A 144,179-nucleotide genomic window follows, 5' to 3' on the forward strand; every position below is an offset into this window, starting at 1 on the left:
GTACAGGAACCCCGAGCTCGGAACGCGCTCGCCTTATATTCCCTCTGGCTGGGGAGGGATGATCTGTCCCCCAGGGATTGGTACAGTGTGACTCACCTGATTAGCATGGCGCCGCCTGGCACTAGGAACGTGTACGCACATGTGCAGCGTATATGTTTACCACAAAGCAAGCCGGATGTCGGCGCCATCTTGGCGGGTGCAGTCGGGCCGCTTCCTACATCTCCCCCTTATTTCTTTATTAATGAGCTGGTCTAGATCTGAGAGCAAAGCACAGTTATCATGGTTCCTGGCTTAGGTCATTTCATCAGCCCCTGGTCTTACCCATCGTAGGGATAGCCTATCACCACCGGATCCCATGTCTTAGGTCAATCCAGGTCTGTGAAAAGTTGCCTGTCTCTGGATACTCATGACCTAGGCGCTTGATTCTTTCTCATCCTTGATCTAGGGCGAACTCTTTTAATTCTTTAAAGAGGCCAGCCATATGCCGGGGGAGGCACCGGATTCAAGGGCAGCCATGGCTTGATAGACCACTGCTCTGTGTCTAGTATGTTCTTGTCTCATTTTGCAAAGGAGCCATAGACATACACCACATCCCAAAAGGACAATAATGCCTACCCCAGCTACTTCCGCCCATTCCTTAAAATTATTCTTAGCAGATGTGATCCAGGACGACAGTCCCTCAGACAGAGAGGTGTCTACGCGAGTGGAGTTCACTGTTACGATGGCCACACGGAGTTGGTCCATTATAGAATCAAATTCGCCGGTCCAGATTTCTAGAAGATACTTAGACAATTGTTTAGACAAGTTTGCAGCCTTTGAGAAATTATCATACTGAATACTGGTAATACATAAGCCAGAATACTTCCATTGGCATCCCAACTGGGCTAACTGCCACAGGGCATCAATTTGTTCTTACACCAGGTCAATTCTTTGGTTGACTACCATTAAGTCTCCTTTGAGTTGAGAATTGACAGTTGTCTGTACATCCAGAGCTTTAGTAACACTAGATGACAAATCATTTAAAGTATGAGCCGTTTGCACTGTCTGACTCATGGCAACAGCAGCAGTGGTCACTCCCACAGCAGCAAGAGATATAGCAGTGACAATGGCTGCAGTAATGCCAAAGTCTCTTTTTTGTCTGAATAAAGTCGTAACGTGGGGTGCATCTACAGGGACAGGCACCCATCTGGGCATGCGAGCAACCACAGCGATATTAAACTTTTCAGCATCCCAGCATTGGGCATAGCAGCAGGTATTATTAAAGCACATAAGTGTTTTTAAACCCCTTTGACTAATATTGCTAACGATGAATACAAAAGGAGGGTAAACACACACAGGGGTAGGCTTGAAGGTAATATTTTTCCCTGGTTTTATACCATCTCCAAAACATCCAGTATCTGTAATATATCTATTTGTAGGAGGGGTATCAGGAATGCCTTCTCCAAAGGTGCCCCAACGTTGGGAAGTGCTCCAAGAATATCCGGAGGTTCCATGGCTACCTCCACCAACCATAGCCATAGGTTCTAAATTCAGGCAACTGCCATTAATCCCGCACAAAAACCAATTGTCAAAAGGGTTAGAAGGATAAACTTGGTGTGGGTCTTGATCTGTATAATTAAATCCTGCATGCGTAGCATTAAAGCTGGTGCTTATCCCTGGGGAGAAAGTAAAGGTCGAATCAGGATTTACCCAGGTCACGGTGTGAGATTGGCACCCTGTCCAGGGCCAGAGTTGTCCCCAGTTGGGGGCGTAACAGTACGGTGCCTATTTAGGTTGTTGGGGGACAGCTCCTTTATTTCGTAGAGCTGGCCACCAGCCACTGATCCAGGAGGCATTGGCTGACTTACAGGGGCCATTAGCATCATCAGGCAGATCAAACCAAGCTGCAGTTTGATTATATAGTAATATACAGGGGCCATATGACTGGGAAAAATTTCTAACCAGGATAAAACACAAATTTCCAAGCAGGGATATATTTCTAGTTTCTCTCATAACAGCTACCTCACCATCTACCAACAAATAAGGTACATCAAAGGTTTTATTAGAGGTAAAAAGACGAGGGAACAACTTAGCATCATGTCGTATTGGCATGGGTCTTGGATTCTCCATCGTAGCTCCGCTTGAATCTGTGGCTGGATCATGCTGAGTAGCACCAGCCACAACAGCATCTTTCTGAGGAGCAGGTGGCACCTTCTGTGTCAGTCTTTCTGGCACCCAAATTGGATCTTCTTTGTCCTGTGGGAAAACACAAACAGCTCCCATAGATCTCGAGATTACCGGATCTGAGCCATACCATTATTAGTTAAGATACTTTTCCATTTCACTTTCAATTATTTACAGGGGCACCAGCCACGTGTCTGTCCGTGACACTGTGCCCATGTACGTCCAAAATCAAAAAAATTAAGGTAAAGAGGGCTACTGAGAGTTGTTCCTTTGGCATTCGGCCACAGGCAATTCCCTCCTTTTGTTTTTGTATCAATTCTTTTAAGGCGTGGATGTGCTCGTTCTACAATCCCCTGTCCTTGGGGATTGTAGGGTAGTCCGGTGTAATGCTGCACTCGCAGAGTTTGGCAGAAGGTCTGGAATGATTTTGCTGTGTAAGCAGGACCATTATCGGTCTTAAGACACTCCGGTTGTGTCATGACACTGCGAGCCTTTTCTCCAGTAGATAGAGTGGCATGAATACTGCCAGAGCAAGTATCAATTGAGACATGAACATATTTGAGATTGCCAAATTGCGGTACGTGTGCAACGTTTATTTGCCAGAGTTTTAGTGGAAGCAATCCACGAGGATTAATCCCCACATGAGGTGGATGGAGGAATTGGACACAATTAGGGCACTGTAACACCACCTCTCGGGCGGCAGCACGAGGTATATGAAATTTTAGCTGGAGTGTATGTGCAGGTACATGAAATTGTTGGTGAAAATTTTTTAGCAGATTCAATTGGAGAGACATGGAAAATAAATTCCATGCGGTTACTATTATCTACAATTGCATTGTTGGTTGCCATAGGGCCAGGTAGCGTGGTGTGAGCACAGATATGTTATATATAAATTTATTTTTTCTATTCCAGATTAGTTTTTGTAACTGTGACAAAATATTGCTCATAGTGCTTGAGTTTTTAATGGGGCCTGTAATTTCAAGGGAGCGTACTGCATTGACTACATATGCAGAATCTGAAATCAAGTTGAAAGCTTCTTGAAACCTTTTAAAGACCTCTAGCACAATTTTACATTCAGCAATTTGAGGGGTACTAGGAGTGGATTGAATTAAGACCAGTTGTTGGGAATCAACTAAGTAAGCACCTACACCAGTCTTGGAGCCATCAGTATAGATATCCAGTGCTCCAGACAAAGGCTCAGAGGCAGTGACTTTAGGGAAGATGACCGGATGTTCTGTAAAGAATTGTAACAGCGGATCTTTTGGATAGTGATTATCAAAGTCTCCATCAAAGCTGCATCTTAAAATGGCCCATTCATCTATTAGTGCACACAGCGTTTCAATCTGGTCTGCTGTATAAGGTATTATAATCTTATGGGGAAAACAGCCAAAATGTAAAATACAAGATTTAATCCCAGTTATAGCTAACTGGGCCATGGCTGATAGTATTCTAGGGTTTTACTGGGTGAGACATGAGGATGAATCCAGAGAAGTGGCCCTTCTTGCCACAGTACACCAGTAGGTTGACGGGCTGTCCTCAGAAGACATAAAAGGAGCTCCTTTTCTGCCACATACTATCTTAACATTGCCTTTTCTAGCGCCTTTTCTATTTTTGTTAGGGACATTTGGGCTCCCGCTGTTAACTCACAAGGAAAGGTAAGATAGAAGTCCCCTTTTAAAACATCATATAACGGCTGGAGCTCTATATTGGGAATTTGCAAATAAGGTCGAAGCCAATTTATGTCACCTAATAGCTTTTGGAAGTCATTTGGGGTTTTTAAGTGGTCTTTACGTAATTCTACTTTTTGAGGTAATATTCCTTGTGGGGTAATTTTTGTTCCTAAGTATTCCCCGACCATCCCTAGCTGCACCTTTTTAGGTGCTATATACAAGCGGTATGTCTTAAGCATTTCAATCATTTTTAGATATGCAGTTTGCAATAGGTCATGGTCTGTAGCAGAAAGTAAGACATCATCCATATAATGGATTATTTTACCTCAGGGAATTGATCGAGTGTTGGCTGCAACGCTTTCCCTACATATAATTGGCACATGGTAAGGCTGTTAGCCATCCTTTGGGGCAAAACCACTCATTGATAGCGTTTATCAGGTTCTTTATTGTTGACAGAGGGCACAGTAAATGCAAAGGGCACACTATCTTGTGTGGTGAGAGGAATGGAGAAAAAGCAATCTTTAATGTCTATGATAATCAAAAGCCATTCTTCTGGAATTCGGGAAAGCAGAGGTAGCCCCCTCTGTACGGGGCCCATGAGTTGCATCTGAGCATTGATAGGTCTAAGGTCATGCAGCAAGCGCCACTTGGCTGACTTTTTCTTGATAACAAAAATAGGTGTGTTCCAAGGAGATCTAGATGGTACAATATGACCCAGTTGTAATTGCTCTAAGACTAATTTTTGCGTTGCCAACATTTTTCTCAATATAACAGTGGCACAGTGGGGTGGGGTTGGGGGGAGAATCTGAAGCATTTAGTCCTTGGAAACTGAGTTTAGATAAGAAGTTATTGTCTAGAGAGTAATATCTATGAAAGGTCACATCTGAACTTCTGCATTCTTTATCATGAAGCCTGTGAGCCAGGCAAACCTGTCGGTCTTTTTTTCTCTTTTTACATCATATTTGTGATGAGGTTTAGTATGCAGCTTAGCTTAAAATTACTCTTTTTCTTAAATTTACGCATGTATGTATGTATATATTTATATTAGTACATATTTATATGTTGCTGTCTTCAGACACACCAGAAGAGGGCATCAGATCCCATTACAGATGGTGGTGAGCCACCATGTGGTTGCTGGGAATTTAACTCAGGACCTCTGGAAAAGCAGTCAGTGCTCTTAACCATTGAAGCATCTCTCCAGCCCCTGTGTCTGTTTTTAATTATTGTTCTAGAATGTATCAGCAAACAAAGAGGTTACATTATAACTTAATGACAGTATTGACCATAGCAAAAATGAGACTAAGGCTGGAGAGATGACTTAGTGGTTAGAGCACTGACTGATCTTCCAGGGGTCATGAGTTCAATTCCCAGCAACCACATGGTGGCTCACAACCAAATGTAATGAGATCTGATGCCCTCTTCTGGTGTGTCTGAAGACAGCTACAGTATATATATATATATATATATCTTAAACAATAATGAAAAAGGCTAAACTTATCTTTAAGCAGTGGTCTTTAACCTTTTTACTGTTGTAAATCTTTAAACTAATATTAAAATTATTATTTACCAAGCAGAATAGAAATCATATGAAAACCTTATGTTAATTGAGGAGTGTCTTTGGAGACCTTTTAAGTCAGGCTGTTCTAAAGACAGCCAAGAAGTGGGGACTGCCCATAATAAAGATGGAGGATAGTCATGAGACTGCCTTTAACCAAGATGTAGCTGAAGCTACAGGCAGCCATGTGACCACCCTTAGCTAAAATGATGCTGAAGCGACAGCGCCTCCTGTGGGGTAAAGTCATGTGTTTGTTATACCTTAGAATGGAATGGTATTGATCTATAGAAGTGCAGTTATGTATCAGCAGAGACAAATGAAGGGACAAATAGGCACGTTTTGTCTGGCGGACAGGACGCTATGTGCATGTGAGGCGATCTCTCCTTGTCAGTGCAGGTAGCCTCTGCCTTCCTGGTTTGAGCAGCACATAGCCTGTTGGAGCAAGCTGCTGGCAGCCGAGTAGGATACTGAGCAATGGAGGAGAGCAGGCAATAGTAGTACCAGTGAGAGAGCGCTCTGGGCAGGGTATGAGATGGCACCTGTGGCTGTGCTCTGCCCACCTCCTACCAACCACCTCTACTCCAGAGCTGCATGCCACGTGTACCATCCGGCCTCTGGGGCTCCAGCTGGCTGGCGGGCCAGGCAAGGAGCAAGAAAATGAGTGAAGTCCAAAACATTGAAAAGAAAAAAAAAAAAAAAAAAAAAAAAAAAAAAAACTTCTGGGCTGAGGAGATGGCTTAGTGGTAAGAGCACTGACTGCTCTTCCAGAGGTCCTGAGTTCAATTCCCAGCAGCCACATGGTGGCTCACAACCATCTGTAATGGGATCTGATGCCCTCTTCTGGTGTGTCTGAGGACAGCTACAGTGTGCTTATATATAATAAATACATCTTAAAACAAACAAACAAAAACATCTATCTTAGAATCATTCATGGTAGTTATAATAGTTTAGTGATAGTGATAGGTTTTTTTTTTCTTTAAAGCACCAATAAGAGGCCATTTTAAGTTATTATCTAGTGGGTATTGGGGCCAAATTTAGCATGTGAATTTGGAAGCCTTTAAGAGCAGGAGTCATCCCAGGAGAGAGTCTGGGAGTTGCTGTGAAGACATTTCCTTTGGGTGAGAGTTGAAGTAATTAATCTTATTTCGGCGACCCAAGATAAATTAATTTTTAAAAAAATATTTATTTATGGGGGGAGCCTACCAATTTGCTAGTGTTTGGATGGATAGCAATCTGATGGCTGGAAAGTCCATGTGGTGGAAATGTGAACCTATGAGTTTGTAAATCTGAGTAACAGATCCAAATTATGTGTTTTATAAAACCAAGAATGTTTTATAAGGTGTGTTATGGTGCAGTGGAAGGGGGTACCTCAGCGGGCCCATGCTGAGGCATCCCTTTCCCCGAGGTACCAGCCAGCCAAAGGGTCTAGTATAGAATAAAGTTTATTTGGGGCATGGGAAGTGGGGTTGAGAAGGGAGTAGAGGCAGAGAAAGAGAGGGGGCAGAGAAGGACTGAGAGAGAAAGAAGAGGCCTTGGAGAGAGAGGGGGGAGGGGAAGAGAAGGAGGTCATAGGGAGAGGGAGAGGGAGAGGGAGAGGGAGAGGCCAAACAGACCCTTTTATAGCAAGCCAGGCCTACCTGGCTGTTGCTAGGTAACTGTTGCTCAGAGCATAGAAGGAATGCTAACAAATATTATGGGAGGAGGGGAAGTTAGAGAGGAGTTGCCCACCTCACGCAGACAGAAGACGGAAATACAGGACCAGGGACCAGACAGAACCTTTAAAGGCATATGCTAGTGACCTGCTTCTCAAACCTTCCATCACCTCCCAATAACACTATCTAATCAAGAGCCCACCAATGTATTAGCTCACTGACCAAGTCAGACCCATCATGATCAATCACTTGGTGAGAGCCCCACCCCTGCACGCTGCTGCCTGGGAACAGCCTTCGGCACACCGGTCTTTCCGATGGTTCTTTAGAGCCAAACCACAAGTGTCATTCAAACTCTTATCGTTCAGACTTCTCCTTCAGGTAGGTTTGTAGATCTAAGCATAACCCATGCTGTGTGCCGTCTCCCTTCATAGGACAGCTCTGTGCTACTCGGTCCTTTGAATCTTCTTAATTTCTCTGAATCTCTCGACCAAATGGAGCATAATTGTTGATTTTTTTTTTTTCTGTCTGCCTGCTTCCTTTCTCTTTTAAGGGCATCCTGAGCTCATTGCAAAGGTCCCTCAGTTTGGAGTCCTAATGAGGATTAGTGGCCACTTTCTTTACCGAGACTAGAGAAATTTCCTGGGCTAGGCCAGGGGATGGACACATAAACCAGATTCCTCCTACTGAAATCTTCATTTAGAGTCTAAGCAACTCCTGGGGTCTGCTGGAGGGTCCTCATCCTGATAAGAACTTTTATTTGCTTCTCTACTGGGCATTAAATATGGTTCTAGCACATTCTCAGCTCTGGCTTTGAGGCCAAAATTGAAGAGCCAGGCTTTGTTTGGAGTAAATAGGAACCAGACCCACAGATGTCATATGGGGACAAAAGAGAGAATGTGGCCTTTCTGATGAGCATGCCTGTCAGTTCTAACACACCGTTGAAATGGTCTAGCAATAGAGTAATGGACCATTTGAAGTTATGGGCCTGTGTCAGGCTCAACGCTGTTGATGTCTGGAACCTGCTGTTGCTTCCTTGCCCGACTTTGCAAATCTTAGGTTGAAGAGTCATAGTCAGTGGTAGGGAGTAATTCTGAAGTATCCAGGTGAGGTGTAACCACGGAAGCAGGATTAGAAGATATTTTATTGAAAATCCAATATGGCATGTGTGCAGCCATTACAAACTGAGAAGGTTGGGCCATAGCTCCTCCCCAAAGCCCAGAAAGAGAGGCAGCCCTGCAGACAACTGGATTTTAGTGATGTTTCCAGCCTACAGGACTGCAAATAAATATGTATTTTTCGGGGGCTGAACATTCTTTTGTCCATCTTGGTGTTTACCTTAGTCCCAGGGCTTTAGTCAAAGCTCTACATAGTAAGTTCCAGGTCAGCTAGGACTACACAGTGAGACTCTCAAAAACAAACAAACAAATTAAAACAAAAAAGGTGCTTTGTATATACTTGGGCCAGGGAGTGGCACTATTAGGAGGTGTGGCCCTGTTGGAGTATGTGTGTCACTGTGGGCATGAGCTCTAATACCCTAGACCGAGCTCCCTGGAAGCCAATATTCTGCTAGCAGCCTTCAGATGAAGATGTAGAACTCTCAGCTCCTCCTGCACCATGCCTGCCTGGATGCTGCTATGTTCTCACCTTGATGATAACAGACTGAACCTCTGGACCTGTAAGCCAGCCCCAATTAAATATTGTCCTTAGAAGAGTTGCCTTGGTCATGGTGTCTGTTCACAGGAGTAAAACCCTAACTAAGACAATGTGTTAAGCCAGGAAAGAGAACGCTGAGAGAACACTCATCCCTTAACTTGGGAAAGATGTTGCTTTGACTGACAAGACCAGGGCTGTGAAGACAAAATGCCAATACATCTGGCAACCAGCTGCACTTGGATGCTGGGTCTCAGCAATTAATAAAGAAAGGTGAAGGGGAAGGGGGCATGAGAATAAAGTTCAGAGCAACTCTTACACAGACTGAAACCCACACAAACAATAGAAATATCTATATTTACAATCTAAGTTTTGTCAAAAACAAACAAACAAAAAACTGGGCTGAGGAGATGGCTCAGTGGGTAAGAGCACTGACTTCTCTTCCAAAGGTTCTGAGTTCAATTCCTAGCAACCACATGGTAGCTCACAACCATCTGTCATGGGATCAGATACTCTCTTTTGGTGTGTCTGAAGACAGTTACAGTGTACTCACATTAAATAAATATGTAAATAAATAAATAAATAATTTTTAAAACTACAAACAAACCAACAAAAACAAAACAAAACAAAACAAAAAACAAAACAAAACAAAACAACAACAACAACAAAAAGCGAGAACAAGAAATCCCAGCAAAACTAAAAAAGGTGTGTTTCTCAGTAAGGACAAAGGTAGGTCCACTAAATGTCTCAGCACCTAGTCACACACACCTGGGAACAGCAGGGTTAAGAATCATTGGATTTGCCTCATCAGAAAAACATCTAGAGTCCTGTTTGTGCAGTGGATGATATTTAATTCAGAGTACCAGAACTGGTCAAAGCACAGAGAATTAGTATGTGGGTAACGCTCAGCCTTAAATGGGACATCTATATCATACCCCGCCACACACAAGAGTGGGGAGATTCTAAGGGTCAAGGGTTGGGAGAGGGTTGAGGGTAAACAGTTTTCTGGAAAAGAGGGGGTCACTGCACTCTTTAACGCACAGCACCTGTGGATGTCTGCAAGTGATCAGCAAGGTCAGCCGAGAATGGTGTGTGTGTGTGTGTGTGTGTCCCATCAGTCCTCACCCCTTGGCTGAAAAGCTAAAGGCTGGTAGGAGAGGAAAAGTCAGTTTTCTTTCAAAGTCTTACTTGGAGAAACAATGTAGCAAGATCCTCGCAGGTGGATGGGTGACACCAACATAGTTCAGCACTGAAGGTCTCACCCTAGTGTGGACGATGACAATCCCATAGCTGCACAAGAATGGATTCCCCCTCTCGGCTGACACTCTCTAGTGGTGTTTTATGTCTGCCTCTTCCTCCAGCTCCTACAGCTTTCCCGCCCAGCCCTCCACACCATCCCTTGAACCTCGGGTGGGCTGATACAGATAACTGGTGATTTTTTTCCCCCATGACTGGACCATTGTGGTACAGCAACAGTCATGCCAGCATTTTCACCAAATATAAACATTCTGTGGTGATACAAAGGTCATTCGGCAGGTGCCTCTTATCTATCTCACCATAGCAGTAATTTTCCCACCTGGGCTGTGTGTGTGTGTGTGTGTGTGTGTGTGTGTGTGTGTGTGTAGCAATGATTCTCACTTCATAATAAGTATGTGGCGTTGAAGATTATTGATAGTCAAGCAGTCTATTTTGCAAATTTGCAGTTGGGAATCAGCCTTGAAGGGCAGGTCCACTGATGGAGTGTAGACTACCTTACAGACTAACAAGTGAGACGCCTTGCTTTGTGAATAATAGCAAAGATACACTCTTACCAGTTACCCTGGTTTCATAACCCTACGGGGTTCAGCTCTAAGCTTTCACCCCAGTTTGAACCTTTCAGAGGTATGACCCTACAGGCTTAGCAGGGATCTATTTTCTGTTCTTTTGTAGCTGGGCTTAGGCTGCCCCCAGGCATCTTTGAAAATGAAGCATCAGATGCCTTCTTGTAAACTCCCAGCCAATGGGAAATTTGCTGGAGGCATCCAGAACAGTCTGTGCACTATTGTATGACATCTTGCCTGGAATACTAACATTGCGGCACACAGAGTCCCCAGCCTAGTCTGAGGTGACAGTTCTCCTTCAGCAGCCTGCTTAGTGCCTTCTAGAACTACAGAAACCAGCTGGGGAACTTCCCCACTGGGTGCATTTGATTTCTCCCTGTACTGCAACCACACTGTGTGGTGTTCAATAACAGGCTCTTAAAGTTTGCTTCTGGCATGCAATCAACAGCAGTGACACTTATCTGTATTGTTTTGGTGACCAAGAACCCCTCAGAAGGTGATACACCCTGGGAACCTGATCTGGAATTAATAACCTCAAGTTTCAGAAACTTCCTCCACCCACACAGGTCTTGATGTTTTCTAATTATAAAACACTGGGTTGGAGTGCCCTTAACAACTTCCCTATGCTCTGAGAGTCCTGTCTAGAAAGGGTTGTCTTAGTCACTGTTCTTTTGCTATGAGGAGACACCATGACCTAGACAACTTATAAAAGAAAGGATTTAACTGGGGCTCACTTACTTTCAGAGTGAGTCCTTGACCATCATGGTGGGGAGTGTGTCAGTAGGCAGGCATTTGTTGGAGCTGTAGATCTTACATCTTATCCACAACCAGGAGGCAGAGGGATGGGAAGACTAGACCTGACAAGGGTGAAACCACAAAGCCCACCCAAAGTGACACACCTACCCTAACAAGGCCACGTCTTCTAATCCTTCCTAAGCAGTTCATCAACCAGGAAACAAACATTCAAATATATCAGGTAGGGGGTGGAGGGGGGGAGAGGCATTCTCAGTCAAAAAACAAAACAAAACAAAACAAAACAAAAAACCCCCCAAAACCACAAATTGTCTCTTAGAAAAACAAAACCCAGAACACTTTACATCTCAGCGTTGGGATATCAGGTGTGACTCCAGTCCCCATGTGTTTATTGCTGGTAATCAGAAAATGCTCAAAGCAGAACAGGCTTCCTGAGCCAGGGAGGGAAACTGGGAAGCTTTGAAAGAGAGATTCTTCAACTGTTGTCAGCCCTAGCCATGTATCAAGAAAGGGAGGCTTAAATTGTGTGATTGACACCAGAGTTCAGGGTCAGAATTTAGGACCGTGAGTGGCAATAACCAAGACGGGTAAATGCCACCAGAGTTAAGAATTCAGAGGCAAGAGGTCGGAGGGCTCCGTGAGTTCGAGGCCAGCCTGGTCCACACAGCGAGCTCCAGACCAGCCTAGGCTACATAGTAAGACCTGTCCTAAAAGACAAAATCCTGTGTTAAGGCTACCTCTTGGGTCACTGTTTGCAGTGTGGCGGCAGGGAGGACTGCGGGGCGGAGAAAGCAGGCGGAGAGGGCGGGGCGCCGAGGGGCTGGGGCCAGGGCTGCCGCTCCGCCGGAAGTGCCCGCTCGCCGGCCGGCTCCCCCGCTCGCCCGCTTGCCCCGGGCGTCCTCGGCGGAGACCTCGCGGCCGAGCGGACGGAGCAGCTCGCTGCCCCGCAGGTGAGCTCTCCCACGGGATGCAGCGCGGCCGCCGCCCGCGCCCCTGCTCCCGCTTCTCCCTTCCCGGCCGCCGCCTCCTCCCCTCGCCTCCCCCGCTTCTCCGTCCCTCCCTCCTCGCCTCCTCGTCCTCTCTCTTTCTCTCCGACTGTCTTCGCCCTCGAGCTCTCCTCCCTTTCTCCCCCACCCCCATCCCTCCTGCCCGAGCAGACCCTGCAAAGTGGCCCCCGAGTCCCCCGGGTCCAGCCACCGGCAGCTGCAGCCGGCTTTCTAGGATGCTCCTCGCCAGGGTGGAACAACTTTTGCTCTGTTCTCAGTTCCCTCGCAGTCGCTGGGATTTTGATACTCCTTCCTGCAGTGTGTTTAAAATTGTTAGAGATTACTTTTAAGAAGTGTAAAGCAAGATTGGGAAACAATCCCAGTTTTTGATGATTATTTTTCTAGCTATTTAAGAATAATGATGTCGGGAAAGTCACTATGGGCTAAACGTTTCCAGGTATCACCTCAAAGTGTGCTAAACTTTTTTTTCTTTTTCTTTCTGGCTTTCAAGACTTGAGGCTTTTTCTGGTTAGGGGTCTCAGAGCGTTAATTTTTTTTTTTTTTTTCACGTACTGAGGAACGTCCGTTCTTTAGGAGCGGGAGTAAAGTGCACACAAGTTTGAAGAGCTAAAGTCGCAATGCAATGGCTAAGCATGTATGAATGGCCGTTGGGTGACTTGGACAACTGTATTTCCGAAGGTGAGGGGCTGGAGACCTGGGAAGCCACAAGCGGTGCCACTGGGCATCCCAGCGTGTGCATCTTAGAGACGCGTAGGACCAAGTCTCAGCTACTAGAAAGAGCATCTTCCTTTGGAATAGAAAAACCGTAGCCAATAGGAAGACTCTTCAGGGCACACGCTCCTGAAAGTGTTAGTGGACAATAAAGGGAATTCTTAGGAAATGTGTGTGTACACACACACATTACATATATGTTGGGTTTTAGACCTAATTCTCTTAAGGAATGATGATTACATTCTGCACATTTTTGCACATTTGTTCAATTTTGCACATTTAAGTCAATGAGCTTTGTACAAAAAAAAAAATGAAAGAAATGTTTGCACAAGAGCCTGGGGCGGGGTGGGGTTGGGGAGGTGGAGTGTGTTACACTGTGACCTCTTTTGGCTGTTAAACCTTGACAAACCTTACCGTCCATCCGTCCGCTTGAGATGGCTGATGGGAAGGATTTGCATTTGTTTGCTTTTAGGGGCAGGGCACAAAGAGCTCACTGCTCTTTGTGTTTCCACAACCACCTCCAGCAGGGAGGGCCTGTCAGAATCCTGTGAAAGTACCCGAAAGAGGCCTCTGGAGGGCAGAGAAAGGGAGCTTGCAGGAAGCCTGGGCCTGCAGAGCTGCCCTGGAGGTCCTGGGGTGGTGAGGGAAAGGGCACAAGGCTGTGTTTTCCCTTTAATGTCTTTATATGCTTGCCCTTTTTTTTTTCTCTTAAAAAAAATTTAAAGATTCATGAAAAAAGCCATCCATAATTTTTTAAAAAACATTTTTAGTTTGGGAAAAGAAAGCAATAAAGGTAGGCAGAATGGCCTAACATCCTTTTCTTTACTGCTGGTGCGTGTGTAAAGTGGGAGTGTGGGAGTTCACACCCCTGCACTCTGAAGGAGCCAGGTGTGATGCTCTGACCTGTGACCCCAGCCAGGGATACAGGGTCCCCGGAGTGTCTGGCCAGCTAGCCAGCCGAATTAGTGATGTCTAGGGAAGATGCTGGTCCTGGGAGGGCCCCTCACGTGTGAGCACATCAACATGTAAAAGTATAGTACACACATATGCGTGCGCGCGCGCACGCGCACACACACACACACACACACACACACACACACACACACACACACGGTCTAGCTTTAACTAAAGGAGGTATTGAACACTTTAAAAATCCATTGACAGTTTCACACCTAAAAACATGCTCAGGGGACTCTAGGGGAGTTTTGCTTTCCAGGTTTTTAAGTTCTTGGTGGAATTAGTCAGGAGGGACCTTGGCTTGAAGTTTTAGGATGTTTTCCTGATTCCCTCCTGAGAGGGCTTCTCATGCTTTGGGAGGTGCTGGCCTCACATGAGCTTCTGAGAGCCTGACCCGTGCATCTGTAAAGGCTGTCACAGACAACAGTAGTGTGGCTGCAGTCTCCTGTGTGATCGTTCCTTTTCATCCCAAAGCCCGCGACCACCTCTGTGTTCCCATCACGTGGATAACATGCATGTGCTAGTTAACCTCATGGTACTTAGCTGGGGTTGCTGTTAATGTCAGAGACAGTAAGGACATGCCTCAGACCTTTCTGTTAATTTGGGGCGAGTTTCCTGTCAGGCCTGATCATACGTGCAGATTTTACTTGGTGCGGCTTGTGTTCAAAGCCTGTGACTTGCTCGTCCTAATTTTTTGTGCTGCTTACGAAAGTTTCCTTTAGGCTTTCGCCAACCGTCCCGAAGGCTTGCTGTTCCTCGTAAGGCCTCCTGTAGTTACAGTCCAGCCATGTACCACACATGGGGCCAGCACACCACTGACTTTCTGACGGAGGGTATGAAGGTGTTAGCTCTCACCTGTGTTAATGACACTGTCGGGGTTTTATGGCCTCATAATACACTTGGGAAGTAATAAAGTGTTGATGCTTCATGTGCACTCCGTGTGTGTATGCGTATGTATATACATGTATGTATGTAAACATAATGCCAGGCTTGTGAAGTGTGGCTGATGACAGTGTTTTCTCCCCCGCCTCTGGGCAGCATCTCCCATATCCCCTGGGATGCAGGTGCCCACAGGAGACAGCTGTTCCTCTGCTTAGAGCTGACCCGGTGGGAGCATTCTCTGTCAGGTCTGTGCTTAAACCTTCCCTTGAAGGTGAATGTTTCCCTTGATAATCTTTTCAGACAACAGATCCCAGAGGTGCTGGTTAGTTTTTGGTCAGCTGGATACAAGCTAGGGTCATCAGGGAAGAGGGGCCTTCAATTGAGAAAAACACGTTCATTTGATTGGGCTGTCTGATTTTCTTCTTAAAGATTGATGTGGGAAGACTCCACTCACTCTGGGTGGGGCCATCCCTGGGCAGGTGGTCCTGTGTGCTATGAGCAGGCTGAATAAACCATGGAGAGCAAACCAGAAAGCAGCATCCATTCCTTCATGGCCTGCATCAGTTCCTGCCCCAAGTTCTTACGCTGACTTCCCTCAGTGATGGAAGTCCTTTCCTGCCCAAGCTGCTTTTGTGTGTGGTGTTTATCACTGCAATAGAAAGCAAACCAGGACCCTAGGGTTGTTGTTCCTGACTGGCCTGGAAGTTTGAATTAGGAACGGACCCTCATGGTTACCGAGCTAAGATTTCTCTCTCTCTCTCTGTGGTGGAGACCTTTCTCAACTACCTTGTTCTTTGGGTGGTGGTGTCTAGCAGAGGCAGCCTTGGTGTGAAGGGGATGAGCTTTTGTACTTGATGTTGCACATGCAGTGTGATGGCTATATGAACATGGGAGCTCTTACATGCTATGGAATGCAGCTTTACGGCTGCTGGAGTTCCTCTCTCACAGGCTGTGTTGGTTTTCACCATTTAGCTTTCTAATGAAAAGCATATTCGTTGAGGGGAAGTGAAATTTGAATTAATGGGGAGGGGACTATACTATATCATATAACTTCATCATATAACATATCTGTGGCCTTGCTTTTATGCATTTCCCATTCTTTTTAAAGATGTGTTAATTTATTATATATGAGTACACTGTAGCTGTCTTCAGACACACCAGAAGAGGGCATCAGATTCTATTACAGATGGTTGTGAACCATCATGTGGTTGCTGGGATTTGAACTCAGGACCTCTAAAAGAGCAGTTAGGTGCTCCTAACCATTGAGCCATCTCTCCAGCCTGCATTTTCCCATTTATAATATAGGAAAATATACTCGTGCACTGGATGTTTTTATAGTTTTGTTTTGTTTTTTCCCCCCTGGCAAAACCATTCTCTATTGGCTGCTCTGTAACTTTTCACCCTATAGTTCACACACTGGTGAATTTTCCCCCCTAGGTTAACACTGATTTACTCCTGTTAGTGATTCTCTGAGTTGTAAGCTCACCTGGGCGACTCTTCTACACACGCTACTTACTGGTCAGGGCTGTAGTTCTTGGGGAATTTAATTTGGGGGACAGAGGCTTCAAGACGTCCCATTGACTGCTACCAGTTTTTAAAATTGTTGCCTTGCTGATTTCTTGCAGGGACAGGATTTTGTTACCAGTCAAAAATAATTGGTTTGTCTGGTTTTCCTGACAGCAGGACTGGGGTCTGGTGTTTACTGTCTCCTCCTGCTATTGAGATAGCAGACAGGTTACTAGGTTATTTCCTATTCCTCACCACCTTTCCTGCATCACTCTTGTTGGTCCTGCAGAGACAGGGCTGCTCTGGGTTCATTCTGATGAACCCATTAGCCTTGCCTGCAGAGTCTGATCAAGACAAACCTTAGACTACATGCTGTTTTAAACAGAGCCACATCACTTTGGTTTTTTTTTTTTTTTTTTTTTTTTTTTTTTTTTTTTTGGTGTGTGTGTGTCTCTTCCTTAAGAAGTGAACAGAAAGCCTGCACACATGAAGGACAGACAGTCTTAGGTTGTGAGGATGGACTGTTCCATATGAGAGGCGGTGGGGGTAACTGTGGAAAAAAGTCAGACAGCCACGAAAGAGTGACGAAAATGAACCAAACCTCAACTCCCAAATGGCAGGGGGATAGAAATGTTCCCCAAAGATGAATGGATCACTTTCTCTGATGGCTAACCAGATGACCCTGTCAGGAGGGAGCTAACAGATGTGGCCTCCAGCCTCATCTCTGGTCTCCATGTCTGGTCAGAGTCATGGGGTTGGCCTTGAGTCAGAAGATTTGCAACAGTTTTTTTTTTTTTTTTTTAAATAAATTACATCCACTCTTTGTGGATTAGATCTCCAGAGTTCAGTCACACACACACACACACACACACATATATATATACATATACATATATTTATTTATGAGTATATTGTCGATGTCTCCAGACACACCAGAAGATGGCATCAGATCCCATGACAGATGGTTGTGAGCCACCATATGGTTGCTGGGATTTGAACTCGGGACCTGTGGAAGAGCAGTCAATGCTCTTAACCACTGAGCCACCTCTCCAGCCCCATTTTCAACAGTTCTAATGCTGGCCCAGTGACCTCACTGAAGAACTGTTAACCTGAGTCGGAAGAGATGGCTCAGCGATTAGGAGTACTTGTTGCTTTTGCAGAAGGCCTGGGTTTGGGTCTCAGCACTGCATGTTGGCCCACAACCACCCTTAACTCCAAGTTCCAGGGGCTCTGATGCCCTCTCTGTCCTCTGAGGACACCAGACATGCACAAAGATCACAATTTTCTTTTTGTTTGTTTTGTTTCTTTAATGTCCTTTTCTAAGCAGCACAGGCTCCTTGGAGGACTCAGCATTAGTACCATGGGTATTGTGAGCAGCACGGGCTCCTTGGAGGACTCAGCATTAGCACCGTGGGTGTTGTGAGCAGCACAGAATATTTGCAGACACTAAGGCATTCATGATAGGAATGGAACCCTCATCCTACAAGCGGGTGTCCACCAGGGCTCCTGACGTGAAGGGACTAAAGATCAGTACTGTGTTAACTAAAACTTTCTCATGGATACAGGTTGAGGGCTGTTTTGTGATAGAGACTTCCTGGGTAGCTCAGGCTAGCCTAGGATTCACAACCCTGCCTCATCCTCCTGAGAGCTGGGGTGACAGGCATGCCCCACCATGTTCAGTTGCATAGTCTTTTTTTAGCATTTCTAGAAACTATCAACACCCAGAATTGAGGGAAGCATGGTGTTTACAGTTGGGGACGAGGAAGTGAGAGGAAGGTAGCGTCTCTGCTTCCTGGTGAGTTTGTAAAGGAAGTTAGCCAGACTTCATGGACTTTACCTTATGTCTCCGTTACAGGAAGCTTGTGACTAAGTTTAGAGATTGTTAATGTTTAAACCCCTCAATGGTCCTATTCAGGGATGTCTGAAGTGTTCGTTTCTATCTTACAGCTGGAAAGCAGTTATGGAAGATAGCCATGTCAGTAAAACTGTGTTTGCAGAAAGGGCCAGCTGCAGCCCGCAGTTTGCTGATCTCTGACTTAGGGACAGCTTGAGACTGGGCACAGTGTTTTTGAACTCAAAAGCAAGGTGGTGGCCATATGACCTGGGTCCTGTGCAGGGCTGCTCATCACCGTGGCTTTTGAACGAGCTCCTGACTCGAAGGCTGGGTGTAGGTGGAGCCCATCCTGTGGGCAGGACAGAGGTGCGGTTCCTGCTCCTGTGATAACAGCAAGGCCAAGAGCTACTTGATGAAGAAAGGTTTTATTTGACTTAAAGGTTACAGTTCATTGCTAAAGGAAGCCAGAGCAGGAACTGAGCAGGAACTGAACACTGCTTACTGGCTTGCTTTCCGTGACTTGCTCAGTTTGCTTTTTGATACAAGCCAGGGCCACTTACCTAAAAGTGGTACAGCCCAGTGAGCTGAGCTGAGGTTCCCTATCAGTCATTAATCAAGAAGGTATACCACAGCCCTGCACAGGCCAATCCGAAGGAGGCATTGTTCTTAGTTTCTCTTCCCAGATGCCGAGAGCTTGTGTCAAGCCAACAAAGGAAAAATCTGCCCAGCAAGCATGGCTACCCAGATTCCTCTCATCTGATTGCTCACATGTATTTAGCTATATGATTAAAAATTCTATGCAAAAGAAAAATATTGAGTTTTTTTGAGGCCGGGTTTCTCTGTGTAAACTTGGCTGTCCTGGAATTTTCTCTGCTCTGTCGACCAGGCTGGTCTTGAACTCCCAGAGATCCACCTGCCTCTGTCTCCCAAGGGCTGTGAATAAAGGTGTATACCTCCACTACCTGGCCTAAAAAAGAAAAATTTTTAGAAAGTGCCAGTGAACTTGATAGGTAGGTCATCTACTGTCATATTCTCTCCCTTTCCCTCTCCTTCTCCCTCTTCTTAGCTCACACCTGGCCAGGTGTGGTGTCATATACCTTTAATGCTAGTACTTGGGAGACAAGGGCAGGTGGAAATCTCTGAGTTTGAGGCCAGCCTGGTCTATGGATCAAGTTCCAGGACAGCCAGCATTACACAGAGAGACCCTGTCCAAGCAACAACAATAATAAACACACCAAACAAAAGCAACAAGAACAAAAGTTACCATGGAAAGGTCTGTATTTACCACCCACTGGGTGCTGAGTCCTTAACCCAGGGCCTCCCTTGGGTCAAACACCCATGACCATTGAGCTATACCTCCGGAGTCTTTCTGTTTTCTAAAACAAAGGAAAAAAATATTTCAGCATAGCCTCTTGGCTACTACTGATGCCCTTAATCCCAGCACTGGAGAGTCTACAGCAGGAGAATTCCTGAGAATTCAAAGCCAGCCAGAGCTACAGAGCACGACCCTGTCTTAAAAAACAAGCAAAATTATCTCTTAAGCAAGTATTGACTTTAACCAAGCTGGTTAATGTTTTAAAACACAGTAAAGCCAGTAGTTGAAAACCCACAGCGGTTTTTCATTGGCTTCTTTGTTTTGTGGAAACTTTTATCCAGTTGTGGGGACTGAGACTGGAGGCTTGAGAGCTTGAAGCCAGCCTGGTCTACATATACCTGTTCTCTCTAGGCTAGCCTGGTCTACATAGTAGACCTGTTCTACTCCCACCACCAAAGTCAGAGACTTAAGCATAAATGGCTCCTCTGCGTTTACTGCAGAAGAGCCTGGTGTGGGGAGGTTTGCAGGGTTTAGATGGCTTAGATTTTATAAAGTCTGCAGTGGGGGAAGAAAAGCAAGGGATACGAGTCTTGGCCACCTCTCTCCGTTTCTGTCCCTCAGTCATCCAGCTGTGTGGCCTTGCCAGCGGTGTTGGGCTCTCCCGACCTGAAGTCCTTGCTCCCATCAGCAGCCTGGTTGTCCCCAACTTTGCAGTTTGCAAACCCTCTCAGGCGGTCATGCTCTGCGCCACACTGAGGAGTTCCTTTTTCTGGGATCACACTGACAAGCCATGCACTAGTGAGGACTGTCAGCTCTGCCCCAGCAGATACTGGACTCAAAAGAGAACAGCCAGCAGGACACTGGGCAGTAGAGATGACTTGTAGTCGTTCACCAACCTGTCCCTTTGGACGAGTCACTTTCCTGTCCCTGTAACCAAAGCTCTCGATGGAATTGATTTAAGGAAAGGCTTATTTTGACTCCTGGTTTCATAGAATTTTTTTCAGGCTCATCCTGATGGGTCCCATCTTATCCTGATTGACATTTGCCTCCCATCCCTGTCCCTCTCTGCTTCCTGTTGGGGCGATGACACTGCCCGTGATGTACCTGGACCAGCTCACGTTCACTTCTAGCATGGCGTTCTTACTCTGCCCGGTGGCAGCTATTCTGTGAGGGCAAATGGCCAAAGCCTCCTTTTCCTAGGGCCAATTTAAGGCGCTCTCTGGAAACCTTGAAAAGTGTTGGATTACTCATGCGCTATGGAAATGAGGTTTGCTAATCCTGTTTGCAAGCATGAGTAATCTCAAATTATCTTGGAGATGGGAATGCTAAGCTCTGCCCATGACACAGAGACCAGTTGTTTTGGACAGATATGGTTTCATGCTGAGGACTCCAGCTTATTGTGTGGTGCCAGTCCACAAGCCTCACCCCCGAGTGTCGGTGGCTTTGGATGCTGGTATACCCTCTTCATGAATGGTTTTGTGTGTGTGTGTGTGTGAGAGAGAGAGAGAAAGAGAGAGAGCTCGAGATCAAGAGTGCGTGTGAGACCCTCTTCATGAATGGTTTTGTGTGTGTGTGAGAGAGCTCACACGGTTGCCTTCCTGTGGATAATGAAGATGTCTGTGGTTTGCTTTGGGAATGTTAGCCTAAGTGTGGAGGAGACTCGTGTTATTTTTTTATTCGGCAGGTTCTCAGCCTTGGTTCTAAGATGATGGGCTTGGGAAACGGGCGTCGCAGCATGAAGTCTCCGCCCCTTATCCTGGCTGCCCTGGTGGCCTGTGTCATTGTGCTCGGCTTCAACTACTGGATTGCGAGCTCCAGAAGCGTGGAACTCCAGGTATTTTCGTTTCTTCCGAGTATTTGCAGCCAATACTTTGGGTTCCAATACCATGTACTAATGTGCTCTCCGCAACAACTCCCCTCCCCAAGGGGGTCCCTCCCCCCAGCCTAGCTCTGTGACTACTGAGTTACCGTTTATACCCCAGTCCGCTTCCTCATTGAGCATTTAGGGTAGACTGGAATGTTGGCTGCCAGAGGTGAACTGGACACGGCCATTCCTGTCTGTCAGTCCTCTGGAGAAACCGAGGGCCACGTGGGTGGTAATTTTAAGTTTCCCTCATATTACGGCCATTTGTAAATGAGGCCACGCCATCCTGGTTGGGTTCATTGTTGCTACCTGTTTTGTTTTGAGTCATCTGTGAAAGTGGGGACTGCGGTTGAGAAAATGCTTCCGTAATACAGGGCCTGTGGGCATTTGTTAGTGACTAATGTGAGTAAGCCTATCCCAGCGCTGGTGGTGCAGATGCCGACTGGACAGGACACGCCACCCCTGGGCAGTTGTATAGAAAGCAGGCAGAGCAAGCCAGCAGGCGCAAATCAGTAAGCAGCACTCACCCGCGGTCTCTGCTTCAGTTTCTGTCTCCAGGTTCCTGCCAGTTTGAGTGCCTTGCCTCAGCTTCCCTCAAAGATGGGCTGTGACCAGGGTGGTTCAGTTAAACCAATCCCCCCCTCCCCGGGTTGCTTTTGGTGGTGGCGTTTATCATAGCAATGGGAACCCTACCTAAGACACGAAACATTGACAGTGGCTCATTGAAGTCGTGGGCTCCTCTGAGACCTCCTGATCCCCAGGTCATGATTGTTGTCTTTGATAGAACATGCACACCCCTTCCTCGATGGCATGTCACTGGCTGTCCCTGGCAAGTGTCCAGTGCAGGTATTTTAGCAATTTCCTCTCTCCCTGTGTCCTCTGGTAAATCTTCCATCCATTCTCTGGTTCTGTTCTTCACTGGGCCATACGCTTTGGTCCTCTGACACCTTTGTGGAGGGAACTGGCAGTGTCTCAGCTGGTGACTTGGATCTTTGTGGCTGTGGGTTTCTTCCAGACACGCATCCTAGAGCTGGAGGGCCGGGTCCGCAGGGCGGCGGCAGAGAGAGGTGCTGTCGAGCTGAAGAAGAATGAGTTCCAGGGCGAGCTGCAGAAGCAGCGAGAGCAACTCGACAGGATCCAGTCTAGCCACAGCTTCCAGATGGAGAATGTCAACAGGTTACACCAGGACGAGAAGGCAAGGCCTACCGTTTCCCCGATGCCCTGAGTGACACCTCCAACCTGTCTACCTGGGAGTAGCCTTATGTCACTGCCTAGAGGTGTGAGCATGCTAGTGCAGTGGTTAGTTGTCCATCTGTCTGTCTGTCCTCTGTAGCACACACGAAACTGTTGGATGCTTGAACAGTGGCTCAAGGGGCCAACGGATAGAATTTAATTATCACTAATTGAATTAAGTTGTCAAGTATGTTCAGTGACTGCAGGATTCACTGGCACAGGTTGGTGGGGAATCTGTCTTGGGCTGGAGTTTTGGGAGTCCTGTTCCTGGGGTGTTTGTTTTCCCTCCTTTCTCTGTGAGGGTCACACGTATGGCTGAGCACCCCACCTGATATCTGATAGCTGAGGTGTGCCACGTTCTGAAACATTTAAGCACCTGAGTCCCACAGTTGTGGATTTGGGGACACTTTGGATGCTGTATTTTTAGGTGAGGTATGAGTGAGTTAAATATGTAAATTCATGTAAATATGGTAAAATTTGAGAAACCTTGATGAAGTACTAGTAGCCCCAAGCGTTTCCCCAGCAGAGTGGGCAGTGAAAGGTGGAACACCCTTGGCAGGCGTCGGCTCCTGTTCAATTGCTGGGTTTATGGTCAGACTCTGTTGTCTATGCCCATGGTGGTGTCTGAACTTAGCCTGAGAGTTCATGGGAGAAAACTTAAAGCATGCATTGCCCCAGACTCTGTGGGCATCAGGGCTCAGAGACTAAGTTCTAAAAGATTGCCCACGCATTCCCGTGTCCCCACATTTTGTCTAGATTCTCAAATCACCATGATCAGCTGACCCAGAAACTGCAGCGTGAGATCAAGTGTGTGTGGTATCAGTGCTAAGGAGATAACCAGGCTCTGTCTTCTCAGTGTTTTGACTTTTCCTAGCTGCGTAGGGGGTTGCGAAAGGGGTTGCTCATTTGTTTGTTTTTCAAGGCAGGGTTTCTCTGTGTAGCCCTAGCTGTCCTGGAACTAGTTTAATAGACCAGGCTGTCTTCAAACCCACCACTTCTCTTCTGTGCTCTGAGTGAATGACTTAAAAGTAAAAGCCAGTCTGATTAGAGATAAGATTTCCTTTAAGTGAGTTGACAAAAATGTTGAACTAAACCGCTTTTCAAAGATTTTTTTTTATTTTAGTTTACGTGCTCCAGTCTGTGCCTGTTATCCACAGAGGCCAGAAAAGGGCACTAGCTATGACCCGGAACTGGAGTAGCAGATGGTTGTGAGCTGCCATGTCTGTGCTAGAAACTGAACTCAGGTCCCCAGTAGGAGCAGTCAGTGATCTTAATTGGTGAGACATCATTCAAGCCCCTGAACTAAACTATATTTATTCACATTTACTGGGATCGGTGGAAGCCATTTTTATTCTTCCACCATATGTTTTTCAGCCAGGCTGCTGCCCTGCCCAGAATTTGAATAAGAAGCTCAAGGGTTTGGTTAACCGTTGAGGGGAAGCCCATGACCCTGTGTTCTTGGTAACCTCCACTCAGTTTTGAAGGATCTCAAATATCTGGATGATCATAATTTTTAGATGCAGAAGTCTTTTTCCCAAGTGAGACATGGGGTTAATGTGGAAGTCAGCACACAGAGTGGTGGGAAGGACAAATTCTAGCTGGCTAGTTTGTTGGGAGAGAATTGTGTATAATGTCTAGTGTCACTGATGCCTTGGCTAATCAATCCTTCCTCTATGGATGATCTTTCCCACATTGCCATCACTCACATAGATAGGTGGCCATGTTCCGAGAGCAAATTTGGACCTTGGTCTGGACACTGACCAACCTGGGTTCTCTGTCTTGTGAACTTGAGCCATATCCCAGAGACTCTGTGATCTTTGAATAGTTTTGGTTGAGTAACCCTTCTCTGAAATGCTCAAGGCTAGAAGCATTTTCGGTCTTGGATGTTTAAATTACATATATATATATTTGCATAGACTTTCCTGGTGGAACACCCTAAACCGAACGCCTCCAAACTCAGAGTTTGTTGAAGGTGAGAGCTACGCAGTTGGCTTGATTGGCGCCATGCCTGCCTATTGTCCCAGCAACTGAGGATCTCTTGAGCCCAGGAGTTTGATGCCAGTGTGGGCAATCCTGTTTTAGAACACGTCTTTAAGGTTTTAGATTATCGCTCTTTGCACTAAAGCTGCCTGGCATGTGAGGTAAGAAAGTCTTCAGCCAGGGCTGGGATTGTGTCTTAGTGGCAGAGCAATCACTGAGCATGCTGGGTCCCAAGTTCAGTGGCAAGTCTTAAAGTAAATCCCACAGGGCATTTTTGTTGCGTAAGAATCATTCATTTTGAAGAACCCATATTAAAAGAACCCAGTACTGTGTGTGTAATATCACAGCGTTCTTGTGTTAATTCTTTTTCTCAGTATCCACAGGGCCTTCGTTCCCCACAGTGGGCAGCCTTTCCTCACAATGGGCAGTCACTTCTCACAGTGGGTCTCCGTTTCCCACGGTAGGCAGCCATCTTGTTCCATTTAAACCCTTCAAGCTGACTGGGTGTAGATGTTTCAAGTAGTATCTATGTGACCCAGGCCTTTTAGTGCATCTACAGATGTATGTCTTTGTAAAATAATGGAATTTCCTAAAGGCTCTCTTTTATTCTCAAACATAAAACTCTATTGTCTCGGTCTTCACAGGGACACACCTGGAATAACAATCTGTATTTACTCAGAATCATCAGCAGTCACAGTAATTTTAGCCACAGGTTGCCAGGCTAGCTCACCCTCCACATCTCAGAGCCAGGCACCAGCAAGGCCTCCAGCCCATGCTGTGGCCGCCCACCCAGGGGACTGTTCACCCCCAGGGGACTGTTCTGAATTCAAAGCTCTGTGTTTTGGTTTAGGTAAATGGACACAGGCTGCTTTCTGTCCCTGCATCTCAGGTTTCTTTAAAGCGGTGGTTAAATACCTGTAGAACACGCTTTGTGAGAGCAGTTTGTTTTCCCTATACCTCTGTGGCTTGGAGCTCCCAGAAGCTTTATTGACAGTCATCTGAGGACTTGGTCATGTGTCCATTAACCTCACCTGTCACCTGAGAGCTCACTTGGTTGCAAAGAAGAACTTGTTCATCTTTCATACACACCTGCCTGACTTCCTTTCACTGCCCTGGTGCCAAGAGGAAGACCTTAGGCCTATGTCTGCTACTTCGGCAGTAACGAACTAAGCAGCTTAAACTGGAAATGTTTATCATTTCCCATCACTCTAGGCTAGCAGCCTCATTTGTTAGTGGAGTTTTCTTTTTCTTAAAGGTGTATTTATGTGTGTGTATGTCTCTGAGTTTAGTGTACATGTGAGTGCAGAGCAGATGCCACAGGAGTGCTTGGGGTGACCTCCTTTGTCGTCCTCTGCTTATACCTTAAAGGCAGGGCCTCTCCTGTCCTGGGCTTGTGATTTGTCAGGCTGAAGATCAACCAACTGCCCCAATCCTCCTGTCTGTTACATGGCTGTCGGGACCTGGATTTGAACAGCAAGTCTCTCTAGCCACATGTTTTGGAGGTAGTCTGACCTGAAATTTACTATGTGGCCCAGGCTGGCCCTAAACTCACAGCAGTCCTCCTGCCTCAGATTCCTAAGTACTAACATAGAGGCATATGCCAATCATGCCCAACTCAGTATTTTCCTTTAACAGGTACATTTATGGGTACATATAAAACAAATTTGTCTTTGTTTTTATTCATTTATTTACTGACCTTCTTTAGACTTGGGGGTGTGGAGCATTAGGATTGTAGGCATGTACTCTGTTTAAGACACGTCTCTAAAGCTGTAAGAGGCAGCGGGAGCTTGGTGTTAATCACTGACAGAAGCCTGCAAATACACACTTGGGCAGCTCTGCGTTGTCTAAGGTTGGTTGAGTTTAATTCTATTATGTTTCTGTTAGAGGCTGATTTGGAGTCTGGTGATGTCCTGGGGTCTTGGGGTATTTATTGTCTGGCCTGTCTAGAAGCAGAGCCTGGGGTATCCTTGGCTACCAAGTAGCACTGTGGGACACATGCAGATCTTCCTGCCATTTTGCTCTTGTTTTCATGCCAAACCTTAGTCAGAAATAGCTTCTGTCTGTCTGTGGCATCCTCTGCCTGGCTGGTTCCCGGCAGCTGTGTGTCTGCTTTGACATTTATACTTTTTGTGTGAGTTAATTTGCCTGCAGGGCACAAAAAGAAAATCCTTAGAGTGCATTTCCTTTTGTGATGGAAATAAAGCCGGGAAAGAAAGGACTGAACGGAAGATGTGAGCCTGGTGGAGAAGAAGCTGCAGAGGCCTGTTCCTTGCTTTGTGTGCAAGAGGAGCTCGCAGATGAACAGCTGCTGGAGCCTGGGTTTGATTCCAGTGTAAAATCAGGAGCAGCGAGGAGGTGGGAAGACTGGGTTTCTGGCTGGGTAATCCTCACTTAACAGTGCCCTAGGGTGCACTGAGGTGCTGTCAGCTTCCTGGATTCTCTCCAAGTGACACTATTCTCGGAGATAGCTTGTCTACTTGCCCCAGATAGGGAATCAGCAACAAACCAAAATAGAAACCACCCAAGTCCACCGTGGTGAGTGAACCAGTCAGTACAAGGGGCAGAAATGCTATCTGTGCATGGTCTGAGGGCCGTTGCGTCATGAAGCGTTCTGTTTTTACCTCACTTGGAGGAGTCTGGGGGAGAAGTAGGTGAGACAGGAAGGTGGGTCACTCGTGGCTGTCCCGGGCAGAGGGGAGGGTTGCGGTGCAGGGAGGAGCCCATTCCCAAAGGGTGTGTTAAACCAGGAGCCTGTACTCTTTAGACCAGGGTGGCTGGATATATTCAGACTTGAGGGTTAAAAAGGCCAGTCAGGTGGGGAGCAGGGGAGAAAAGTGCCCTCTCCTGTCAGGCTGCTATTGAAGTGCCCAAGATAAAAGCCGTCTCATTGCAATTAGGTGGGAGTTCAGTGGATTCTACAAGAGAAGATTGGGGTAGGATTGTAGGAGAGATCAGCAGGTGGAGGGTGGTGTGACCAAGCCAGCTCAGTCAGTCCATAGGTTTTCCAGCCCAGGAGTGATGATTAAAAAGAAAAAAATACAAGTAGATAACATTGTAGCATGACCCCAGCCAATTCTGAGGTGGGTTTATTTTGTGTGCTTTTATTCTATTTTAATTACATGCAAGTAATAATGTCAGTTCTAGGTTAAGGGAACAAGCAAGACAATAAACACAGTCAAGGAACAGGCAAGGCAAATAAACAAAGTCCTGTTTCTAAGGCAATAAACAAAAACACTGTTTCTATGGGCTTATCGCTCTCTGAGCCTACTTCCCTGTCCTAGCCCAATGTCTTATTCTTGCCTGAAGTCTACTTTGTTCTAGCCTAAAATCAGATTCCTGCCTGAGCTTCCCTATCCTGGCCCAAGGTCAAATTCTTGCCAAGCATCCCGAAAAGCTCTCCACAGTGAGGGAGTGAAAGCCGGTTAGTATAATCCACAGGAAGTGTGTTTTTATGGGGGAAAGTCTATCAAGGGATTCAGATGACTTCCGGTCTTACTAGATTGGAAATTCTCAATCTGTAGATTTGATTTAGCATCACGAATAGGTTTGAATTTAACTTACATGATTGACACCCCACAAAGTAACTTGACATCTGTTAACATGTCCCTTGAGTGTCCCCTGCACTTGGGTCTCCTCTTCCTTTGAGGAAGTGTCTCTTCCATGGCCATACTGTCCTCAGGAGAGCACCCAGACACCTGCTCCATTGAAGATCTGAATACGATTTTGATTACGTCATGGATGGCTTCCACATGGAAGATGGTGTCTTGCAATGTGAAGTTAGCTATGCTGGTTAGTGGCTGAACCAACAAATGTATTGTTCTCTTACTCTATGTCAGACTGTGCCTAAGTCCTTTTTCTGTTGCTCTGAGAATATACCTACAGCTGGGTGTGCCTTTAATCCCAGCACTCTGGAGGTGGATCTTTGCAAGTCTGATACTAGCTTGATCTTTCTATCGAGTTCTAGGGTAGCCTCAGGGACATAATGAGAGCCACAGACAGACAAAACATGAATATGTTTGAGATAGACACTTTCTAAAGCATGAGAGAGAGTAGATTTCACACCCAGACCTGGAGGCTCACATTTGCTGTAAGCAGTAGGGCTCGGGTGCACATTGTCCAGTGCTTTAAAGGTTGGGTGGTGTTTGTCCTCTCTGCGCCCAAGATTGCTTTGGTGAGCTGTGATTGTCTCTTGCTGCCTGCTATCCTGTGTTCATTGTTAGGTTTATCAAACCTGTGAGCTTGAGTATGCTGATGACAGGGTTAGGGTTGTACTGCTAGAAGAGACACCATGAACACAGCAGCTCTTACGAAAGGAAAACATTCACCTGCAGCTGGCTTACAGATTTAGAGGTGTAGTCCATTTTCATCATGGCTGAGGTGCAGGCAGACACAGTGTGAAGACAGAGCCCAGAGTTCTACAACCAGATCAGTGGCATCAGGCAATAAACTAACTGGTTTGGGACTTCTGAGACCTCAAAGCCCACCCTCTAGTGAAATACTTCCTTCAGCCAAGGCCACACCTCCTAACAGTGCCACTCCCAATGGCCAAGCATTCAAACACATGAGTCTGTGGGGACCAACCTATTTAAAGGAGCATAGGGCCCCACATGATACCCCCACAGTTCTCTTTATACTTCCAAATACCACAAGGTAAGCATCTGATGGGAGGTTCGGAAAGAAAGAACCTCAGCAGCCCTCTTTGATGTTATTTTCCCTTTGCTTTTGGCACACTGATGTCCGCCACATTTACTCCAGGTTTAGAACCCGTGGTGGATCCATTGCCTTTCTCAGGCTGTGACAAAGAAGTGTTTATCTGATACACAGTTAAGGCTGTCTTGTGGCCAGGCCTTGATGTTTCAGTTTACCCCATCTAGAATCTTCCTCATAGACAGGCCCAGAGGTTTGTCTCTTTGGTGGTTTCAGATCCTCTGCACCTGACAGGAAGTACCAGCCATCACAAGTGGGATCATTAGGAGTGTTAGTCATGGCTCTGTTAACTAGCCATGAAACTCTGACCTCCAGGCTGGGCATGACCACTGCCATCTTGAAACCCACACTTTCTTAACTTTGTGCTGACTACTGTCATTGGCTGACAGAAGCAAAGGCTCACAGGCAGCTCATGGGGCAGGCCCTGAATGCATGAGGGCTCTCCCTGAGGCTATGTAAATGGTTAGTTAACAGCTACTGGAGGGCAGGGAGCCTCTTCTGTAGTGGTATGCCTGCCTTAAGTTGTCCTTGCAGCACATAGCCCCCATCCCTGAGTCCATAAGTAAGTCTGCTAAAGTCACTGGCTTACTGCTCTGGATGTGGCAGTGAATTAGTCTGCCGTTGGTATTCTATCTGGGATGAGCAGCTTTGTGCACATACCCTCCTGGGAACGTTCTCGAGCTTGTCTGTAACTAGCTCAGGTGCAAATCACTTGAGTAAAAGTGTTGTGTCCTGCACAGGGAAAAAGCAAACGAACAAGATTCCTGTCTGTGGACAACACAGTGTGGACACTCCAGGGGCTCTTTGCAGGAATTATTCTTCAGTCATACTTGCCTTAGTTGTGAACTCCCTTGAGGCTGAAAACCTATGGCCACAGGCCCATGTATCACTGGTCTCTTGGATGGCCAAAGCAAGCCAGGAAGAGTTAAGAATTGTTGGTGCCAGCCTGCCCTCCCTTCAGAGACAGAGCTGAGATTCTCTGTCCTAGAAGATTGGGCTGTGGCTGGAAATGACCCACCAGCTCTATCCTCAGCACCGAGCTAAGGCAGTGAGCAGTGCCCAGCAAGGTGAAGTGGAGAGGAGCTTAGGGCCATTATCAGAGGTGCCACAGGAGTGTGCATTGCGTCAGGGGCAAGGGCAGAGGAGGCTGTGGTTTGACTTCAGTTCACCTCCTAATGAGGAATTGATGAATGTTCTGGGGTCCTCCATGCCTGGCTTATTTGGGCCCCCCTGGAAATTCTCTTTGACCCAAGTCACCTGTAGATGCATGCAGTGGGCAGAGAGCCTGGGAGGTGTTTGTGGCAGCTGATACCCTGTTCTCTTTCTTCTGATGGGGCCTTGGAGGGCCACAGGTGGACCAGTAAAGCCAAGGCAGGGTCCCTGAGATGGTAGCTTCTTGTCTGCAGAGGATATTGCAAAGAGAAACATCTGGAAGGCACTATGTGTATATATAAACAGGACCTGTAAGAAAAAGGGGCCGCTCCAGGGGCCCCTATAAAATACCAAGTGTATGAAACTATTACCTTCCCTTTCTCTGAGGCTTAGTCTCTCTCAGCCATTCAATTCTTCTGCCAGGGAATGGACTTTGCAACCTCTAGAAAACAGTCCCATCATAACATCATCCACCCATCCATCATCCATTTATGCATCCATCATCCATCCATCATCCATCCATCATCCATCATTCATCCATCATCCATCATCCATCATTCATCCATCCATTATCACATCATCCATCATTCATCCATCTATCCACCCATCATCTACCCATCCATCCATCATCACATCATCCATTCATCCATCATCCATTTTTCCATCCATCATCCATCATCTATCCACCATCCATCCATCATCCATCCATCCATCCATCATCCATCCATCATCACATCTCCATCATTCATCCATCATCCATCATCACATCATCACATCATCCATCCATCCATCCATCCATCCATCCATCCATCCATCCATCCATTCATCATCCATTTTTCCATCCATCATCCATTTTTCCATCCATCATCCATCCATCCATCATCCATTTATCTATCCATCATCCATCCATCACCTATCCCTCCCTCCCTCCCTCCTCTCATCAGCACCTGCACAGTCTCTTTTCTGGGGATTCTTGGTTCCTAGCAGCCAGTTTTGGCTTATGGTTCACTTTCCCTTGGGGATGGGGACTCCTTGCAGCCCTCAGTCAGCAGAAGAGATCCTGGAGTGCCCTGGCCCTCCACTGAGTTGTAGGCTGGGCCTTCCTGTTCGGCCTAGCTAAGGTGGAAGGGTGTTGCTCTCCCCTTTAACAGGCCTTTGGCAGGTGCCCATATGCACCAGGTGTTTCCTACATAGATGGTTGAGTTTCCGATGCTTCCCTTTGTCCTTGACACGCCAGAGGCAGTACTCAGCCACTGAGTCATGGCATGAATGCCAAGTGCCTCTATTTGCTACCAGAAGCCAGAGTGGAGATTGCTCATCGCTAGGCCTCTTGGTGCTTGTTCACTTGGACATCTAACGCATACCTGTGCAGTGCTGCTGCGTGAGGGAGATCCTAGAGAGGGCCATTTGTCCGAGGCTCACCATGCTTGTCCAGTTGTCTGTCTCCCTACCTCTCAGCATAGCTAGAGTTCAGCTCCTCGGTGTTTAGAACTGTGTGGCGGTATAGGAGTGGTGTGGTCATGCAGGCCAGAGGTCTTTCCGTTTAAGGAGCATGTGGGGAGGATGGATTTGTAGGCAGAGCTGGTTCAGGCCAAAGCTCCCCATGAAGAACCTCGTTAGCTGCTGTGGAAGAGGGAGGGAGGGACTTTCCTGTTCCTTGGATGGTTTGACTGTGGTCTGTCTCCACAGGCTCTTGCCCTGTGGGATTGGCCCCAGCTGGCATGCTATTTTGGTTGTAGAACAGGTCACTGGGGGCATCTGTAGAGCTGTTTCCTTCCAGTGGAGCCACTCCCTCCTAGAGGGGAAAGGAATGCTCAACACCAAGAACTAAGCAAGGAGGCTCAGAATGATCACGAATCCTTCTGAGGCTATACCACAAGAAGGAATTGTGAGTCTTTACCCTTTTTTTAAAAGATATATTTATTTTATGTGTGTGAGTACACTGTAGATGTCTTCAGACACACCAGAAGAGAGCATCAGATCCCATTACACAGATAGTTGTGAGCCACCATGTGGTTGTTGGGAATTGAACTCAGGACCTCTGGAAGAGAGGGGCTGAGCTACCTCTCCAGCCCCTGAGAGTCTTTAATAGAGCTGCCATGCAGGTGAGCAGGGAACTCTGGGGACGCTGCTTTCCTGAATGCTGAGGTGGTTTCCACTGATGCAACCGTCTCTTAGTCCTGCCCTGTAGCAGCCTCTCACCCATGTCAATATCACCTGTTGTTAAAAAATGATGTCCCAGGTTTCAGCACCAATGTTAGGAAAAGGATGGGGTGGGGTATGGCCGAGGCCTGAAGGCAAGGGAGATTCCTCTGAGGGATCTATGTAAAAGTGAGAAGGTCGCCTAGCTAGTCTCGTGTTGTGAATGCTGGAAGTGAGCAGTTTGTTCATGTCTTTCTAAGAAAAGTCATGTGACAAGGCAGGTCCTTGGGACCACCTAGTCCCTGCCTCCTCCTTGTGTCTGTTCTGGTCACGTGCCCTGAACTGCTTCTCCATGCTCTTTACCATAATAAACTGGCAGCAACTTCTGAAACCTGAGCCAGGGTCACTGTGACAGCACAATACAATTCATCATGAAAGACAACTCTCTTTTTAGGAGAGACAGGCTGAGACAGAATCACACCGGGTCTCAGAGTTTTCCAAGAGGAAGCTGGAGAGTTCCAGGTGAACTGTCTTCTTCGTGTGGAGGCGTCATGTGATCAAATAGCTGGAGAGAGGAATCCCCATTTTGTTTGCTGAGTCCTGGGGATTGGAGAAGTGGGGGCTTTGCTCTCGAGGCCTTTGCTTCCAGGTTTCCTGGGAAACCTTGTGTGTTGTGACTCTCCATTGTAGCAGGTTACATCAGGAATTGACCTGTTTACTGTCTACTCTGTTGAATAGCTGCTAAGATGCTGGTGCCCAGTGAAATCAGTAGAGGCTGCTCAGCCAGTATCCCTTTCTTAAGTGACAGGTGGCAACAATGTTGCTATATATAGGCAAAGCTGCGATGGTCACACTGAAAAACCCAGCAACCTCTTCCTGTAAGCTATTCAGCATTGCTCTCCTTTCTGCAAATTTGCTTAATCACAGAATTTTGTGAGCACCGACCAGCTGTCTTGCTACTGTGTTCTTGTTTCTATGGGAACATGTATTCAGTGACAACCCACTTTGGTTTTGGGGGGTTGTGGTGGAGGTGGAGTACTTGGGGGTAAGTGTAGTCCCTGAGAGTCTGTCTGCTCTTTGCAGCTCAGCTTCTTGCTCTTCCTCCCTTAGGCTCTGTGCTGTCCTGGGCCAGGAGCGTCAGTTAAGGTCTTAAACTGTCTGGGTGAGGTGTGCCATTAGAGATCCTAGGTTTATCCTGAAGACAGTAAACCATTTCCTGAGCACCCTTTAGTGTAAATTACATCTTGAAATAATAACTTGGACACATTAAAGCAAACAACATTAAATAAAAGTCGTATCATTAGAGTAAAGCACACGCAAAACTCACCATCCTAACCATATAAAAAAATGTGTCATGAGGCCAGAAAGGCTGCGCAGCAGTTAGTGTAGTTGGAGCTCTGGCCACACAGGACCTTGGTTCTGTTTCTTTCACCCACACAGCTCACAGTTGTCTCCTTCCAGGGAATCTTCTGACCTCTGCGAGAACTGTGTGTACATGGTGCACATGTGTATGTGCAGGCAAAACACCTGTGAAACATATAAGATACATTTTACTTATCAGACAATGCTGTCATTATTTATAATGTGCAGCTGTCGTGCTCTGGGGGAACATCCGCTCCTGTCTGTCCCACCAGCCCCAGGGGTTACTGGTTGATGTGTGTGTCTGTGATCAGTACAGTGTCCTCTGGTATCTGCCTGCCTTCTCTGAAGCTCGAGCTTCAAAGCCCTCCCTCCCCCTTGTTTGTCACTGTTTGAAAGCTTACTGTCAAACAATGAGCTAGTTTTCCAACAATCCAATGCCGAAATAACTTGTCCTCAGACCGGAATGGCTGGGATAAATTAGTTTGATTTCCAGTTCATTCTGGTGACACTGTAAAGGGACATCCCAAAGTCACTCGAAATCAAAATATGAGGAAAAACTGTTAAGTGTAGCATCTATTGTTATGTGAAAATAATTGTGGGGTGAGTATAGCTAAGTACATTACGTGGTTGTATGAAAGTGTCACAATGAAGGCGACCAATCTACGTGTCCCAGACAAACCAAACAAGTTAGGAAGCGTTTTCCATCCTCCTTACCACAATTCAAACATTTTCTATAAGTTTAAAATTATATGCAGAAACCTTGGTGGCATTTTCTGGCCTCATCTCCATGTTCTTAGGGAAGGTGAGAAAACATCTTTGGCAGAATAAAAGCCATGTGGAAGCAGAAATGCCTTCAAAATCCCCGGGGCTGCTGCGGCTCCCCTTGCTGGGTAGTGGGCCTCTTTGTCTTGGAGATTTTACACTTACCGTTGGCCTATCCTCCCCCTCCCCCGCCTTCCCCAGACACTTGAGGTTTCTCTTGTGAGTGTAGTCCACTCAACACTTTCCTCTTGTGACTGGCTTGCTTCTTCAGCCCCCACCCCTCATGTCTTTGAGGTTCATCTGTGCTGTAGCACGGGTTGGAACCTCCCTTGTAAAAGGCTATGTAATACTCCATGTGTCTGCACTTTTGAGCTCTGGGACTCACCACAGTGAATGCGGGTGGGCAGGTAAGGCCTCAGGATTCCTATTGAATTCTCCTGCATGTATATTCAGAGAGAGATTGTGGGATCCTAGGACAGCCCCTTTCACACAGTCTAGCAAATGCTTGCTCCCCTGCCCCCTTTTCCTTTTGCCCAGAGCAGCAGGAATTTTGTGCTGGGAAAGTCCTATTATTAGAGTGGCCCCTCTTATCCCTCATTCTCCTCCCTTTCCACATCCGAGTGAAAGAAATACTTCTCTGGAAAAGCCCCTTCCTGCGAGAGGAATTTCAATGTCTTGGGGGCTTCTCTGCCCAAATTACTCCCACAGCAAGCACTGAGCCTGGCTGCGTTTCGTCTCTGCACGGCGTCTGCATTGCTCAGGAGGCTGGACATCCTGTGACCTTCCCTCTGCTCGGGCCCCGGGGACTGTAAAGGCTTTATCACAGGGGTTTCCAGAGGACATGGGAGGGGACGGAGGGAGGCACAGCTTCGTCAGTGCAGAATAGATGAAAATATCTGTGTTGAGCAGTGTGTTGTTATTATTATATATTAATATATTTATTATATTATTATAATATATTATTAGTAGAATATTCCTCTGTTGGACATGATATAGTAAGAGATTTGTGTCACTAAGCGTACTCGTCTGTGTGTGTTAGTAAGTAGCCCTTGCCTTTGTTGCTCTGAGCTTTAGTGTTTGTCTCCCTTCTCTCATGTGTTTGCTTCTCAAGCCTTGGGCCCTTCATGGAGGCTTGAACCATTAGTTGTGTGAGAGAAGCCTTGTCAGGGACATTGCCTCATGGGATTATGGAGGCTGTGTGTGTGTGGGGGGCAGATATCCTGTGAACTGGAGATCCTAGGATACAGGGATCCTAGATTCACTTCCATATCTGAAAGCCCCAGAACTGGGGAAGATAGCAATGTAATTCTCAGCTGTTCATGGTAGCCCTGGAATCCGAAGACCAGACACCCCTGCCCTGGGTGCTGCCCTTAATGTGGGTGGATCTTAGTCTCTCAGGATACAGATCCTGTCGGGATGCAGGATGAATACTCAGAAGCACATTAGTGTGTCTCTAGGGTCTCCTTAATCCTGTCTCACTAATGCCAAAAATTAAGCATCACAGGTGCGGCTCATAAAACTTGTCTTGCTCAGGTTCCTAGCCACTTGCAGGGCAGCTGCTGAGAGCCTACTCCCTGGTATGTGTCTGGCATGGTAGCATTTGTCTGTTTCTTCTTTAGCACTCTTGCTATTGAGAACCACGTCAGCAAGCTGTACCATAGGCCTAGGTGCCTGTGTCTTGCCATGGGATGGTGGCCTGTTCAGCTCCTAGTGCAAGTGAGTAGCTGCACATACGAAGTAGTCAGGATTGTCAGCGCCAGAGTCCTCATTGTGTGCTGTCTCTTCCCTGCCTCATGTCAGAGGGGAAGTGACAGGAGCTTGGAAGAGGGAGAAGCTACTCCTGGCAGGGAAGGATGTCTGGGAACTGGGATTGAGGCACTGGTTTCATTACTCCTCCCAGGTTGGCTGGAATGCACTTCCTTCGCTTGGATAGGGAGAGTACAACGGAGTGTGGCTCCCGTGCCTGGCTGGGCTGCTGCTGGTTGGGTACTGTTCCTCTCCTCCGACTCATGCCCTGAAGGCCAAGTTGTCTGATTCCAAGTTTGTCTTCTTTGCAGGCGGTTTTAGTGAATAATATCACCACCAGTGAGAAGCTCATCAGAGACCTGCAAGGTAAGCCCTCCTAACCCCCAACCGCCTCCAGCTCAGCAGCTGCCTCAAAGAAGAGCTAGCCTGGCCTGACTCCCATAAGGGTCTCAGGTGACTCTGTCACTGTAACTCATGTTAGAAGTTATTGAGCCATTGTGAATGTATTATTTACCCACCTGTCTTTATAAAATATTACTGTGTACATGGCAAGTTATGATGGACATAATTCAGCCTGTTCATTGGTTTATGGGTCTTTAAGAAATACTGGGATGGGATGTGCTGAGGGTGGAGCACTTGCGTAGTGTTTGCAAGACCTTAGGTTCAGTCCCCACCAGCAAATAAGTGATCACTTTGGACAAGTAGTACTCACTAATCCAAGACTCTGGGCACCAACATGGGGAAGGTCCCGTACTTGATCTCAGGCCAAGGTCAGAAGGCACAAACTTATTTAAAACTTGGTATAAAGTTATCTTCAAGCTGTGTGTGTAAAGCACACATTGGGTCTGGTGAGGTGGCACAGCGGCGAAAGGCACTTGCTGCTAAGCCTTACGACCTGAGGTTGATCCCAAAATCCACACAGTGCAAGGAGAAACTGACCTTTGACCTCTACACACACAGAGTTGCAAGCACTCACACACATAAGGAAACTAGGCGATTAAAATAAGTCCTACTGGACATTTTTAATAGGATCAAGGTACAGGCTCCTGTGGGAGCTGCCCATGTCGGTGGTGGGCTGGCAGGGTGTGGCTGCCCTCTTCCTCTCCTTCCTTCTGAGGCAGTTGTGCTGCCTTGTGGTTCTGTTGTGGTTTGGCTTTGTCTTGTTTTGTTGAAACAGGGTTTCTCGGTGTAGCCTTGGCTGTCCTGAAACTTGCTCTATAGACCGACCACCAGTGGCGTGTTTAAAGGCACGCACTGCCACTACTGGAGTAGGTTCTTGTGTGTCTTGTGTGTGTGAGTGGCAGGATAGCCACAGAGACCAGTGAGGTGACTTGTCCTTTTGGCTTAGACCAGTTGAAGGCGCTGCAGAGGAGTTACGGCAGACTTCAGCAGGACATCTTCCAGTTCCAGAAGAACCAGAGCAGCCTGGAGAAGAAGTTCTCCTATGACCTGTGAGTGTGGCCCAGTGGGGAGGTGGCTTATACCTTGTCATGTGTGGCATGTGAGAAGAGACATTAACTTCTGAGACTCAAGTCCTTTAGCAACCAGTGTCTATTTGAGTATAAGTCAGCAGGGCTTATTATGCAGAGTAAGTAGGAAAGGTACATTGTGCACACTCGCGCGCGTGCACACACACACACACATATGCTCACGTGCAAACATTAACGTGTGTGTGCACACACATACACACAAGCAGTGCTCAGCAGGACCTGACTTGTCACTATACATTAACATGTGTGTATCATAAACATATACATTAACATGCATGTATCATAAACATGTACGTTATATGTCATAAACTGAAGCACAGTTGTACCACTTTGGCAATCTGAACACTTTAAAAATGTCAGCCATGAACTGGAGGGGTGGCTCAGTGGTTAGGAGCACTGGCTGCTCTTCCAGAGGACCCAGGTTCAGTTCCCAGCACCCACATGGCAGCTAACAAACCTCTGTAACTCCATTTCCAAGAGACCTGATCCCCTCTTCAGACTCGTGGGCTCCTGCACACGCATGGTGCACATGCATACGCTCAGGTACACACACATACACGTAAAAATAAGTATTTTTTTCTTAATGCCTAGCGTGAGCTAAAAAAATGCTTAGTATATTGTGGCATGATTTGGATAGGTTGTTGCTGGATGTGAGTGTGGCAGGTACCTCGTTGCCTTGAGAATTTTCCACATTTGACAATGAAACTTTAGAAGGTAGGCCACGCCCACTGGGAAGACAGTAAAGGACAGATCATGGGTGGAGCCTAAGGCCGCTGTCTGTTTAGTTTCCTCCCCGTTAGGTTAGAGAACAGTGATCAGAGGAAGCAGACCCACAGCCGAGCCCTAGAGCTGCTACCTTCTCCCACACGGACTTCTAGTCCATGCCTGTCTGCAGGACTGCAGCCCCCGGCTTATTCAGGCTTTCTCTTACCTCATACACACCAAATTCATATAGCTACAAGGAGTTCCATCATTTAAAAGCTACTTGGGCTGTTATCCTTTGACAAGACAGCACGGGTTTAGCCTGTCACTAGATGTGCATTGCTAAGTTCCTCGATTCCTTTTGTTTCATTTTGAAATGGGCTTCCCTGTGTAGCCCAAACTGGCCTCGGGTTTGTATAGCATAGACTGGCTGGAACGCATGTTCTTCCTCCCACTCGAGTGCTCAGATCCCTGTACAGTAAGTGTCCAGGAGCACCGAGGTAGCCACATGGCTAAGTTAGTATCTTTCCGGGAAATGACAGGCATCCCACATGGCTGTTCTTCCGGCACACACAACTTTTGTGACACTGCACTCATAAACCCAGCCTTCCTTGCTTTTTTGATCTCTGAACACTCTGATTCGTCCTCCCACTGTGAGGGAGTAGCTGGCAAATGCTGGTGCTGGAATGTGGTAGCGACAGCCCCGGTCCTGTTGATGCCATCACAGTGATGAATTCCTGTACCGGGTGTAGAGATCCTTAATGACACTCTGGCCAAAATCTGCACTATCCGGAGTGCCATTAACGGCCTAGAGCTGTGCACCACTGGAGTTTAGCCAGTTAACCCGCAAGGATCTGCTTTGGGCACGTACCTGAAAGAGCCAGCCTGGGACCTCCCAGGAGTTAATGCTGACCTAGTCTGCATTGTGTCTCAGGATCTGGGCCTTACCTTGAACAGTCTGCTCCTTCCTCCTGATGCTTGCGAGTTGGAATATGGGGGAGTGGATTCCTGAGAGGAGGAAGGAGGCCCTTCCTGATTACCTCTGTAGAGTCGAGCAAGTGAAGCTGGAAATTCCTCTTTGTAGGCCTAAAGGTTCAGGAGTAGAAGATGGCCCGCTCTTCATTCCTCGGACAGCTAAGTTTCTTTACCCACTGTGTTCCAGCCCCTTTATGCTGGTCTGCCACCTGCGGCTTGACTGACCCTGGCAAGTTTTTCAGTGAAGTTTTTGCTTATTCCTTATCAGTTCCAGTCTCTGTGTGTAGAATGTTGTGATCCAGTGATGTTTTGAGCTGCCAAAAGATATGCTCCAAGTTACGGGCTGAGGCTCCAAAATGCTTCCAACTCAGGCAAGGCTGCCCAGTGTGGGCTCTGCAAGTCTTCTGGAAATGAGCTGTCTTATGGCCCTAACTAGAGCAGCACCTCTTACCTTCCCCATCATCTAAAGCAAGTAATTTTAGCTCTGCCTCTCTGCCCTTTGCTGAAATGCTCTTACATTTTAGGGGGAGGTGGTGCAAGGGTTCTGTGTATCTCAGCTGGGGGTCTCTGACAGCTAGGTAATTCACCATAGCCACTCACAGAGCAGGACAGCTCTCCTGACTACGGAAGTTTCCCTGCAAAAGATGTCACGGGTGAACAGCCACCAATGGTGGTTATAAGGCAAAGTCTGAGGAGGCAGAGCTTACTTTCCCCATGGAATCTGGGAATCCACGATTTTGTATTTTTACCAGCCAAGAAGCTGTCACAGCTCAAGGTCCACAGGTGGTAGCTGGGTTTGTTTATATAGGCATAATTGATGACATCACTGGCCATATGTTCGAGCCCCGTCTCCAGGCACCTTCACCTCCTCTAGGAGGTGGGGCTGAATGTTTCAACCTCTAGCCTGAAATGTGCAGCACCCTAGCAACCCACCCTGTGAGCCATCTTATCATAATTGCCACAGGTCTGGTCCAAGGAGCTCATGGATGAAGATGCTCTGAACACCAGGAAATCACAAAGCTTTTAGGAACTTGTATCGGTAGCCAGTGTTTTTTGATATAGAGGGGGTTGGGGTGGGGTTGTTTAACGAAACTTAGCAAGTCTGTGGTTATCAGCGGGTTTCTTCGGTCATCGAATATTTATAGACTGACGCTCGCCCTTGCAGTTCTCTTTCAGACATGTCCTGGGTAGGAAAGGGCTGTTCTGTCTCCTGCTGCAGTTGGACTGTGGGCGTGGGACAAGGGAGGGAATGTGTGGGACCTGCACACATCTTCCATTTGCCCTCACCAGGAGCCAGTGTATCAACCAGATGAAAGAGGTGAAGGAACAGTGTGAAGAGCAGCTAGAAGAGGTCATCAGAAAGCGAAATGAACCATTAGATTCCAGAGAAAGAGACAACCAGCGTCAGCAGGTAATTTGGGTCTGCTCTGGCCTGGGCGTCCAGGAGGTACTTGCTCCTCTCCTCACAGTTTTGTCCTACGGGGTTGGTTCCCTGTGGTATAACAGAGCAAAGCCTGGTGCCAGGATGCCCACACCCAATCTTGGGTACTGGCCCTCAAGCTCAGCTTTGCCCTTTAAAGTCTCATGTCCCTGTGGAAGAAGCTGATGCTGTCTGGTTTGAACATACTGAGGTCACAATGTTAAATACCGTGGCCAAGGTCAGTCTGGCCAATGGATATCCCATAGGGACATTCTCACTTTCTTCTGATAATTAGAGCATCATCTTTTCAAAGAATGAGCTTTTCTTTTCATTGATTTTTCTGTTTTTTTTCATTCATTTAAATTAAGTTATAAGCTAATTCATGTACCTTTTTTTCTAGTCACTTTGACCTTGGGTTTAATTGGCTAATTTGTCCCATAGCTTCTAAAGGCACAATCTTGATTCCTGGATACAGATCTTCCTTTCTCAAGTATGGATTTAGTGCTACAGATACTGTTTTACAAAGCATTGCTTTTACTGCAGTCTACACATGCAAATTGCCCTCATTTATATTTACCAAGACATTTTAATTTTATTTATATTTAACTTTTTTAAGGCAGAGTCTCACCATATAGTTCTGTCTCTCCTGGAACTCACTATGTAAACCAGACCGGCCTCAAACTCACAGAGATCCATCTGCCTCTGCCTCCCAACTGCTGGGATTAAAGGCATGATCAAATTATTTTTGAAATTTGAGACTTTTACTTTAAGCCATGTGTTATTAAAAGTCTGAATCTTACTCTCCACCCATTTGCAGATTTCCTAGTTACCTTTCTGCTCCCAGTTCCTTGTTTAATGTTACTGTGGTAGAAGACCAGACATGGCATGCTTCCTAATGTAAATGTGCTAAGATACAGTTTTAGCCTAGAATGTGGTCTGTGTTGGTGAGCATCCCTTCTGATAGTTTCCTTTTGGGTTTCTCAGAAATTTTAATTTTCCTGTAGTTTGAAATGATAGTTTTATCCTGCTTGATGTTCTCTGAACTCCCACAATATCTATAGTTTGGATTTGACACGAATTTGGAGGATATATATTTTTAAATTATTTTATGTACACTGCAGCTGTCTTCAGACACACCAGAGAGGGCCTCAGATCCCATTACAGATGGTTGTGAGCCACCATGTGGTTGCTGGGAATTGAACTCAGGACCTCTGGAAGAGCAGCCAGTGCTCTTAACCGCTGAGCTGTCTCTCCAACCCCCCGAAGGGATTCTGAAATCTTGATTAGCTAGAGATTTCTTGACTTGTCTTACCCAGGTGTGATCATTACATATGTGTGACACTCTGAAATTGTCAAGACGAGGGCTGCCATATACGGCCGCCTGCCTACAAAGAGCATGAGGGATCCAGGGAGGCCATATGGAGTCTTCTCTGTGGTCATCCCACATCCCTGGAATTTTGTTCTGTTGTTTTCATACTTTGTTCCCGTCTTTCACTCTTGTAGGTTTTAATTTTATCTCTAATTTGAGAAACTGTCCCTTCTCCAAGGCTAGTCTACACACAAACACACCAAGAGCTTTATGTATGTACAGAATCTTTTGCTCTGTATTTCTATCTCTGCCTCATTGTCTTTTTCATATCTACTTCACACACTGGGGCTTCCTGTTCTATATCTATGGCCTGGTAAGTTTGCTGTCACTGTGTGGCTGGTCTTGATTTTTTCTTTCGTCTCCAGATTGGTTTTTGACTCACAGGATGCCTTTTTCTTGGCCACGAGATAGGATATGCTGGTAAAAGGAACTGCTATCAGTAGGCTATCATTGGTTGGTAAGATATGACAGAGGGGAGTCATAATTCTTCTGGGCTAGATGTAGCTAGTAGCCTGTGTTTTGGATTATGTCCTGCTTGTCAAATGGGATAGATGGCAGAAATGGACTGAAGTTGGACAGTCCCCTTCCTTCACCTCAATTAGCGTCTGAGAGTAGCCCAAGGGAATGGACATCTCTGTTGTCATCCTGGAGTGTGTTAGTGTCCATACATTTGTGACTTTCATACCTTCTATTCCATGTAAAGGGAGAATGTATTCTGTGTGGGATAGAATACCCACAAGTTCCCAAGGGTGGGCTTATGTAGTGCCAGGCTGAGTGCTGTAGATATTTGGCCAGGTAAGTTGGCTTGTTGGGATGGTTACATTTTTCCCTTGCTTACTTTCTGTAGGACCTGGACTTACCCACAAGTCTACCGATCTATGCCATGTGACAGTGCATGATCCAGAAGATGATGGTGTTTGAGTTTAGGGGTTCTTACTTATTTTTTTTTAAACTCATTTGTTTAACTTTTTGAGATAATTATTTCTCCCTTCCCTTTCCACCCTCCAAACCTTTCCATAAACCCCTTCTTGATGAGTGTCCCATGAGCTACTGTTTTATTCCTGTGCTTGTTTTAACTCCCAATTCCAGGACCTCAAGCCTCAGCCCAAGCTTCAGGAAGTAGTCCCGCCAAAGGAACAGATGCCTCAAGAGATAGGGGATATGTCCAGAAACAAGTCCCAACTACCAGCCCCCAATTCAGAAGTGTGGGGTTTGAAGCCACACATGCAGAATGGTAAGTGATGTTGGTTTATGTTCTCCAGAGTCAAGCAGCGGTGTATGGTCTCAGCAGTACAATGATGGTAGAGTGTGGCTTGAGGCAGTAGAGAAGGGCTAGGTGGCTAGCTGGTGCACTTTCTCTTGGGGCCCTGGAATAGGGGCCACAGACCTACTCTGTCTAACAGCTTGTCCTTGTCAACTGTGTAAGTATATTTACAGAAGGTGCCTTAATGTAGGGGACCAGGGGCATTGTGGGCCTGAAGGGCAGACACTGTCCTGAGCAGCTGGTGTGCCTTGGGCTCCTGTGGCTTGAATGACCGAGAACCTAGCGCTCTGCCCTTGGGGGTGTCAGGATACCAAATCCATGTCATTTTCTGAGTTTTCTGTTTGTGGGGTTTTGTTTAGTTTTGAGACAAGGATCTCTCTATAATGTAGTTCTGGCTGTCTTGGAACTCTCTGTAGACCAGGCTGGCCCAAAACTCACTGAAATCTGTCTCTGCTGAGTGCTAGGATTAAAGGCATTCACCACCACACTGGGTACTTTTCCTGTTGTTTAATCTGAAGAAGACCTACAGGCCCAAAGCCTCTGGTCTGTAGTAGAGTTCAAAACACAAGTTCCCAGTGATCCTGCAGTGTGGAACTCAGCATATAGCCACTCTTTTTGGTGATGGTAGGAATCCAAGGGTGACACTTCTTTTTTGTTTTGTATTTTGGAGGTAAGTGTTTGTGTAGCCCAGATTGACCTCGAAATCACTGTATAGCTAAGGTCTTGGATTGACTTTGCTGCCTTGGATTGACTTGCCATTCCTAAGTCCTGGAATTATATGCATCCTATAGGCATTCTTTGCAGTTAATGTTACCATTTTTTTTTCCTTCTGTTTTGTCAGAAGTAGTCTCCCAGGCTGGCCTCAAACTGATTATATAGCCAAAGCTGGCTTCTGAACTGATCTTCCTGCCTCTTAAGTGATAGGATTTCAGGTGTGTATTCAACTGTCAGTCACATTTTTGTTTTAGTTAAAATGGTGCACTTTTAATCCCAGCACTTGCTGTGGAGGCACAAACAGGAGGATCTTTGAATTCAAGGCCAGCCCGGTGTACAAAGCAAGTTTCTGGGTAGCCATCAGTGATACAGAGACCCTGTCATGGAAAATAAAAAAACCCGAAACCAAACAGTAACCGCCCCCAGCCCCCACCCCAAGACCACACAAATGCTCTTGCTATCATAATGTTGTGTGTGCAGAGGAAACCAATGACACTCAGGTTGTCAGTGAGGAGCATGGCCTGCGACAGAAGGCGTCCATCCAAGGGCAGGTGGCAGTGGAAGGCACACTTGTGGGAGCCGAGAAACTTGATCAGAACACACAGGTGCCAGTGGCCCTGTTGGCCAGGCCTGAGGATTCTCAGTACCCTGAGCGGGACCAGCTTGTCATCCGTGGTGGACAGGAGCTGCAGCATGCTGCTAAGGAAGGTGGGTGGCTCTGGGTTTCCAGGCTCTGTCAGCATGTCCTCAATTTCACCAAGTGGCCTTGTTCACTCCTTCCTGTTATTTGTTGTTCATTATCAAGAGGAAGACAGGAGGGGTAACACAACAGTTTTTTTCAACTTGCAAAAGCAATGTTGATGTCAGTGGGGCTTCGAGGGTGTATGACCGCAGAGATGGGTGCTTGGCATGTGGCTAAGCAGATGGTCACTGTTTGCCATCTCCCTCCACTAGCCTGTTCCCTCAGTGGTGCTGCTCCTTAACCGTGTTGATTGCCCTTCTCAAAAAGGCATTTAGTTTCTTAATCATGGCTTATCTAAGTATGTGTGTATGTGCGTGGCCTCAGTGTTGAGGGGCATGCTTCTGGGCACCCTCCATGACATCTGTATCGGGCACTAGGGCCATTGGTCAGGTTACTTTCTGAGGTGCCTGCTGGGTGGCAGCCTGTACTGGTGCTGGCTTTCACTGACATCAAGATTAAAATGAAGCTGTCTGTCTGGCGTGCTGGTTTGTGTGTGTTTGTACAGGGGAAGGCCAGCAGAACCTAGGAGATGAATACAACCTGAATGAAAATGAAGCTGAATCCGAGAGGGAGAAGCAGGCAGCCCTTGCAGGGAACGACAGAAATGTAAATGGTAAGAATATATATAAATGAATGTATATATAGGTGGTGCGTGGGAGTGGTCATTTTTCTGTTTCTTTCTTTAATTAGTACCTTTGATGACACTGTAAGTTGTCAGTTCAGGGAAACTGTTCTTTAGAAGACCTGCAAAGTGGGCTAGTGGTGAGCAGGGTTAGAGCAAAGATGCCCCAGAAATCACAGGGCTTTTCCAACAAGATGCCCAGGGCACACTGGAGTCATTCCACACTAGGTGTTGGTAGAATCATTAGATTCTCCGCTGACTGCCTCTGAACAGTTTTCTGCTGCACGAGCCCTCTAGCGCTCAAGCTGAATGCCTTTGACAAGACTCCTTCCCGTTCTGACTCGAGCGCACATCGGTGGTGCTGTGCTACTGACCAAGAAGTGCCTCTGCCTTTCTGGGCTGCATACAGCAGTCAGCGTCTACCAATCTACACGTTTCTATGCATCTGCTCTCGAATCCACGAGCTTTCTGCAGCTAGCTTCTTGCTTCCTACGGTGCTGCAGCTTTGAGCACTAGTTTTCTTAACTGTCTTCCAGGTGAGGTATGTGCTACACCGTGCCTAACTTCTGGAATCGCTCTTCAGTCCCACTTGAGGTGGCTTTGGGGAGGAATGTGTTATTAGTGCTGTCCTTTTGAGGAGGCCACACAGCACAGGGGCTGTGCTATCCCACCGCTCAGCTGTCCTGGGGCCATTAGGGAACACAGTTCCATGCAGCAGTGCTGCCGTGGAAGGTGAAGTTCTCTTTGTGGCAGTTGCAGAGACTGACATGGAGCGAGACCTGCCCACACTATTTCCCCGACATGTCTAATTCCGAAATATTGCTTTTGCATTTTTAGTTCTTAATGATGAAGCTCAGAAGAAAGGCATACATTTACCTGAAGGGGGTGAAAAGCAGAGTCACATTCTAAATCAAGTAGAAGTTCGTATTCCTCAGCAAGCCTGAAGAGAGATCCTACAGAGATTCACCAGTGACCCAACTGTGAAATGTACCAAGTAAAACGGACACCGATCGATGATTATTGTGGGGGATTAATCAGTACATTTTAGCAAAGAGGAAAATGAGACCATCTTAGACAGTTAGGGGTCCTTTTAAGTGTCTACAAAAGATGTCAAAATTGGTGAAGCTTTCTTGATTAACAGGTGTTTCTTGAGCCAGGTCAACACCAGGAGAAATGAGGTTGTCCTGCATAGACAGCAAGCAGCACCTCACCTTCCTGCAGTGTAAGACACAGCAGTAGACCGAGGGCAGCTGCTGGTGACAACGGCTTCCTGTGCTCTTGCTTGCCAGTCTCTGTCCACTGTACTAGGCAGCTCATGACTCCTGCACACTTGATTCTACCCTCAGTGGCCTAGAGCTCTCACTGTCAGCATAAATGCCACCAGCCAGTTTTATACAAGCCTCAACACAAAGCTGTTCTGTGCAAAACATACATTCATTAAAAGGTAGCCACACCTGGCTTCCTTCAGGATTCAAAAAGTTGAGGCAGGAAGACTGATGCAAATTCTGAGCCAGCTTAGAGCTACATAGTGAATTCCAAGCTAGGATGAGCAAAGAAAGCCCCTGTCTCAAATGTCATTGAGAGTTGTTGTTTTTAGAAGACTGGTTAAAATAACCTCATTATCCTTTTGATGTACAGAACGCCATTACTTTACTCACAGTGTGAGCTCCCATATTCTGTTTTTTGTTTGACTGGACAAAGACATTCATCGCACCAGGAAAGGCATTAGGCTCTGGACGAAGGCTGCATGGTTAGTCAGTGCAGAGGCCCAGACATCTATGTCTACACAGGTGTCCAAGCAGGGTTAATGTTAGATTTGAAAGATTGGTGATGTAGTCGATATCACTGTAGTTAAGTCTTGATTCTGATCAGTAGGTTCTAACAATTGCAGATTGACTGCTCCCAGAAATGGTCTCTGAGGAGTGGGGTAGTGCAGTGCTGATCTGACTTGCTGGTTAGAGGCACTGCTCAGCGCCTAGTGCCTTCTGGGGTGGCCTTCTGCAGTGAGGTGGATGCCCGGGTGGTCCAGCTGTCCCATCCCCATTATGCCTCTTTAAAAGTACACACTTTAACACCTGTGGCAGGCGTGGGCTGGGTTGTCTCACTGCAAAGCCAACTAGACCTGCTGCTCACTCCACCCGAATCTGATGTGAATGCTATGTTTAGATGGGCGCTGTCCAGTGTCGCAAGCTGTGCTTCTTCACACTGACTAACTTGCCAGAGCCTTGGACGTACCGTTCCTTCACAACCATTTCTACTTCTAGCCCAAGCTCAAGGGGACTTTGTACTTACTAGTGCTTGTTTTCTACCTTAATTTCATTTTGGTTTAAAGTGTAGATATTGCTGGCAGCTGTGCTGATTTCCTTTCTAACAAGTAAAATAGGTCAGGACCACACTGCCTTCTGGGTTCTAAACTTCCAGGCTGCCTAAGAACCATGCTTGACAGTTGAGCCAGACCACCTTGGTACTGACCAGGAAGTAGCGCCATCCTGTCTTTATCTTGAGCAAGTACAGTCAGGCCTTCTTCAATGGAAGGAATGGAAGGTATCACAGGGTTGAGCTACGCATAGCTCTATGAGAGCTTCTGCCTAGTGTGTGTGAGGCCCTGGGTTGCATCCTCAGCACCACCAAACAGTGTCACCTTAAGAGTTAGGCCACTGAAATCCTAGGGTCATTTTTGCTGTGAGCCAAATGAATGACCACTAGTCCAAACCACAAAGCCAGACTGAATTTCAGGGTAGCTTACTCTGTAAAAGCACTGCCCCTTCAGAGTACAAAAGGGAAACCCCAAAGGCTCAAACAGTTGTCACAGCACATCAGTGAAGAGACAGCAGAGGAATGAGCAGCAAATCAAGGATGGGGCCTCTGGTGGTGGATCAAGAACCAAACCTGCACTTTAATACACTTGAGACTAACTGGAACAAAGGGATGCGTTCAAACAAGACCCGAAGCTCAGCAGCCTGCACACTCCTACCTGCTGACACCAGCAACAGACACTGCAGTGTGGTTTTTCTTCAGCTGCATGACTACAGACCCTTACAAATTGTCGTAACCCTCATGCACTGTAGAAACCCTCTTGCCTCAGAATCAATTTGTAATTTGACCAGAATCTAAATCCTTAATAAATCTCATGTTTTAAAACTTAGGTTTTTGGGGCTGTTTGGTGTTTAAGACACAATCTCATGCGCACAGCTGAGGTAACCGAGGCTCGATCCTGCTGCCCACCTGGATGGCGGTATTCTCTCTGGTTCTCAAAGGCGGCCCTAGAGCAGCTCCAGTGCATTTTCTTTTTTGTCAAGAAATTTATTAACCTTTACAAACACTATATCACTCAGTCATTAAAAAAAGTTTTACAATTAAGTCTGTAATAAAACCATGTAATGTTCACCAATGCATTCTAGCCCAGTTACACCCATGGAGTATAATAAACCACTTTAAAACAGCAGTTTTCATTCTCCACAGGTAAGAGTGTTATACTGAAAAGTCTTCCTTGTAACAAGTTGTCATTCAAGAAATCCACTTTTTGTCACCAAATGTGGCAGATTGATGTACCCCCTAGAGTGGACATGGTCATCTTTGCAGTCTCCTTCAAACCAGTTTCACGACAGGAAAGTATTTGTGAACAGAGAAATCAAATTCAGGAGGAACCTAAAAAAAAGCCAGAAAGTCAGTGAATACACTTGCATGGTTTGAATAGTGCACATAACTACTGTGGACTTCACATGTTTCAGAAGTAGGGCAGTGCACGAAGCTGTTCTGATAATAGCAGGGAAAGAAGTGAGGAAGAGTGTCTCTTTTAAGAGGCTGTCAGAAACCACCTGGCCATTGGTTTGTTCAGAGAAAGTTAAAGGAAAATGGACTCCAGACAAGGTGCTCAGGCAGATCAGCCTTAAGGTAACAAAGAGGCAAAGCCACACAACAGGCAAACGCCACAACGTTGCATCAGAGCAATGCCACATCTTATCTGTTTAAGTCTTGGGACTGGGGAAATGGCTGGGCTGGCTCAGGGTTTGCAGTGCAAACCTGAGAACCTGAGACCTGATTCCCAGCAGCCCATGCCTAGAACTCTCATGCTGGGGAGGTGGAGACAGCAGATCTTTGGGCTTGCTGGTCAGCTAGTTCAGCTGAATCGGTGAGCTCCAGGTCCAGTGAGCCCTATTTTAAAAACTAATAAAGACTGAGTGAAAATGTATCCCCTTTGAGGATATGCCTAGCACTGGCTCCCATAGATTCATGTGTTTGAATGCTTGGCCATAGAGAGTGGCACTATTAGGAAGGTAGCCTTGTTGGAAGTGTGTCAGTGTGCAAGTGGGCTCAGAAGTCTTTTAAACTCAAGTCTGGCCAGTGTGACAGTGTCTCCTTGCAGGCTGCAGACCAACATGTAGAACTCTCAGCTCCAGCACAGTATCTGCCTGCACCGTCATGTTTTCCGGCATAATAATGGGGTAAAACCTTTGCAGCTGTAAGCCAGCTCCAATGAAATGTTTTCCTTTATATATGATCACGGTGTCACGTCACAGCAATAAACCCTAAGATGCTACTGAAACGTACCTTCATAAAGCAGGTGTCATTTAAATACTTTGTAATTCTCCCAACAAATCTACTTTACACATTTTCATTTAAAATACTGGATCCCATTGACTTTGCATGGGTGAGTGCATGTAGTCATGGTAAAGTTGGGTATGTCCTGCTGGCAGTCACCCTGACCCAGTGACCATACTGCCAGCCCCTATTTCTGAGCTCTTGACTCTGCTCCATACTTTAACTGTCCTAAGGTAGTCAGTGATTTATATGGGAGTAGGAGAAAAAAAAAAGTCTGTCTGGAGAAAAAGTGATGGCTGAGACTCTTCTAGGATGACTTAACAATGGTGTCCTTTGTTGTGACAGTAACACAACTCTGAACTCACTTTCCCTACAACACACTCACCTTTGACTCTTTTTTGTGTCCTCCGGCTAAGAGCTTCATAACCACAAAGTTGGGCTTGGCAACCTTTAGGATTCTATTGACCTGAAACAAGAAGAGCACTGGGCATCACAGCAGGAGGCTAAGGGTCTGCCCAGGCAGGTGCTGCTGCTACAGCACACACTCCTCCCCCAACTAGGAACCTTCACGGCCACTGCCTGGCCTGCAGCCGAAGAACAGTGAGTTCAGGGAGCCATGCAGCAGCTTCCCCCCTGATAGGATAGATAGAGTTCCTCATATCCATCCTCTTAGAAACCAAGGTGACAACTTCGTTCACCCCCATAAAAACTGCTTTGAGGACTGAGTCAATGCACAGTCTTGTGCTGCACATACAACTGTGAATCCACAGACATGCAACAGCCTAGCTCTGCACTTCCTAATGCACACCCCTCTTAGGAGAGGCATGTCCGTATGTAAAGTTTAGAAACACTCCGGACAGATAGTGAGTTCCTAGAGTATTAACTGTCATTTTTGACAATTACTAGTCTAAACAGTGAACACATGAATCATGGTAAAGCCAATTGCTAGGTCTCTCTTAGGAAACCCTCAAGTTCACACTGCCTTGTTATTGACCACCGTGGAATACACAAGGGCAGGAAGGGCTCTTAAATCCCAGAACAGATATCCACGTGCCTTGAGCAGCAGCTCCACTTCTCCACTTAACCATCTAATGGAAAGGGAGATTCAGACCCTGGCCTGCAATAGATGAGGCCACCCTGAAAGTAGTTTCAGGCCAGTCTAAGCTACAGGATGAGATCTTGTCTCAAAATATAAAAATAATGATAATAAAAACCCTTTCCACATCCCACATCTAACCCTCAGCCAACAAATCCAAGGAGAAGCACAGGGCTGATCACCCACACCACCACTCACAGATCACTGCTCCAGTGTTGCAGAAAATATTTAATAAAATCTGGCTTATCTCTTTATCAGCCCCCACGGTCTCACTATTGGGCCTTAGAGGCATGTTTGTGCCGGGATGTGGGGTAAAGAAACATGAAGGGGAGAAGCACCAGGGTGGGTGGAGTCAATGGCTTGGGAAGGGAATTCCCTGGAGAGGGTGGCTTGGACCGTGTGGCAGAGTCTGTGCACAGGGCTGCATACTAAAAGTGGCACCCGAGGAGTGAGACCAAGGGGGGCCAATAAAGAGATAAGCAGATTTGTATTTTAATATTTACTGCAACACTCTGGCTTTCTCCCACCTTTGCTGCATGAGCACAATGTTCCTTTGTCACATCTGGAGCTGTCTGTCCTCTGCTCACACTCCAACAGCTCCTCCCTTACTACCTACTCCAGCCACACGAGTCCGGGGCTGCTGTTCCAACAGTCCAGCGACAGGTCTGTTCTTCATATGGGTCCCCCCTGTCCAGAAGGGTCCATTCCCTTAACATTTATGTGACCTACTTCACCTAGAACTTACTAAAATGGGTTATTTAAAATGGTTCATCATTTCTTCAGAGTTCTACACTCGGTAACAATACATAACATGACTTCTGCAGACCCTCCCCTGGCCCCATACCAGCTATTTTCTGCTGAGAACACAGGTACATGCTAAGTGTTGGAATAAACAAAGGAAATGTCTTCTGTTATTGAACCTCTTTTTTTGTAACTACCATTCATATTAGCTGGAAGATCTATGTATGTGGAGACAGCATCTTACTCTGTTGCCCTGGCTGGCTGTGAACTCAGACCCTTCTGCCTCTGCCATCACGCCCCACTAGAACACGATTTGTGCATCTCTTTCCTGCCCTCTTCTTCAAGGCATTCAACATCCCCTTAGAGCCTAAGGCACTATCATTAGTTCTCGTTTAATGGAGGTGACTTGTTCATATAATACCCAGTCTTTTCTGCCAACCTCCAACGAAATGGCAGCATACTACTCAGTTTTAACCACTACTACCCGGATCTCCTTGACCTTGCCGGTGACTGAATTATGATTGTGCTGTTTGCAATTACAACCTGCTGTGCTGAATACTCATCTACAGTCATCACTTTCTGTATGTGTTTATTTGCAGTGCTAGGGACAGACCGAGGTTTTGTGTGACAGGCAAGCACACTCTAAGCCCAGCACTGCTCGTTTCTGACAGAAGATGCTCGAGGACTCTGCCCTGAGTTACACCAAGAGCTCCCCCAGTGACTTAGACACACCAAGATTAACTTCTGCACTAACACAGCTGATGTACTTCAGTTACACTGGGGATAGTGCAAAATATCATAACCATACCAAATGCTTAAACCGTGTTTGCTTTCAAAGTTCTTGTAGATCAGTCTTTTAATGCAATAGCCTTTTAATTCAAAAGGAACAAGTATGGAATGTTCTATATAGTAACTGAATATATACTTTTTCATATTTAAAATGTATAATGGAAGTTGGGTATTCTAGATCATGACCTAACCCTAAGGAAGGCAGGCAAGAGGATTACCAGGAGCTAAGAGCCCAGCCTGGACAGAAGAGTGACCCTATGGGTAGAGGGAAGAGACTTGTAAAGCTGGCAGACCCACCTGAAATTCTTGCAATTTGACAGTGCTGTCTGGTTGACTAGCTGTAGTTAACACCCCAAGTGGGAGAATGTGTACATTCCCCAAGCGTGTCCCCTGGAAGTACAGTGAATGCTCTTACCTCACGGTCTGGATTGGGGATATTTTCAAGAATCATTTTTGCCTGCTGAAAGTGCTTGCTAGCTGCCACATACAGCTCTGGAGACTGAGGAGGGGGGCTGTATTTATTGAGGTCAGACATTTCCTAAAAAGAAGGAATTATTTATCACAATATGCTTAACATATACCTGAGTATCATCCATACAGATTCTGAAGCAAATGCAGAGAACATCTCAGACTGTACCCCTAGGACACAAAGGTCTTAACCAGCATACCCCATATCTCAATTATTCTAAGGACTTAAGATGAACGTCCCCTGCCCCCATCTTTAGCAGCTGTCTCACAGTCCACAGGATGGGCGGTACCACCATGACCTCAGGCAGCAAGCTCACCTTGAACTGCAGGTAGTGCACTGGTGGCGGTGTCATCACACTGTTGAACGGAGCAAACCTGTGCTCATACCGGACCTGCTCACTATCAAGCTCAAACTTGGGCTTGCGCACTTTGCCATCCATGTCGAAGGCGACCATTGTCTAAAAGGGACGTGAAAACAACAGAAAGAGTGAAAATGAGCTTCAGTTAAAAAAAAACTTTCAGCCCCCAATCAGTGATCTAATACCAAGGGGTTAGCCCTAAAATTATACACACACAAGTACATACAAGTAACATCATATGGACTGGCCAGGCTGTAGTTATATAGGAATACATACCCATATACATACTGTGTGTGTAACGGAGGTCATGAATTTGAAAGAGAGCAAGGGAGACACATGGGAGGAGTTGGAGGAAGAAAAGAGGACACTGATCCATTATAAAAATTTTAATGTATTATTAAAAACCAGGGGATTAATGGTTCCAGTGAGATCACACACCTTCTTCCACATCTCAAGCTTCTGTTGGTGCTTTGAGACTTTGAGTAAAAGATGTTGAAGGAACAAGTGCCACAGGTCTTTTCCAATGTCCCCTCTTGGATTATGTAACTTAGGTACAACTTAAAAAATTAATACCCAGAAGCTTGCAAAAACACCTAGTATTGCTCACGCCAGCCATGCTAGAGCCTGCTCCTACATATGACAATCTAAGGAATGCTAGAGCCATTTATTCATGAGGCAAGTGTCAATCACCTGAGGACTACAACAAGAATGAAAAAGGGTGACTGTTAGGCAGGGGTGGGGCAGATGGCAGAGGGGATTTAGACCCGATCAGTACGAGTGGCAGTCACACTGCAGGAGGATCTGGCTCTCACCACACACCTTAAACATCCCGGCACACATGTTCTGATAGGCCTGGCTCATTGTGATCTCTCGGCTCAATGGACGAACTGTAATTAGAGAAAATAGTCTATTATATTCTTTCCCCTCTCCCTACATTCCTTCTTGCCAAAATTCTTTAGTGCCAGCTCCTTGAAGAACATGGTTGCCTAACTTTTTAGCTCACTTCAGTTGTATTATCTGTAGATTTTGGCCATAAAGTTTATATTAGAGAAACAAGAAGAAAAACTAATTTTATAAATGCCCTGCTCTGCTTTTACTTTTTAAAGGGAATCAGGAGTTATCTGGGGGAAAGGGGAGGCTGGGAGGAGCAGAGGGAGGAGAAACTGCAGCATATATGAAAGAAGAGTATATATGTATATATATGATATATGAGAGAAGAATATGTTTATATATATATATAATATATGAAAGAAGTTAAAACATCTTGCTTACTTGCTGAGCATAAACTTCATTTTACTTCTCTAATATAAACTTTATGATCAAAATGTACAGATAATACAACTGAAGTGAGCTGAAAAGTTAGGCAACCATGTTCTTCAAGGAGCTGGCACTAAAGAATTTTGGCAAGAAGTAATGTCATGCCTTGCAAACATCTGGTTCCCATGGCTCTGTGATTCCCTGTCCACACCCAACATGACAGCACAACTCCAGATGGACTCCTGCCTGCTCTCCCACCTTTCTGCTTGTACAGCTGAGTATAACCTGCCTCCTGCTCGCAGACCCATCACTACTGCTGGCTGGGATCCAGTCTCTCGTCCAGTTAATGATGGAGAGACAAGCACAGCAGACACACGAAGCCACTTCAGCTCACAAGGAGTTCTTCACAGCTTGTCTGTCAAAGCTGATGTGTACTTCATTCGACTCTTTAAGTCTAAAAGCATTCCACCAAGCCAGAAGCGATGGTGCACTCCTGTAATCCCAACACTGGGCAGTCTGCCAACCCTAAAACACTGTCTGAACAAGGACTGAGGTGGTCTATGGCACCTTTCTTTTTCTTCTTTGTTTTTTTGCTGCTGCGGCCTTTCTGCTGTTCTTCCATTATCCTCTCCTCTGCCATCTGAGAGCCGTCAGCACGGCTCAGGGTGGACATCAGCCATGCATACAGGAATTCAGAGAGGTACCTTAATGGGAACAAAGTATCAGTTAATGACAGAGACATAAAGGAGACAGCTTTGCCAACACAAGCATTAGTAATAATGGACAGGTTTTATTATTTCATCCTGACAAGAGGAATGAAGCCCTGTTCTCAGAGACTAACACAAGCAAATCCTCTAGTATGTCCTCAACCCCACAAGGAGTTTGTAGTGCTTTAAAATTTGGGAAACACTTCTTTTTTTTTTTGGTAGTTTGATTAAGAGTAGATCTTATATTCTATTAAGTAAATATTTTCTTTGCAACAAAAATGAAACAAACTGATTTAGAAAATGTCAAAAATTATTAGTATTACATAGCAATCATCCTAAAGGTTAAAAGCATTTAGGCTTATTTATTTATTTAAATTTATTCAAAATGTGAAATAGTCTATTTTATTTCCACTTAAAAAAAATTTAACCTAACAATGCATTCTACACCAAAAAAGCAATTCAAATCTAGGAGATGGAATACACTGTTTTTGGTAGAACCAGAAATAAGAAAAATTAAGGACTACTCATACACAGAATAAAAACCAAAGATCCATAAGACATTACGATCTCTTACGATACCTATTTCAGGATGCCTACTTCCAAAATTGCCCTGAAAAAATGCCAGGTAGGCTACAATATCACAGCACATATAAGACATTACATTTACATGTATGTGTGAGGGTGACAGATGGGCGCCCAGGGAGCATCCATGGAAATACAGCATAGATCTATGTAGTCACTTCTCCCTTTCCGCCTTTCATGTGGGTTGAACTCAGGTCATCAGGCTTGTGTGGAAATGCTCTTACCCACTGAGCACCTCGCTGTCCCAAACAGAACATTTCAGCCGACAGAAGCTAGTTAAAAGGTGCCTTTGGTATTGTACTATGAAGCTACAGCACTACAGTTCCTGCAGGGGAGGCAAAGGTGATCCACTACTGCATGGAGGAGTGCAGAGCAGCAAGAGACAGCTGCTGGCTCTCAAGGAGAACAGGCGGCATCACTTTACAGAATACAGTACAGTCAGAAGGTCTACAACCTCCAGTGAGACAGGTAACAGGTGGTGCCTGACCACATTATCTGAGCACAGACTTCAGGGGAAGAAAAGGGTTGACAGGGTTCCGCCCTTCCAAACGACAGCTGCTCATTTTTATTAAGGACTTCAATAGTCTTTCCTCTCTTAGGGCAGTGATTAAGTTAAATCAATTTAACTGTAACTTTAAAAAGCAAACAATACCAAAGTGTAACATATCAAATTTTGACATTTGATGAATAGGGAACTGATAAAAATTGTCTTCATCCCTTGACAGATAAAGATAATTCAAGATTATCATCGTGCCAATCAACACTCGCTGCTTGTGTTTTTCTACAGGTTTTTCATGTCTAAGAGCCTCAAACAGGCCTTCATGTCTTTCCCCTACTGAAGGGGAATCTGCAGATGTCATCTCATGGAGTATCTCCCAGTTATCACTGCACTCATGAAGTCCCACAAGAAAGCACATTCCATCGAGTGCACCCACACCATGGACTAACACTGCATGAGTCAGTAAACTGCACTCTTTTCTCCACAGTTGCAAATAGAAGATGTTGAATTAACCCATTCGTTTTTATTAGTATTTTTCATAGAAATATTCAAACAACAGGAAGAAATTTGTGTAATGTTACAATACTAAAGATGTATTCTTTGGCCTAACTCTAATCCTCAAAATATTTTATCAACTGTGCCACAACTATAGTAAAAAATGCACTAAAGGAAAAATATCCCAGGGCCCAGTAAGATAGCTCTGCTAGTCAAAGAACCTGCCAGAGAGGCTGCCAACCTAACTCCAATCCCCAGAGCCCATCTTTAAAACAGTCAAATGCAGTCCCTTGCATATCTAACACCATTCCTACAGTGAGATGGGAGAGATGAAAATAACCTGGGGCTTGTAGGCCAGCTGGCATGGAGGTCCTGTCTAAACATGTGAGAGGAAAGCACCACTTTCGGAAGCTGTGTGTGTCATCAGAGTCTGCGGCACACAGAACAACCCAAACTGTACACTTTAGAGGCATGTGAGCTCTCGGTGCCATCACTGCAGCGGCAGCCTTCACCCCCATCACCATGGTGGCGGCCCTCTCTCCTCACCAGTAGATGTAATAGTATTCGTGCATGCTGTACAGCTCCAGCTCAAAGCCGCTGAGCAGATACTGGATCATAATTCGTAGGTTGTGGTAAAGAACCCAGGTTCCTAAACAGGCCAGATGTTGTCTCTGAGGCTCTTGTTTCAACAACATAGTGTGAAGCGCTGCATCAACCTTCTCTGCCTGTCAAAATAATTTGTTACATCATGGTCAATTATTTAGATGATGAGAGAATTTGAAAATATGAGCAGAAAATGTAAATCTCACACTCCTAAAAAGTTGTCCTTTCAAATGCACTTCTAGTGAGGTTTGCAAAGTTCTTATCCTGCGATACTTGACATTTACCCCAATTACTCCTCAAAATAAACATCCATTTTAATGTAAGTTATTTTATGCAGACAAGGAGGTGGAATATGCTTGTAAACTTGTAGCACCATCAGTCTATTCCAGAGACTGCAGCAGGAGGAGCCTGTAAGCCCAACGGCTAAAAATAAACCCAAGGACACAGGCCCTGTCTTTACACAAACAAGCCTCAACTTGTGACCTCAGGTCTGTGGTGTTGGCAATGGGAACCACTGCTGGCCATGGGTCACCTTTAAACTGTTTCTCGTCAGGTAAACTTGTTCTGAAACCACAGTTCTCTACATAAGCCACCATCTATCCTGATGACCAAAGACACGCTTTCAGGTGCTTACAAAGTGTATTCTTCCATTTCTTCAAGAACACTCTTCCTTTGGAGCAGAAAACTTACTAAATTTTAAGTCAAAATAGGTATATCAGAATAAAAAAAAAAAATCAATCCTCAAATCATTGTTTTGAAAAAATGCTTTTCAAACGTTAAAGTATAAATAAAGTATCCCATGTGACCCTGGATGGCCTCAACTTATGACCCCCTGTCGTCTCACACTCCTGAGCCCTGTGACTGTAGCTGTGGCCCTCAGAGCTTGCTACTCCTGTAATCTGTGACCTGATGAATTTTATACAAAGATATCTGGCTCTTACCTCATCTTGCAAGGTAGCAAACTCCTCAAGAATGTGACCAAGTTTGTCTCTCTGCCGAGCCCTGTTATGGCCATGGATCTGAACAAGACTACAAAATGGCTGTAATACACAGACAATTTAGTAACTGTCAATGTGAACTTTCTTTATCCTAAAGGAACAATATATCAAACTTTTAAATCTTGTTTAAATGCGTGTACACATGTAGAGACATGCACAATTACACTGTTGACACTTCTTACACAGGCATCCAGTTTTTAAAGACTTCAATACCACAATTTATAAATAGGTGGAAAAAGGTAGCTTTTTGTGAAATATGATTTCCTATGGCAAAGGACACCCCTTCTGCAATTTCCTTTCTACTTATTTTAAGTTAAAGTCAAGACTACAATGCCAATGCTCTGTGGTAGTTGAGTCACGGCCCCTACCTCCAGCTCTCCTATTCCTAAACCTAAAACACAGCATCTTGTAAAATCTGGAACACTACACTAATCCAACAACAGACACAATGGTGAGCAGCCCGCATTCAGGAAAGTTGACTAACTTCTCTGAAGCATAACAGGGCTTGTACTGGTGAGCTCTGACAGCCTGTCTTTGGATCAGAGGTACAGGGTGAGCATCTGTCATCTGAAAAGATAGATAGACAGACAGACAGGCAGTCAGATCGAGACAGTCTGATGCAGCCCAAGGTGGACTTGAACTCACTACGTAGCTGAGGGAGACTGATCCTGAAGTTGTGACCCTTGCCCACTTCCTGAGTGTTTAAAAAAAAAGCATGTATCACCAAGTCCAGTTTTCAAAATCTTTCTGAGACCACAACCCCACTAACACCCCCATATTTGGGGATATGCTGGATTTAAGGTTTCTGAAATAGGGATGCTCAACCCACAAATTCTATACAAATATCCTAAGATCTGGAACATTTTCAGTCCGGGTACCTCACATTTCACGTACACAATCTCAGCTAGTATCATCAGCCTTTACTCTTTAAGAGGTAATTTTCAAAAAGGAAAATGCACCTAATAATAATAAAATGTTACAGAAATAAAACCTAGTCACCTTAGTCTTCCACCATACAATACTGCCTTCATGATCACACTTGCATGCACACATGTATGTACACACACACATATGCAATATAATTATCCCCTAAAGAACTTCCTAATTATTCTGAGAGAAATGTTTATACAATGAAATGAGAGAAATGTTTATATAATTAAATGGCTGGTAAACTTAATTTACAATTCTGTACGTTTTCCCAAACTGGAAAAAAAAGCTTAACAGTCTTAATTTAAATAGAATGTTTTCCATTATGGCAGTACCCAGATAAGCATATAGGAATGTTACAAAAAATATTTTAAGATCAAAGTGAAGCTTGTCTGTCTATTTATAAAGCACACTAGGGAACAGTGCTTTCCCAGCCAGGAGTTATAACGTCGAATTTCTGGTCCCCACAGATGGTCGTAGTTATCTGAACCTGCAGAGTACAGGCCATAAAGCCACCTACTCAAGCAGTAAGAGGAGACAGAAAGGTTAATGTATTCACTAGATATGAATAAGAGAGGGGGTGGGGGTATAAATGAATAGGAAAGAACTGTGCAGCATAATCTGCCAAGTACCCATCAAAACAACCCAAGTTGTAGTTCTTACCCGAACACAGTGAGTAACAAAGGAGTCGATACAGTCCTTAGCCTGGTGATTATTATATAGGCAACACCTGCAAGATAATATTCACATCACTAACATCACACTATGCAGCTTAGACAAAAGCAGTGATTACCACAGAAGTTACTGAAGAACACAACCAAAGCCATGTCTAGGTTGAGAAACACTAGTACAATGTTAAGTGTTTCATAGTCCTGTGTTTTGCACACGTGTGTATTCACACATGTGTAGTGAGACTAGGATGTCCAAAGCCCATGTCTCCCTGGCTTTTATCATTTCTACAATAGTATCCTCTCAGAGTCTACAGAGAGCCCTAAATTTCAAGATGCAGCTTCATTTGCAACTAGATTGTAAAACATTGGACTTGTCTACTCTCTTTGTGAAGTGCTCTTTTTTCTCCTTACCTAACTGTCCCTTCCTCACAGTCTTTAAGGACCTGCCACCTAGTCCTAGAGTAGGTAGAAAGGCTGAAAGATACCAGGATTTTAAGGACAAACCATGTAGGGACCAGTGATGTGGGATCTAAGGCACTAACGGAAAAACAGAAGATATTTATCTCCTGGTGCCTTCACAGGACTGACAGAGACGAGCAATCTCACAAGGGTCAAAGAGAAGCAGAACCCCGACCACACAACAGAGAACACCAGGTACAAAACAAGTACTCGACGGAAGGGGGGGGGGGGGCAGAGCGGAAAGGGAGGGAGGAAGAAAAAGAAGCAAGTAGACTCTGTCTTTAATTGACAAATGATAAAAATTAGAAATGAAAAACCTCAGGCTCTTTAAATGACCTTCAAGATGAAATCTAAATAGCTGAAAGAAAGATGCTCACAAACAACACCTTTTCCTTTAGGAAAGACAGAAAGCACTGCCTGACAACATCAGAACCTGATGTGACATGGATGTCACAAAGAATTACTGCAGGTGATCCGAAGGCCTAGGGCATCAACTACGTGTGCTGCTATGCTAGTTTATGTCAACTTGACACAAGCTGGAGTCATTTTGAAAGATGAAAGTTTGCTTGGAGAAAGCCCCCTACCAAGTCAGCCTAAGCCTTTTCCAGCTCACTGTGGGTGGTGCCACCCTGGGCTGGTCTTCTGTGCTGTAGGAAAGCAGGCTCAGCAAGCCTGGAGGAGCAAGACAGTGAGCCCTCGCTGTATCAGCTCCTGCCTTGTTCTGCCCTGGTTCCCTTAAGTGATGGAGTGTGACCTCAGAGCTGCAAGCTGAAAAAGCCCCTCCCCTCCCCTCCCCTAGTTATTCTGGTCATAGTGTTTATCAAAGCAACAGAAACCCTAATAAAGATAATATAAAAGGAGAAAAGTGAGACAATAGCTAAACAAGCAATAATATGAAACATGATACGATTCATAAACTTAATGGTGAGTTCTACATAAGCCTGGCTAAAACCCACATGACTATTCTGGTAAAATTCCTGAAATATTGAAAAGAAACTCTAGTGAGCCAGAGGAAAATTTTGAATTACTTACAAATAGAAAAAGAGAGAGAAGTAAAACAACATGTGGTGGGATTGAACCTAGGGCCTTGTGTATGTGAGACAAGTCTCCCATGACCAGACAAATTTGAAAGGCAGAGGCAGGAGGAGCTCAGTAAGTTCAAGGACAGTCTGGTCTACATGCTGGGGAAAAAAAAAAGAAAGAAAAAAGAAAAAAAAGCCATCACAAACACACACAACAAATCAAAAACATTACTACTGAGCTCCCCCTGCAGCCTGGGATCAGTTTCCCCTTGGGAACTGCAGCAGAACTACAGCTATAGGTTGGCACACTATTCAGTTGGCCCTACACACACAGATTCTCACTACGAATGGTAACCATTTGATAAAGATAGCCCTTTCAGGTGGCTCAGAGGGTAAACCTAAATCCAATCCTCAGAACCCACAGAGCAGAAGGGGTTGTTCTTAACCTCCTCTTGCATGCTGTGGCACAGGGTTCACCCCTGAACTCCAAGAAACTTTAGCACCATGGGCAATGTTCCCAGAGGACACAGGGCCAGTTTCCTGCAGGTCTCTGGACATAATATCTGGTGTCTATTAGTAGTGTATAATCTTTTCCTGCTATTAATGTTGTGTGACACCCACAATCAGTTATAGGACTCTACAGGGAGTCTTTGGGAACTTGTACTAAAGTAGCATTCACTGTTCTGTGTATTCCTACTCTGCATATATCTACAAAGATGGTAAAAACAGTGTAAATACAGATCTGAAGGTTGCGAGCAAATCTGAGTAAACAGGCAAATACGCAAATGTAAACTATTGATGTGGCAAATAGTAGGAGCAGCAATGTACAGTTTAGATACGAGATGCTTATCACAAAGGAAAGATGTAAGCACTTTAGTGACAGGCATGCTAGGAACGGAATGGAGGATTCCGAACATGCTAGACACGCTATTGACAAACATCCTCTGCAAGGTCTGTTTGTGCCAGACTACCAAAAATCTCATATATCAAAGGCTAAACTATGAAATATTTGCACTATTTATAGTTTATTATTTATTTATTTTATTTTTCAAGAGAGGGTTTCTCTGTGTATTCCTAGCTATCCTGGAACTCTTTAGAACAGGCTGGCCTTTAACTTAGGGATCCCCTGCCTCTGCCTCTGAGTGCTGGAATTAAAGAGATCTCTCTCTTCTTGCACTACCAACACCTGGATATTTACACTGTTAAGTAGCATCAAATCACTCCAATCACTTTGGAGAGCAATCTGACAAAACCAAGTTGAAGATACATGTAACATTATGATCCAGAAGTATTATTATAACTCCACAGCTCACTCACACACAGATAGATTGAAAAGATACTCTCACACAGTACCAAATTTAAGAGCAAAAATTAAAGACAGACCCAGCACTGGAAAGTCAGGGCAGAAGTTTTGAGAATTCAAGCACAGCCTACAGGCAACTGTTGGAAAGACAAGAGAACAACGTTTTACAGGTTACCTTTGAACTAATACTAAAATTCAAATGAGAATAAGTGCAGGTGGCAAAGGCAGGGAGTTTTAAAGATGAGCGGCTGAGCTGCAGCTGAGCAAAGGATGAGGGCAGGAGGGACAACAGCAGGATCTCAGATTAGCTTCAGCTTCCCAAGGGGATGAAGGTGGGGCTTCACACATACTGGCAGGAACTGGGTAAGAATAAGAAGAACCAGCTAGGTGGTGACCACCTCTGGTCTCAGCAATCCAGAGGCAGAGGCAGAGGGAATCTCTGGCTTTCAGTGCAGACTGATTTCCATGATGAGTCCCAGGACAGACAAAGCTACATAGTGAGGTCCTGTCTCAAAAACCAAAATCCTAAGACTTTACACACACACACGCAAATTCTCTCTCTCTCTCTCTCTTTCTCTCTCTCTCTCTCTCTCTTACACACACACACTCACTCTCTCTTTCTCACATGCGCACACACACTCTTGCCAAGCACTTCTTGGCTGTGACAGCAAAGCAGATGGAAAGCAGAAGCAGACAACAGACATTTTCTAGTAAGAAAATTTTAGATTTGCCAAAATAAAGACAACTTTCTTAATATTCTAACACAGAAATATATATTTTCCATGTTATTCACTTTAACATGAAATGGATTTAGTATTACTTTAAAATGAATAAAAATATTTTAAAGTACTATTTTAACTTCAAAAATGGTACCAATGTGAGTGCAAGCTATTAGCTTCTTTACTTTTAGAACAAACAGTCAAAGAACTGCTGCTTCCATAAAAAAGAAAATCTGGAAAAAAACATTGCTGGAGAGATGGCTTAGTGGTTAAGAGCACCGACTGCTCTTCTAGAGGTCCTGATTCAATTCCCAGCAACCACAAGGTGACTCACAACCATCTGTAATGAGATCTGATGCTCTCTTCTGGTGTGTCTGACAGTGAACTCACATACATGAAAACAAACAAACAACAACAACACTCCTTGCTGCTTCCAATGTATTTATGCAGTGTGATTCACAAGGCCCAAGCCTAAGACCCTTTCAGCTGTTTGGTCCATTGGAAAGAACTACCTGTCCAGGTATCTTAACCACACAGGCACCTGCCAAACATCATTACCTCCAAAATGGAGGAGACGGCAGAGAGGGCTAACTCCCTGTGTCTTTCTTCACTGACAGCCTGATGACCACTACTTCTCAAAGTAATTCTCCTTAGCAGCAACACATTCAGGGTCATAGTGCCAGCCCATGATTCTTGAAGAGCCACAAGATACAAACATTTTGTCCCAAACAGCAGCATACTCATGTAGACAAAGAAGAATGTATTAGAACTTCCAAATAAGAAAAAAGGGAAATTAATAAGCACTACTAATTTAATAAGCACTATTAATCACCCAGAAAAACAAGAGTAGAATAAAGAAAATAAATGTAAGTAAAGAGGAATTAGTAAAATACCATGTTTTAATAAGCTAACAGCTGAGCAAAGTATAAAAGCGTATTTATAAAAGTGACAAGACAGGCTTGTTGAAGAACCAGCCTGACTCCATCTTAGCCATCTTAAAAGCCAACTTAGGGTTAAGACGAACTAACTATGTGCTTTCCTGTTCATGACTCCACCTCTGTGTCTCAAGGACATGCTCCGCCCACCACCTTAACTCCATGTGGTTCCCAGTTTGGGAACGGTGTCCCTGTGTCAGTTCCAGGTCGCCATGACTCATCTGTTACGTTTACGTTCTGCTGCTGCTGTAACTCCACCTATTTTGGCCACCAAATCCTGCATTTAGAAGCCCTCTACCCCCAAGACTCGTGAAACCATGTGACACACCTGTAATCCTAGCAGTCACAAGCAGAGAGGTAGGAGCATCTCTGTGAGTTCCAGGACAGCCTGGTCTACAAATTGAGTTCCAGGACAGCCAGATCTACACAGAGAAGCCAAAACAAAGCAAAACAAAACAGAAACATGTCTTCCTCAACGTCTGGGGCTGTTCTCCAATTCCTGATTAGGGTAAGACAGCCACATTGCCAGTACTGGGTGCACCTTTCTCAAAGCCTGTTTTGATGATTGTGGATTTGGACTTTCTACTCTCAGTTTTCAGGTTTAACATTTGTACATACAGAGATCTGAACAATGAAAAACAAGACAAATGTAAAATAAGAAAGCCGGGCTGGTAATATGCAGCATGAAATGGTGGTGCACTGACCACAGCGAGGGACAGACCGTGGTCCTAGTCTAACACTGCTCGTGAGGGCAGCTACACAGAGAGAACACACGTGGTTAACACACACTAGGATTTGATAGAAAACATATGGTAGACAAATCTCACTCAAAATTATCACACACACATATAGTTTAGAATCAGGCACAACTAGGAAGACAGAAATGAAATAACCCAATTCAACTGAACAGATGCACCAACTGAACTCTAAGAACAGGACTTTTTCTTGTATGTTATAGACACGAAAATCAGTTACACACTTAGCTGTACAATAATAAATAATATAAATAATAAATAAATAAATAATAAATAAAACTAAACAGTAGACTTTACAAGCAAGATCTGATCATAATTTGGCAAAATCATATATTTTTAGAAAGCAATACAGTATATTGAATATAAAGCAAAACTATATTCACCTACAGTATCTCATTTCTAAAGTAAATGTTTCAAAGAAATCCCTGTAAAAGGCAACAATGACAAAAGTCATTTTAAAACATTTCATTGTCATTCTAAAACATTTCATCCAGGAAGTCACCACTAAAGTGCTCCACTCTCTGAGCCCAAGGCAGAGATTAAATCACTAACACAATTCCTTGAAAACAGAAGGTGAAGTCATTGCTTAAGAGGGAAGAGAAAGTTTGATGAGGGCAGCAGCAGATGACAGGCGCCAAGGAGGGAAAGGGAAGAAAACAAGGGAATGTGGTCCTGCCACATTCAGAGAGGATTTAACAGCCTAGGGTGAGAAACGCAGCTCCTTCAGGAGCATGCAGAAGGAAGACTTAGATGAGAATGGTGTGTAGAAGGAAGGGAAGTGGACAGGAGAGAACTCATGGACTGGCAGACCTGTTCACCACCACAAAGAAAAGCAAAAAGACAAGTTGTCTCCTATCAAAGGTAGTTGTAATGTGTCAAAGCAAGCTAAGGAAAAAGAACCTGCATGTGCACTACAACATTAATTCCTATAATCTACAGTGTTAAATACGCAGGAAAGCCACTTTGATAGAGATTAGGGAGCAAAAGATATGAATGAGCAATCCAGAAGAAAAATATTTTGGCCAATAAACACCCTCTCGAGTTAATGTGAGATCACTTGTCAAAGGGGAGCTTAACAACTCCAATTGGCCATAATGTCCCAATGTGAGCTTGTATTTCTTCCTACATCAGTACTGGATGAAGTGGAAATTGTATAGATTTTTAGAATTCAATCTAGCTCTAAAACTATATAGGGGCTAAAGAGACAACTCAGTAGGGAGAGAGCTTGCTGGGCAAGCACGAGCCTGAGCTCTGTCTCCCAGCATCCACATAAAAAGTTGGGCATGGTAACCCATGTTCCCAGTGCTGGGAATAGAAATCCAGAGGAGTAAAGACAGGAGACTCTGAGGCTTGCTGACCACGAGTCTAGACAAAGAACAGAGCACACCAGCTTCAATAAGAGACAGTCTTACAGGGATAGAATGGAGAGTAACAAAGGAAGAATGTGCAACACAGACAGACACACACACACTGCCCCCCAGCCCCTGTACCCTATGCAATCACTACGTTACCAACTTTGAGTTGTCTCTGCCTGTCCTTCATGTGCTGAGTTCACCCATCCGTATACTCAAATCACACTTTTTCTCATCACTAGTTTCCCTCCTTTTAAACAAGATACTCAATATCCATTTTCCTCTTAAAAACCTGAGTAGCTCCCCACTCAGCACAACCTTATCCGAGCATCCAAGATGCATGAGTGTTACCTACACCTTCTACCCTGCCCTTCACTTCTTCACTCACCAACATTTACTGGGTGTTTACCACGCGACAGTCTCACTGTAGCCCCTACCATTGCATTTGTGAAGCTTGTGTTCTAATTAGAGAAAGCAGGAAATTGTGAGAGAAACTGAAGGTGCCCATGGTGGCACTCAAGGGGGAGACACTGCACAGTCAAGGCAGTGGCGGCAGAGCACCATGTCCCTTGTCCTTCACCCCTTGCAAAGAACAGCAGGTGAGAGAACCCGCACACTTCGAAAACAGCAAGAAAGCCAGGCTGACGGAGGCAGACAGGAAAGCAAGAGCAGTAAGATGAGGTTATTGGAGCAGGGACAGGACCAGGTCTAGAGAGCACACCAGGCCTTCTAGGTAGAGTCACGAAGACCATTGCTGTACAGTGAACATGAGGGAATGACAGCTGTTATCTACAGTCTCCTGGGGACAAACCCTCAGGTTCCTTTATCCCCAGGAGGAAATCCTGAGGTTGTAACCTACACTATCTGAAGAGCTTCCTACAGAACTGAACAAACATGCCGTGTACACCGCACGCCCTTGAGCTTCTTCCTTTTCATGTCCTGCTGGCCTACAACACTACTGGCTTTTCTTGGCAACATCTCCAAATACATTTACTTGAATTCTGATCTCAAGATTTCCAAGAAACCCAGACATAAAAAATTACCACACTTTTATGTGTCATGTGTTTGATTTATTCAACAAATTATGGTGAGAAAGTTAAAGTACTAGTTAATACTTCATGTATGAAAATATTTAAAAAACAAAGAAAATACATTTAATATTTTCATACTTTTACAAATGCTGGGCTCTCTGTATAAAATGAGGAGTCAGTGCTTTCCTCTCTGTTGGAAAAAAAAGCCCTAGTCATCTACCCCAAAATGACAAACAAACAACCCCCATTCCCGGTTCAAATGATGGCTGCACGCCCTCCCCCAGCCTCCATGACACCCATATGGATACTGGTCCGAAGAGGTCTTCATCTATGAGGTTCAGAGTAGCTGGACAACCACAAGATATACCCCCAACACATCGGGGGACACTTACTTGGGGGAGAGCACCGGAGGACTGACAAAGGACCGAAGGGCATCTTTCACCATGTCTTGCATGAGATGAGTCCCAAAGACCTTTTTGTTATCCACAAGGAAAGTGGTCTTAAAACAAGCATAAGACATATCCGTGCATCACGACTATTGCAATATGCAGCTATCACCACTGATACACACACTACCTGCAAATACTACAGAATATGAAGGACTTAAAATACAAAAACAGGGAGACACTTTATTTTGTAAAGCTCTACATCTTTTCATTTCTGTTAGGTGTCTGAATGTTTGTCTGTGTACCACATGCATGCTTGCATGTCTATGGAGGTCAGAACAGGGGTCAGATCTTTGGGATGGAGTTATACAGACGGCTGAGAGCTGACATGTGGGTGCTGGAGCCACTCAGGAATGCTGAAGAGCACCCAGGGCTCTTAACCACTGAGCCATCTCTCCAGCTTGACTAATCTTTATTCAAGGTGCATTTTGATACAAATTAAATAGCACATAAACGTGTAAGTACCCCAAGTTAAGAAGGAATAATATTGAGCTGAAATAGCGGGATTACAACAGACCTCTGATAACTACTGCCCATTTATTGTTCATATTTAATGACGTTTGCCTCTCGGTAAAAGTTTATATATTGGAAGCTTATATAGGCGCAGACTCATCAATCACTAGCCCATCCCACAGTGTGGATAGCACTCGTCCTCTCCTCATTTTTTGTCCCCGTCAAGATTGGTTTTGCTCCTTGAGTTCCTCATCCTTTCCACACACAATTTAGATTCACAGCTACACAATCTCACTGTCATTCTGAATGACATTACCATCAATTTACAGATCAATTTGGGGGAAACGTAACAACTTAAAAATATCAATCAATTCTTTCAGTTTATAAAAAAAGGTTTATGTCTCCAATTATTTGGAGTGTTTCTGATGTTTCCTACCGATATTTTGCATTTTCAGCAGACAGATCCTAAACAAAGGTTCTTATATATAAGCCTAGGTTTTTCACTTTTATTGCTCATAGTACTTTTAACTTATTTAAAAAAAAAAAAAGAATCTGTCTCCTAGAGACTTCTCCCAGCAGCATACAGAAACAGATGCAGAGAGACCCACAGCCAAACATCAGGCAGTACTCAAGGTACCTTGCGGGAGAGTGGGAGATAGAAGCAAGCTGGAGGGGTCAAAGACCCAAAGACCTAGAGTCAACTGACCTGGGCCTATGTAGGCTCACAGCAATTGAACCACCAACCAAAAGGCACGCAGGGCTGGACCTAGACCCTCTACACATTTGTAAGAGATGTGCAGCTTAGTCTTCATGTGGGCCTGCTATCAATTGGAGGCTGTCTTTGACTCGGTTGCCTGCCATTGGATCCTGTGCCCTGACTGGACTACCTGACTGGTAAGGTCTCAGTGGGAGAGGATGTGCTTAAGCCTAGTATACCTAGAGGTTCCAGGGTGGGATGGTGCCCAAGGGGGTCATTCCCTTCACTGAGAAGAGGAAGAAATGATGGGGAAAGGATTTTTAAGGATGGGAGTAGGAGGGTGTTCAGGGCAGGGCAGGACTGTACGACAATGAGTTGTAAATGTAAATAAATCAAAGAGAAACTATTTTAGCTGAGCTCAGGAGAGGAGACACACATGACCCAAGTACAGAAATCAGAGGACAGTGGCGTTGTTCTGGGCATGAGTGGGTGTCCAGGAATGCATGGCAAACACTTCCCCACTGAGCCATCTCACTGGCACAACAGAACTAGTTTAAAATGCTGATCGCTCACTGTTTACTGTGGTATATGCATATAACTTTTTATGCAGATCTTAGTAAGTCATCCACTCTTTCTAGCAAGTTCTTTGTAGACTCCTTGGCATTCTACATAGAAAGCCTGCTGTCTTTAAAGTTTGTGAACTTTCAAATGCTGAGCCACACTGGCATCCCCAGCACTAACCCCACTGGTCATGATGTAATTAGACTTCTATACACTAGTGGCTTCAATTTGCTATGGCTTACTTTCTGTTATGAGGGACACTGTCCAGAAATTCCCCATGTTTATGTTTGGCTTTGTTACTGACTTAATAGTGGCCTCAGATCGTACCTATTCTGCCCTTTCTAGCTTCTCAAAGGGACTGTGTTGAACTGGCTTAGAATCTTCATCTTTGGGTGGTTTTGACTATTAATATATTTAAAAGATTCAGGATTGTTCACATTATGCCTTAAGTTTCAGGAATCTGTCTTTAAAGCAGTATGTTCATTTTGTCTAAGGATTTTAGTTTTGCACAATGCCCTCACATTATCCTTATAATTATCCATATCTTCCTGTTGTCTCTAACCAGCCTTTAAGTGCACTGGCTTTCTCTATTGTTTGGTTCGTATCTTACTGATTTTTACTCTGACCTTTGCTATTTCCTTTTCTTACCTGCTCAATTTGCCCTTTACTTAAGTTGGAAGGTTAAATGACTAAGACTTTGTCTTGGTTTTAATGTGTTGCTACGTATGTGTGTGGGAGGTGTGTGCATACAGGTGGTCACCCTCTGTTGCTAGCTGACCAGCAACCTGGCCTTTCACGTGGCTCTAGGAATCCAGTTCTAGTCCTCATGTATGTGCAGCAAGCACTTTCCTAACTGAGCGATAGTCCCTGGCCCAGCATCTCTGTTCAAATTTAAATGGTGCTAAACACTGACAGTTAAGGCCTTTAGTTGTATAATACACATTTTCGTGTAATTTTATTTTCTCCTCCCTCCCCTTTTCTATTTTCTTGTTTGAGTACACATGGATGCAGGATTTGCATGTGCATGGCTACATGTGTACACACAGGTGCCCATGTGTGAGATCATACAAGTGGAGGCCCAAGGTTGATAGTAGGCACCACACTGGATCACTTGTTCTTCCACCTTTTCATTGAGGCAGGGTCTCTCAATCAAGCCCAGAGCTCATTCATGTGGCTGGCCTACTCCACAGTTTGTTCTGGAGATTCCCTGCTTCTACCTTCCAAGGCTGAAATTATAGGCAGGACACCACACCCACTCAGTAATCCTGTGAGCTCAAGGGAGACAAGCTCTGGTCTTTAGGCTTTTGCAGCAAGAGCTTTAACCAAAGAGCTGTGTCTCCAGTCAAGTTTATTTAATTCAGAATTGTTTCCAATTTCCCTGAAAACACCTGTGACCTGGGAACTTCTTAAATGTGTTATTTAATTTCCCAATATTTAAAGTCATCCTCCCCTTAGCTATCATCTTCTTGAATCCTACTAGATTCTAAACATGGTCAGAAAGTTATCTTGTACAGTCTTAATTGTAGAGCTGCCAAGATTTGTTCTGTGCCCATCAGAACACCTGTCAGTATTTCCATGAGTGGAGGGAACAGCTCAGTAGTGTAGCATTCACACGTCAAGTGTAGGCTAAGACAAAATGAAGTCCAATACAGTTATCACTGTGCAACACCTTTAAGGGCATCTATTTTGTGTTCATCAATAAAATAGTAGAACTTACTTGTAACAGAGATCTTGAAAGTACACATGGTGACTGTTCACTAAATTCACAGAAAAAATCCTAATGGGTAAATAGAGAAAAAGCAGTTATCATTAATAGATTAAACAAAGCCAGAGATGTTGGCACATAAAGTATATATTTTTAGAAATAATACTCTACTATTGTTAAAATAAGATAATTACAAAACAGTTATATAGAAAATGTCTTATTGGTTAACTTTAGAGTCTACAAAATTTTGTCAAGAACCAAACAAAACAGAATAATATGCACATTGCATTAAATTTGTACACCAATAAAATATCAGTAACAACCGAGGACAGAACTTGAGCTCTTAGTTAAAAGTAAGTAAGTATGTGTGTGCGATCCAGAAAGCCCAGAAGTTAAGAGGAGACCCTGATCTTGCTGAGGACTAACCATGGTTCCCAGAACCCACATTAGGCAGTTCACACCCTCAACTGCTTCTCACTCCAGTTCTAGAGAGACCTGACACTGCTAGCCTCCAAGGCACATACATTCATGTGCACACACCCACACAAACAAACACAAGCACATAATTTAAAATCATGGAAACACATCTTAAAAAGAAACAAAGGAAGGAAGACAGAGAAAAGGAAGAAAGGAAGGAAGGAAAAGAGAAAGAAAGAAAATGAAATTAGTAACTAGGTAACTGGATTCATATTAGATGAAGACCAAGAAATATGAGTTTATATAAGAGGGAAACGACAAAAAATTTACAAAAATCATTAACACTTAAAGATTGAGAGATACTGGCTAATTTATGAGCTTATTTTTCTGAACGTACCAATTTTTATACTTATGGATTTTAGTATCCGATGTTGTTACAGACAGTTCTATGGCACTGGAATGGCTACAGTACTGCAGGCTGGCAGTGAGGACAAAGAATAAGACATGTGTGTGCCCAGTGACATCACTGTGGAGAGCTTGTGTTCCTGGGCTAGAGACCACAATGAAGGAGAGAGGGGGACAGAGCAGCCATGGGATAGAGAAGCTGGAAGAGTTACCATGGCCTCTGGGCCAAGAGAACATGACCCAGAGGGCTGCCTGCTTGGAGCTAAGAGCAGCCTAGATAAAGCATACAAATTAATAACTTGGGTTATAGATGGGAAAGTGGATTCTAACAGCATGGAGGGTAGGGAGCTGCCCAGCTGTTGTGCTGCTTAAGGCATATTAAAATATACTCTTGTGTATGTGTATTCATATCTGTATAGGTGTGTGCAAGTGTGCACATGGTAGTGAATGCATGTGAAAGCCAGAGGAACACAGGGGTTCCTCTTTGATGGTTCTCCACTTTACTTTTTGAAATCAGTTCTCTCACTGAGCCTAGAGTATACTTTTCAATCTGGCTTATCTGCCTTATGTGCAAGCCACCTAGCACTTTACCCAAACCTCAACAGTGACAGGTTTCTTTCCCAGTAGACACAGACTGCTAGCCCTTTCCCTCCCTCTGTCCATATGGCCTCGGCCACACTTGCTTTATGGCCACCTTACTGCCAGGAGTCTTTAAGGCCTGTATTCACCGCTGTCCTTCCTAAACTCTCAACACAGTCTTGCAGTACAGGTCTGGCTCTCCAGCTCCCTCTACTGAGGCAAGCTGGAGCACCTGGGGCAGAGGACAGGAAAACTAAGGGGATTTGGAATGAGTGTTACCATGGATACAAGGACAAAGTTAAATTGATAATCACTATTTTAATGTGTATGAAAAAGAGCAATAAACAATTATATGAAAAACAAAAGAACTAGGAATACTGAGTGCATTAGTCCTAAGTATTAAGAAAAAAAAAATCTGATTATGCATACAATATTGCAGAAATGTAAGGGAACCACCTGCTGTATAATAATAGTTTCAAAACAAACCTTTCTTTCATTTAGAACTGTTTGCTATGCTTTGCCTTGAGATAGGGTCTCCTTACACAGCCCAGGCTAGCTCATACCCCAAGCTTCTTCTGCTTTGGTCTCCCTGGTGCTGGGAATACTGCTCCTCACCCCTATGTTCTGGCTCTGTTCTTCTTACATGTTACAAAGCATTGGGGCTTCCAATTATACCGATGTTTTCACTCAGTAAGGAAAGTACATGCTCTACAGGGTCACTTATAAAGGTTATAAAGGCAAAACACTGAAAATTACCTAAATAATTTAATCCAGATGAACTAAGAAATATTACGTAAGTTTACAGTTAGGATATGTCTTCAATAATGTAGAGATGTAAGTATTTACTGAGATAAAGGTACATAAGTTTTCTTTTAGAACAATGAACAAGTCACCAACAACATGACCCCGTATTCATAGGTAAGAACACTAAAAGCCAGCAGGCAGCACAAGCTCAAGTCTCAGCCATTTGGGAGGCTGGAGCAGGAGGGCACATGTTCAAGGCCTGGCTGAGCTACAGAGTCAATGAAAGCCTGAGCAACTTAATGACAGCCTTTTTCAAAAAAAAAAAAAAAAAAAAAAAAAGTAAAAGGGCTGGGAACATAGTGTGGTAGGAGAGGACTAGACAGACTTGTTCAAGGCCCTAGGGTCGATGCCCCCTATGATGTTTTTATGCACACACGCGCACACGCACACGCGCACATACACACACCACCCCAGTGCTACCCTGTGCTGCCACTCCACTCTGCCCCTTGAGCGACAGCTATGGCAGCGACCCTTTCACTCCACGAAGCTCCAGAGCATAGTTTATACTCACCAGGATACAATGTAAGTTTGGTAAATTCACGACTTCACAGACAGTTTTTATTCTGTCTATTAATCTTGAGAAGTAGTTGACCATTTCTTCTCTTTTAATTATTTTTGCATAGCGAGGGAAGGTGGGTGGAAGTAATCTCTGGTTAACAAGGGGCTCAAAACCCATCATAATTGGATGGTCTAAAGAACAGAAAGAGGAAAGTAACATTTCCAAATATTTTTGGATTTTAAAATAAAAACTATTAAATATATAAATAATATAAAACCCAATTTTTAAAGGCATTTTGAAATTCTAATCACAAAAATCTGGTAAATTTTATAACTTACTACTGATTTATGTATCTATGCATACATTCTGAAGAGATTCAGTAACTTCAATCCTAGCTACATGGTGGGGGCTGAGGTTAGAGCCAAAGACTTCAGCAACGGGACTCCAATAAAGGCCGAGGTTGCAGGTGAGTCAGAACTCCACCTTGAGAGGAGTGCTAACTTCTGAAGCTGTGTGGATGACCGCTGAGTCTAGCTAAGCAGTTCTAAGTGCAGAGACCCTCCTAATAGCGGGAGACTGGAGTACAACAGAGGACATGATCTGCATCACTGAGGTCTCCTGCAGGACTCAGGACAAACACAGCTGCTGACCACCTGCACTGAACAAGCCTAAGGGAAAGCTATCTGCTCTGAGAGCACAGGAAAGCCAAAAGCCCGAAGACAAACAGGAGCAATCATCTCCTGGGCCACTGTCCACCTTCAGTGTGCGCTCTGCTGTTTCGCAGTAAATCCCCTACTCCTTATTCTACACCATGTGACTCATCTGAAGTATTTTAATGGAGATGATCACAAGGGGAGACTAGAGCATCCCAGAGTAGAAGCAGGGTCACATTATCACTGTTCACACTAGTGCACACTCCGGCTCTTTCCCAACATGAAATCAGAAATGAGATACATAGCTCCAAAGAAGCAATTACACAATCTAGATTCAAATCTCTGCTCATCAACAAACAAGCTACACCCTTAGGATAGTTCCAGATGTCAGTGAGAGAAAATTAAAGGCTTCACAGCTGCATTGTGAGGAATTAGAAACAAGACTGACTGACTGGCTGCTGCTCTAAGATTTACTTCCGTCCTTGCACATGCTCCCAATGCCTGGGCTTTCTTCCCTCCCAGCAGTTCCTTGTATCAATTATTCTTGTGCGTGTCCAATACAGCTGCTGGTTCTTGGATGAAACCCCTTACCCACAAGCTTTCTCCTCACCCTGTACCTGTGCAGTGGACGTTTGTACGACCCTCTCTCAGGAAACCGTCCCTTAACCTCACCGCCCTGGAGACAGCTCTCACGTCTCACTCTAGTGCCGAAACTGCTTTTTGCTTTATCAGTTAACAACCTGTAGGGATTCTAATTTTACTGCTGGCTGATGAAGCTGCTCCCCTTCACTTGTGTGACTGTTCCTTCGTTAAATTAATCCTTTGTAGTGCCACCTCAGTTTTCTATGGAAAATACGGCCTGACTTTTTACATTTTATTTATGTGCATGAATGTATGTCTGTATGAATTTATGTAAACCGTATGTAGTCAGGAATCCAGAGGTCAGAAGGCATTGGATCCCCTGGAACTGGAGGTACAGGCAGTTGTGAGCCACCATGTAAGGTGCTGGGAATCAAACCCAGATCGTCTGCACGAGCAGTCAGCATTCTTACCTGGCCACCTCTCTCATCTCCATCTGTCCCAAGTTTTGTCTGCTCTCCTTTGTGTACAATATACTGTCCCCAGGGAGCACTGCAGGAGTTCAGGGTTTCCTCAGACTCAATAGGAAACTGATGGCTTTTTGACTCTTTGAGAGCAGTTTTATGTGTATCAGTGTTTTGTCTGCTTATGTGCCTATGTGCTATGTGTGTGCACTGCCCATTATCCACAAAAGAGGTGTCGGCTCCCCAAGATGAGAGTCACAGGGGAGTGTGAGCTGCCATCACAGTGCGGGAAGTGAGCCCAGACCTCTGAAAAGGTTGCCGGTGCTCTTAACTACTGAGCTATCCTCTCTCTAGTCCCTTGAGAGCTGCTGTACAAACCCATCACATGGAGGGGGATCAGAAACATGAACCCCACTCCTGTCAGGTGGAAAAAACAGGCTTGGTTCCTATTCATACTTCACTCAGGGTATCATCCCGTACACATCCGCACTGTTAATCCCAGGGTTCACAGAGGGAGACAGACAGACAGATGTTTGAGTTTGAGGCCAGTCTGGTCTGAAAAGTGAGTTCCAGGAAAGCTAGGACTGCACTGTCTCAAAAAGCACAAATCCAACAAAAACTACCATCACCACCACCCAGCAAAAAATAAAAATATAAACAAAACAAACAGAAAAAAGTTGTGGATAGTCTGCACCTCAATAATTCAAGACTACAAATACCATCTCATGAATTTTACGGATAATCAGCACTACTGTACACTCTAAAGTCTGTCAGCAGATGTATACTATTCCTGTTGAAGTTTATTTCACATGCAAGAGACATGTGAACCAACATGCCAAGCACTCTTTTCCTATGAGTATTCAGAATCCCTTGGACAGTTCCAGTGGAGTGTGAAGAAAGGCCTGTGAATGAGTGAGCCTCAGGAACACTAGCCTGCCTCATGGGGTGAGGAACTACATAGTGACTCTGATGGTCTCAGGAAGTAACAGAAGATAATGAACAACAAAGTTACTGCTGGCATCACACACAAACACATGACAGGGCGCATGCATGGAGTCCAACAGTCAGATACAAGCCATGATCTAACTCCTGTTTTCAGCAGACTAAATCTGCAAAGTGGAAAGCACTTTTAAGTATTAAGTGGAAACACCCCCAAGTCTAGGGGTAACTCAAGTCATCGCTCACTATTACATGTTTTGGACAGAAAGTAAGAAAATACAATAATAGCAAAGCTGGAGAATTACCTCCTTTGGTAGTGCCATTCTGAGCCTGGATGCCGTGGTGCAATGAGCTGTGAATGGCAGAAAGAAGGTCTGCCGCCTGGACCATCAGTTTCTGAGCCTCGGCAACAGCACTGGTCTAGCAAACAAATCACCAAAAACACTTACACACTTTAACTGAGACACATATACAAGAGGAGATCCTACAACAGTACTAAGACCCAATGCATGCACTGATCCTCATGAATTATTCACTTAATGCAGCATTGCAGGGTGCTCAACTTCTCAACAGGAGACAAAGGTCCCCCTCAAATCTGTATCTTACTTGATGTATTAAATAAAATAATAGCCATACGTGGTAATACACACGTTTAATCCCAGCACTCAGGAGGCAGAGGCAGGCACATCTGTGAATCTGAGGCCAGCCTGGTCTACAAAATGAGGTACAAGCCAGCCAGGGCTGTTAAACAGAGAAACCATGTCTCAAAAAAACCAAAAGGAAAAAAAAAATCAGACATAATCAAACATAGAAAGGGAAAAATTCCAATAATCTACAGTTATTCACAAATATGGGGTAGGACTCCAGGAAAAAATGACTTGAGACAGTTTGTATCTCTCCACAAGAGACCTCTGTACAGTGTGGTACAGAGTAGAGGGTAAAGCTATAACCACGTTTCACAGAAGCATCAGTGCGGCCGTGCTGTGAGTACACAGGGAACCGTGAGAACAGGACGGACACGCCATCGACAACAGGACAGTTACAGCAGTTCGCTCACCTCTTTCTTAGTAAAGGCTATGAGCACTGTCAGCAGCACTCGGGTGAACTTCACTCTGCTGAATGCTGCCAAGCACTGCTGGTGCTGGGAAGACAAGGGAGGGCGGTAAGAAGCAGAACCTGCAGAAGGACGGCCTGGCCTGCAAAGGAGCTCACTGCAGGAAGCAGGCCTCTACTCAGTTCTTAAAACGCCTACAAAACAAGCCACCAAAACCTTAGTAAACAAAGCCTATTCCTTTGAACCAGAAGAGAAGCTATTCTGTACTCTAGAACAACAGACTGCCTTTAATCCAAGGTCAGAACTTAGACTATTACCTTAAAAACAAGTAGTTAGCAGTTATAAGTTCAGTAACTTTTGATAATATAAAAAGGTTTGATGTTTACAAAGTTTTGAAACAAGATCTACAAGAGATCTTTTTTTTTCCTTGCAGGAACACTTAAGTTTTGAAATCAGATTTTCAAGATCTGTATCACCACTCTAAATATAAAAATACAAGTGCAGCTGAGTCCTCTGCAACATCTGGTTGCTAAATAACACTAAAAGGGGCTCCCATGAATCACAACGCAGCTCAGGAGCTACAACTCTCACATCTACTACAGAAAAGAAGGGCAATTACTTCTAGTTCAACTTCTGGATCTCTCTCTTCTCCTTGCCGACTTCGAGTACTCTAAAATTAAAAAATAAAGTAAATTAAGACCCAGAGAAGTAAAGAAAGAACCAAGTTACTTTATTGGTCATACACAAAAACCTATGTTCAGAAAAAAAATCTGACGTGTCTAGTATTTTTCTTTTTCTCATGAATGTTTTATGCATGTATTTGTATATAAAGTAGAAAGATCATGAAAGAAACAGGTATTAAAACAAGAGAAGCAAAACAATAAAATAACAGAACCAAAGTATGACTCATAATACTACTTCTGCATTTAAAACCAATTCACAATAAAAATCACTATCACCAGGGCTGGAGAGACGGCTTGGTGGTTGTGGCACTAACTGTTCTTCCAGAGAACCAGGATTCAAATCACAGTACTCACATGGCAGCTCACAACCGTCTGTAACTCTAAGATCTGACACTCACATAGATATGCAGACAAAACACCAATGCACATAAAATAAAGGTAAAAAAATTTCTTTTAATTCTAAAAGAAAAAAATCACTGTAACAATTAAAAACGATATAATTTTTTAAAAATGATGTCCTGGCTTAGCCTGCTGGTGCATGCCTTTAAACCCAGCTCCAAGGAGGCAAGGCAAGCAGGCGCAAGTGAGTTCAAGCACAGCCTGGTCTACATGGTGACTTCCAGGTTTGGCAGAGCTACATAAACCTGGTTTTAAAAAACAAAACAACACAAGCCTTAAATAAAAGGGAAACATACCTTTACTCTCCTTTGCATATCATCTTCTACATCTTTTAGCATTCCTAGAATAATAACAGTAAGTATTAAAACAAGTCAAAATGCAAAACTTACAAATTATTGTTGTAAATAGTTTATACCTGTAACTCGAAGATCTGTAACACTGTTGGCCATTTTAAATCCATATGTCATTGACTGGAAATCTTCCTATACAAAAAAGGAGTAATTATGATCTTTAATAGCAGCACCGTATTTCCCTAACAAACTCACCATATAGAGGAAATGGAATGCCATCCAGCATGTCTCAGCACAGCCTTTATACAGCTAAGCCCTCCTCCTTGCAAGCCTAACACAACACCCTGACACTGGTGCTGTTCTGTTCTCGCTTGTCGGTGGTCTAGAGGTAAGGTGTTCTCAAGTAGCATTACTCACAGAAACAGCAAAGTACATTTCACAGTCTACAGTCAAACAAACGACACGAATATCCAGACCCCCAAAAAATGTTTAATTACTTCATTGACGAGACAATTAGATCTGTCTCAGTCTGAAGAATGACTTTAACATGTGGGAGTTACCTCCCCTGCATTATGTCTACACATATACAGAGTCCTGGGATGTGCAGTGAAAACAGTGAGCACTGAAGTCACGTCAATTAGTCTACCTCAGAGAAAGAACACACTACAGCAGGAGAAACGCCCAAACCACTCCTGCCTTGTAAAGCTGGGCAGTGTATGACACATGTGCCAGGTCTTCTAAGAAGCCTCAAGCAGAGTTTCAGAGCCAGCCTATCCTCCAGGTTCAGTGCATACCCTCTCTACAGTTACATGGACCTCCACTACCCAAACTTTACAAATGTCCAGAAAGAACCAGATGCCCACTTTTCTAACATTTACCAGGAAGGCCTCCTACCTTCACCTCCCCATCATATGCATAAGAAAACCTTTATGTCTGACTTACAAGTTTAGCCTAGTCACTTCTTAACCCCCCCCTCGTCTCTCCCTAGTTTAAGTTACCACCACCTCTCACCCCTGTTGACCAGACAAATCCTCCACTTGCCACAACTGCCCCCCCCCCCAATAGATTGGTACAGGGACAACATACTATGTAGCCCTGGCTTAGAACTCAGTAATATGCTTGCCTCTGCTTCCCAAGTGCTGGGATAAAAGGTGTGTGCCACTGTTCACAGACTAGTCCTTGCTGTAATGTATTCAACTATCGAATGTCAGAGACTTCTGCAGAAGTCAGAACATGCTGCTTGTCCATTTAAAAGCCCTTACATGGTTTCTTTAGTGCACAGTAATGTTGTACATGCTGATACCATGTCCAAAGTCTGTAAGACTATCTTTAAGGATCATCCCTTACTGAATTCTAGTCCCTAGTGTCAGTTTATCATCTGACAGTCTTCTTCCTGCAGCCTCCACCCATACCCCCACAAAGACAGGGCTTCTCTGTATAGCCCTTGCTCTCCTGAAACTCACCCTACAGACCACACTGCACATGCCTCAAGCTCAGAGCTCTGCCTGCTTCTACCTCCCCAGTGCTGGGATTAAAGAAGTGCACCCCTACTGTCCGGCTCTTGCATGCTCTTAGCATATATAAATATGTTCAAGTATTATAACTTCATTTAGTGTATTTTTAAAACAGCAAGCCTATGACCAGGTTATCTTTTTTTCAAGGAAGACAGTTGATGGTAACATGAAAAATGAACTGAGGAAAGACCAAGTCATAGAGGAGATTTCAAAACTCATAGGAGCTAGCACTCATACCTCATAAGTGTAGAAGTACATACATCACACACAGTGCAGTACATACAGCACACACAGGGTAGCACATACAGTACACACAGTACAACAATACATTACACAGTGCAGTACATACATCACACACAGGATAGCACATAAATCACACACTGTGTAGCACATACATTACTAACAGTGCAGTACATACATCACACAGTGCAGTACATACATCATATAGTGTAGTACATATACACATCACACAGTGCAGTACATACATCACACAGTGTAGCACACACAGCACACAGTGTAGCACACACATCACACAGTGTAGCACATACATCACACAGTGTAGCACACACAGCACACAGTGTAGCACACACAGTGTAGCACATACATCACACAGTGTAGCACACACAGCACACAGTGTAGCACACACAGCACACAGTGTAGCACACACAGCACACAGTGTAGCACATACATCACACAGTGTAGCACACACAGCACACAGTGTAGCACACACAGTGCATCAGCAGAGAAGCGCTTACAAGAAAAACAAAGCAGGAACAATTACAGAAAAGAAAAACATTCAAACCCAAATAGTTTACACATTCCGACTGTGTGTGTGAGTACAGTGTCACAGGCTGCAGGAGCAACTGATGTGGTGTTGAGGAACCAATCTAGTTCTCTCTGAGAACAGTGCACTTTCTCACTGCTGGAGCCGTTCTCAATTTCTTACTAGAAAATCTTCCCCTCCACTTCCTTGGGATACCCAGAACAGAGGAGAAGCCCATGCTCCTACCATACACTGCACAATGCTGTTTCCTGACCCTCTGTAAACTTGGCCTTTTTATGCCATGTGGCCAGAAAGGAGTGACTGTTTGACTGAATGTGAACAGGATTTATAGGCACAAAGTGTCTGAGAATGGAAGCTTTGAGGGGAGCCGCACTTCCTTAAAGTGATGTGGTGATACATCATCAATATTCAATGACAGCTTTGAGATCCTCTTGCTTCTGCTTCCCAACAGGTGTGTGTCACCAGGGGCGACAATGTTCACCTCCAGTAGCAGGTCACTTACAGCCCAGGCTGGCCCTTTCTGTTTCTGTGTTCTTAGGTTGGACTGCAGACACGTGCCACACATGGCAAAAGCAATTTTTAAAAGAACTACTCCTTAGTTATCCATGTGGACCAAAACACACGTGACGAATAAGCACAGTGAGACAGTCAATGAGCTTCTAAATTTCTTTACCTCCTCAAAAACAGCAGCTTTATTTACTTTTTCCCTTGCAATGTCACAGATCTTCAAGATTCCCAGAGCAAATGCTTTCATGGCAGGATCTTCTATGAAGTCAGGATTATGAATGTAAAGGCATGTAAACACTGTCTGTGCCAAGGAATGGCCTTCGAGCCATGTGATCTGTTGAGAGAGAGTGGTATACAGGATTTGCAAAGTCTAAAAACTGAGCCAGCAAGTCCTAGATCCATTTATGTTCAATTAATCATAAGATCAAAAAGATCATTAAAAAGGAGGTCACAGAAGACAGAACTAAGAACTTGCTTTCACTAGATACAATTCTAGAAGCCTTAGATAGGGCGAGTCTCCACAATGCAGACAGGACATGCAACTAGTGCTCGCTGGGTTCCACTACAGTGCTCCATCTGCAGGTCAAGTGTCTCACCATCTATGAGGAGCCTTCGTAAACCTAACATTCCAGTCTACAGCATCTTAGTGTCTGATCAAAGTAGAGGAACTATGTAGCATTCAAAAGCAAACAATTGCACAATGAAATCTATTCCCAGCACCCCTTCCTAGCTTTTCCTATTCCTTTAGAAGTAGTATATTGCTAAAAGGTAATAAAGAAATATGTTCTAGATAGAAATTCTGGCTGTAGCTCTGTCAGAAATGCTCTGTCAGAAAATAATATAATATTTTATTATATTAGGCAATATAATAAAATGTGGAACCCTCAAATATGACCCATCCACATCAATAGTGTGCAAATGCTGCTGACATTCCATGACCAGTGTGTGCTCAATGACAAATCAACAAATCTTACCAAAAAGTGAGAATTTTTTTTTTTACAATTAAACCCTGCCTAGCAAAGATATATACCCAGCACAGATAAATCACTAGAATACTTTGTAGCTGAGGAGAGCTAGTACATGACAGTTTATCCTAGAGCAGCAACTACATCTCCAGTGCCAGTCCACACTTCCCTTTGCTTCCCCTGTGCTCACCTCATGGAACCTTAATTATCCTTTCTCTTGATAACTAGAAAACAAAACATTATTTTGAATAATGGCTGTCATCTTCTCCTCACTGAAACGAAGCACCACTAGCAGAACATGTGAGTACAGTGGTCCCAGGCAGATGAAGCGTGGTTTCCTGAGGCTCATTAGCCTATGAATCTGCTTTCGGAGGCTGGCACTGCTTCATATTCACTATGGTGCACACACTTTAAACGCCAAGTATCAGGCCACAGTTTAATTAACCAACAATCTTGTTTTATTTCTTACCAAACAGCAAAAACAGGTATCCATTATTCCTATCAGTTCAGGCAAGCTGAGGTCTTTAATTTTAATGGTGCCATCCTAAAAAGGAAAGTACAAATAACAGAACGCTAGAGAAAAAAAAAGCTATATATATAGTTGTGTTTTCAAGCTTAAAACTGGGCATTATTAGTAATAATAATAATCCAAAAAAAGCACTACCTTATCTGATAAAACCAAAACACCAACTGAACGTTTTGTTCTTAGGAACAAAATCCCGTTCCTAGTTCTGGCTGCAGCAGTCACGTGGAGCCCGCGGGACCTGGGACCCAATTCTACCGCTTCACCCTCACAGGAGCTGAGCTTAGCGGCTGCACTACCACACTGGGGAGACACGTTCTCAGTCAAGTTTATTCTAACATAAGTAAGGAAACCACAGGTCTCAAAGAAAGACATCTTCACTAATCTATGCCTGAAATTGTGAATAAATCTAATTTGAAACAATAAAGGTCTGTGTGATGAAAAGGCCAAGCTTCCTACGTATGGTGGTCTCAAGTCTGTTATAGCCCAGCACTGTGGAGTCAGGAGGAAGAGGATGTCAAGGTCCTAATGAATGACAAAGCATGTTCAAGTCCAATGTGTCTCAAAGGGAGGAGGAGGAGGTAGGTCAAATTAGTAAGCATTCTGAAAGCACAGTTGAAATAACAGCCCAAGGTGCTGTGACAGGCGTATGCTACCTACTAGCTCAAAATTAGTTTTATTTTATTTCACTTACTTTGTTTTTGTTTTCTTTTGTTTGAAACAGTCTCGCTCTGTAGCTTGGACCCTACAGCAATTCTCCTACCTCAGCATCTCAGTATAATGGTAGAAAATGTAATCTGAGTTAAGCATCCTGAATATAAACTCAAATACCTTCATCATGAATCCAAAGAATGCACAAATGAACAACTTAGAGCAAGTTTATCATGAGGACCTCACATCATTAATTTCTAGGTTTTAATTGAGACTGAAAACTAAATATTATAACAAAACAAAGCCAAGATGGTCTCATAAATCTCAGCATGATCTTAAAGGCACTGTATAATTGAGGCTACTCTCCTGATCCCCCTGCCTCACTCCTAAGTGCTGGGACAACAGGAATGTCCCATCATGCCTGCCTTAAATGCTAATTCTTTGTCTGAGAAGCTTGTAAAAATACAGTTGAACAGCCTTGGTAATTTTATTATTAAGCACATTTTAACATTAAATATAGGTATTTTCTTAAAAGCCAGAGACACACACAAAATACAGTAACTACCTTGATAGCTTGTTCAAAATTGAGAACTTTCCTATTCACTTGGTTTCCAATCATACCGGCATCCATCTTGGGGTCCATCATTTCAATAGCAGACATGGCTTCAAAGAGACCAAACCTACAAACACATGGGTCCAGTTACCTTTGAACCAAATTTCGTCAGCTGTACAAACATTAGCACGATGCTTCTAGCAACTACACTATTTCCTGTATTTGTATTGTGTGCATAATTTGCTAAAGCTTGTTTCAATTAATCAACAGCACAAAAATTCACTCACTATAAAAATTATCTTACATGCTCTTCAGAGGAAAAAAATTAAATTATTTTTATACTCCCTTCAACAGGGCACGGATCAGCCACTTTTGGAGGAAAGAGATCGGTTCCTGTCAAATGACCTTTGTTAAGTAATTTTCTTTAACTTTCAGAATGTTATGTGTAACTTTTTTTCATTTTCCATTTGTGTTTTTGTATGTATTAGTGCTTGTGTATCCATATGTGTCTATGCACATTCGTGTGTATGCACATTTATCCATGCATGCATACCTGCATGTGCATAAGTGATCCTGAGAGACATCTCTCCTTGGCCTGGAGCTCACCAATGAGGTTGGTCGGCAACCCCAGTGCCTTTGCCTCCCCATTTTGAAATTATAAATTCATACAGGGATTTTACAGGGTTCTGAAGATTAAACTCAGGTCCTCATGTTTACAAAGCAAACACTTAACCAACTGAACCATCTTCCCTCTTCCGGCTCCATTTTTTCATATCTTTATGATAAGATAATAGATTTATGTAGTTCAAAATCTTCGCAATTACATAATGCAAAACAATCCAGAACTTCTGTTGTTCACCATGGGCAAAGATAGCTAGCACACACTGAAAACTGATCAGAAAGAACACCTTAAGAGACGGCAGAGGAAAGGGCCTTCACTAACTAAAGCTTGGCTGATCAAACTGACAGGTAGTGCGTTGCTCTGACTCATTTCTTACAGTCAACACAGGGCTCACTATGGCAGCATAGATACTAAAGAGCAACAGAAAGATGGGGGGGCAAGCGAGTGCAATGAGCTTTCAGAACTGGGGATGTAACGAAGTGGTAAGGAGCTTGCGTTCAAGTCCAAGTTCTAAAAGAACAGAATAAACTTCATGAAGACAAACTTCCCGCCATGATGCTAATGTTCTATTCTGTTTAAGACATGGTGGCATACCTTTAACCTCAGCACTTGGAGGTGGAGGCAGGGGCAGGCGGGTCTCTGAGTTCTTCTACAGGGTGAGTTCTAGAACAGCCAGGGCTACACAGAAAAACAAAAACGAAAACAAAAAACAAACGGCACTCTGGTAACCTGCTCACAGTATGGCAAACACAACGCTTATGCTGACCAGAGCCTGAGAGCACTGACCACAACAGCACTGTTTGATGAGGACCTCAAGTCAAACAGGAAAGCACTCAAGAATGCAAGAGTTTTGTCAACAAAACCAATATAGAACAATGTGGCTTCCCGATTGCCAAATACTGCTATGAGAATGAATAAATACATTCTAGAATACAGTGGGGGAGCTCTAGGAATAGGTTCTACGGGAAATAAGCAAAAAAAGGTCACTTCACAATAATGGAAACAACCAGTCAATGCTTTTGAGAAAAGCCACTCATGGGAAAATCCAATCCTTAACATACTATGACTTTAAGAGCAAATTTCAGCTTCTCCTTGTTCCTCCAGCAAATACTGCCTAAATTTATTCACTAGCTAATTCAACGTTTTGTTGTCCTAACCAGGAAGCAGCCTGGCGACAGTGTGTGCAGGAACACATTGAGGTATAAATATAGGCCAGCATTTCCTTTGTTTCACGTGGAGATCTTCGATGTTATTCCACAGCAGCACTAAGTCATTGACAATCTACCACACAGACATACAACTGAGCACCTTCTTCAAAACCCCAGGTTCAGTGTGTCCACCTTCATGAAAGGAGACCAACAGTCTGACGCTCATGTCTTAACCAAGTCAGTGGCTCAAGACAGCTCACCTACACTGAAATAGAAATTGTACTTATAACTTATTTGAAACATTAATTTACTTGGACTTCAAAGAATATTCTACCAGAGGAAAAAGACTCAAGTTTTACATTATCACTACACAAATACTCACAGCTTATCGTGAAGCAGTTCTCCCAACTTCAGTTCTAAAAGAAGTAAAGAGAAGAGGTACTTTAATAACACAGTTAAGTTTAGGTTTCAAGACTAAGAGGAAACATGCTTGGATTACTTTAAGAATCATTTTCTAAGGACTGTCTAGCTTCTCAATGACCACAGAGAGAATTTCAAGAACATTATGAAGAGGGTCAAAAAAAACCAAAAACACAAAACCTACAAGGCTAAAAATTAACAAGCAAACAACCATCTTAATATTCCAGTAAAAATTTTTAAATTATTTTTAAAGTTACTAGCATATTTCAGTGCACTGTATGAAGTTTCCCTGCAAAAACAACTGTTTCCTCTTTTGTTTCTAAATCACATAGGGTCATCCTCTAACCTTTGCTGTTACAAGAACAGTGTCAAAATCACATTTAAGGATTCAGTTTTACTTAAATGTACAAAACACCTTGAGTAAACTGTTCATCCACAGTGTTCATGGGCTGGAATCAAAGTCAGTGGTAAAGCAATCCCAGCATGCACTAGGGTTCCATTCCAGTACAAAAGAAGAGAGGGAGAGATGGAATCAGAAAGGCCAATTGGGGTTTGGGGAGTTATGGGGTAGAGAGAGACAAAATCTTCAAACTTAGTTTTAAAATGAACCAGAGAGGGCTAAATCCAAGCGTCATATAGCACCCAAACTAGTGAGACTGCAGGGTAGGACTCTGGCAATGCTTCTAAGGCAGCCTGAGGGCTTTCAGTGTTCAGAGAAGAAGGCAGGAACCACTACTAAAGCATGTTAAATTACTAAAGCTTAAATGCTGCCTTTATTTTTTTATTCTGGACTATCCCAGGGGGGCAGTGAAGATGCTCGTGGGGTAGAGAGGGTGTAGATGACGTGCAAACTTGCAGGAACAAGCAAGAGAAACTGCAAAGGAAGCAAAGTTTATCATATCTACAGACCCAGCGACCAGAAGAAGCCATGGTGGGGGTAGGCTCTAAAGGAACTAGCAGGAACCACCCACAAGCCTCCTGTGCCACACTCCAGGAACACAGGGAACAAAGAGGCTAAAGAGAAAAGTTCCAACTCCTGCTCCTTCACTCTGCACCAGTGAGCCTGCTGGAGCCGGGGCAGGAGGGACCAAAAAGCCTGACCTTTGTCATCAGTTCCGCTGTGCCAGCAAACCAAACCCATTCCATAAGTGCCCTTTTTACTTCTTATTTAATGGGATTTCGCTCTTGCATGTGTATTGAGGACCAGGTGAGTTCAGGACTTTCCCTAAAGCCTTGATATATGAGAAGGAACTTGGTTCCTTGTCTAAAGCCAAGAACACGCTGGAGCCAGGACTTTGAGGGAGCTATGGTTTTAGATCCTAGGAGCTCAATTTTCCCACTCTTTGAGGGGTGTGGTTATTAGTCTCAAGGAGTCCTAGAGATGGGGCACACTTGACTGAGATATCCTGTGTTCCCTCTGGGTCACACTGCTTGATTACCTTCCTGCTGACTTTGTCCAATTGTTCCTCTGGAAGCTGTGTATCAGATGCTGTACTTCATAAGTCCAACTTCCCTATCTACTTGATTTTCTGATCCTGTTTTTTTTTTTTTTAAATCTTCCTATCTCAGAACCCTGTCACTGAAGGGGTCCAGATCACCTATGTCTCATGATGGCTTTCTTGTTTGTGCCTTACTCAACATTAGAGCTGCTCTTAGACCTCACCACCAGGGGAAGACTTCACTACACACATCACCCACACTTTCTTTCATCTTTATCCCTTCTTCTCCTTACTACTTAATTGTAACAGTCGTAGGTTTAACATTGCTCCTCCAAAAGGTCCAATCCCACAGTAATGGTGACCACTAAGAATGAGCTGGATGGGACCCTAGAGAACTCAAAGGATAATTTACGAATATTCAGAAACACAAACATGCAGGATGAAGAATGTGACAAGGAGTTCAGCAGAGAGCCACTAAGCTACTAAAGAAAAACTAATCTGAAATAGTGGGAATAAAAACTACAATACAGCAAATAAAAAGCTCTGAGCAGAGTCTCACCGACAGAGTGGATCAGAGAAGAGAATAGCTGGGCTGGAAAGCTCAGTAGAGGAACTGGACAGAAAGAAAAGGTATTTGCTGCCAAGCCCAATGACCTGAGTTCAATCCCCAGGACCCACATGGTAGGAGGAGGGAATCGATTCCTGCAATCTATACACACACACACCTCACACAAAAACGTATCTTTAGAACATAGTAAAATATGAGAAAGTACAAGTGATTATTCTGAGATAGGTAACATTAAGAAAGACCAAGTCTACAGTTTCTGAGCATAGAGGAATCTCATTAAAAATACATGTGCTTTAAAAAAAAAAAAAAAAAAAAAGGCCAATGAGCTGGCTCTGCTGGTGAAAGTGCTCAGTGCCAAGCCTGACAACCTGAGTTCCATCCCTAGGCCCCATGTGATGGAAGAAAATGAACTCCTCCCCCAACATACCCTCTGACATCCCTGTGCACACTATGGCATGCCTGGGAGTTCATGTGTGCTCCTGCAGAGGACCAAAATTTGATTCCTAGCTCACAGATGCCTTAAAATCAAACTCCAGGAAACCCAGTGTTCTTTTCTGGCTTCCTTGGGCATTTGTACGTGTGCATGCACACATGTAGGTACACAAACACACAAATAAAAATAAGAATTTTTTCTTTTTTTAAAAGAACCATAAGTAAAATTTCCCAGCTAAGAAAAGATACACCAATCCATATATCGAAAGCATTTAGAACACCAAAAAGACAAAACCAGAAAAGAAGCTGAAACTCTAAATACACAAAGGGGTTATACTGAAAGTGCTGAGAGCGAAGCACCACATCACACAGAAAGGCAGACAGACCCACCAGAGAGCAGGTAGTGCCAGGAGATCCTGGAAAGACGAATTTCAAGATCGGAACAATAGTCACTTGCCTAAATTACCACAGCCTGCAACACTGTCTGTCATAAAGGAAGGAGAAATAAGAACGTTTTACTATAATAAAAACAGACTAAAGGAATTTATAACAACCCAGACAACTTTACAGAAGATACCTGAAGGAATCCTTTAGGCTGAAGAGAGAAACAGCTATTTACAAAGCCGGAGAAGAATAACCATGCTAGAATAGTAATTAAGAAAGAGGAGAGGAATAAACACAACAAAACCAACAGAATAACATGACTAAATTCACCTTTCAATAAGAGATCTGAAAAGTAACAGAGACCAGTATTACTGAAATGTCATAGCTACTGTTATAATTCTGCGAAGAGAGACTGTCCTCAATAGGGTTACTACTGCTGTAAACAAACACCATGACTATAAGTAACCTGGGGAGGAAAAGGTTGATCTCACTCACAGCTCCTTATAATAGTCTAAAGAAGTGAGGGCAGGAACTCAAACATGGCAGGAACCTGGAGGCAAGAGCTAATGGAGGATTGATGCTTACTGGCTTACTCATGTCTTGCTTAGTCTGTTTTCTTATTGAGCCCAGGAGTGGTCACACCCAAAATGGCCTGGACTCTCCCCCATCCATCATTAATTAAGAAAATGTCCTATAGGTTTCCTAAAGCCTGATCTCATAAAGGCATTTTCTCAACTGAGGTTCCCTCCTCTCTGATGACTCTCTGTTTGCGTCCTGTTAATATTAAATTAGCCATCAGACACCATGACCAAGGTAACTTATTGTCTTTTGTTAAAGATTTATTTCTTTTATGTATGTGAGTACACTATAGCTATCTTCAGACACACCAGAAGGGGGCATCAGATCCCATTACAGATGGTTGTGAACCACCATGTAGTTGCTGGGGATTGAACACAGGACCTCGGTTAAGAGCAGTCAGTGCTCTTAACTACTGAGTCATCTCTCTAGCCCCAAGGTAACTTATAAAAGGGAGCATGTAACTGGGAGCTTGCTTTTAGTTTCAGGAGTGAGTCCATTTCCATAATGGCAGGATGGGAGCATGGTAGCAGTAGCTGAGAACTTACATTCTAGTCACAAGTTGGAGGCAGAGAAAGTAAGACTAGGCCTGGTCTGTACTTTTGAATCGCAAAGCCCACCCCAGTGATACAACTCCTCCTGAGGCTACACTTCCTAATCCTTCCTAAACCATCCACCAACTAGAAACAAGCATTTAAATGCATCATCCATTGGCATTCAACCATCACAAAAAGAACCGAGCCTGAAGAAATGCTTGATATAGGCAGTTCCACCCTGTGGAGGTGGTGGTTGCTGTTAAGAAAGCAGGCTGAGACCAGTGGCCACATGCCTTTAATCCAAGTAAAAGGCAGAGGCAGGTGAATCCGAGTTCAAGGCCAGCTGGTTTACATACACAGCTGTAGCTGTGGCTACCTAATTTTTGAACAAAGGTATCAAAACATACACAGGAAAAAGGAAGCTTATTCGGGAATGACATTGGCAGAACTAATTATTTAACTGCAGTAGAATGAAATTAGATGCTTATCTCTCATCTAGTACAAAACCAGTTCGAAGTAGACTGAAGAGCTTACTGCAAAACACACAACACCAAAACTGTTAAGGGCAGACAACCCAGATATTGGCACAGGCAAGAACTGTCTGACTAGCACACCAACTGCACAAAAGAGAGCCCCAGAACGGGTAAAGACACCATCGACAGAGGGAACACAGCCAATGAAAAAAGAGAAAACCCTTGCTCGTTATTCTTCACACAGGGGTTAATATCTAGAAATAAAGACCTCCAAGAATTAACTACCAAAAGAATAAGATGTCAAACAACGAATGGGCTAATGAACTGAACAGACCATTCTCAAGAGAAACTGGTACAAGAAATGTTCAGCAACTTAGTCACCACGGAAATGGAATTAAAGCTACTCTGCAAGTACACTTCACCCAGTCAGACTACCATCAAGAAGACGATGGTGACAAATGCTGCTATGCTTGGAAGGAACCAGGGACCCTGAGCTCACTGCTGGGGACTGAAAACCGCATAGAGTTATGGAAATCAGCCAGAGGTTTTCATAAATAAATACAAATAAATAAATAAATAAATAAAACAATCTAGAACCTCCACACTGCCCTTCTGCTTGAATGTGGGCATAAAACCAGAAGCTCTATCTCAGTAGATTAGAGAGGTACTCACACATCTCCTAGATGACCACCAACAGATAAACAAGTAACAAAAAGGTGATATATGCACTATGGAATTGTGCTTAGCCATAAGAAAAAACAAAATTTATAGGAAAACGGGTGAAAATAGAAAATAAATTATGTGAGATGACTGAGGCTCAGAAAGACCAACACTGTGAGTGCTGTCTCATGGGATCTAGATGGTCATTTAATACATGTATTTATGTGGGACTGGGTGGAGGTCAGGAATGAGTAAAGAGCCCACAGAAGGGCAGAGAGAGAGGCTCTGAAGAACAGAGGTGTGGAGGGTGGTAGGGCTCAAGCCACAGGACAGGACAGAGAAGACTATCGGTACAAAGAGAAGGAGGGAGGAAGGAAGAGTGAGAGTAAAAGAGAATCAACCAAAATTATGTGTGAAAACATGACAAGGAAACTTGTAACCTGTATGCTAATTTACATTATAAACATCAAGAAAATACATTCTCACTCTCAGGCTCAAAACCTTTCCCACTGCCCACAAAACAAGCTCAAACCAACAAGAAACTACAGCACTGAAGATTCTCACCTAAGAACTGTTCGGAAGCCAAGCAGAATTACTCAGGATCACCAAGACCCAGAATTCTCAAGGAGCTCTGGCTCAGACGGCTTGCCTCAACCTACAGCCACTTCCTCATCTTCACACAGAAACGAGGCTTTTCCTTTAAGACACAACTTTCCCTCTTCCCACTCAGGTCCATGACAACAGCCCTCCAATGTAGATTACTTAGAAGAAAAGCACACAATGACAGATGGGAACCATTTACTCACCCAACATGTGAGTGTAAAAACTACCAAATAGCACAGCTCTCCTCCTAGTAGACACAGAGCAGTGACTGACAGGGGAGACAGTCTCTCCACTATCTTCCACTATCTCTCTGAGACAAACTTTAAGTGGACAGAAGGCATGTGGTTACTAGCCTGGCTGGCTTCCTTCCTGGTGCAATGCCAGGTCTTCACTCCTCTCCTTCAGCAGTGTTCAAAAACACCTCGTTATTACCAAAGGCCTGGTTAGCAAGCAGATGAACCTGAATGTCCGAGCTGACCACTGTTCCCTGTGTCCTCACAGCTTACCCTGTCGCTCCACTCACTTTTCCTATCCAGCACCACATACCCTATGCCTTTACTCACTACAAGGTCTTGTATCTTCTCCTACTGCTTGTTCCTTCCCCTCGGCCTTCAGTCTCTCCTTTAAACTACAAACATGCTCATGTATATCACTTCTCTAAACATTTTTTGCCGGCAAGGGGGAGACTGCTTATTGCAGAGGGAAGTCTATTTCTCAGAACGATCTTGAGCTTCTCAGCTTTAAGTGATCCTCCTGAGTCAAACACCCAAGTAGCTAGGACTACTAATGGCACTACTAAGTTGTGCCACTAAACCTAGTTATTACTAAACACTGGACCTACTATGTGCCATACACAGGTCTACATTCTACAGTTATACAGTGATCTCTGTCACTGTCAAGTTTCTATCATGGTAAGTAAAGACAAACAACAAACTCCTCCACTCAGGTGATGAACACAGTGGCTCAATGTGGACAGCTTTAGCCCATCTGCTTACACCAGGAGAGATACATACCAAGTACAAAAGCAATACAGGGCGGTCTGATACAAAGTAGTTCAAGATGCAGGGAACCCAGTTCACACAGGCCCTGGCAGGGCACCCTGGTGATCAATGGGGAAAGAGTGACTGGAAAAGACAGGGCGGGAGGAAAAAAGTGAAGTCAGCAGTAATCGCAGACCAGAGCTTAGGAAACCATGGTGGAGGAGTCTGTGCATTACTCTACTTCCAATGGGAAGTCACCAAAGGATAAAAATCTCAAACCTGCAAAAATTCTTTTGTCCAATAAAGTGCTTGTACAGGTAGGCATTATTGTCATGTTAGCTTCTTTCCTTTCTTCTTTCTCCCTCTTTTTTTTTTTTTTTTTTTTTTTTTTTTGGTGAGACAGAGTCTCACTCTCACTAAACAGCCCTAGCTGTTCTGGAACTTATCTTAAAGACTAGGCTGGCCTCCAACTCAGAGATGGACCTGCCTCTGCTCTGGATCACTGGGGTGAAAAATGACGCCTGCTGTCATGGGTTATCTAACCTGTTGAAGTTAGAAGACTGTAGGAGAAAAACGTGTCATGGAGTTGTAAAGATGTAAAGAGAGCATTTGGTACACAATCATGAGGACCAGAGTTCAAATCCCAGCATAAGCCAAGATCCCTGAAAAGGCCTACAGCTACATCTACAAGGGATCTAATGCTTTATTCCGGCGTCCACGTGCACACCATTGTGTGTGCCCTCACACATATGTACAGATACACAAATAAAAATATCTCTCTTAAAAGACTCCAACATCTGTATTTAAAGTTTTACCCAATATACATTTGCTTTAGACCAAAAGTAAAAGCAGAGAGCAGAGAAACGCAGGGCTATCAACACTGAGCCAGACACCGTACTCTAGTCTGTAATCTCAGTACACAAGAGGAGCAGGAAATTCAAGGTCATCCTCCACAACTACTACAAATCTGATAAAATCACAAGGTTGTCTTTTTTTTTTTTTTTTTTTTTTGGCAAATCAAAGTTGAGAAAACACAGTTCTGGTCTTACTTGATCCCGCCCCAGGCTTTGAACCAAAAGTTCTCAAATTCAAACTCACTCACCTCGACAAGCATCTTCAAAATCCTGGGTTATGTCCACCCAGTTTGTGCTTTTTTCCATTTTTTCAGGGACACCGAGCTCCCATCCCGAAGAATCATCATCCACAGCGGCCTTCATAACCATTATGCCTGGAAAGTAAACACTGGTGTGAGGCAGAAGGGTATACCTTTGGCAGGGACAGGAGCTGCAAAACTGCCCCGAGTGTTGGGTGAAAGGCTTCCTAAACTCTGTAGGCAGACTCCTTTGAATCCTGCGAAAAAAAACAAAAACCAACCAAACAAAAACCAACCCTAGTTTTGTGCAATCAGACCTCGCATTTGGGGCTGCTGCTGCTCCTGTACTGAGATTCGCACCTTCCAAGGACTCAGTTTCCTGCAACTAGTTCAGAGACCTTCAAGCATCCCACCCCAAGACTCAACTCCAGAGACCCGGCTGTCAACACCGGCTTCCAGGAGCCAGAGCCACCCTCTCGGCTCAGCAGCAGCGGAGCATCCCCTTCACCTGGCGGGCTTCGCAAGACCGGGGCTTGGCCTCGCCCAGCAGACGCGTCCGCAGAGACCCTGGCCCGTGGAGCGAGCGCGGCCGAAGCGGGGAAGCGTCTACGCGGTGCGTCGCGGGGAACCGGCACCAGGCGGCTCTCGTCGCCCGGGCGACACGGGCACAGCCTGGCCTCGCGGCGCGCGCTCCCAACTCCGACCCGAGGCGCGGCGAGGAACCGACCACCGGTGCCTGCTCCCTGATATCCGCGCCCGCCCCGCACAGGTCACCCCAGGTATTTTCCCACGACCACCCGCGCCACCACGCACCGTCCGCACCGCGAGGATAACGACACCGACACCGCCGCCGCCGCCGCCGCCGCCCCCTCCCCTCTCAGCCCTGTCCCGCCGGCCGCGTGCACGCATGCGTACGCCCTGGGCGCGCGCCCCCACCCCCGACTCTCGGGAGTCCGCACACCGGCCACGCCCCCTCCTCACCTAGGCCGCCGCATCCGGGTAGATGAGCGTCCTCTCTTCTCGCGGGATTATAGCCCACCGCAAGACCGGAAGCCAGGCTCCATTTTTCTTCCCACCATCCCAGACGCGACCGTGGGCGGGACCCGAGAGAGGCGGAGCCTGGAGCCGTGCAGCCCGCCTCTTCCGGCAAGGCTTCTTGGGAAACTTTGAAAGGTGACTCAAGGGTGAAGGGAAAGGGTGGAGCTTCCGGGGAGCGGAACAGCCCGCCATATTGCTATTTTGTGAATGTGCAAACTGACTGTGTTTATGTCTTGCATTCAGCGCCCAAGGAGTTTGCAAAGGAAAGACTAATTAAACATTACATTGAGCTAGCAATTTTGTAACAAACTCATATGTTTTAGATTCTTCTTAATAAATCAGACATCAGGTAGATTTTGTGTGGGTATGGGTGGAGTTAGGAAAGGAACCCAGGTCCTGTATTAATGAAAAATAAAAAAAACTTAGAGGACTTGGCTGGTCCTAAGTATGGGGAAAGGAGGAGGTTTATTGTAGATATGAAGGAGAGCATAGCCAGAGTCGAAGACATCTGGGAGAGTCCAGAGGGAGCATGACCCTGAGCCGGTCCGCATGAGAGGAGAGCCGGGAGACCAAGGGGCCAGAAGGGAAAGGAGTAAAAGAAAAATCAAAATGGCTAGGAAGGGCAGCTGTGGGAAGTGCAGCCTAGGCCCTGTGCTGGAGAAATTTATGGAAGGGGGCCAGGCATGCCAGCCATAACTTCTACCAGATAGAAGACTGGAATTTTAGGAGAAATCTAGCATTCATGTCCTCTTATATATGTTAAATAGACACGTCAGTTAACATTTGTCCCAGGTTTGAGACCTAACACTGAGTAAGAGTACACAATAATCTATATCATCGGGCTATATCCTCAGGCTTCACGTTGATTGTTTAAATTTTTAAAAAAAGTATTTATTGCATGTAGTGTATTTCCCAGGGACAAGAACTTTGTTTTTATTAACACTATGTGTCCTAGCACATTAGCCATGTAGTTAGTTCTCAATATATGAAAGAGGAGAATGAGAAAAGAAATTGTAGGTGCTGGTTTAATGATCTTTTGGGACTCCAGAAGAAACATAAAAAAATGTGAATAGGGTTCATCTGACCTGTTCAATATTGTGTATAAGAGCATGACAAACACCAATTTTATAAAGATTCGTGGGGGTGGGTACTGGAGAGATAGATTATAGATTAAGAGTGCTTCTTGCTCTTCCGAGGAATTTACGTTTCATTCCCAGGACCCACTGGAGGCAGCACAACCACCTGTAAGTCTGGTCTAGAAGGGCACCAGCTACAGGTGCTGTGCACTCAAGTATACACATAAATAGACCTTTTAAAAATAAGAGGACATAAAACTCTGTGTTTGTGTGTGTGTGTGTGTGTGTGTGTGTGTGTGTGTGTGTGTGTGTTTCTCTGGGGATTTAACCTAGAACCAAATATTATTCTACAGTAAGATAATCCCTAACTCCCTCTCACCTCTAGATCACTTATTAACTATTACAACATACATGTCTTCTGAATGTTTGCTGTATTGTTTAGGGAAGGATCACTCCAATAATCTGTGCATGTTCATAATATTTTTCAGGATGTTTTTCAATTCTTAGCTGGATCCATGGCTGTGGAGTCCCTGTTTATGCTGGGCTGACTGAATTTCTGCCTTTTTCCTAATAAAGGTTTCTCTAGTCCTGACCACTGGCTTTCAAATGTGTTCCTAGCAGCGACATGTCCAATGCTGACATCACTGGATTTGTCTGGGCTTTTTGTATGAGCTGGTTTAGTTTCAGAGAGGAGGTATCTATAATCCAGGGCCTTCATGGATGGCTGTGCACACTGGGTCCTTCACAGCCTTAGTGTGGGCATCAAAAGCTCCCTAGAGCTTTACAACTCAACCCCGCTCTCAAAATCTGCCAGTTGCCAGGTGTTGAGTAGCAGGACACAAGGGAGGAAAATCTCAACTCCATTTTGACATGTTGCTGAACTCTCTTTTGCATGCAGTACTCTGTTTAGTTGGGACTACCCTTTTATCATCCATGCTGACAACTGCCCCTGGTCCCTCTGCCTTTCACAGTCTTCTCAGTGAATGGATCAGGGGCAAAGGGATGCCACACAACTGGGAAGAAGTCAGGTCTTAGGCTTTTTAAGCATTCATTCCTGTTTTAGCCTCACCCTGCCCTTCATCTCTAGAGATGCTTCTGTGAGTTCTTGAATGTGCCGTGGTGCAGATGTGTCCTGCAAATGACTTGATCCTTTTGGAGTAGCTGTTGTCAAGTCCCTCTGTCTGCCTAACTTTTCAACTGTATTGTCTACTTTTTTTCCTCCCGTTCCCTTTGCCCTTGTGCCTATTGCAGAGATTAACATTTTCACTCCTCCACATTGAATAGATACCTGGTCTTGTGATTGTGTCTGAACACACTACTGCTCAGTGTTCTTACTTATAAAACTGTAATTTTGTGTGTGGGGGGGTGCTGTGAATGAGACACCAGCCTCACCTGTGCCATGCTCATCTGTGAATGGGCACAGCCTCACCTGTGATTGGGCTCAGCCTCACCTGTGAATGGGAACCGCCTCACCTGTGCCATGCCCATCACTCAGCTACATCTCCAGTCGTCTTTTTACTTTTCCTTTCAGACAAGATTTGACTGTGTAGGCCAATCTAGCCTTGAACCTGTGATTCTCCTGCCTAGGCCTCTCCTGCAACCAAGTCCAGCAAGGGACAGACTATGTAACTCGCAGGCTTGTAAGAGTCAAGAATTTTATGAACTGCAAGGTCCCATAACGCATCACTCCTTTCAATGTTTTGAATCTTTATAATTACTTCTTGTCTAGTTTACTTGGCTCCACACAAGAGTGGGCTTTAGTACTTTGCTCTGTCACATTCAGGGAATAGTTAACAGTTGTGGAACCCACTTTAAACATATATGGAGAAAAAGACCTCCATGCAGCTGTGTCTTTAAAACCTTACTTTGTAAGCTTGGGTTTTTAAAAAGCTGTCATCATGTTTTAGCATCTGCATTTCACAGTTATTCAAGCAATAATGGGGAAAATGTTTTAGGTTGCCTTAAATGCAGTTCTTCAGGCACTTAAAGATTTGGGGCACCCTTCTAATGATTGTCAGCACGGATAAGATAAAAATTCTATATTTCAGAATAAATTGAACCAAACGAGAAGCTTGCATGAGACCCCAGTGTCCTGAGTCTATGGACCCTATGACTTGAGTCTTGGAACCCTGGCTAGGGGCCATGAGGGGCAGAGGAAGAATGGGTGCATGGACACACATGGGAAAGCTGGGATCAGTTAAGAGTTTTCCACCCTGCTGAGACTCAGAGCCTCCATGCACTTATTGGGTGCAGCACAGGGGGAGGGCTTAGCTGGTCACACAGGAGGCATAAACACCTAGGAGAACAAAGCTGAAGCTACGACTATTTGCACACACTACTGATCATACCTGGACTCAGGAGGAGAGCTTTGTCACCCCATCCAGGGACTTGGTTTTGCCAGTGTCCTATGAATCGGAGATCTTAGAGTTCTTTACATGGCTGTGTTTAAGTCTAGAGCACATAGTCACTGAGGGTTTTCTCTACTCCAAATTCCTCATTGTATAAAGTCATATTTGCCCTTTACTTGGGACTGTCTTAGTTAGGGTTTCTATTGCTGTGAAGTAACACCATAAACTCTTATAAAGAGTTTAAGTTAAACTTTTATAGATATTTAATTTACTACTAATAAATATTTAATTAATAAAATAATAAAATAAATAATCAACATTAATACATAACTTATAGCTTAGAGGTTTAGTCTATATCATGGTGGACAAGCATGTTGGCTGGCAGACATGGTGCTAGAGAATAGCTGAGAGTTCTACATCTTAGTGCACAGGCAGCAGGAAAGCCAAGAGCCCACTAAGCCTGGGCTTTAGCTTCTGAGACCTCAAAGCTCACCTACTAGTGACACACTTCCTCTAACAAAGCCACACCTCCTAACAGTGCCACTCCCTATGGACCAAGCACTCAAACACTTGAGTCTTTGAGGGCCGGTCCTATTCAAACCACCACAGGTACTTTAAAAAGCTATAAATGGGTCATTTTATCTTTTAAAAATTAAATATGAATGATCGCTCTAATCTGTCTGACTCATATATATCTGACTTAGTCTTTGGAGAACGCTGTTCAAATTTTAAAAGAGTAGCCAATAATGAAGGGCGTTTTACATTTATAGCATAGTACATTGCCATGTTTCTCTGCCAATTTGTTTTTAAATTTTTTTTAGATTTACTCATTTGCTTATTTTATGTATGTAAGTATCTTTCCTGCATGTATGCATGTGAGTGCCTGGTGCCTGCAGAGGTCAACAGAGGGCAATGGATCTCCTAGGACTGAGCTACAGATGGACGTGAGCTGCCACATGGGGACTGGGAGCTGAGCCTTGGTCCTCTAGAAGAACAGCTAGTGCTCTTAACTCTTCAGTGTAAAGGTGCTGCTTTCTGTGCCCACTTTTGCTCTGAATAATGGGCAGGGATACCTTTATATTTATCAAAAACTTCAGGCTCTATAGTAGGGCAGCTTCTATGCTATTCTAACCTGACTATGGTGGCCTGGCCCACTTCACTGCCATATGGTCCATTACCAATCATCTTGTATCCTCCTCCTTCATCCATGACCCCATGATAGCTCCCTCAGTTATCACCCAAGGCATACACACACACACACACACACACACACACACACACACACACACACTCTGCCCCCATGCCTCTTCAGCTCTTTACTGATCAATTAGCCAAAGTCAGAACTGCAACCAGACCTCTGGGTACAGAAATCAGCATTTGAACACACAGTGCACAAAAAAAAAAATCCCCCAATAGTTCAAGCTATGTACCATTATTTTTATAATATACTTGAATACAAACAAATTTAATCTATACTCATTTGTATTGTTAAACAAGAATACATCATATAACATGTTATATATATATATATATATATCTCACAAGTTGCTTCTCCTGATTAATCCAGAATATATGTAATATAACGAGAATAGACAATTGAGAAGTAGTGGTGTATGTCTATAATTCCAGCACTTGGGATGCTGAGGCAGGAGTATCATGAGATCAAGGTTAGCCTGGGCTACATACTGAGACACTGCTTGTTTTAAAGAGAAAATATGGCTCAGTGACAACTGGAAGGTGTACCTAGTGAAGCATCCCACAGGAAACCTATGTCAACACCTATTCTTACAAAAATGGATATGCAAAAAAAAAAAAAAAAAAAAAAAAAAAAAAAAAAAAAAAACCATCCATGTATATATTATGGATGTGAAGAGGTATGTTACAGACCATGATTGGCAACGTTAGCACTACTTTTTTATCTCCATAGAACATGCAAGAATTAAAGCTGTTGGAAACATAGCTATATATGAAATGGAGAGTTAGTGAAGGTTCTAAGAGCAATGTCAGCTATGGTAGACATGGCGCACCATCAAAGACTCACTGTAGTGTTTGTCAGAGCCCAGACTCTTCTGTTAACCTTTTTCTGTCCCAGCTGCTGTGAAGAGTAGACAGGGCACACCCACTCACAGCTCTTCAAGGAGCCAAGACCACCACCACGAACACTCCTTCTGGGAACAGGCTCTTCTAGATAAGAACTTCTAAACAGAGGCAGGCTATGGCTGACAGGACCTTTAGGGGACTAACTAGGCCTAGTATTCTTCCAGAATCTCTTATCTAGAAATGTCCATGGGACTTTCTAACACCTGCCACAGCAGAACTGGGTCTAGGCTGATAGATAGCAGCCAACCTTGGGCCAGTTGCCAAGTCCTGCAACAGGGTGGCCAAGTTGCTTCTCCCAATTAATCCAGAAAAGCTGAAGAGGAAAACCAGGAGACTCGAGGCAGCCCAGGACTTGAGTACAATGGGCATGACAAGGCACCTTTTAATTATTATGCATCCTTTCATAACAGAGTTATAAGTTTCCATGTCAGTGGGAGTCCTATGCCATAGACAGCATGTTCAAGGTTTTATAAAGCCCAGCAATAGAATTCTTCTTCATGATATCCTCACATAACCTTAATTCAAACCCCAACAGTACATCTCTTCCTCCCTACTCAATAAGGGAATAGACCCTCCCCCCTGGAACTGCCTTTAGAACTCCACAGGTGTGAATAGCACAACAGCAAAACCTTTGCTTGCACAATGACACCATCTCTATTTCTCTCTGAAACACATTCCTTTCAATGATGCAACTATTACAATAAAACGCTGATTTACAAAAAACTTAGTTTGGGATGGAGAGACTGCTCTGTGGCTAAGAGCACACACTGCTCTTGCAAAGATCTGGTTCCCAGCACCCTGTGGTACTCAGAGCCACCTGTACCTCCAGCTCCAGGTTCTCTGATGCCCTCTTCTGCACACACAAGCACATACTTCTCCCAATATACCCATACCTGTAATAAAAAGCAAAGTTTGTTAACCAATATATATCAGCTCTTTCCAGAGTGCTTGCACATCTTTAATCCCAGCACACAGGAGGCAGAGAAGGTAGGAGAAGCTGTGTAAATTGGAGGCCAGCTTAGTCTACATAGTGAGTTCTAGACCCACCAGGGCTACACAATTAAATCATGTCTCAATAAAAAGTAGAAAAAAAGTATGATTAACATGGTTTTAGTATTAAAAGTCCTTACATACAAAAGCAGCAGAGGCAGCCAGATCTCTGTGAGTTCTATGCCAGCCTGTTCTGTATCTTGAGTTCCAGGAGAGCTAGAACTAAAGAGACCTTGTCTTAAGAAACAAAGTAACAAAATCAGCTCACAACTCCTTAAATGATCAAATGGAAATGTGGAAAGTGTAGTCTTCTCTTTCTGCAAAATTCTTTAGTCTTTTATACCAGTTTAATTTGGGGGAGGGCCCAACAGTCTCTTGCAAATGCAGAAGCAGCCCTGTCTGTGTCTCAGAAAGGTAGCTAGCAAAGGTAGGGGAGCCAGACAGAAAATACACATCTAGAAAAGTGGAGTTGCTTCAATGGGAGGCAAATTTTATCTTTAAAGTCAATAGATGTTGCACAAATTGGAAACTAAGTTTTTAATGCTCTTTTGTCCTTGAAGGAGTGATTTACATTAGCCAGGCAAACCTGTAAGCCTAAGAACCTTGAAGTCATTTACCTAAAAATGAATATTTCACTGAGAGTAAATAGTAGTTTCTCCCTTTAGAGCACAGTATAAATATTAGCATCTAAGACAATCTGTATTGTTAAAAATAACTCTCTCTGCATGCCTAATCCCCACTCCTCATAACACCAACCAATTAACCAACCAATCAACCAACTAAAGACAAAACAAAACCAAAAACACAAAGTTCTTTTGTTTGTTTGAAAGAAAGGAGTTAAGAAAATAAACAAGACTGGGCACTGTGAGCAAACTCCTTTAATCCCAGCAGCACTGGGGGAGGCAGGGGTAGACAGATCTCAGAAAGCTTGGGGTTGTCCTGAGGACAACCAGGTCTACACAGTGAAACCCTGTTTCAAAGAAAAGAAAAGAAACAAAGAAAACATTATTATTGTCACAGTGCATATGTAACATATGTATCATATACTGCCTTGAGTGATGTTAATTTTAAAAATGCTAACCCTTAAATGACTCATTTGTTCAAACCTTTCTTCATCAAATTCGTTATTGAATAGCCAAAAAATACAGACTCATGAGGTTTATGCCTCACTATGTGCTCAAGTTAGGTTACATCTGTAGGCGTACTTTTTGGCTACTTTATTGGATTCCTATATCTACCTCCCTTCCAACCCTTATTTCACCCGATCCCTTTCAACACCACAACACTAGGTAGGAGAGAAAGAAGATTATAGGGGAAAAGGGGTATATACCTCTTCAGACTATTTCCTGCTGATTAGAGACGTTGATTTCCTTTGGGCAAGTACAGTCTTCATTGTCAGCAACCAGCAATTACAAAAGCAGCAACAGGAACAGCAGTGAGTGGTGCAGCCACGGGGGAGGGCAGCAGCCACCCTCTAGAGGCTCGAGCATTTATGCCCTGTAAGAGTCCTCAGAACGCCAAGCATAAACCATCGGCAGCTGGCAAAAATCACACCCTTCCTACGACACAAGACAGGTCATAGTAGCTGTGCACAATCTGAAGCAGCCCTATATCCCACACCTGGGATTAAAACAACAGCATTCATCCAATACTAATATGAATTTAAAGTAACAAAAAATATTAAAGTCTTACCATTAATTAAAAACAAAAACAAAAACATTCACACAGCAAAACTGTGTTTTCCAAGAAACAAAAGTTCTCACTACATAGATCTCTTCTTAATTAGAAAAGTACCTACCTGGGTGTCTAATTCTCCCACAAGCTCCCTTAAGGAAAAGGAAGACTTCTTCCTCACTCCTCCTATCTGTCGAGCAAGGGCCCTCCACCAAGTGTCTGATTGGAATTTCAGAACGGTGTGCCGATGGTCTTGGGAACATGAAGCCTGGGTTGAGACGTGCAGCAAGGGATAAAGTCACATGCCATTGGATTCGTTCTTAGATCCCTTCATCAATCTCTTAGAGTTAGTCCAGTTTGTATTAAAAGTCAGGAGAGGAACCACTTAGAACCAAAGGTCATGATTCAAAACTCCATAAAGAACACTTACTCACAAACACTTAGCAAACCCCAGAAAAGCAGTCCAAGTCGACATCAGTAATTCTCTTTATCTCCCAAGAAATGATGGGAACATCCCTCAGTCATGTTCCCTAACCCTGCAGTCTATTCACGCAATGAAAGAATGAATTCCACTGAATCAGGGTTGTTGCTCCATGTGGCATAAAGCATCCTGGTACCTACAAATCCATGGGCATGTCTACTGCCATGGTTTCAGGTCCTTCTGAAGAACATCAGAGTTCTGGTAGCCGCAGAACACCTTCACCTCAGTCTCTTAGACCAGCACCCTGGGAGCCTCAGATGAACTTCATAGTGATGCTGAATACGTGGGAGGCTCCTGGGCTAAATCTCTAAAAGCCTTTAGAAAAACATATATTTTTCATATTTAGAACCACAGTTGAATTTCTCCAAATCCAGCACCACGCCAATGCGATGTCTCTTACTATTAATTTATTAACTTTTTTTGAGACAGGCTCTCCCTCCACCTTCCTAGATGCTGAGAGTTTGGATATGCAGCACAAAAATGGATACCTATAGCCATCCTTTAACAATTACAACGGTAGTAGTGTATGTGTGATTACAGTAACACGCCACTTCCTGTACACGATTCTGAGGGGTTTTCTCCCATTGAAGATTAAGAGAATGGAGCTCCCAGGAAGTTCCAAGAAACCACATAAAGAAAGAGAAGCAAGGCCTAGAGGCTACTGTCCCTGGGGAATACCTCACAGGGGCCTCAACTGCCATTTGAGCTCTAGGGCTCAGCTTAGCCTTAGTGACTTGAAGTCACTAAACATGAGCCACTCCAACCACTAAGGCAAGAACAGAGCAACAGCAAAAGCTGTTTCAGACCCTTTCTTTCTGTTACATCTGAGCCATGACTGTTCTGAACTTTTCTACAGAGCATACAAAGTGTGTCCCCCAACCCATAAGGATAGTGGGATTACATGTGCTGCCAGCCCAGAATTCATATCTGTGCTTTATACTGTTGTGGGCGTCAGCCAGCATAAATACATACATATGTATGTCTGATGTATGTACACACACACACACACACACACACACACACACACACACACACACATATGTAACATTTTCCTATTTTTGCTTTTTATGTCAATTTGCAGAGACTGGAATCAGTCTTGACAATTCTGATTTAGCTCAAGGGTGCACTGGATTACACGTTCTTCAACACAGGAAATGAGAGAATAAGAGAGGATATTTTTGAGGAATTAAATTAGGAAAAAAAAAAGATTAGGGGCCAGATAGATGACTCGGCAAAAGCATATTCTTGCAGAGCTCCGAATTTGGTTCTCATGTCGAGCAGTTAACAACTGCTTGTAACTCCCATTCCAGGGCATCTGATGCCTTCTTATATCATACTCTGTGGTCTCCATGGGCACCTGCACACACATGTGCACACCCAAACACAGACCCACACACATACATGTAACTAGAAATAACAAAATCTTCTAAAAATAGAAATTACTTAACAAAATTGTATTGAGGAAGAGAATTGGTAGAATGAATCAGTCTGTCTGCCTATCTGTCTATCTGTCTATCTATCTATCTATCTATCTATCTATCAAAAAGGGACTTACTAGAGTAGCTTACAGGCTATGGCCCAGCTAGTCCAACAATGACTGTTTACAAGTGGAGAAGCCAAGAATTCTGTCGTTATTTAGTTCACAAGTGTCATGGTTTGTATATTCTTGGCTCAAGGAATGACACTATTAGGAGGTGTGGCCTTGTTGGAGTAGGTGTGTCACTGTGGGCATGGGCTTTAGACCCTCATCCTAGCTGCTTGGAAGCCAGTATTCTGCTAGTAGCCTTCAGATGAAGATGTAGAACTCTCAGCTCATCCTGCGCCATGCCTGCCTGAATGCTGCCACATTCCCACCTTAATGATAATGGACTGAACCTCTGAACCTGTAAGCAGCCCCAATGAAATGTTGTCCTTATAAGAGTTGCTTTGGTCATGGTGTCTGTTCACAGCAGTAAACTCTAAGGCAGTAAGACTGGATATCCTCAGATGACCTTCAGTAGACTCTGGAATCCTGAAGTAGGCTCTAATGCCAGTGAAGGAATGGACTTGCCAGTGAGAGCCAGAGCAAGCAGGTAGAAAGCAAATTTGCTCCTTCCATGTTCTTTAGATGGGCTGCCAGCAGAAGGTGTGGCCCAGAGGAGAGGTGGATCTTCTCACCCCAAAGTTCCTGATTAGAAGTGGGTCTTCCCACTTGAAATGATTTAATTAAGAATGAAATCCTTCAGGCTGGAGAGATGGCTCAGTGCTTAGGAGCACTGACTGCTCTTCCAGAGGTCCTGAGTTCAATTCCCAGCAACCACATGGTGGCCCACAACCATCTGTAATGATATCTGATGCCCTCTTCTGGTGTGTGTGTGTGTCTTTTAAAGGGAATCTTAATGTAAATATCTGATATACAGGTTACCTGATATGTAACCCCAAAGGAGTACCAACCCACAGGTTGAGAACCACACTTCTTTAGAGCATTCCATCTTGTTTTGAGATACTTTTTCACTTGGCCTGGAACCTTAGTAAGCTCAAATGTGTATGCAGTGACCCCTTGGGGTCTGTTTGTGTCTGCCACCCTGGCACTACACTCAGGTTACATGGTTCTGAATACCAAACACTTGTAACTCAGCTAGTATCTTCCAGGCATTGTAACCAGCAAGCTGTTGGGCTTTGATTGTGCATGTGTGTGTGATTATTCAGTTTGATATTCAGGAAAGCTATGGAGGTGTGGTGTCTGGATTCGTACATAACACCAAGTCTTGTTTGGTAGTGCTTTGTGGTGCAGCTTCGGAATTTTTAGAGGGTGAAGCCTTAGTGGAGGAAGTACATCACTGAGGGTGCACTTTAAAAATTTAAAGCCTGGCCTCACTTGCATTTCGCTCTCTCTGCTTTGTGTTGTGGCCAGCAATGTGATTTCTTGGCTTCCTATTCCAAAGGCCACACCCCCAGTCTGCTGCTATGTTGTCCCTGCCTTTACTGACTTCGTTTCTCTCTGAAACCAGAAGCCCAAATAAACATCTTCTATTATAAATTGTTATTGGTGTTTTATGAAAGCAATAAAAAGTACCTAATATAGGGGGTTACTTTAAAAATTAAAACTTTTATCTTGGACATGAGTGATGGGCAGGTAGAATTAGCTTCAGAGGTTTAAGTTGCCCTGTGATCTTTTTTTTCCTTTAAAATGGGAGAAATGTCTATTTGTTACTTTGTTACTCTCTGTCTTGACCCCTATTAAAATGTACATTTCTGTCTTGCTGTTGAGACAGTCTCCATCCTTAAGTAACCCAGGCTACCCACAAACCTGTACCAGTTCTGTTGCCTCGGCTACTCACATGCTGGGATTTAGCCTTTGCCACTAAGTCTGGCAGTCCCTAATTACTTTGAACAATTTAGTCAAATCATATAACTGCTCTAAATTTGAAAATTCAATATTGAAATATTTTACTCATCTCTCCACATAATTAGAATTTAACATCCCAAGTTGATAGGACTGACTACCTTGCCAGTAACTTATTTGTTAGTGTTAAAAAATGAAACAATGTGACTAACTTGTTGAAAAATAAAAAAGACTTAATTTGGAGTAATTTTTTTCTGTATGCAGTGACTGCAATGTTCTTGTCATTTCTTCCCAAAATAAAAAGTATACTTTGTAATTCATTGAAATAGCAACAGCAAGTTTATAGATATAGAGATAGAGGTAGATAGATAGATAGATAGATAGATAGACAGACAGACAGACAGACAGACAGACAGGCAGACAGGCAGATTTGTGGTGGTTTGAATATGTTTGGCTCATGGGAAGTGGCACTGTTAGGAGGGGGTGTGGCTTTATTGAAGGAGGTGTGGCCTTGTTAGAGGAAGTATGTCACTGTGTGGGTGGGCTTTGATGTCTTAATGCTCAAGATCAGCCCAATGTAGAAGAGAGTTTCCTTCTGGCTATCTTTGTATCAAGACATGGAACTCTAGCCTTCTCTAGCACCAAGTCAGCCTGCATGATGCCATGCTTCCCACCATGATAATGGACTGAACCTCTGAAACTGTAAACCATCCCCAACTAAATGTTGCCCTTATATAAGAGTTGCCTTGGTCATGTTACCTCTTCACAACAGTAATAATATAATAAATTATATCTTATAATATATAATATGTAATATACCATGTATTATATAGTTATCTATTATATAATTATATATTAATATATTTATAATATATAATATAGTTATATTATTTACACAGTATATAATATATAATATAATTATATTATTTGTATAATCTATTTATTAAATAGGCAAATTTATATGCTGGAATACAGAAAACAACATATTAAAACCATGTTTCATTAATCTGTGTACCAGATAATATGTATATAAACTAAATAATATCATAATCTGAAGTCCATTTAGGTTACTAGGTTTCTTTTCTTTTTGTCAATCAACCTGTTCACCCATCATCCACCCATCATTCATCCATCCATCCATCCATCTATCCATCTATCATCTACCCATCATCCATCATCTACCCACCCATCCATCATCCATCTACCACCCATCAACCACCCATTCATCTATCCATCCATCCATCATACACCCATTCATCTATCCATCCATCATCCATCCATTCATCTTCCACACACCCATCCATCATCCATCCATCCATTATCCATCCATCAACCACCCATTCACCTATCGATCCATCATCCATCCATCTATCATCCATCCATCAACCACCCACTCACCTATCCACCCATCCATCATCCATCCATTATCCATCCATTATCTATCTATCCATTTATCCATCCATCATCCATCTATTATCTATTTATCCATTTATCCATCCATCCATTCATCCATCCTCCATCTATATATCCCCTCCTTCCTTTTTTTACGTCATCAGAAAGCACTTGCATCCCTACCTCACCAGCCGCATGCCCTTTATTTTTCTTTAGAAATAGTTTATGCTATCACAATCTGTCCTGTATGTTAGTGAGTTATGCGTGTACAACTTGAAACCATGAACTGTCAACACTGCAAAGCAGCACTGTGACATAAACTTCTGGTTAATATTAAGAAGGAATGCCAAGGTCTACGTTTGTCTTCCACCTGTAATATATCGTTGGGTGTGTGTACCAGTAGATAATGGTTAGAAGCCTAGTATGGTGTCATGCTTGGCATCTCAGTGGAAGCAGGAGTTTAGAGTCATTCTGCCTACCAAGTAAGTTCAAGGCCAGCCTGGGTTACATTATAACCTGTCTCAAAAAGATAAACAAATGAAACTATTAATAGAATAAGCACTCTGCAAAAATAAAAAGATGTACAAGTGCTATTTTTATAAAATAGCATATAATGTGGTTGGAGGGAGCATCTAGATGGGCCCATGCTGAGAACAATTAGGCTCAGAACAGTCCTAGTATAAAAGGTGCTTTATTGGGGGAAGGGAGGGGACTCTAGAAAGGGGTAGAGACAGAGAGAAGAGAGGAAGAGGCTGATCAGGAACTTGAAGGGACAGAGAAAGTAAAGGAGTAGGGAGATAATATAAGAGATGGAGGGGGGGAGAGAGAATATGCTCTTCTTTTTTAAAATTATATTTTCTTTTTTCTTAATTAAACAATCTTATTTTAAAAACAGAGATAAATGTACAGATTTTAAAAGCATTTTTGCATAAAACTATATGAATATATTTTTGTCAGTACTTGATATTTTTTAAAGGTTTGATAGTATGCATTGAAATCTTACTAGTTACAATGAGCATAAAGTACATGTAAAACAAAACATAACATGGAAATAGTCAAAGTTTTCTTGGTGTGTAAAGATTAAACATAATGATTTTTAAATACCAAGAATTGCCACAAGGCTACATTTTTAGCTCTTGAGTTATTAATGATTTGAGGTCTAGGTTACCACACTCTGAGAGGGTGCTATACACTTATTTATTTATTTGAGCTTCATATGGTCTGTGAGTTGTTTCTTGGGTATTCAGAGCTTTCTGGGGCTAGTATCCAATTTTCTTAAGTGAGTATATATTATGTCTGTTCTTTTGTGAGTATGTTACCTCACTCAGGATGATATTCTCTAGATCTATCCATTTACCTAGGAATTTCATAAAGTCATTGTTTCTAATACCTGAGTAGCACTGCATTGTGTAAATGTACCACAGTTTCTGTATCCATTCATCTACTGAAGGACATCTGGGTTCTTTATGCTCTTCTTCTATACCTGGTTCCTGGCTTGTACCTGGCAAGTAGAGATGCAAGCTGTTGCTAGGTAGCTGTTGGGAGAGCCTAGAGGAATTGCTAACAATAACAATAGCAGCTTTAAGTCATCAGTGTTTGCTGTTTGCATAAATTTAAATAAGGGTAAATGTTTTTTTTTTTTTTTTCTTAAACAAAATCTCAGTCATTTGATATTACCAAAGAAGACTCAGGAGCCAGCTGCTGGAGTGAAAATCTGCTTACTGAGAGACAGAATGCCCCCAGCTGGCCTTTCTCCTCAGCTGAAGTCCCAGCAAATCCTCTTCTCTTGTGCTGTCTCAAAAAAACTCCTTCAAATGCGACGTCTCTCCCTTCTCCCTCATGGCATCTATCCATCCTCCTGGCTCCCCCTTACTTATGGGCTTAAATTTTTTTTCCATGTTCACTTCCTGTCAACTGGTTGCTTGCTCCACCTCTCGACCTCTCCTGATTTTATTTAATCTTGTTTACAATAGTTAAGCAGAAAGCTCTTGGATTAACAGTGCGTGCTGAGGCTGAGTCACACCACAACTAAAAAGAGGCCTTTTTTTGTTTGGTTTGTTTTTGCAGTAAATAACATAATCTCAGGGTTTGCAGTTTGATCAAATATCCTATAACAGGTAAAGGGTGTATTAAGGGAGCTACAGTTATTGGTTGGCCTTTTACCAAAAACAAATTTGCGTTTTCTATAACAATGATATCATATTTACATGTAATTTGTCTATTATGGTGAAAATCATTTAGCCATCTCTAAATCCCAATTCATAAGCTTACTTTTAAAGCGTTTTGTTGATATTAGGAGTAAATTAATCGTACTTACAACATAGACTCCTTCAAGATAATTTAATGTTCTAAATCTTAGAAAAAGGTCATAGTTCAAGAAAATCCTTAATCAGTTTTTACAGTACTTGCTCAACTGTTTGACCCTTAGAAAACTCATTTACATATCTTCAAAGGATCAGGAATAATTTAGTGGGAAGACTCAAATGTTCTGATTATCCAAAGTAAAATTTTTATTTGGGAGAGATAATTGTTGCCTTTAAGCATAGGTCTCAAGATACAGTCGAGTAATTGATTCTGTTGTAATACAAAAATGATCTTTCCTAAGCAGAAACACTAAACATGAGTTCTTAGTGTGTTTTAAAGTGTCTATGCAAGTTAACATGTCCATGAAACCCTCGGCTTTCCTTTCTTCATGTTGGAGAGTTTTTCTTCAACAGCTTTGTCGATAGAAAGTTCTGGCTTTAGTTCCTTCTGAAAGCTTTTTAGACTTCTTATTTTGGAGTGGTTTAAATCTGTGACAGTGCCTAGATGCCAACATAAGAGTAGAATTGAATCTGAGACTACAGTTGGTTCCCCTCAGCACCAGGGGTGTGGGCCTTCCTGCCTTGCTCACATTCCTTTACTGTGGTAGAAATCCACTCATAGAGAAAAGCATTTATTCACAGAGAAGAACCATCCTGTCAGAGAACCTACCTTCAAGGAGACTGTCCCTGTGATCAGGAACTTGTAAGTCTGAATATACATGAGCAGGATCTCCCAGGGGCACTGTCTCAGGATTTCTACTGCAGCAATGAAACACTATGACAGAAGTAACTTGAAGAGGAAAGAGTTTATTTGGCTTTACACTTTTATACCACAGTTTATCATGGAAGGTAGTCAGGGCAGGAGAAAACAGGGCAGAAACCTGGAGACTGTAGCTGATGCAGAGGCCATGGAGGAGTGCTGCTTACCACATTGTTCAGCCTGCTCCCTTACATCATCCAGGACCACCAACCTAGGAATGGCCTCACCCACAGTGGCCTGGGTTTAAGAAAAAACCCTACAGCCTTTCCTATGGACCTATCTTATAGAGACACTTTTAGTTGAGGTTCCTGACACTCATGTGACTCTAGCTTGTGTTAAGTTGACATAAAACATAAAATCAGCATAGGTGATCTTAGGGCTATTTCACTGAGCATAAACCAGAGAGAGGTTAGACCAGTTCATGCCAATTGCATCAGATTGCAGTCTGACTTGGAAAATTAATTGTAAATGTAACTTTTGATAGGCAGAGGATCCAAGGAGAAGGAAGGCTGTAAATGTAACTTTGACTCACCTGTTGGTAATTGTCCTCTCCAAGGTTTACTGTCTCCATCTGCTAACCTAGGCCTAGTCCTGAAAGCTTCTAGCCTCTATACAATCTTGTTGTGGTAAATATTAAAAAATAATAATCTGCTGCTACTGGTCCCGTGTGTTCTCACTCCAATGTGGAGCCGTGTGACTAGTCTCTTTCTCTACCATGTGGTCCTTGAGCCGCCCCTTCCCAGCTGTATCCCTGCCAGCCGGGAACTTAGCTCACATTCCCCACAGCCTGGTAAAATTATGACTCAACAACCAACAATTTATCAATCAGATTTATATGTTAAATTCTCAATCTACAATTCATCCACACAATAAGCTGACAACCAGTTGACAAAGATATAAACTGCCCACTTAGATAAGATAAATTGACCTATAGAAATACATCCCTTAGAAAGTATACATAACTACCTATGGCTACTTGGAGCTGCACAGATGCAGATGGGCCATCTTCTGTGGGGAGCCGAATGCGGACGCCATTACAAGATGGCGCTGGCTCCCTCACGGTTTGAGGTAAACAACTCCATATATAGTAATGTTCTTGTCAGCTAAAGCGCTGCACCCTGCGCATGCGCAGTACATAACCTATCTCCGGCCAATCCCAAGGCCTCTGGTGTCAGCAGACTGGTGACAACCAATCATGGCAAGCCCCGTATGCACTTCTCCCTATATAAGTGGACGGCTAGGGTAGTTCGGGGCCTCTCGCTTCCTGCTCTCCCCTTCAACCAAGAGGATCCCACAATAAAGCATGATCTAAGAAGAATCCTCTGGTGGTGGTTGTCTTTCCTCTCTGGTCGAGGAGTGCACCGCAATCTTTGTCTTCCATGGTTTTTTTTTTTTTTTTTAAAGATTTTTTTCATTTATTTTATTTATATAAGTACACTGTAGCTGTCCTCGGACACATTAGAAGAGAGCATCAGATCCCATTACAGATGGTTGTGAGCCACCATGTGGTTGCTGGAAATTAAACTCTGGAGGAGCTGTCAGTGCTCCTAACCCTTGAACCATCTCTCCAGCCCTTTGTCTTCCATATTGATTCTCCTTCCTCCTCTCTCCCACCTTACAAAAACTTTGTCCCCACCCCACTCTCTACTGTCCAATCATGTATCGCCTTGACATCATCTTATCTAGGTCTAGATGTGTTCAGCCTCTGAGACTTACTGCTGAATAAGCTCACTCTTTCTTTTTCTGTAGTCTGGCTGGCCCAAACTCCTCTCCAAGCTGACTGATTCACTCTGGATTCTCTCTTTGCCTCAAGTTAACTCTGGCCATCTGTTCTAATCCTCTTCTTTCTCATTCTTTGTCTTTATTTTGTTTTTGCCTGTGTCTAGCTTGTTCTCTCTTCAACCCACCTGTGTAAGCTTTTCCCTGTCAAACTGCCTCCTTTCTTTTTCCTCTCTCTGTGCCGCTCTCTCTTAAGTGGCCTCTTTTCCTCTCTTTTTTTATGAGAGTTGGGCAGATCTTTTTCTGTCTGATCTTTCCCTGATTTGTCACTTGGTCTGCCCCTCAGAGATCACTTTCAAACTTGGTGTTTCCTTCTATGAACTAAGTTTACCTTTATTTTCGATTAAAGGTGTGTACCAAGGGCATGTCAGTATTCCGGCCAGAGGAATTAAAGGTGTGTGCTAAGGATGAGCCATACATCTAGAACCAGTTTTTCCCCCCAGCAAACAACACGATCTCAGAGTTCATAGTGTGGACAAATATCCTATACCAGTCAATAAACAGTTTTAATAGTAAAGAAGGAATTTCTCTCTTAGCTGGCGCACTGTTGATGCTGACAGGGCAGTTGGTCCACAGAGGAGATAAGGGACGAAGTGAGTTGGGCACAGATGGTCCAGGGAATCTTACCACTCTTATTGCAAGACTACCAATCAGATTGTTTCTTTACTCATACAATTTTCCCAGAACATGGGCTGGAGAGATGGCTCAGTGGTTAATAGCACCCACTGCTTGACTCCTGAGTTCAAATCCCAGTAACCACATGGTGGCTCACGACCATCTGTAATGGGTTCTGATGCCCTCTTCTGGTGTGTCTGAAGACAGATACAGTGTACTTATACAATAAATAAATAAATAAAGACAAATCTTTAAAAATAAACAAATTTCTCAGAACAAAGATTATTCAAGAAGTACAGATTATGCATTCAATGTTTCATTAAATGTTCAGGGTTACAAGTTCAGTCACAATTAGAAAATACAAACAGAATAGAATTTATTTTTATTATCGTCCCTACTATCAGCCTATAAGAATGTCTCTTCCAAAGCAAACACATTTATTATTTGTCAGCCTGATTTTAGGCTGGGAGTTTTAAAGCACCCCAGACAAACAGATCAGCAGACATTAGGAAGAAAGTGCCACACTGGGCCTCGCTTGAGCATCTGAGATCTCAAAGTTCTCCCCCAGTGACATACTTCCTTCAACAAGGCCACACCTTCTAATAGTGTCATTTCCTGTAAGCCTATAGGAACCATCTTCAAAGTACCACAGACATGGACTTACCCTCTAAAACTGTAAGCAAGCAACCTCCCTATTAAATAATTTTTTTAAAATAAATTGTCTCGGTCATAATGTCTCTTCATAGCAACAGAGCAGTAACTAAGATGGAAGTGAACATATACCATGTGGCCACTCTCCATTTCTGCCAACTGGTTGCGACAGTGGGACTTTACCTGGAGGTAGAGTGGGAGACCCTGGTTCTAGAGTTACCAGGTGGCCAACACCTGCACCATATTGACCTGGGCAGCTGCAGAGTGTGACATGCCATTCCACACTACAGGTGTCCTTGCTACCACAGTGGTAGCCTATGAGACATAATGGATGTTTCTGAGTGTTCACTTGTGTAGACAGACAGTGTCAACAGTCATTTGCTGGGTGTAAGATTTAAGGATAAATTAAGACATCACTTTATATTTCTAACATGCAGATGTTTTGTTCTAAGACAGTCTTACTATGTGCTGCGTGGCTGGCCAAGTATCCAGGTTCATGTGACCCTTCTGCCCCTCCCCCAAGTAATTGCATTAAGGGGAATACCACTATGTCTAGTCAGAATGTTTTTAGAAAGATTATAAATGTATCTTTTTTAAATCTCTTATACTCTGAGTTTTTATTTTATAAAGATGGTTTCCATATACTGACAAAGAGTATTCTAGGTTTGTATGGTCTTGGTTTTTGCTGCTGTTACCCTAGTGCTGGCATTTGATTCAGGGTGCATCTGTGCTGGTTACACTTTCCACCAATGAGTTCTTCTTCCCAGCCTCATAAAGAATGATTTTTATACAAAAGAGAAGCCAGGCCTGGTGGCACATGCCTTCAATCCTAGCACTCCCGATGCAGAGGCAGATAGATCTGAGCTGAGGCCAGCCTGGCCTACAGAGTGTGTTCCAGGTTGGCAGAGCTACGCAGAGAAACCCTGTCTGAAATATCAAAAGGAGAAAAAAAAGATAGAAAGAAAAGAATGTCGACTTATCTATTGTGAGACACAGCATAGGATCTTACCTCCCAGTTTGATTATATTCTTCTTATATGAAAATTATAGTAACATATATTGTATTTTCGTATGCACCTCTCTTGTCTTCTTCCCATTCCAGATGATTTTCTCTGTACCTCTACTCTGTGTGTGTCTGTGTGTGTGCATGTGTGTGCATGTGTGTGCATGTATGTTCCAATTAACTTCATTAGGTTGCCTACAGGAGCCTGAGTAAGGCATCGTTTACAGGAGTGTGGGCGCCTTACCAATGGCTGCTGCCCTATGCCCTATAGCTCTTTCCCCTCCATGACAGGATGCTGGCAGTGCCATCCTTGTGTGTAAGTCATGTGTGGGTATCATAGCCGGTGTACATTCAAGGATACAATGGCCATGTCCTGTCTGGAAGACCAGTTTCCACAACACTATGCCATGACCTCCAGCTAATGTTCTTTCCTTCCTCTTTTATGAGGTTCCCTGAACCTTGCGGGGAGGGGGGTGCAGATGCCACATTTAGGGATGAGCACTGAGTAGTCAGTTATTCTCATCACGTTGACATGTTGTGAGTCTCTGTAGTTATTGGCACCCAGACGCTTCTCTGACCAAAGCTCATGACACTGTAGATAACCGGAATTATTTACAAGTCAATGTGAGAGACACATTATGTGCACTTAGCAGAATAGCATGGCAGTTCCCCTACTTGGGTCTATGATGTCCCAGCCACAGGCTCTAAACCAGACTTACAGTACCAGACGTGACTGTCTAGTAAGGACTGAGTCTAAGATTCAGCCAGAAGTCATTGGTTATTCCCATCACAGAGGTGACACTATTGCACCTGTGTGCATATCATGCCCTTTTGGTCGGTAGCATGGTATGCAGGATCATAGCTGAATGACATTTTTGATGACAATTCTTCCCTAGCAACCTCTCTTCACACGGGCTTGCGCTTTGAGGGTAGACATCTGTTGGGTTAATGGTGGGGGTTCCTGTGTCTGCTGCGCCACAGAGCTCAGCTGCTCGGGGAGGCAGGACATGAGAAGTTTGACCTCCATTACCGGACACTCCTGGGGTGGGGAATGGACAGGCAGAGCTCACTTGGGGGTCCCCAGGCCTATGATAAGGCTGGGGTTGTCTGGTTCTCAGGCTCGTTGACACCCAGGAGCTGCTGGATGCTGTGCAAGAGCTGAGAACAAAGTGGGGGCCCATGGAGTCTTGTTGGAGGTTGGCCATAGGCTTGATTTTGGTGGCAGCTGAGGCTGGGAGTGCAGAGAGGCCTTCTATGGGAGATTAGCTGGTGGCTCTGTAGGTGAAAAGCTTCTCTACAGCTCCCCACAGTGGATTCAGATGGAAAGAGACAGTCCATGGGTTTAAGGCATTTATTGTCTTGGAGGAAAGTGGATGAGTAAAACCGTACTCAGAGTGGGCCTGAGATTAAATACCTTTTGCAGGGAGGAGTGTCTTGGGGGAAAAAAGCTAATAGGCTAAGCCTCTAGGCCTTTAGGTACCTCATTACAATGAAGATATGTCTTGAGCCTATGTGACCTGTAGTCATGTCCTCACCTGTGGAGGGGTTTGGGGCATTGTCCTTACATGCCTGATGGCCACAAATCTATGGAGGGCTGTTGCTAGTGACAGGGGCCTGGTTTCAGGAGTAAAGCGAGACTCTTACCATCCCTTTCAGTGTGACCGGGGTCTCAAGCTTCATCTCAACTGGGAACCAGAGTGCCTTTTATGGTCCCACAGGCATCAGGGCCAGTTTTCTTCTGTTCTAACATTGAAGAAATAAGATGTATACTTGCTTTTGTTTTTGTGATGAAATACAACCATATAATGCTTTTTTAAAAAGGTTCATTTATAATCATGTATTTGAGTATACTAGTCCATCTCTTCAGACACACCAGCAGAGGGCATCTGGTCCCATTACAGATGGTTGTGAGCCACCAGGGAATCAAACTCAGGACCTCTGGAAGAGGTCAGTGCTCTTAACTGCTGAGCCATCTCTCCAGACCCAACCATATAATTCTAACTGGTCATTTGGTCTTATGGGGTCTTACTCAACACAGATGTAAGTTTTCCCCTGGAACTTTAGCTTGAAAAGAAAGAAAGAAAGAAAGAAAGAAAGAAAGAAAGAAAGAAAGAAAGAAAGAAAAGCAGGAAGGAAGGAAGGAAGAAAGGAAGAAAGAAAAACAAACAGACGCTAAAGTGATGGTTCAGTAGTTCAGAGCATTTTCTGCTCCTGCAGAGGAATTGGGGTTCGCTCTCAACACCTACATGGTGGCTAAAAACACCTGTAATTCTATTTTAGGAGATCTGGTACTCTCTTCTGCAGGTACCAAGTTCCCACGTGGTGCACATACACACATACAAAACATGTATGTACATCATACACATACTAGTAAGTATTTCTTTAAAAGGGTGAGTAGTAGAGACACTGCAGGAGCCGGGGAATGGTGAGTGCAGAGCAGCAATGAAGCTGAGTAAGTGATTTGATGTAGGTCAGAATGTCCCACTGAGTGCTACTGAGCATGCCCAGGACAGGCTCCTGTGCGCAAGTGAGTGATGACTCTCAAAATAACCAGGCGAACCCTAAGGACCTTTTTCCTCCAAACCTTTCCTAATTGAATTAGACACTTCCTGGCAGTAAAGAACCTTAGGATGGGCTGACTGGAAGGATCAATTTTGCACATTTATAATTTGGCTCTTTGGCTATTTTGGGGATGCTTGACTGAGCTCAGATTTCTCTTCCCCTCAACTGGGATCTGTTCTTCTCCCTCACCCAGTCCAGGGAAGTGAATGGACATTCCCAGAGGAAAGCCAGGCCTTCCACTAAACCTGCAAGGTTGGTTCAGTGACTATGGCGATGTTAAAATGTCACAGGGTCAGAGCCACGTTACAGTTTATCTTGGACTGTCTTTAGTCTCCTTGCTCCTCTTCCACCTCTGTGTCTATCTGATCTTACATCCCAGTGACTCTCAGGTAAAAATCCCTTCTCTGTCTTTTTTTTCTTTTAATCGCCTTGGCAGTATCAGCCTATCCTATCACAGGCTGCTCAGGACTCCTCAAGATCACTGCTGATTCACAGAGGAAAGGCCTCAGGACCAGGCTGACTCACTTCCATGCTGTTCTCAGAGACTTCAGTTCTTACTTCAAACCCAGCAGAACCCAAGGCGCATTCATGAGAACAGAGACCACTTTCATTTCAGGAATCATGCGTGTGCTGGAGTGTAGGAGGGAGACTAAGGGTAAAGACTGCATAGAAAGCCCTACAACAAATTACCATATGGAAAACAGTAAAAAGAAAGGCTAAAACCCCCCTGCCACAGCTGACTAAAGCCAGCCAGTGCTGCAGATGCAGAGGGTCCTCAGCGTCTGAAAGGGATCTTTAGGTCATTTTACTATTAAACCTCCAGGTGAAGACTCACCAAGCGAATGACACATAATACACATGAAAATTGTATCTGGAATTACACGTGACAGTTGAAATTGTGAGGAAAATCTTGTGCTAAGAACATGAGCCCCAAAGCCCGTGCCTTTGACATAAAAGGCCCCATTCTCTGCACAGCAGGGGGAATGACTTTATGTCTATTGGTTCTGGTCCACACCCTCTGCCTTGAAAGCGTATCAACCTTCTGTTTCTGCTGAAACTATGTCTCTGCTCTCTTCTTTGAGGACACAGTACCTGGGGCCTTTTCAGAGGTGTCCTCCAAATCCTGCTGTCAGATGGCTCAGATTCAAAGCACAAAAGAAACGGCACAGATTTAAAAATCTGTCTTTTGCTGTCTCCCCTCTATTTGTGTGGCCTCTGATTTGCTCAAGTCCAGAGTGTTCCTGTGGCATTTATCCAAGCTCCAAGCTATTCCACCAGAGTCAACTCTTTTGTGATCTATTTCCTTTTCATTAACATTATTACAAAATTGCTTCTAGCCAAGGTGTTATCTCCTATGGGTTAAAGACCCAACACCTATAAATTCATGTGACCAGTTGTAATTTAGCTCAAATGAGAGGCTTCCGGGCTGAGAATTTTAGGTGTCTGGCTGTGTCTGTTGCAGTCCAGATATCTTTTAAAAAATATATTTTAAGAAATTATTTATTTTATGTGTACTGATGTTTTATCTGTCCGTAAGTATACTACATGTGTGCGGTACCCATGGAGGCCAGCAGGGGGCACAAGATTTCCACTAGAAATGCAGTACCAAATGACTGGGAATTGGTATGTGGGTGCTGGGAACAGAACCCAGGTACTCTGTATGAACAGCGAGTGGTCTTAACTACTGAGTCATCTCTCCAGACCCCCAACTGATGGATTTTCAAAAAGAGTACTTCAATATATGCTTTTTCTTGTCTTGATACTATAATAACATGATGATAGTATATTGCAACATGATATTTGGGGTAGCCTGAGTCTGTGTTGCTAGGAGGTGAAGGGTGTGTGTGTGTGTGTGTGTGTGTGTATACCATTCACTATTCTTACACATACCAAGTATGGAGGACGTTCTTGAATCTTCTGTCTCCAGGAATATACCTGTCTGCACAGACTGGCAAGTCTTTCTCTATACATGTGTTATGTGCATAATTTCTCCAGTAAAATGCAAGTGCTTTCTTTGTCTGAGGAGGGATAGCCTTGAAAGTGCTCTCCATCGCTTGTCTTGCTCAACCCACGGGCTTACAAATGCTCTCTTCCCTTTTCTCATCTCCTCGTTGTACTTACTGGCTTTGCGTTCAGCAGACGGAGGCCCATTGCCTCAAGTTTTAACCCCGAAGCCGACGGTAACACTACATAGGGGACAGATGGGCGTGTTCTATGGTACCTATTCCTCTGTGTAAGATGGGAATTGGTCCGGTCTGACCTATGGAGGAACCGGGTTGGGGACTTTATCATAGGAACTGGTCATCTGAGTCTGATTTCTCCACAGCCGCTTGAGTACAGCACCATTTACAAACTGTCCGTGTGGCTTCCAAGAACGCTGACTCACCATGGAGGAGAGGCTGGTAAGTGACAAGCTCATCACCGCTCACAGGAATGTCTGCACAGCTAGCTTATCTGTTTCCGAGGACTAGTCCGGAGGTGGTGGAGATTCACGATTACTGTGGTTTCAGGAAAACTCGACAAGGATGATCTAGGTGTGTCATCAAGAGAGGTACAGAGTCCTCCTATTTTCTTCAAGATGTTTGTAGTGACCTACTGACCTACTTCCTGCAGAGAAAGTTCCCCCCAGTCCTTCATAATGTCACTAACTGGTGACAAGGACTGCAACTTCTGAGCCTCTGGAAGACATTCCAGATCTAATCAGCAATGCTCGTTGTTACTCGTGTATGAGAAGCCAGGAGTGGCGCCGTGGAAGAGATGGCATTGGGCAAACATGCAGCTTCTCTGCTTTCTTGGGCTACAGCATCTCATACTTCCCAATGTCCAGCAAGCCAGCAGCCTTTAGAACCCTATCCTTTTGTGGTTTCGTGCTCTTGGATTGGCCCTTCATTGTTCCCTTACATTGACCACTATTGGCCAATTCCACCTTCAATCCCACTCAGCTCTAAGTGTGTGTGTGTGTGTGTGTGTGTGTGTGTGTGTGTGTGTAATTGTTCCAACCCTTTTGTCTCGTTGGTCCTGCAACAATCAGGCTACCTTTAGAGGGTATCCAGGAGCCCTAGCCAGGTACCATTTCATTAGCATACAAAAAGACACAGCATCTAAGAGACTGAAAAAGTTTTAGAATTTCTGTAGCAAAAACCAAGGGGAACAGCAATTTTATTGTGACATACGATATGTTTTTGAATGCATTTCTTGTAAAGAGTCAGTGTGTAAATGAGTTATTCTGAATTCCAAACAACGTCCCAAGTATTTTACTGGTGTTCCAGAAGTTAAGGCTAGTGGAGCTTGCTATCAGCCCAGAGTCTCAGCAACCATATGTCTAGAGTTATTTGAGGAGGAGAAAATTCTTACAGAAGGAAGCTGGAGACATCTTCGACAATACCTAGGTCTTTTAGAGACTTGTGTGTTTAAAGACACTGAGAAAAAGAAACAGCCTTCAAAGCTCGTGTGTACAAGCTGCTGCTGTTCACCAGTAGATGGCAGCACTGGGCGTGGGCAGGGTTCTATGGCCCCTGGAGGAAACCTTCCCAGCAGTGAATGGTGTGTTTGTCTAGTGTCAGAGGTGACTGGAAGGATGACTCAATGCCACATCACTCATGGCTGCAAATTGTTTGGCCTGAGGGCTCAGAGGCACGAAGGCAGTAAGACTGTCTGTGACAAGGACGTTAGGAAAGGTGGTGTATGTGCGGATCGGTCTCTCGAGTGGACACTGATGGTTGCATTGTAGAGAAATCATGGAAGGGCACCCTCTGCAGGGCAGGCGGGTACTAGCCAGGTTGATTACCATAGAGATCATCAGTCTCTTTGTCCAGCCAGCACCATGTGAGTCTCACTGTTCCTGTCCACACAACATGTGGCTACCGTGGCCAAGACGGAAGGCACGCATGAACTTAACACCTCCGATCCACTGTTACTAAGGTCACTTTGGTCAATGCCGAAACCCTAACGCATGGGCAGCTTCAGCAACACTTGTCTATACCATACATGGTAGCCCTGGCTAGCTCCCCTTTAGGCGGTTTTAAAGTGAAGTGGCTCCAGTGAAATGTCCTCTGTCCCCACTATCACTAGCTTTCCCCAGCACCCCACCAGGCAGACTTTCAGCAAGCTCTGAAGATGAGTTTCCATTAGGTTTCACCAGCACACTGCTATGGCAAGGTATTTGCCATCCAGAAAGTTACAGCCCAGGGTCTGGCTTTCAGCTGCTAACTGATTTAGCCATGGACTAAATATGTTCTCTCAGTGATGTGAGTAACCATTGTCCTGAAACATCTATCCCTCAGTGACGAGGGAAATCAACAAAGGGCTGGACTCTGAGAGCACGGTCCCTAAAAGGAGATCTTGTCTGCTTGTGTAGACAGTGTGGAAAAGTGTTTCTCTAGCATGTGGGGAAATCTGGGTTTGTTGACCAGTGCCACGTGAGCATGGCTTTACACCAACACTTCCAGCAATCAGAGGGGGTGGTGTGTGTGTGTATGTGTGTGTATGTGTGTGTGCATGCGTGCATGTATTGGAAATCCAAGGTCAATCTTGGCTACATAGTCTACATCCTCTCTGAGGCCACAGAGGACCCTGTTTCAAAACCAAACCAAAGCAAACCTATGATAATTGGCTTTGTTAAAATTCTGAAGCTGAACATGCCAATTTAAAATGCCTGTTCTTCAGAATTTGAAAAAAAATCTAATTCTCTGCACAAGTTGTGGTGTAAAATTGTGCTAGAAGAGGAGGCCACCGAGTAGGTGGAATTTTCCAGTGTTTGTCTTAGGGCAGGTTGGCCTTTAATTACCTTGATTATGTGTCGGCCTTAAAGCCACAAGCAAGATTCACATTTACAAATGCTTCATGATTTATCATTTTGCTAATCCACTCAACTGCTGTCAACCTTATCAGTGGGTACATTAAACAATGGACTTTTCTTGTTTAAATAATGTATGCATTTTTCAGAAAAAACATTGAGAAATAAAAATGTTTTAAATGACCTATAATGATATTAAGTGATATCTATTGTTCAAACTTCTAATGTACATTCCTCCAAGCTTTTAACAGATAAAAACAGATTTTTACAAATCCAGCATCATGTCAGCTTCATTTATATAACAAACATCATGAACACATACTTATACCATTTGTAAATTGGATGTGCAAGTACAGAGGTCACAGGTCACACATGCCATTTGTGTGTTCCTTTGGGGTGGGTGCTGGTTTAGAGCTCTCTTTGAAGACCAGACTGACCTTGAACTCAATGAGATCGTCCAGCATCTGTCCCTTGAGTACCAAGATTAAAGCAGTGAGTCATTGCACCCAGTTTATGGTCTTAATTCTTCTGAAATAACACCGCCTCATAGACCTTCCAGCTGCTCCGTTGTCTCAGAAACTATGTTGCTTTCCATCTGGGGACTTCCCTCTGTGGTAGACTTTTCTTTAAAAAAGGCTTATTTATTCTTGAATATGTGAGTCCATTGTAGCTGTCTTTAGACACAACATTACAGATGGTTGTGAGCCACCATGTGGTTGCTGGGATTTGAACTCAGGACCTCTGGAAGAGCATCCAGTGCTCTTAACTGTTGAGCCATCTCTCCAGCCCTGCTGTGGTAGACTTGGTAAGAACACTTGCACTGGCCTTTGGGCATCTCCCAAAGGCAGCAGACAATTAAGTCCACTGCTTACCTCTGTGTCCTTAAATGAAGCCAGGCTAGACCACACAGTGGAGAATTTGCCTTCCCCCTACCTACCTGTAAGAACCAGAAACTCTTATTCTCGCAACTAAGGGGTCTGTTTTGCCGTTCAGACCCCCTGTCATGCAGTGCATGGTGGCAATGTCTCCTGCCACAGAGTCTCTTCAGATCTCTCCCTTTCCACATTTCATCCCATTGCCCCAGGGATAAAAATGCCTGGAGGCTGAGCATGGTTATGGGTATCCGTGGCTGTGACCCTCTCTCCTTGGATAGGGGGAGCTCATTCTGGGGGGTGATTCTGTGTCAGCTCCTTTCTGTGAATGACAAGAACCACATTACAAACGGAGAGAGGGATGGCCATGGTGCCATAACCATTAATTCCAGGGTGCAGGTAAACCTCTGTACACTAGTCTGAGGCCAGCCTGGTCTAAAAAAGTGAGTTCTAGGTCAGAATGGGCTACATACTGACACCCTATCTCAAAACAACAAAAATAATGGAAAGACACGGGTCACAGGTCACATGTCTCAGTGAATGTAAAGACAAGAGTCTAGAACTTGTGGACCTTGTCACATGTCTCTGTGGGGATAAGGAAAACCTAGAACTTGTGAACCTCGATGATCATATAATTTGGAGGAAAATCCTCTTTAAGTTTTTGTTTTCAACTTAATTTACCTTTTTTTTTTTTTTTGTTACCTTGCATGGTAACTTTAGACACAGTAAAGAAATACAGAATATAAAAAAAGTGATAGCATTTACCCATTCTGGCCATGGCAAATTATAGAAAATACATTGGTATATTTTTTTTGAAAATATACTTCACAAAATTCTGTTCAAATGCATGTATATTTCAATGGTATTGAGTTCTTTAAATACTTTATATAGGATTCTACATCCATATAGCTCAGCACCTTTCCCACAGGGCTCATGAAATCAGAGGACAGCTTGAAGCTGGTTCTTTCCTTCTATCATATGGGTTGGAAAGATTAAATTTTGATCCTCAGGCTTAGTTTTCAGTGTCCTTACTACTGAGTAGGCTGGCCCCCAAAAAGAAAAAAGAAAAGAATTCTTATAATGATCTCTGTTCCAGTTATATCCTTGGACCAAAAGTATGCTAGTGTAAGATTTTAGTTCTTGCCAGGTGATGGTGTTCTAAGCTTTTAATCCCAGCAATCAGGAGAGAGAGGCAGGTGTATCTCTGCCAGTTTAAGACCAGCCTGGTGTACATAACTAGTTCTAGAACAGCCAGGGAGATTCATACATGTACATACACATGTAAAACATATATATGTACACACACATATTTATGTGAAGGACCCTAAGGGCTTTTACAGTCCCACACCCTCCTTACAGCTTCCCCCTCCCACTGGAGGTCTTACATCTCTCCTCTTCCATTAAGGGCTTTTTTGGTCCTACACCCTCCAGGAAGGAGAGCTTCAACCTTATCTGGGCAGCCCCTGGAATGTAGGGGAAGAGCCTTAATATATGACCCAGTCAGGCGCCAAGCAGTACTTCTTCCCAGGGAGAAGTGTCTTATCTGGGCAGCCCTGGAATGGAGGGTATAGGTCCTGAGATGTAACCCACATTGGCAGCAGCCAACCAATTTAAAAGTCAACTAAACCCACCAATGCTTGCCTCTCTAGTCACCATTGCTGTAGCCCACCTGTTACTAAGTGTATAAAAACTATACTGACAGAGGGCTCAGGGTTGCCTCTCCTCTGGATGTAGGCCACCCCAGTGCATTGGACTAATAAACCTCTTGCTTTTGCATTGATTCCCGATCTTTCGTCTCATTCATGGGAGCCTCAAATAGATAAGACTACATTTGGGTCTTACATAACATGTTTTCTGGTCCCAAATACCATGCCACCCATTTGCAGCTACCAGATGGAAACCACAGTCTGACCTTTTGCAACTAAATCTATTCCATTGTGGACCATACAAGGGTTATTTCTTTTTCACTTTCCCCAGCTTGGCCACATTTACTTAGGTTTAGCTCAAGTTATTCATTCTGAATTTCTGCTCCGTGGCCTCTATTGTACTAAACTTTTCAGACAGACACAGGGCAGTTGTTAGCTATTTTGTCCAGTGTAATTATTTGTTTTTATTTCCCTAAGGATCTGCAGATGCTTGCCTCTGACCTATATGGGTGTTCAGTAAACTGTTGATTGTTCAGTGTGATGAACTGTAACAATCTTGCAACTCTGGAGGCCCTACCATGTTTCAGAAATGCCAGGACCAAATTGTTCTCTCTCTCTCTCTCTCTCTCTCTCTCTCTCTCTCTCTCTCTCTCTCTCTCAACATTTATGCTTCACGTAGAAATTACACTTTTTGGCGAGGTCCATGGTTGTTCTAGATCTGTCAGCTACCATTTCATTATTAAATGAAATCAAGAGAGACCGAGCCACTCTCTCCCCCCACGGAAGCTGAAGGAGGTGAAGTTGTATGGGCTATCTATGAATTCCCAGGCTGTTCTGAGATGTGTCAGTTAAGTGATTATTGTCATATATTTAGCCTGACCTACATTTGATGATTCTTTTCTTTACAAGTTATTTATTTTTTTGAGGTGGTTGGTATTGAACTGGGGTCTCAGCCATGCAAAGCATGTACCATACCACTGAGCCATGCCTCCCTCTGGTTATTTATATTTAATTTACATATCACCTTAGAGTTTATAGCCACACAAGAGGATTTTCCCCTCTTTATTTGCTTGAGAGAATTAGAGCACCATTCCCTGATAATAGTTAGCCAAGGTTAACTATTGAATGAGGTTTCAGAATCATTTGAATGCCACTATTTTTGGTTAGGATGGAAGCAGACTTCTGGGGAAATGGAAAGTGGAGGAGTAAAAGATTGAGATGAACCTTCAAAAGAGCCACTCTGGGAGAGAAGGTGCCTCTTGGCCATGGAGGGAGGCCCTGGAGGGTCCTTGCTCCTGCACAGTGTGCTGGCTGAGGGTCATGAAAAACAGCTGGAGCAGTGTAGTGCTCAGAGAAGCAGCCAGTTAATTCCTGAGCACTCAAACTTTCCGACAAACCCTTGTGCTTCCCTGAGTTTAAGTTGTAATTGTTGAGGTTGGGAACTCCCTCAGCAATAAAGGGCGGGGTCCCATAGTTCTTCAGGTGAGAATGTGTTTCAGGTTCTTACGAGAGCCAAACGAACCATTCATTTACAAATTCTGTGTTTGCAATAACTTCAAAGTCAATGACTCTGCTGTTTACCCGGCTGTGTGGGCTAATCTTCTGAGACTTTGTTCTGACCATTAACTTTGCTAAAGAGGCATTCAAATTGTATCTCTTTCTAGATTGGAAGTTGATTTAGAAACAAGTTCTTTGAATAATGTCTCATACATTTTGAAATATTAAATATTCTTATTCTTAGTCATGTTTTCAGATTGAGAAGTTTGTGGTGTTGTGTGGTTTAAAGATACTTTAAATACTAGAATCTATTATTATGTGCACGTATGTTATCGGTATGGGGAAAACCAATAACATTTATAAAATGGCAATCTCTTGTACCTCCTCTTAGTAAAGACATCTGCCAAGAGCAAGTAGCATGAAGCACTGTTTCACACCTTGAATACGTTATGAATTACCTTCACAAAGCTGCTAACTTTTGCTTGAACAAAAACGTAAGGACAAAATGAAAACCTCACAGGGCTCAGTTTAGTCCCCTATCCTGCTGTGATAATTTTACATCCCTTACCAACTACCATGAACAGGAAGCATGGTCGATGTTCCTTAAAAAGGCAAATGCTGTCTTTAGTAACAATGTATCTTGGAGTGTTTAAACACAGTCAAAACTCAAGCCGGTTCCCTTGATTTTCTCCATCACTCTTTGCCTTTAGCGCGCAACTTTGCTGCAAGATTTTCCATGTGTCACGTCGAAACACTGTTTCGAAATGAATGGGCTTGACACTTTGTTAGCTGAACCATCAGGTATCTCATATACCTAGATAAATGAGCCACACAACCTTCCCAGCCGGTTCTGGGTCAAGTTGGGGTCAGGAAGGACTAGCCTTACCATGTCCCCAAGGTTTGATGGGATCCGGGGAACTAAGAAAACCCTGCCCCAGCCATAGCGCCTCTGGCTGGGAAATAAAAGGGGATTCGAGGAACGGATCGATCCGCTAACAGGGCCAGCAAGTGGACCTAGGCATAGGAGCGCACCTTTCCTTAGTCCTTTCCCTGCTCTGCCCCGCCCCGCCCCACCCCGCCTCTTGGCGATCCACTCGCCCTTGCGCACGCGCAGCTCGTCTTCCCTCCACGCGTGCGATCCCCGCCGGCGGGCACGCGCCCGGCGCCCTCCCTCCCGTCCCGCCCTTCCCTGGAAGCGCCCTTCCCCCCACGCGCACGCGCCCTGCGGGCACATGCGAGCCGGCGGTCCAAGCCGTGAGTTGGGCGGGGCGCCGCGCTGACGTTGCCCGGGATGCGGGCAGGTTCCGCAGCCGCCTTCGCCGCCTCCGCCTCTCCTGCCACCCGGGTTTGTATGAAAACGGCGGGCCGCGGGTGGCGGACGGCGGGAGGCGGGCGGCGGGCGGCGAGGCACCGCTGGACGCTTCGGGAGCCGCGGGCGCGGAGGCAGAGCGCAGCGCCCCAGCCGAGCCGGTGAGCGTCCCCTCCGCCCGCGCGTCCCGCTCGCCGGCTCCTGGCGGCGCCTCAGCTCACCTGGCGGGGGCGAGGCGCGCTCCTAGGCGGCGAGGCGGGCTGTCGAGCGAGCCAGGGCGGTCGTCGCCCCGTGCGCTCCCCGCCGCGCTCCGCTGTCCGCCACTCCCCGGCCTCCGCCCTGCCGCGCCCCGGGACCCTTTGATTGGCTGCTCGCTGACAGTTTAGCGCCCCGGACGGCAGTTTCAACACCTCCCCGGGTGGTCGGGGTGGACGTTGATGGTGTTTGCTGGTCCGCGGAGGATGCAGGGCTCGCACGGTGTGTGAGGTAACGACGGCGATCCCGCTGGCATGGCAGGTTGTCTGTGGCGAGCTCTCTCCAGGAGGTGCTCGGATTGGTAACAGTGCCCATCAGGTGCCCAGCAGTTTGTAGTCCGCAGAGCCCAGTGGCCCTCCCGAGCGCTCGCTCTCCCTTGGCCAGCTCCCGAATTATTCTCACAGTTCTCCCTCGCTTCCCTGAGATAGGAAGTTATTTTTGTAATTGTGTTTTGGAAAGATTTCTGGTTTCGTTGGTCGAACAAGAAATGATTTATTTAAGGCACTTTGAACGGTACGGATTTTTAAAACATAGGCCAAATGTCAAAACCAAAGTCCTGGAGCTTGTAATCAGATCCCTCTAACGGGCCACACACTTGGCGATGCCTTAGTCCACCCGGGTTTCTTCCCCGCTTGCTCGGTTTCCCGTTTTCCTGAGTCACATTCTACAGTGAAGTTAAACCTTCAGTTTTGAATGATCATGGAGTTTTGCCCTGAATTGATGGGTCAGTGTTTAAAATTGTAATCTCTGTTGAACTTTGAAACAGACGCCTTATGTGCTTGACCAACATGACAAAATGTCAAATGCATTAATGTCATTTAACCTTTTGTGGTATTTTTTAATTTCTTAAGTTTTATTTTATACGTGTATGAGTGTATTTTATATGTGTACAAATTTTGTGTGTATATATATATATACATATATGTATATATATGTATATATATGTATATATATATACATATTTGCACCACGTGTGTACCTGAGGCCGGGGTGGGGGGGTCAGAAGAATGTGTCAGATTCACTGGAATTGGAGTTACATACGGTTGTGAGCCACCGTGTGTATCCTTGGAATTGGACCCACCCAGGTTCTCCGGAAGAACGGTTCTTAACCATTGAGCCATCTCTCTGACCCCGTGGTAGCATTTTTTTTTTTTTTAAATAAAGCTTTCCCAATTGATTGGGATCAAGGTAGCATGTCTTTCTTCTACGTGTGTGTGTGTGTGTGTGTGTGTCGGTCAGAGCACTTGTGAGTTTTGGTTCTCTTTTTCAACCTTGTGGGTGCAGGACATGGAAGGATAGTGGTCATGGTCATGAGCCCCTGCTTGCAGAACCGTCTTGCAATTCCCCCTTGAAGCATTCTCCTTAGAAAAGTCTGGCTGCCTTGCTGTGTAACGATTTAACCCTGCATTAGTAGAGGTAAAAGCTGCAGGGTGTGACATGTTGTAATTTGTGTGGTATCCTACAGTTTGGATTTTTGCCTTAGCTTGCCATCTTCCGAGTCTGCTCTTGCTGGATGCCTTGAGCACTGAGTTCAAACAGTGGGAGACGGTAATTGGCGACCCTCTACTCTGCTAATTCCTAAGGAGCGGGCGTCGGCTGTAAATGCTGGAGCTGGTTGAGGGTGGGTGCTGCGTGGGTTAAACTTCGTGTCATCTCGGGCCATGGCGCTTGGCTGCTGTGGTGCAGTGGCCAAGGAGTTGGGGCTCAGCCAGAGTGACTGACTGCATTTGTGTCCTGGCTTGCCGTAGGCGAGTTGTTTATTCTCTGGATTCAGTTCTGTCCTCACCAAAAATGGAGATGATGGTGTTTGTGCACTTAGGGTGATCTCATTAAGTTAACACAAGTGTGATGCTTTTCTTCGGAGCATGGCTCGCACGCTCCGGAGGCATTACTCTTGTGGCTACTGTTTTCCCTTGGTGTTATGCGCCAAGGGAGACCCGAGGCCGATGAAGCAGCATCGGCACAGATTAATTCCCTATAATCCATTTTCTTCTTTGAAGCTGAGGGAGTGTAGCCTCGCTGTCTTGTTGTGGAAACTTGTATGTTGAACACAGAACAGGCGCACCCTGAGCCATGTGCCCTGGGATGCTGCTGGAGGGCTGACTATCCTTTCTGGCCTGCCCTCTGACAGAGCCTTGGTTCATCTTCCTCATGTTGGTGGCAGCTGCAACTTTAATCACCTATTTCCCAGGTTCTTACTGTTTCTCTGTCATGTGTTGCTATGGGAGTTAGTATCAAAATGCCAGGAATTACAAAGTAATTTTTATCGATACATTATTTTGCTTTTAGTTTTTTGTTTTTAAAAGATTTATTTTTATCTCATATGCATTGGTGTTTTGACAGCTTGTCTGTCTGTGTGAGGGTGTCAGATTCCTTGTAACTAGAGACAGTCTTGGGTGCTGGGAATTGAACTCAGGTCTCTGAAGAGCAGCCAGTGCTCTTAACTGCTGAGCCACCTCTCTCGCCCCTGTTTTGTCTTTACTGATGTTACATAAAATGATGTTTTAATTTGACATAGTGCTCATTTTCAGCTTTTATGTAACTCTCCTAAGAAAATAGGTCCCCCCAGCCCCCAATTTTCATAGTCTTGTTCTTTGCTTGCAGGGACTTGATACAACTCACACGTCTCTTACCTGATACTCTTGGACCCAGAGGTGTTTTAGATCTTGAACTATTTTCATGTGTCTAATGAGATACGCTGAAGACTGTATCCAAATCTGAACAAAAACTGACATTTATATCTCATGTATACAGAGGTAGAGTGTGAAAGTTTTTGGTGGGTCTACATTTGGGCTGCAGATTTCGGAGCGAGGCCAGCTGTAACTTTGCATGTGGGGCGTCCTCTTAGTGTTTAGGAAGTTTGGGATATTGGGGTTCTATATTAGATTTGCACAGCCGATATTAAAAGTCTGTTTTTAAATCAGATATTTAAAAACTTGATCTCAGGCCTCTTTACATCCTTAGAAATCATTGTACTTTATTTGGTGGGTTATATCCATGTTTAATTTGTTACAATTAAATTTTCTTTGTTAATTCACTTATAAACACATCACCTGTCAATATAAACAATATATTTTTAAGCGAAAACCAAAACAAACCACCAGTGGACCTAGTGAGAGGAGTGTTTCTCACTTTTCTAAGTTCCCCATGCCTCTTTTGAAAACTCTCCTCTCTTCTTCCCCCACCCCCCTGCCTTGTAAATCTTTAATGTCAGAGGATACAATCAGTGAGCTATTTCCACTTCCGAATATAGTCTATTGCAATATGTTGCTTAGGTGGAAGTGTATGCATGGAGGAGATGCAGTCGGATGCAGCTCATGGCTATGAAGGGGAGGCTGTCATCAGAGTCAACATGTGCCATTTCTGTCTTGTTTGTTTTGAGACCGAGTTTCTCTGGGTGGCCTTGGCCGTCCTGGAACTCATTCTGTAGACCAGGCTGTCCTGGAACTCATAAAGATCCCCTTGCCCCTGCCTCCTGGGATTACAGGTGCTTGCCAGCACTGCTCCACATGGCGTGGCACCTTCTTAAAGGTCAGTTGCCACAAGGAATCTACAATCTTATCAGGTGATTTTCTTCCATCCTCAGTTCCACTTAAACACATTGAGTGAACTCAGATTTTTTTTTGAATTGGTGAAGCAGACCTTTTTTTTTTTTTTTTTTTTTTTTTTTTTTTTTAAAAAGATTTATTTTATTTATATGAGTACACTATAGTTGTCTTCAGACACACCAGAAGAGGGCATCGGATCCCATTACAGATGGTTGTGAGCCACCATATGGTTGCTGGGAATTGAATTCAGGACCTCTGGAAGAGCAATCAGCGCTCTTAACCACTGAACCATCTCTCCAGCCCCAGAATGGATCTTATGACTGAATTTCAGCAGTATTTATTGGTAAGGTATTAAATATTGGTTCAATGAGTTGGGCACATTTTTCAGATGGTGGCGTATTTCTTTGTACCGCATCAAAGAACGTCATGGTTTTAGGTCCTGGCACTAGGGTTAAAGCCAGGGCTAGCTGGAGCTCTCTTACATTTTTAATCTGGGACTGTTTTATTAAGTTGCTTGCTAGGGTTATAGGCCTATTCTGCCAATCCACCAAAAACACTTGTTAATGTGGTGATTGTGTGAGAAAGCAGTGGAAGTCGTGTAGCTAGAGATCTGATAGTGGACATGGGCTTTACATAGTTCTCATAAAATTATTGTACATGTGTGTGCTATGGTATATTGTGTAGAATGGAGGTCAGAGACGGACAGTTCTTGTCTTCTCCCCCATGTGGCTCCTGGCACCTGAACTAGGGGTGTCAAGCTTGGCTGCAAGTGCTTTCACCTGCTGAGCCATGGCCAGTTCCAAACCTTATTCTTATGACAGGTGGGTAGAGTCCATGAATCACTGAGGCCACATGCTGAGAGCTGACAGCTGTCTATAGCAAAGTAGTTCCAGAAGAGAGCTGAGAGTTTGGGTTAGCCTCTTCTTCGTGGAGCATCACTTGAATGGCAGTGTGTGCATTTAAACGTGGGTGTCTCAGCAAAGGTTTTCACAGAAAAGAACAGAGTAAGTCCACCCTCACTTGAAGTAAACAAATGATATTCTATCTGTGACTCTGCTAACACTTGAGCTTTTAAGCAAAGATCAGAACTCTGGAAAGATGGCTCAGCAGGCAAAGGCATTTGCTGCACCAGCCTAGAGACCCAAGTTCAATTCCCAGGACCCCATAGAAGTGGAAGGAGAGAAAATGAGTGGACCAATTGAGCCACATTTTCACTGTTTTCTATGCCAGTGGCCTATTGGATTCCTGCTGGCAAGATGGAAGGGTCCAGCCCTCCACTTTGTCACCTGTCATTGTCACGACCTCCCCTGCTCTGTCACAGCCATTTGAGTGCTTGCAAAGTGTAGACTGAATTTTACTACAGAGTTGGCACAGCAGAAATGACAGCATTCTAAAATGCAGTTAGTTTTATAGTTAAAGGGTTTACTAGGCTGACCTAAGACCATGGCCAAAAGTAGCAGATCTTACTCTTGGCAACACATGTTAGTGTTACTCCAGATTTTCCAGTAGCTCTGTCTGACTCTGAGGGCACTCTGTTACACACTGTCCCCGACAGACACAGGTTTAGGAAAAGAAAACGGGAAAGGTCAGTGGTAGGCAGGGTTTACGATGGCTGTTAACTAGTTGAAGGACTTGTTGGGATGTACAGAAGTGGGTTGGAAAGCAAGAAGTAGAGATTCATTCTGAAGAATACATGAACACAGCACAGAATTTTCATCCATGCCCATGTTTCCCAGCATGCTTCTCCACGCCCAGGGGAGAGCAGTGTGTGTTGAAAAGCACAGCCAGGACTGGTGGCTAGAGTGTGCCTAGAGTGTCACCTGCACAGTGACAGATGCTACTGATGGTGGGTGACAGTAGAGGTTCTCTGTTTGTGCTCTTGGGGAGCTGTGTGTGTCACAGGAGCCTTGATGGTGCAGTGAACTGGAGATGCCTGTTGACACCAAGTGAGCATCCTGGGATGATTGGTTAAGCCTTTCTCCTGCAGTGTCTTTCTGGTGGCCGTTACCAGCAAAACTGAGAACCGTGCCAGCTGCTTAAGGAAGAATATGCACAGGGCCCATTTCCACAGAGCTGACCAAGAGGATGAATCTGGAAATAAAGGGCAGTAGTCAAACATCTGGTGAGATATTTAATATAGGTATTAAAAGGCTTGCAGTATTGCACGGACATCTGAAGAGATTTTTAGGTGGAAACCCATCCTTTAAAAATTACATTTCCTTAGAGACATATTGAAATTAAAAAAAAATACATCTCCTTATAGTGAATGTAGGTGTGTTCCTGTGTGCATGGGCATGTTATGTGCATGCCACAGCATGCATGGAGATCAGAGGACACATTTTTGAAAGTTGGTTCTCCCCTCCTCGTAGGACCTGGGGTTTGAGCTCAGGTTGTCAGGCTTGACAAAAGGTGACTTTATGCATCCAGCTGGCCTACTGAGCTTTACTTCAGGGAGCAGCTTCCAAACACTTGCCAGGGAGGGAGGGAGGGAGGGAAGTGCTGCCATCTGACTGAGAAGCCTCCAGCCTCAGGTGGTGGTGGGGGTTGCATCTCAAGTATTTCTAGAGCCACATTGTTGTTTCAAAATGAGGAGGCTGCTGGTGTGTACTTACTGTGTGGCTCTTACTAGCCTGCTGTGGTCTGTTGCAGCTCTGCCTGTCATCAGGGATGGCACCAGTCCTTTACAGTCTGGACCCAGTCTGTCTGTCTCCACAGTCTGCATATATACGTGTATATGTAAAATAGATGCCTTAACACTCGAGTGGATGGCTTTGTTCTGTAGTTCTCTCTCACACATCATCACTTTGTTCTTCTTCCTTCTCCACCTCTGTCTCAGCCAGGGTCTCCATTCCTACACAGACATCACGACCAAGAAGCAACTTGGGGAGGAAAAGGTTTATTCAGCTTATACTTACCTAAATAACCTTAGGAGTCACACAGTGTTTATAAAATATTACATATTAAAATTTCACTCCCTTTAAAATATCCAATCTCCTTTAAAATTCAAAGTCTCTTAACTGTGGGCTCCACTAAAATACTCTTTTCCTTCAAGAGGGAAAAATATCAGGGCACAGTTATAATCAAATGCAAAATCAAACTCTTAACTGTCCAATGTCTGGGATCCACTCATGATCTTCTGGGCTCCTCCAAGGGCTTGCTTGGGTCACTTCTCCAGCTCTGCCCTTTGTAGTACACACCCAGCTGCCTGTTCTCCACTGCTGCTGCTATTCCTGGCGGTCATGTCATAGTATTGGCATCTCCAAAACTTTGCTGTCTTCCACTGCAACTAGGCTTCACCAATAGCCTCTCATGGGATCTCTTCATGGTGCCAAGCCTCAACTTTTTTGCATGACCCTTTCCATCTTGGGGCATTAATTGCAACTGAGGTCGCACCTTCTCCAATGGCCTTCCATGGCCTCTCACACTGCGGAGCCCCAGCTGCTCTTCATGACCCCTTCATTCCTTCAAAACCAGTACCACCTGGGTGACTCTTACACATTACCAAGTCCAGCCACAGCACGAGGTACAACCTTGGCTATCTCTGGAACACAGCCTCTTTGTGCTCTCAGAAAACACTTTCCAGAAGATTTCACCTCAATGATGCTAGTCCTTCTTAATCACCACTAATTTCTTAGCTCCAGCTGACCAGCATCAATAGTCCCAGTAATGCAAAGGCTTTGCTTTAGTAGTTCTGGTATCTTGTTAATCACAGCTGATTCTTCAGCCCCAGCTAATCAAATCCACAGAGTCTTCACTATCAAAACAGCAACAGCCCTAATCAGTCTTTACTCTTTCCTCTGCAACTTCACAAGCCAGGCCTCCATCTTCTGCACTGTTGTCAACATTATCTTCCAGACCCTACAACACATGCCACAGAGCTCTTAACATCCCAGTGGCTTTTCTAGCTCAAAGTTCCCAAGTCCTTCCACAGTCCTCCCCAAAATATGGTCAGCTTGTCATAGGAATACCCCACAATGCTGGTACCAATTTGTCTTAGTCTGGGTTTCTATTCTTGCACAAACATCATGACCAAGAAGCAAGCTGGGGAGGAGAGGATTTATTCAGCTTACACTTCCACACTGCTGTTTATCACCAAAGGAAGTCAGGACTGGAACCCAAGCAGGTCAGGAAGCAGGAGCTGATGCAGAGGCCATGGAGGGATGTCACTCACTGGCTTGCTTCCCCTGACTTGCTCAGCTTGCTTTCTTATAGAACCCAGGACTACCAGCCCAGAGATGGCACCACCCACAATGGGCTGCCCCTACCCCCTTGATCACTAGTTGAGAAAATGCCTTACAGCTGGATCTCATGGAGGCATTTCCTCAAGGGAGGCTCCTTTCTCTGTGATAACTCCAGCTTGTGTCAAGTTGACACAGAACCAGCCAGGACAACCTTCTTTCCCCACACTGCCCCTCTGTTGGTCCCCTTTTTTCTCCCACATAGTCTTTCTTTTGCCTCGTGCCACATGATGGTAATGCTTTCATTACTCAGGCCTATTTAGCCTCATTTACTCTTTTGTGACCCTCACTATGTGGTGGTTTTAGTAATAGTTTCTAATTCTAACACAGGTGTGAAGTGATAATGTAGTTTGTAATATCAGAATGTGTGATGTGAATACTTCTAATAAATCAATCAATAAATCAAATTTTGTTTGTAGACATTTTAACTTAGTTTATTAGTTAACCTTTAAACTAGGTTATTTAATTTTGGCTACTAAGTAGTGTCTACACACTATGCACACACACATATATTGGCTTAAAGTGTCTGTTGAATCATTTTGAATATATGTTAAGAAGGGGAATTGTAGGTATAAATATGACTTAATTTAAAAATCAGTAAAAGACCTGAACGGACATTTCTCCAAAGATTCCTCAGTATTCAATAAGCTCATGAAAAGACTCTCAGTAGAGTTAGTCACTATGGGAATTACAGATTACTCCACAACCAGGATGGCTGTCATTATGCACTGGAGAGTAGCAGGTGTGGGGAGGCTGCATAGAAATTGGAAACTATGGGCATCACAGAGGTAAGGCAGGGCCATCACTGGGTAAACTATGGAACTGGCTTGGGTTGTAGAGGTGGACTTGCTCAGTGTGTGCTGTTACACTACTGCAGTGATTTCCAAGACTCGGTTCTTCATTTTTCAAGCCCCAGAGTGGCATACTGTATCCCCAGAACTGCCACATTAGTTAGCATATTTATAGATTCCAGATGTTAGAATTCAGTACTAAGGCCATTACAAACAAGTAAACAGGAGGCAGGAAGCTCCACAGTTCCTTTTACTTAGCACAGTGGTGCAGCGCTCGCCCTTTATTTGTAATGCTCTGCGCCCGTGCAGTTTCAGATTTTGGAAGTTTTGTTTTTATTTTTTTGGAAGGGAATATTTGAATCGACTTCACAAACCAAAACCAGGAGTGTCTCCAAATCTAAAATTCTGATGCCATAAAATTGTTTAAATTTTAGGTTATAGATGTTCGCCTTGTAGCTGAGCATGTCAGGGTACAATGATTTTAAAGTAGAAACAGTTTTTCATTATAATTAGAATTTTCTCCCAAGTTTCTGTTAGACTTGTAGCTTACTTGTCCCTACAGAGTGGCTGAGTTGCATTCCGGGAGGTGGGAGGGTACCTGGGGTGGTAGGAGAGAGGAGGGCAGGGGTTGCTGGGGTCTTCAGCCTTTATCTCCCTCCTAGGTAATACGGCCCACATGTGACAGGTCACACGTGTAGCAGATGAGTGTGGTTCTGTGTATTATGCCCTACAACTGACTCATGCTGGAATGTTGCTGCTTTTATTTACTGCAATTACCACTGTTATTTGGTGCACAAAACATTTTTAGAAGCTTTTTAATTAAAAAAAAAATCTCTGATCTTTCAGAGTAACCTCTTTAGATTCTAGATTGAGAAATCTTTGGGGGAAGATCTTGAGATCTTTGGTTATTGTGTTGTGCCCAAAATGTGTTTACAGTCTGTTTATGGAGTCAGTTAGCTTTTGCCTGACTTTCCATTTGAGTCGTTCACAAGTTAGGTGTATCAGTAGTTAGTTAGCGGCTTTGGCTCCCACCAGATCTTGAGATGGGTGCTGTATCCACCCAGGAGCTCTGGATTCATCAAAGAAATGTGTGCATGCATGTGTGAGCTTGCACTCGTGTGTGTGTGTGTGTGTGTGTGTGTGCGCGCGCGCACACACACACACACACACACACAGAGCATAATTTTGATAAGCCTTGACTGGCTCAAAGGCTGGGCAGTTCTAATCCTCTCTGTGGCTAACACATTTTTCCCTCTGGTGTTCCTGGCTCGAATCTCTGTTTTATCTTTGCTACCCTGTCACCTCTGGGCAGCCCTTCCCAGATGGCCACTTCCTCTTTCTACCTACATTTTGGATGAATTTTCTTCAGCAGCTCTAAATCTGATCCTCCTCCTTCAGAGTTTGGTGATTCTCCTTCCTTTCTACCTACACCCCCTCAGGCCTTCCTCTGAGAATGTAGAATTACTGCCCCCCACCCCCGTCTAGCCATTGGTTGTTGGCTCTTTATTGATGAATCAAAAACCAATTGGGGACAGGCACCTTCGTTTTTTGGACATGCAGATTCCTGAGTTTGGAGGCTGAATTAATTCAAAGCATTAGAACCAACTAACCTTTAAGCATGTACATAGAGTATGCCTACACATGAGAACATGCATATTTACATGCATGCACACCACATACACACATATGTAAAAAAGAACCCAGTGTTTACTTTGAGACTTCATCTCAATCCAGACAGAATAGCTATCATCAAGAAAAGACACCAAGTTGGGAAGTTGGTTCAGTGGGTACAGAAGCTTTCTGCCAAGCCTGTGTGATCCCTGGAACTCATGGTGGAAGGAGAGAGCTCATGTCTCAAATGTCATCTTCTGCTGTCCATGTGCTTGCTATGGCATACTCCTCCCACAGTAAAGAAGTAAACTTAGGTTTTCAAAAGGTGGCTTCCAAAGCCAGAGAGGGTACCAGAATCCTAGGAACTGGAGTTACAGTTGGTTGTTAGGCTTCATCCTGGTTCTCTAGAAGAGCAACCAGTACTGTTAACTGCTTAGCCAGTTCTCTAGCTCCAGAGGAATAATTAAAAAAAAAAAAAAAAAAAAAAAAAAAAAAAAAAAAAAAAAAAAACAAGAAATTTGAGGATGTGTGGAAAGAGGGATTTTTATTCACTGCCTGTGGGAGTGTAAACTAGCCCCCTCATTATGTTATTGCCCCCTTGGCAATAACAAGACATTTTCTCATTATTAAAAATGGACTGTTGTATGACCAAGGTGTACCTCTCCTGGGAATGTGCACGTCCTTGTTCACTGATCTGTTATTCACATAGTAGCATGGATCTAGAAAATATTTAAACATTTCTTAATATGTAAGTGTCCAAAATTCACTAAGGGAGACCCCAGAATCAGATAGCATGCCAAAACAAAGAGTGTTATTCTGCAGGGTTACCATTGTTTGTTCAGAACGGCAGCATCTGAAGAGACATTCGAGCTTGTTTTAGAACAGAACTACTTAAATACTTCTGAGATAACAGACTTCTAAATCTTAGGACAAGACACATTCCAAGGGGTTACAGAAACCATTAACAGAATCGATGGTCATAAAGAAGATCTACACCACAGGACCCAGGTGAGAAACCAGGAGATAAGATACTGACTGGGTTATTTATACAAAACTAGAAGGAGGGCTTCCTTCTGCTTTAAACTTTCCATGACCCTGTGAGCTAGTAGTCATGCATGTAGAAGGCATGTAGGCATTCTCTGTTAGAACTTCGGATTCAATGTATGACTGAATTTATGTGCAAACTTGCAGTGAACTTCTGGCCATGTGAACACACAGTCTGGGAGTTGTACAAACACTGAGAACAAGGCAGAGATAAGGCTGCTTTCCCTAGCCTTCTGCTGTGTCACTTTGAGGTGTTAACTGGAGGCTGCTGCTTCCAGCCTAAAATCTACTCAGACAGGTGGCTCAGCTGCAAAAGCGGAATACCTTAGCAGGTGGCTTCTGGCCTAATTCCTGGGTGAAGATAGAATGGGGTATGAAAAATGAACTCAAATATTTACGTGTGTGAGTTTCTGCCTGCAAATACAAATGTGCACCCTGTGTGTGCCTGGCACTTGTGGAAGTCAGAAGAGGGTATTGGATAACTGTGTGCTGAGAACTGAACTCAGGTCTTCTGCAAGAGCAAGTTGTCTTAAATATATGTTTAGTCCCATATCTGCAATGTACCATGATAACCCAAGACTCAGAAGAGCAGATATACCATTATTTTTTTATTTTGAAAATGCTAGCTTATTATGCGTGTGCACGTGTGTATAAGCTTGTGTGTGTACGTGTGGGCATAGGCCATGAAGCTGGAAAGGAGATGACATTGAGTTGGGTGCTGAGGAGGTGAGGGAGACAGGCACCAAGACACATGAAGGTGGGAATCAGGCCTTGGAGGGTATAGGGTGTGCTCAGGGGTGTGCTCAGGGGTGTGCTCATGTGCTGGGGAGGAAGGACAGGGAGGAGAGTCAACAAAAGCAAAGTTTGTTTGAAAATGCCAGAATGAAACCTAATGCTGTGCATACTAATTGAAAAGCTTTAGAATAAAAATAAATTGTCATTCCATTTGGGCTTCTGTAACAAACTCCCATAAACTGGGTAGCTTTTAACCAGCATACATTTTTGCTCATAGTTTGGAGGTTGGGAAATTCAAAAGGCATTGGCAGTGTTTGTAGTTGTTAAATGGACAAACTAGCCAGTTCATATTTTTTAAATTATATATACTGTGTATCTTAAGATATGTAATTAAATATATAAGTAAGCATATTAATTATATATTTAAAATATATATTAAGGATCCTAACTACCGTACTCACGGGGCTTTGTCTTCTTGACCTCATTTTGTTGCAGAAGGCAGTTGCCCCATTGCTATCACATTGTGGTTAAGAAGTTACTTTGAGTTCTGGAGCTTACACCACCATTCAAACCACAGCAACATGCAGTTTGTTTGCTGTGTGTGTTGGGTAAGGTGGGTAGGCTGGACCTCACTATGTAACCCAGATTGGTCTTGAACTCAGAGTACTCCTACTTCAGCCTCCCCAGTGCAGAGTTTACAAGTGTAAGCCATCAGGCTTGGCTCAGTCCTTGTTTACTCCTGAGAATCAATCTGCTTTAGAGGGCAGAAAGTGTTCTAAGTCCTCAGGTCTAGGTGGCTCCTGGTATTAAATAGGACCATTGAGGTGGTTCCACTGAAAAACAAGTAGATCTGAGCAAACACAGCTGTGAGTTGTGTGTCAGGAGCAGGTTGAGCAAGGGTGCCCGGGTAAGACTGAACTTGGTTGGTGTGTTGGGGGAAAGCCAGGCAGCCCTCAGCCAACACCCCTGCCGTGAGTGTAGTTGAGCATAGGGAAAGAAGCAGGGAAGGAAATGACTGGGAATATTCCCTAAGGCACTCTGGTGTCATTGAAGTGAAAAATTGTGTAGGGTTTTGAGGTGAGTGAGGGCAGGCTTCTGTGGTTGCCTGCTCCTCTCCAGGGTTTTGGAAGTGTCCCTTCAGGGTGTGTATGGAGAATCAACTGTAGCTGGGGTGTAGAAAGGACACTGGTGATGGTAGGGTGTGAGGTTGGAGTTTGGATGTGCATATGTTCTTATTGTTTTTCTAATGTGTTGCTGACTCTATACAGGTAAGAGGACAGCTGAAGTGAGGGCTCTCCTTACCACTGGACGGTAGACTCAGGCTGTCAGTCTTGGTTGCAGAGCCTTGATGTATTGAGCCATCTAAGGTGCCCTCTGTAGAATTACCTTAACCTTCCTATAAATTGGGTATGGAGAGGAAAAGGGTGACGCCAAAGTTCAGGGCAGAGCAATTAGGTGGTTTAGGGCAGAGCAATTAGGTGGGAAGAAGTGGTGGATTTGTTGTTGAATTTTAATGTCAAGTGGGATGCTTAGCTCTGAAGCTAGGTTTCGTCACCAAGTCTAGAGCTGGAAGAAACAGCCGAGTCCCTGCTTCCAGCACTGGCCAGGCAGAGAGCAGAGTGTTGTAGAAAGTCTGTGAGGGACAGTCAGCTGAGTGAGCTGAGTGGTAATGACAAGACCTGTGTTGGTAGGTGTGGCAAAGGAGCGGGATTGCCGAGCAGCATATAATGGTTCTCCCCAAGACAGGAGTGCAAGACACTGTGGCAGGGAGAAGAGGCTCACCATGGCCGTGAGCATCCTCCTCCAGCTGAAGCCCGTGAGAGCCATTGTGGAGTCACTGGTCCCCAGGGCCCCGGACTCTTCTGGGCAGTTACCCGTTCTCTTTCCCTCTTAGTTCTCTTTTCTGCCATCCTGGGAGTGAAGGTGACCTTTTCTCATTCTCTAATAAAGAGTGTAGGGACACACCTGCAGCTGAGTATTTTATTGTAAACATCAATTTGAATATTTTAGACAATATTTCTATTTCTTGAGAATTTCATACTATGTTTTGACCATATTCACACCCCCTCCCCAGTGCTTCCTGTGACCATTCTCTCGGCTCTCCATCACTTCCTGTCTGTCTCTCACAGTCTTTCTGATACCTCTTTGTGAAGACACCCCACCCCCCAAGCCCAGGTTCACAGTAAGGGTGAGATGTGGAATGCATACTTGAATTCCAGCTCTTGGGTGAGCCTGGGTTGGGGGTCCAGGTCAGCTGGACTGCTTTGTGGGAACTGCATCTCAGGAAATAGAAACCAAAATGTGACTGACTGGCTTTTCACAGGATGCACTGTGAACAGTTTTAGGGAACACTTTGCTTACTTGCTTGAGAGGCAGGATCTTTTGATCTGTGTGTGCTGAGTGCTGGGATTGCAGTTCTCCTGGTTATCCAGGGAGGTGCAAACTGTTCCTGGAGTTAACTGAGCCATACCCTCCAGCTCTGGGCGGTTTCTGTTGGTTTGAGACAAGGTCTGCTTGAGCAGGCTGACTCTAACCTCTATGTGACAGGGTCTTCAACACCATCCTATGTCGGTCTCCTGAGTGCTGGGGTTGTCGGCCATGTCTCCACATTAAGCTTTAAGTTGGCCAGGGCAGCCTCTGCTTAGGGCAGCTT

General features: G+C 44.2%; 3 protein-coding genes across 8 annotated transcripts in view; 2 read left to right on the top strand and 1 right to left on the bottom strand.

Annotated features, from left to right (window-relative positions):
- The first annotated feature begins 12,135 nt into the window (after window positions 1-12,135).
- On the top strand, window positions 12,136-48,854 carry GOLM1 (golgi membrane protein 1). 2 transcript variants are annotated; one of them, XM_080915293.1, is made up of 10 exons: window positions 12,136-12,213; window positions 21,160-21,309; window positions 22,355-22,534; window positions 36,735-36,789; window positions 37,772-37,874; window positions 40,881-41,001; window positions 43,469-43,613; window positions 44,838-45,065; window positions 45,605-45,712; window positions 46,559-48,854. In XM_080915293.1, exons 2-10 carry the CDS (start codon window positions 21,181-21,183, stop codon window positions 46,663-46,665), a joined length of 1,176 nt encoding a protein of 391 aa, XP_080771419.1. In that variant the 5' UTR covers window positions 12,136-12,213; window positions 21,160-21,180; the 3' UTR covers window positions 46,666-48,854. The 2 variants fall into 2 exon arrangements, with proteins under 2 accessions (XP_080771419.1, XP_080771420.1); XM_080915294.1 differs by lacking the exon at window positions 44,838-45,065.
- Window positions 48,855-49,023: 169 nt separating this feature from the next.
- Window positions 49,024-96,174, bottom strand: NAA35 (N-alpha-acetyltransferase 35, NatC auxiliary subunit). Of its 2 annotated transcripts, none has more exons than XM_080911766.1 (23): window positions 96,071-96,174; window positions 95,099-95,224; window positions 87,308-87,341; window positions 85,168-85,282; window positions 83,898-83,972; window positions 82,630-82,797; window positions 79,784-79,850; window positions 79,665-79,708; window positions 78,906-78,956; window positions 78,290-78,373; window positions 77,538-77,652; window positions 74,610-74,788; window positions 71,906-71,965; window positions 68,424-68,530; window positions 60,448-60,514; window positions 58,801-58,899; window positions 57,803-57,981; window positions 55,541-55,677; window positions 54,536-54,603; window positions 53,675-53,815; window positions 53,305-53,427; window positions 50,649-50,729; window positions 49,024-49,369 (listed from the first exon to the last, which is right to left on the bottom strand). In XM_080911766.1, the coding sequence occupies exons 2-23, from the start codon at window positions 95,217-95,219 to the stop codon at window positions 49,310-49,312; spliced, it is 2,175 nt and encodes a 724-aa protein (XP_080767892.1). In that variant the 5' UTR covers window positions 95,220-95,224; window positions 96,071-96,174; the 3' UTR covers window positions 49,024-49,309. The 2 variants fall into 2 exon arrangements, with proteins under 2 accessions (XP_080767892.1, XP_080767893.1); XM_080911767.1 differs by lacking the exon at window positions 96,071-96,174 and adding an exon at window positions 95,903-96,003.
- A 33,115-nt stretch (window positions 96,175-129,289) lies between these two features.
- The window catches only part of AGTPBP1 (ATP/GTP binding carboxypeptidase 1), a 120,659-nt gene continuing 105,769 nt past the window's right edge, over window positions 129,290-144,179 (top strand). For 2 of the 4 annotated variants that reach the window (XM_080914311.1, XM_080914314.1), the window contains exon 1: window positions 129,294-129,465. The gene's annotated coding sequence lies outside the window, so the exon portion shown is untranslated. Of the gene's footprint in view, window positions 129,466-129,694; window positions 129,791-144,179 lie in introns of those variants that run through there. The other 2 variants (XM_080914313.1, XM_080914312.1) reach the window with 2 other exon arrangements.

Source organism: Micromys minutus (assembly GCF_963924665.1).
Source record: "Micromys minutus genome assembly, chromosome: 1".
Taxonomy (NCBI): Eukaryota; Metazoa; Chordata; class Mammalia; order Rodentia; family Muridae; genus Micromys; species Micromys minutus.

Coding starts and splice junctions, on each gene's coding strand:
- GOLM1 (XM_080915293.1), top strand. CDS start 21,181: ATGATGGGCTTGGGAAACGGGCGTCGCAGCATGAAGTCTCCGCCCCTT. Junction 43,614..44,837: donor GAAGCCACACATGCAGAATG/GTAAGTGATGTT, acceptor TTGTGTGTGCAG/AGGAAACCAATGACACTCAG. Junction 45,066..45,604: donor GCAGCATGCTGCTAAGGAAG/GTGGGTGGCTCT, acceptor GTGTTTGTACAG/GGGAAGGCCAGCAGAACCTA.
- NAA35 (XM_080911766.1), bottom strand. CDS start 95,219: ATGGTTATGAAGGCCGCTGTGGATGATGATTCTTCGGGATGGGAGCTC. Junction 82,798..83,897: donor ATACCTGTTTTTGCTGTTTG/GTAAGAAATAAA, acceptor CTCTCTCAACAG/ATCACATGGCTCGAAGGCCA. Junction 50,730..53,304: donor TCCCCAATCCAGACCGTGAG/GTAAGAGCATTC, acceptor TTCTTGTTTCAG/GTCAATAGAATCCTAAAGGT.